General features: G+C 46.0%; 1 protein-coding gene across 1 annotated transcript; it reads left to right on the top strand.

Moving 5' to 3' along the window:
• The first annotated feature begins 23,357 nt into the window (after window positions 1-23,357).
• LOC142786684 (uncharacterized) lies at window positions 23,358-102,178 on the top strand. Its single transcript, XM_075884303.1, has 8 exons — window positions 23,358-23,493; window positions 29,971-30,077; window positions 38,128-38,320; window positions 66,273-66,327; window positions 79,722-79,831; window positions 96,992-97,077; window positions 98,542-98,551; window positions 102,101-102,178. The coding sequence occupies exons 1-8, from the start codon at window positions 23,395-23,397 to the stop codon at window positions 102,176-102,178; spliced, it is 738 nt and encodes a 245-aa protein (XP_075740418.1). The 5' UTR covers window positions 23,358-23,394.
• The last annotated feature ends 707 nt before the right edge of the window (window positions 102,179-102,885 follow it).

Below are 102,885 nucleotides of genomic sequence, written 5' to 3'. Positions count from 1 at the left end.
CCAAAGTAGGAATGTTGCATCGGTGCGTACCCTTTTCGAAGCACGATCAGTTAAAGAGGGGGTCGGGGATCCCATGAGAAAATGTGTATTTTTCGGTAACGGCGCCTACCACCCACCACGGAGTCCAACGAGGGGACGTGGCAGAGCATGTGGGCATGTCTGCGCAACGCCAGCAGTACGCAGTTACTATAACCCAATATGGTTTACCCTAGTTTGGATAGCCACACAAGGTTAACCCTTGCCGCCAGGAAAAATTGGAAGTAAAATGAAGTGAGGAGAAGACAGGAAAGATGTAAAGTGAGAACAAAAGACCAAGATATAGGGAGAGAGAGATAGGAAAAGGCGACTGCCGATTTCTCCTGGGTGGGTCAGCCCAGAGGTGCCGTCTACGTGAAGCCGGGGACAAAGGGGTGTGTTGCCTCTGCCGGGGGGCCTTAAAGGTCCAATCACCCAGCGTCGGCTGAACCCCCAGGATCCCCTTTTCCCCGGACACGGCAAAGCCACGCACGGCTAGGCGTGGGAGGGAGTAGAACTCCCCCGTTAGCTCGGGTCCGTGGTGTCGCTACACACCAAACGCCTACTTGCGCAGGCGCCCCTGCGGGCTCTCCCACTTTGAGGATGGCTCCTCTGCCCGCTAAGAAAGATCTCGTGTAGTCATAAAAGTTATTGCCAAGACCAAGGCTCGAGATCGTTCCTAGAACATAAGAATGTGAGATGCTGTCGAAAGCCATCTCCAAGGCAAGCCCAAGAATTGCTCTCGTGTCTTTCGTGTTGCGATCGATGACCAGATCCTTGAATATCTTTATAGAATTTTGAGTAGAAAGCCCAAGTTTGAAGCCTATCATGTTGTGGGTATACACGTCTTTGTCTTTCAAACACCGGGAGAGCCTGTTCAGGATTGTGTGCTCGGCTATCATGACCACTAAAAGTGAGCGAGATGAGTCAAATATTGTCGAACGTGGGTGGCTTTTCAGGCTTGGGAATGAAGATTATGGTGGTGTTCTGGAACATTTCGGTTGTTCTTGTACTTGTTGATGAGCTCGGTGAGGTGCTCTATTGATTTGTCATTCAGGTTCCTTAGGGCCTTGGTAGCGATCTTATCTGGACCGGGTGCCGATTCATCATGTCGTGTAAAGCTGGCTTGATTCAACTCCAAATTCAACTGGTTTTATGAAATAGTATGCAACGTACACGTAGTCAAGGGAGAGACCCAGAGGGGGGGGGGGCTCTTTCTTTTCCCGAAATTCATTCAGTCGACTAATAACGCCAGAGACATCATCATCATCAGCCTGGCTACGTGTACTGCAGGACAAAGACCTATTCCATGATCCGCCAGTCAACTCGGTCCTGTGCTTGGTGCTGTCACTTTATACCCGCAAACTTTCTAATCTCATCCACCCACTTTACTTTTTCTCGCCTTCTCTTGCCTTCTCTGCGAATCCAATCGATTCCCAGAGAAGAAGTCCTTAATGACCTGTGATTATCCTGCTTACGCGTTACATGCCCGGCGGATGTTCATTTCTTCTTAATTTCAAAGATGATATCATTAACCCCGATTTCTATTCTGATCCACTCTCTCTCTTCTTGTCTCTTAATGTTACAGCGATCATTTTCCTTTCCCTCGCTCGTTGCGTCGTCCTCAATTTAAGCTGAACCTTCTTTGTGACTTCAAGGTTTCTGCTCCGTAGCTGTGTAGCAGCAAGATGCAGCTGTTATATACTTTCCTCTTGAGGGATAGTGGCAATCGGCCAGTCAAGATTTAAGAGTGCTGGCTGAATGTGCTCCACCCCATTCTTATTTTTCTAGTTACTTCAATCTCGTGGTTCGGCTCCGCGCCAAAGTATAGAGGGAACTAACCAAGAACAGGTACCAAAGAACCATTATTCTGAAATCGTGTCAAGGCTCGCCATGAAATTGGGGGACCGGCCCATGAATTAACATCATAACAGAAACCCTGCTCACTCATATGTCTGAGGTGTCACCAAAACCATTGCCCGTACAGGAGAGAACATGTGCCAGGGACTCACAGGCCTACGACCACATGCTCTCTACATATTGCCAAAGACCGTCCACCGAGAGAGACCGCTAAAGATATACACGGTGTGCTTAGAAAAGAAAAGTTTAGTACGGAATGTGATGGCTTCGATGACCCATTAACCCGTACAATTTCACTCGCGTCTATGCGGACCCTACGACACTTTGTCCGCTGCCTCTGGCTTCGCGCATGCGCCTGCGTGGCGGAAAAAGTAAAAAAAAGATTTTTACGGTTGGGACACCCACTTGTTGAATTAGTGTTAAGGCGGCTCACCAGTTACTCGTGAATTGCGCGCCGACAGAAGCGCTATGGTTCACGAACTTGCTCATCCCTCTCTGTAGAGTAGAGAGATGACCACTGTTGTTATTTAAGTCGTTGTATGTGTAGTAGCACGTTGTTCGTGTTTCCGTTTCAGTTAGAAAATAGGAACGTTCCCCTTATACGTGGTGCCTGAAACTCCTAAAGATGTCCGATACTTGCTCTAGGGTGGTGTGCTGAACACTTACAAAAGCTCGCCAGCAACATGGCTTTACTAATTTGCCTAAAGGCTTTATGAGAAAGAGCTACAGAATCAATGAATCACCGCTGTGCGTTGGGACAAACGAGCCGCTCTGACATTGTGCGAGTTAACGCATCGCTTCTTGTTGTCAAGCTTTCGTCCTGCCACATCAGCGTTTGTTGGATGCACTCGATCAAGTCGACACTGGCAAACGAGGGAGATTATCGTAACCTAAACATTTGTTGATTCGGTTCGACCGCCGTGCAAGGACACTGCGCTGGAACGTTTTGCATTTATCATTTACAGAAAGAGCAATGCGGCAATCGTTGGCTTCAGAAAGAACTAGCAGCTATTTAGATATCACATTTATATTAAAAACAAATCGGATGTTCACCACCAGATCCACCTCTTATCTGGGCCTTATTGCACTATACTGCTAGAAGCTCCTATCACTTCACCAGCTTGACGATTCACTCCACCTAGGCAGCAGCGCTGACGTTTCGTTTTCGTTCGCAGTAAGAGGTGGTCACATGTCTCCTCGGTGATACTCTTCACAACTTGTGACTGTTCCCACAGCGACATCTATTGGTACTTTTCAACAGTCTGACTAACTGCCCTAAATTATCAAGCACGTCTCCTCTGGTCGAGTGCACCACGTTATCCCTTGAGGAACAGACTTCACTAAATGATGTCTCAATGATTGAACCATCGTGCCTCTATCTCCACATGCTTGGATCTGGGCCGGGAAGCCAGGAAAGCTCCTGTATAACTCATGTATGCGTAGCACAGTGAAAACTTTGGGGAAAGCACCACATCCCTCTCACAAATTCGTATGCAAAATCAAACGGTGCCACATCGATTTCTTCCAATCTTGCGCGTTGTTGAGGGATCAAACTTCTGTTTTTGGGACCAGGTCCAACCGGACTCTACTGCTAGCTGGCCCTCGTCACCGGTCCCATCTTTTGTAGTGAGGAGATGTACTCTTGCAGGACAGATGGATGTTTATTACATCTCATGAGGGTACAGAAGAAGAAGAGGGAGAGCACACAGGCGTACCACCTGGGGGGGTGGCAAGGGGGGCGCAAGCCCTTCACGGAGAAATGTTGGGGGGCTGAGCCTCCCTCCCACTTTTGGCTGAGGTCACTGTCAGCTGCAGGCTGGGGAAACCAATAACTGCCCCGCCACGGTGGTCTACTGGCTAAGGTACTCGGCTGCTGACCCGCAGGTCGTGGCGTCGAATCCCGGCTGGGGTGGCTGCATTTCCGACCGAGGTGGTAATGTTGTAGGCCCATGTGTTCAGATTTGGGTGCGCGTTAAAGAACCCCAGGTGGTCACAATTTCCGGAGCCCTCCACTACGGCGTCTCTCATAATCACATGGTGATTTTGAGATGTTAAACACCACATATAAATCAAATCATCAATGAAACCGATAACTATATAAGGCGAAGTTTTCCTTCACCACAGTAATTACTCATTTATATTGTTACGAGGAAATAAACATGTTACCGGAGAATGTTTTGTTGAAGTAAGCTGTTTCCTAAATTTCTGCTGTGACGGTTGTCCCTGAACGATGCTTGTGGTGCGGGCCACCTGTGAGACTCTTTCGCGCCTTGTGCTGTAGAATTGCAAAGTGGGGTACAGTACAAGGCGCGAAAGCGTCTTGTACTTGCTTTGTTATAGATGAGAACGAGCAATCGTTTTAAAAACCAGTTAGAGCATTTTCTGCTTCATGAAAAGTGTTTTTTTTTTCATAAAAATGAATATCCTCACTGCTGCTTTAACGAAGCTGCTGTGAGTCGATTATTGTGATAAATCTTTTTAAATGCTTTAGTTCTGCCGTACTAGAAGCGTCACAAAAAGGTTAGCGCTTCAGTCTCTGATAAATCTCATCAGGCTTGCATTCCGTAACTAGAAGCAATGGCAGCAGTTTGAAAAGTGGCGAAGAATAAAGCAGTGGACTCTAGAAGAGTGGGGAGCCCAGCTTCTAAGCTTAACTCGCAGCTTGACCCACCGCGGACCAGGGAGAAGGTGAAAGACCGTGTTTTTTTTGCATGATGAAGGCCTAAGTAGGGGTCGACCTAGTTGGTTTTCATTCAACTTAAGTGGTCTTTTACAGCTAAAAATACAACTCTGACAGAAAAGCACATGCGCAGCGCTTCTTAGTTCTCTCTCTCGCAGCAAGCATGAACTCACAGAGATGTACACGCGCACATACACTCTAATATGTTTTCCGGAGTAGCTGCGCAGTTACTACGGAAAGAGTTCTTTGCTCCTTCAAAAGACGAAATGTGCGCAAAAGATTGCACACGGCACCGCAACGAGGGGCACTTTCCTCCTTGTGGAGTAAAGTACCCATTATTTGGTGTAACTGCAGGAATGTTCACGCCCGTGCCTACACAAGCCTGTTTCCTTTCAAACGGTTCCGTAGCGTGGTGTGGTGTAGTGCTTAGTGCACGCGCAGGCTGACTGAGTGGTCGTGAGTTGATTGCTTGATATGCGAGGTTTAACGTCCCAGAACTACCAAATTTCGAACACCTGGGGTTCTTTAACGTGCACCCCGAATCTGAGCACGCAGGTCTACAACATTTTCGCCTCCATCAAAAAGATTATATATATATATATATATATATATATATATATATATATATATATATATATATATATATATATATATATATATATATATATATATATATATATTGTGGGCATTTAGTATACGCATCCTCTTCACCGGTACATTATCATCATTATCAAGTGTGGCTCATGCATCCTCATCGTTGTCGCGTAGCATCATCATCTTGGCTCATTCATCGTAGCTGTCGGCTGCCGGTTCCTCGGGCCTAATAAAAGGTAATCCAAACCAAGACTTCATACGTGGTGGAGAGTGCTGTTAGATCCCCCGCCATCCTTTCGACCACTCTACGCCCTGGAGCTACGTTCAGGTCGCCGCTTGGGCCAGGTGTCCGGAAATATGTCGCACCAAGATGAGGCCGGTGCTGCAGCCGTTCCCACTCAACCACCGCGTGCCGCACCTTCTCACGACATCAACAGCCTCCAGCGTGAGCCCCATCCCTTCGCTGGTATGCGCGGGGAAGATGTGGAAGAATGGCTGGACGATTTCGAACGTGTCGGCGCTGCTAACCGGTGGGATAACACCTACAAACTCGCTCACGTGTCATTCTACCTCACGGGTGTCGCGAAGACGTGGTTCCTCAACCACTTCATCGACATCCCCGACTGGTCAGCCTTCAAAGATCAGCTTCGCCATGTCTTTGGCCCACCGGCTGTTCGTTCGGCTCTCGCAAAGAAAGCTCTCGCGACTCGGAAACAGCACATCGGGGAGTCGTACGCATCCTACATCGAGGATGTTCTTTCACTTTGCCGCCGGGTTGACACACCCTTGACAGAATCAGACAAGGTGCGCCGGCTTCTTAAGGGGATTGCACCCGTCGCATTCAATGCCCTTGCGATCCAGAATCCGGCTACTGTTGCTGACGTTGCGACAACCTGTCAGCGCCTCGAAGAACTTGAGTCTATGCGCCTACAATCAGACAGTGACGCGGCCCGTATTACGACTGATCCAAACCTGCGAGACACGATAAGGGCGATTATAAGTGAAGAATTAGAATCAATGGGATTCACACTACCTTCAGTATGTCCCGTTCAGTCCTCTTCAACGTCTTTGCGGGATGTCATCAGGGAAGAGCTCACGTCCATGACCCACATGTCCCACCTGCAGCCCACTGTCGCTCGTACTCTCCCATCGTTCCCGCACACCGCCGCCGCACCACCAGGCACCGTCAGCTCGACGTCCCCGCCACGAACGTACGCGTCGGTTGCTGCCGCACCTGCCACAAGCTTTCCCACGAGCTTTTCATCACCACCGCGTGAGCCGTCACCTGTCCCTCTGACTTCTCTCTCTCCTGGTGCAGTTAGCGCAAGCTACTACCCTACTCATCGATTGACTCGGCCTACGTGCTATTATTGTGGCTATCGTGGTCACATTGCACGCTTTTGCTGCAAGCGCCACCAAGACGAGCGCCGAGGGTATGATATACGCGAACGGGACTATACCGCAGGAGCCTTGTACCAGGGCCGCCGTTATTCGTCACCGCCGCGTCGGTCTCCATCTCCGCCAGCATCGGGTGAACTGCGCAGTAGTCACCGATCAACCCGACGCCGTTCACCGTCGCCTTACCGGCGCTCTTCTTCTCCTCTTCAGCCTGCTTCCCTTACTTCTGATCGGCGTCCGGAAAACTAAGCGACGCAGTTTTGGATGACAAACTGCATTCCAACACAGGACTCCAATTCCTCCAGCGCGCCCCTACAATATGATTGCGGTCACAGTTGAGGGAGTGGACGTTGATGCTTTGGTGGACACTGGGGCTGCGTTTTCTGTTATTCGTGCTGATTTGTGTGCCCGTCTTCGAAACGTCACGACGCCTTATGATGGAACGACACTGGTTACAGCCCAGGGTACAATGATTCGCCCTTCCGCTCTCTGTACTGCCCGTGTACTAATCGACGAAATTCTTCATCATATAGAATTTGCTGTGCTATCCCCGTGCTCCCATGAACTCATTTTAGGCTGGGACTTTTTTTTCCTCTGCTTCTGCGGCTATTTGCTGTGCACAACGTGTCGTCCATCTTACTGACACAGACCACTTGCTCAACGACGAAACCTACAGGCCACTTCGACTCATCGCTGCAGTAGACATCGAGTTACCACCAAACGAACATCAATTAGTGACAGTTTTGTCCAACGACGTCGACTCTGGTGACATTTTGGTCACTCCGTCACCGTGTTGCCTTAATAAAGGCATAGCTCTGGCATCAGGTGTGGCTCGCTTCAACAATGGATCAACTGTCCTCGCTGCTACCAACACCACACAAGATAAAATTTTACTGCCACGGGGCACTACTGTCGCCTGCGTTGCCGATCTGCAGCCTGTGTGCGTTGTGCCTCTTACCCCTGTCTCCTCTAAAGGCCATCCTGCAGATAATGCTGCTTCCTCGGCCTTTACAGCAGCCATCAACAAAGACTTGAATGACTCACAGAAGCAGCAGCTGCTTGATTTGTTGGAAAAGCATGCAAACTCTTTTGACGTTAATTCATCCACCCTGGGCCAGACAACTGCTACAGCACATCGTATTCAGACCGACGGAACATCAATTGTGCATCGCCGTCCGTACCGCGTCTCTCTAGCTGAACGAAAAATCATTGAAGAAAACGTAGACGATATGCTCCAACGGGAGATAATCCGACCCTCAACCAGTCCTTGGTCGTCGCCCATCGTTCTGGTACGTAAAAAAGACGGTTCCGTACGATTTTGTGTCGATTACTGAGCACTCAATAAGATCACTAGAAAGGACGTATATCCCATGCCACGCATCGACGACGCCCCAGATTCCTTACAGGGGGCTGAATACTTTTCGAGCCTCGACTTGCGTTCCGGCTATTGGCAAATCCCCATGCACGAAGATGATAAAGAAAAAACTGCGTTTGCAACCCCGGACGGCCTATACGAATTTAATGTTATGCCGTTCGGTCTATGCAACGCGCCCGCAACGTTTGAGCGCATGATTGACACCGTGCTGCGTGGCCTGAAATGGAAGACTTGCCTATGTTACCTCGATGACACTGTTGTCTTTTCATCGACGTTTCCTCAACATCTGCAACGCTTGGACGAGGTCCTGACTTGTCTTGCGGGCGCTGGTCTTCAAATTAACAAAAAAAAGTGCCATTTCGCCAGCAGATCTATCAAGGTACTCGGTCATGTTGTGAGCAAGGACGGAATTCGCCTAGACCCTGATAAAACTGCTGCAGTGCTCCGCTTCCCTCGCCCTGACAAACTAAAAGATTTGCGAAGTTTCCTTGGTCTCACCTCTTACTTTCGGCGATTCATACAAAACTTTGCCTCCATAGCCGCACCACTTCATAAGCTACTTGCTTCCGGTATGCCCTTTCGGTGGTTTCAGGAATGTGAATCGGCTTTCGACAGGTTGAAGAGTGCCCTCACGACCGACCCTGTACTTGCTCATTTTCACGATGATGCACCGACCTTCCTGCACACAGACGCTAGCGGCCGCGGTTTAGGAGCCGTGCTCCTGCAACGCGACAACTCTTCGTGAGAGCGAGTCGTTGCATACGCCAGCCGCGTCCTCTCCGCAGTCGAGAGGAACTACACGATCACCGAGCAGGAGTGCCTCGCCATCGTTTGGTCAGTACAGAAATTTCGTCCATATCTGCATGGCCGCCATTTCACCATTGTGACCGACCACCATGCTTTATGTTGGCTTTCGACACTCAAGAACTTGTCGGGACGCCTCGGACGCTGGATTCTACGCCTCCAAGATTATGATTTTGAGATCGTGTACAAGTGTGGCAGGAAGCATAGTGACGCCGATGCTCTTTCTCGCTGCCCACTACCAGCGACTCCACTCGGGGTTTCCACCATCAATTTGCACAACACGCCCTCGGAGTCCACGCCTACTGCGGTTTCCTCTCTCGCCTCTATGGACCAGCTGCCTGCGGACGACCCGCACGATTTTCCTTCTCGACAGTTGGCTGACCCATACTGTCGACGAATAGGCTGCCTCACTGGCAGTTCCCGTCCACCTAATGCAAGGCTCCGTCGCCAACTCTCGCAATTCAAGCTGGACAACTCGGTGCTGTACCGCAAAATTTACCATCCTGACGGTCAGCGCTGGGTTCCCATTCTACCCCGATCGCTTCGGTCCGAAGTCCTCAGGGCACTTCATGACCATCCGACTGCTGGTCACCTTGGTTACCATAAAACCTATGATCGCCTTCGAAGTCGGTTTTATTGGCCAGGCATTACCACTAGTGTAGCTCGGTACGTCGGGTCCTGCACTACCTGCCAATGTAGAAAACTACCAACATCTGCTCGCGCCGGTACACTACAGCCTCTTCTGTGCCCAGCCACACCATTCGAAGTTGTAGGCGTCGATATTTATGGCCCCCTCCCAGTCAGTGCTGCTGGAAACCGGTGGATAGTAACAGCCATTGACCATTTGACGCGCTACGCCGAGACGGCATCCGTTACTACAGGTTCAGCTTCTGAGATTGCCGATTTCATCCTCCGAGCCATTATACTGCGTCATGGTGCTCCACGTGTGTTGCTCAGTGACCGTGGAAGGGCCTTTCTGTCACAACTAGTGAACAAACTTCTTCAGGCCTCCGGCACAACTCACAAGACTGCCTCTAGTTATCATCCCCAGACTAACGGCCTCACTGAGCGATTCCACCGCACTCTTGCTGACATGATCGCCGCCTATATTCAACCAGACCACAAAAACTGGGACGTTGTTCTACCATTCGTCACTTTCGCCTACAATACGGCCATTCAGCGAACAACCGGCTACTCGCCATTTTACCTAGTTTATGAACGCTCCCCTACTTCTTTCCTGGACGTCTCCTTCTTTACCTGCCAAGCGAATTCATCTCCATCCTCTTCAGAGGAATACGTTTCACGACTCGTACAGTGCCTCCAACGAGCTCGTATAAACACTGAAGCCCGCCACCAAGACAGAAAGCTAGTTTATGATGAATCGCATCGTGATGTATCCTTCCAACCTGGAGACGAAGTGCTCCTTTTGACGCCTGTTCGCACACCTGGTTTGTGTGACAAATTTCAGCCTCGGTTTATCAGACCGTACACAGTTCTTGAAGAGACTTCACCAGTGAATTATCGCGTGACGCCACTTGTAGCCCCAGCAGATCGCCGTTATCGAACTACAGAGGTCGTCCATGTCTCCCGTATGAAGCCCTTCATGCGACGTTCTTTGTCCTCTTGACTTGCCGCGGCCAGGCTGGCCGCTTTCACGTGGGGGAATTGATGTGGGCATTTAGTATACGCATCCTCTTCACCGGTACATTATCATCATTATCATGTGTGGCTTATGCATCCTCATCGTTGTCGCGTAGCATCATCATCTTGGCTCATTCATCGTAGCTGTCGGCTGCCGGTTCCTCGGGCCTAATAAAAGGTAATCCAAACCAAGACTTCATAATATATATATATATATATATATATATATATATATATATATATTGATATAGGTTGATTGCGCCCCCCCCCCTCACGAAAGAGTTGGTACGCCACTGAGGGAGAGTAATGTACAACCGTCTCTGGCTTATATAGCCAGCCGTCGGACAACCCTGAGGCACCAGGTGTCCGCAACTCCCACCAATCGGATAGCTCAACAACACAGTCGCGAAGATGAGAGTCCGACAAGGTGTCGTTGACCTCCAGGGTTGCTGGCGCTCATCCGAAACGCCATCCCATGCAATGGCTTTGTACGCGCATTTCTCGTCGCACTTCCTGAACCTTCGCTTGAGTGATGCCTCAGCTTGACAAGACATTCAACGGACCTTTGCACAATTATTTAAGTGTGCACATTTTTTGGGGGGTTTCACCCAGAAAGACAAGAGTCCTGAAAAAAGAAACATCAATAAGCGTTCACAATATCAATTGGCTGGCTTCGCCGATATTGTGAAACATGGTGAAGGGAACGTTACGATTCAGATGCATTGCTTGGACAAGCGCTTTCCGAGATGGTTCGTTCACTTGAAGTGTTCAAGGACATCTTCTGTTACAAAGAAACAGCGTTCACCGCTCATTGTCTCCATCAGTGAATCTCTACACCCATATTTATGATATGCCTTGCTGAAAGTGATATTCCTAGGCCTCAAGCACCACTTGCCTGCATACTTGCAGAGCTCATATGAGCGTCACTTTGAAGCAGGCTGACTTGGTGCTAACAAAGCTGGAAGAGATGGGAGCGAGCGCGGAGGCCGAATTCCACAAAATATTCTCTGAATGTCAAGACAGCTGCAATGTTTGGAGTAAAGGGCGAAATTGCACGGGTGATAAGAACACACAGACACCGGGCAAACTACAATTGCAGTTCTGAGGAAGAGTAGTACAGGTGAGCTTTGATAATTCGCCCCCCCCCCTCCCATAACAAAATACTGGCTACATGCCTGGTATGAAGCTTTAGTAAAATGGAGGTTATGTACTACAAAGTTTACCACTTGTATGAAAACATTATGGTGCTTGATGTTATGTGTATACCTGTTAAAAAGAAAAAAAACTTTTCGCTGAAACGATGGCTAATAAATTGAAGCAAGACCCGTATTCTTTTTTCGAATACATTAGTGTAGGAACGCTGGTACAATAATATTTAAAGTTAAAGTTAAAGTTAGTCAACCAATTAGTTCTATTGATTAGTCTCTGAGGTAGGCCGGAAAAACTTCTGAAGCTCACTCAGACTCACACGTGTAATGTATTCCGCGCTTTTCAACTCCCTCAGACTCCGACTCGCGAAAATTTTCCAGAGCTAGAGTCTTTCGTACTCACACTAATGAAAGTTTTCTTCAACGGGGCTCAGTCGGACTAGAACTCACCAAAACATTAGTCACCCGGCATCATTCAGACTTAGACTCACCGCTTGATTTGAGTTTGAGTGAGCCCGAGTGAGTCGACTCGCGAGTGCGTTGGCCTAAAGTTAGCTTCTTCGAGCCTAGTGTCAATACTTTTTAACACCAATATCTCACTTAATCGATGCATTTCCTTGCGCCGTTCGACATGCTACTTTGCCAGCCTGAGTGCTTGCAAACCAGAAAATACGTTTTTCTTCAGACAACCTGAGATATATTTTATCACGAACTTTGCTGGAAAAGTTCGAGGGAAAGAGGGTCAAAGCACCCTCCCATCTAGTTTGTGCCTCTGAATAATAAACATTGAAATGGTGTATACAAATGACACTGCTTTTGAATACCGCCGAGTAGACGTGAGTGTAAATGTGCATCCACATAAGACTTGTAGTGACGACGAGGATGAGTATACAGGACCCGGACTCCCTGACAGCCACGCATACCTTTGCATTGGAGAACCGATTGCCGGTCTTCTAGGTTGTTTTGCTTTGAATGTCCGGATTTCTTTGAGGGATCGATGAAGGACAAATCAATGCAGTAAATGCCAGTGGTGGTGTTTGGCTGGCTTCGTCAGAAACTATACACTGCTAAGAAGCAAAGCGCGACAACACGCCCTCTACAGTGTGAATAACAGATGCTTTATCACAGGAAGAAAGCAGGTCATTTCAGTGGTCCAAGTTTTTTCACTACGAAAAAAAGCCATGCAACTAATAAAGTGGTCAATGTGTAAGTTTCCGTCCATATAACCTAGCAAAGGAGATATAAAATGACGTGACACCGATGTTTGCCGATACCCTTGCAGCAGGACTTCTCTGCCTTATATTAGGAAATTATCATATCCTTTTGTCGAGACATTGGATACAGTTATATGCTAAAATGTTGAATAAATGATTAATAAAAATGAAAAAATTTTTTCCTGCGTTATCATAAAGCAGCTTTGCTGTCTGAACATTGCAGACAGGTCAGGCATATCTCATATGTTGAGTGCGCCGCTATAGTGCATGGATGCTTTATTACAGTGTCATTATTTTTAAAGAGATGCCATATATCATCTACTTTGCCCTCCTGTAGCTCAGATTTGAAGGCTCCACATATCATACAAAAACGAAGTGAATATTGTGATGTCGGTCATGGATATGTACGGCATGCACGGAGTCCTAGAAGACAATGAGCCTAGCAACAGGCCACAGCCAATGGCATTCATACCCTCATATTAGAATACATTTTTTCGTACTGGTACCTACTCCAGAAGATCTCGAACGTCCGATTCAACTGGTCATCTCCTAATCCGTGGAAAAGACGTTGCAGAAGCTATTGAATTGCACCAATACAACGGCTTGAGATACATCAGAGAATTCCACATTGTAAGTGGCTCAAAGCAATGCACATGTAAAGTACATTCATACATCCGTACATGTCAATTAAAATGCCTTGCTTCATGCTTCTGCATTCAGTTTGATGGCTATGCGAGAGTTCCTCGCTATTGCCAGCATTGGCAAAGGCTACCTTTGTGTATGCTAGTTGTCTGTGGTTTCTTTGTCCAGTAGTATACCGGAAAAAAAAGCAACACCTGTTAAGTGCAATGATGACTAGGCACCCACTTAGCTCTTAATTTGTGAGCATTTAGGCCCACTTGGCTGAGTAACGCCGCATGCGATCGCGTCTACGTTTTACTGTTTCGGCGTGTTACTCTCCGGAACTCGCTAAAATGGTGCAATATTTTTTTGTTAAAAATGAACGTGAATGCTTCAACCTGCGCATTCTTTTTATTTCGAGCTTAATAGTATCCGGTTGTTGTTCGTTGAAGCAGAGTATGTGCGACTTCGAAATTCCTGAAAAACTGAGAACGTTTGACCTTCGCCTTCATGATATTAATAGCGTAATCGACCCTGTGTACATCGCCGCATGGATTGCTAGCCAAGCTTCAGTTCTCGGTGCATGCCTCAGTCATGCCGTAAGTAAAAGAACAACTGCGCGCGTAAAGTTGGCTGTTTTAGGCTATCCCAGAATGCCTACTGTAAGTAGAGTGGAGTACCCAAAGCGCTAAATCTCTCCCTTCAGAGATTCGACAATGGCCTCGATTCGTGTCCGTAAGGCAACCCGCGAACATAAGAGGTTGCTCACTTTGTACATGATATTGCAGTCACTGATGATTATTAAATATGTCTGAACACTTTGTAATGAGTGGGCCTTTGACGCCTGGCGCAATTGTACGCTCTCACCACAGAGTACGATATGCGTTGAGGAGATGTTCTCTCCATACGTGGCATTCGTGTAGAATTTCCCCTGAAGAAGTTTTGAGCGATGACCTGGCTACGAGTCTTTTATAATTTATTTAGTTTGCATCTTTTTTGACTTTCAGGTTATTGATAAAATAATATTATTTCTCTGACAACTAAAAACACCGGCACCAGAATTTCTCCGAACTGATCGCCTTATAGCGATTGCGTTAAAATAAATAACACAGTAATTGAGATGATTAACAGAAAAGTGATTAAATCGACTTATCGCCACTTTTTGTTTGTAGGAATATAAGATCCAGTGAACTGGAATGCACTGGCAACCGCATATTGACGAGCTCGAAAAAAAACAACAGCAAAAAGACCGGGAATAAGTTCTGAATGTCATATAATTAGATGTAAAGGTTTTGATTGATTGACCGAATTTTCGACGCGAATTAAAGTTCGCTAGTTTGCTTCCAGGCGCGGCTTTGCGATAACGCAAAAGGTTTCTCATGAATAAACAGGAATGTTTAGGGCGAATAAGATCGCACAGTGTCCACACGTTTATAAACCGCTGCCCGGTTTCTACAGTACATGTAGAAACAGAAACATCTGTGAACAACAAAGAGGTTAATAAAAAGCTGTTAACCACAACAAACAAAGTATAAGACCACAACAACAAAAAAAAAACAGCGCCATCTAACCACCCATCAACCAAAGGATATGACAGAACAAAAAGTTATCAAGAAAAATATAAAATGCCTTTAACCAGAACAAAATAGATGGCCACGATTCAAGATCCCATGCACAGTGTTTCACCCCATTATCAGCATACATTTCGTGAATGTTCGTAAATTTTTTATCATTTTTATGTTTCCGAAGTTTGTAAGCTGGGCGCGGTCTAGTAATGTAATCACGCTATTGTTGTAATCAGCGCCTCAATATCTTCATCAGAAGTTGTGCACACTTGTCAGTCCCCAGCCCTGATACCCCTGCTCTCACGTTTGACTTTTTTCTATCATTGTCAGTGTACTTCAATACATACTGAGCGTAGCGGCGAGCTCAGGCTTATCTACATTAAACAGTGTCAATTATCGCCTGTCTTGCGGAGATGAAAGAGGTGTTTCGTTTTTTACTAGTGGCCGCGTTAAGGAAGAGACCGGAAGGATGAGCTGATGGGCTCGTGATGATGAGAAATCATTGTAGAAAGCTCGCGCTGGTAAGCGGTAGTTTCAACTCAGTCCACACCGTACCCTCCTCGTCATGGCACTCACTTTCTCCAACTCATGTGAGAAAGTCTTCACCGTGAAGACAAACCAAATGTTTCTTAGGGAAAGCAAGCATGAGATTTTTCGTACCAAAAAGTTATCTTTCAAGGGTTGCAGGAATATTTTTTGGCGTGCATCCGAAAACTTTTATATGCGTTAACGCGAAAGCACTGTCTTGTTCGAATATATCTCGATATCAAGCATAATTAGATTTAGCTGACGGCAAGTCGGGTACGACTGTAATAAAAAAAAGTAAAAATTTGCAAGTACTTCGTTATGTTTTGTGCCTTAAAATTTGACGGCAGATAATATCCGGCCTTTATTTCTGCGGTATGAATTGAGAAACCACTATATTAGAACAAAAAAAAAATGACAATGTTTGTTGTGCTTGAAACTGAATTTTTGCGACCCATAGAGATGTCTTAGCTTCTACGATAAAACACGCTTCACACTATGCAGGCACATGCCAGCAGCTGTTGTGAATGACACAGTGCGTTGAATTAGAGGGAGACTAGACCAATGACAGTAGAAATAGCCATCGCGGGTACACCAGCTGTATTATTCCGTGAGCAGAATGTTCTACTGCTGAAGAAATAAAGATTACAAAAAAAAAACCAGGCCTGCGCGGAAGGCGCAGCACAGTCACAGCGAAAGCTAGAAGAGCATCCTTTCAGAGCTTTTTCGAAACACTCATTGCGTAACTACTGCAAGCACAGTTGCTTAATACGCACTAAGTCATTATTGGTAAAGTTATTTGAATAATTGGCCAGCATTCGCTATGCTATTTTTCGTCCTTATTCTGAGAAGCGTGGTATCCACTGAACACTAACAAGAAAATTTGTGCTAATTGTTCATCCAGTGGCTGACAATGATGAGAAATTATAATTGAAGTGGGTTAGCGCCCCAGTTAATAGGGCAACAAGAACAAGCTTTTGTGATAGGTTGGAGCACTGGATGGCCCACTCGATACGCTTTTCGCATTCTGCGATGACTGGTTGTTCTTTCGCTGTTTTAAAACGCTTTATAAGTCGTAATAACGCGATTGATTTCCCGACGTCAAGCCTGCCTAAGGCAAGTTTGACAGCAAGTCACAAGCACCGGTGTAACGCACTGTTAGAATACTTGGCTGGCACCCAGCGGACCCATGCTCGAGTCACACGTACTCTGTCATTGGTGTTAGGTTTCTTCTTTTCCAATTTCGCGCTATGTGGTTACGGACACCAGCGGCGGTGGCGGCGGACAACTGCGCGTTACCTGAGTTGTGATTGCTTAACAGCTTTCACTGTAAAAAAAAGAAGTCACACGGCGTGGGGGCGCTTGTTGGCGTGACAAGAGGGAACGTCTGAATGGACGGTTCGTTAGGAGCTGCCATTTCGCTTGAAACATAACTATTGCAAATTTTGTTCATAATCATTGCCATCATTGATGCCATAAAAATAACTGAAGTTATGGCCTGGGTTCATTGAGCGGTGCACGCCTGTGTTGGTTAGGTATTTCCACATGAGCGCCTAGTTCATTTCGGCAGCAGCCGCTACAGAAGAAGGTGCTTATGAGTAAAGCCATGGAAAGCGAATGTATACTCTTGAGGGAGCATGACTGCGTATCTCTGGGAGGGCGATGGTGAACGTATTGAGGGTAAGAGGATATGAAGGAAGCAGCGTCTGTGGTCCAGATGACGAGCAGGAGACCTCTTGCTACTAGCTTACAAAGGGCTGCCTTAAAGAGGCCCTGCTACACCATTCCAAGTAGACTTGGAATGGCTTCACCAAAAGGGCTTATTGCCTCGCCATTTAACCGGCGCAAAATCTCTCTAGTACAAGTGGAACTACAAAGATTTCTCGCGCACTGCATTCTTCCGTCGTTGCAACGAAAGCACTGGAAGCTAAGCAGGGAGGGACGACATGGGGTAAGAAAATACGTCACGCGCACCTCATCATCTTGAGCATTTTTCGTCTTTTATTTTCTTCGAATGCACGCGTTTTAAGTTCGATCACATGCTGCGTCGACAAGTAGCGGCCCCCGGCGGCGGCTGTTCTGAGCGCGTCATGCTCACACCAGCTGATACAGTGGCTGTGACGAGTGATCGTGAAGCAGCTTGTAGCATCATCAGTCAAGAGAAAAGAAAGCAATTTTTAGCTAACTCTGAGGAGTTATTGCGAATTCCAGGCCGCGAACAGTGTAATGATATTGGGTCACGTGTTCTCGGGAGCCGTGACGACTGACGAGCAGCGGTTTCGGACCATGGCCAAAAAGTGTTGCAGGGCCTCTGTTACATCAAAGGAGAACTTCGGTGTTGTTTCAATATCTACTGATTTCAATAAAACTCTGAACATGTGTTCTCGATTGTACCATTGTAATATGTGGCAAACAACAGAACTGTAAGTCATTTAGTTTTTTTTAAAACACCAAGTTTAAAATTGGTAGACCATTCTGGAATCGCACTTCTAAATGCGGGCCAGCCTGTGTACCTGACTTAAGGGCCTACACTTTTTTTAAAAACGCCACCTTTTTCAGCATACGGAGGCAGCCCACGTTTTCTACTTCCAGGTGACGACAACGTGAGCACACTTCAGTTTTGTCAACTCCATACAGCGTGTTAGTTGTCGTTGACGTCGGGTCTTACAGTATTGAGCAATGAGGGAATCAACTCGGGGCATATCAGATGCTACACGTGCCGGCCGGTCAAAATTAAAAAAGTGATGCTTCCGTGCTCAGATAGTAGATGCAATAATTGCCGAACTTGTTACTGGTAAGTTCAGACGCGCTTGTACAGCGTGATTCCGCGTCGGAATACATTGCCAACTTAGTTTTCGCGCATCCGAAGCGGCACGTGAGCTATATTCACAATCTAGTGGGTTTTAGCGGATCTCGGGACGTCATGGGCGACGGATTCTCGTGACATCATCGTATACCCACCATAAATAATGGAGCAGCCCTCTGTTTCGGTTTCTATTCTGACTCGTCGTTTACTGCTTACTTGAATATATTTACGAGCGACTAGGCGAAATGAACAACCCTAGCTTTTGCAGGACTGTCAATACTATTGCAAAACAGCCTTATCTCAGCGGGACCTAAAATGCACCGGAGTCCTTCTTTAAAGAAGCTGTTGGCATTGAAGTACTTAAACAGCCCTTCCTGCGTAGACTCTTGTAGCCCCTCCGAGGAAATGTGTTTAACATGGGGTTTTCCTGTTAGTTTTGCCTGTTTCAATCATAAAAAAAACGAGTAAACTTTATTGAATTAGCAGAAAGATCTTCCTCCTCTTTTAATTATGGTGGCACAGGCCTGGAAAGTTTAATCAATACATCATGTGTTTTGGGCAACTTAGTTTTGCTTAACTGGACGCAGCCGCTATAACGGATTACTACGAAGAGTGAAGGCGCCACTTGTCGGTCTCCCTCTGTACAGCAATAGCGCCACGAAAAGCATTGATGTGGCAGCAGTATGCACAACCGCCGTTCAATCATTATAAATTAGGCATGCGCCCTGAACATCATCCTTGGGTGGAATTTTTTCTCGCCACTACGACACCATGATTTCTTGCGCAAAAGATCAAACAGAACTCACTGTTTTCAGATGTAGTGCTGGCAGACCGCCCATCATATTCGAGCAGGATCTTTGCCAAGGACGATACTGCATTGTCTTCAATCTCGTCTACGGACGTGTCAGTCTACTGCGCATTCCTCCACGACAGACGCAAGACCAGGGGGCCAGGGAGTTCGGATGTGCCTCTCATCAGCTCCGCGGAAAGTTGTTTGGTCTGGTGGAAATTGTGCAGTTACAGCAAACAACTCCTATAATCGCCTGCCTGAAGTTCTAGGGATCGTCTAGACCACGACTTCAGGACTGTGCGTACGTTTTGAGACATGTTATGGCTATTTTAGTGTCGACTGCGTCTCCGCCCAGCAAAGCTTAATGCTAGCGGTGAACAAACGCGGCGGCTCGGCGGTGGCCGACGCCCCCGGCGTTCGCTTCAGAGCCCCGTTGTGGAGACGCGACGGCAATGGAGGTGACCGTGGAGGGTACTGAAATTACCCCTGAAGAATTTAGAACCGCTGACTGGATCACGAAGTTTGGAAAACATGTTAAAGAGCTGCGTGACATCGCTAGAGGTGACAGACAGGGACGCCAAGATGGCAACGCCCGGGCAGAAAGTGGAGCCGAGCTCGGCGAAGACAGGAAGAAGACGGCGGCTGCGAACGCCGCATACAAAAAGCTGGGGCACAAGATCGCGGAGTGCTCGATTGCGTCGTACCTACCGCGGTTGCCGGCGAACGAGTACAAGATAATCATTCGTCTGAAGTGCGGGCTGGCGCTCACAAAAATTCCGAACACCAGGCTCAGTGAGGCGGTGCGCATGGCGGCGCAAATTCAGTGGATTAAGGGACAAGAAAAGGAAGTGTTCATTGTTAACGACAAGCAAGGCACCCTGATTTTCAGCACTCCAGACATAGACACTGTCTGGAAGGTGACCAGGATTACGTCTCTCAAGATTGAAGGCAAGAACTATGACGTCACGGCGTACCTCGCGCCGCACGAGGATAGCGGGCGGGGTGTGGTGAGCGGCATTGACCCGAGATTGTCAGTAGAGGAACTGACAGAGGCTTTCGGCAACTCGAGGAATCCGCCGATACTTGGTGTTAGGGAGCTGGGGAACTCAAGTTCAGCGGTCATCATCTTCAAAAATGAGACAGTGCCCAGGTTGATGTACTGTTACGGCGTACCGCTGAAGTGCGTGCTTTATAAGAAACGATACGAGGTGTGCTACCGATGTGGCCAGCTAGGACACAGATCGGACGTGTGTATCAGCGACCATGTTCGATGCCGGGGATGCGGAATGACAGCTCCACCCGAGGACCATGCATGGGAGCCCAAGCATAAGCTGTGCGGCCAAGGTCATTTGCCGCACAGCTTACCGAATTTGGTATATGTGGAGCTAGCGGAACGGCCTCGAGTGCATCATGAAGGGTCCTTTAATGCAACGTTGACGCACGCGCACGCTGGCCCAGTGATGCTACGGTAGCAATACGCGAGCACTCTATAGTCTGACGCCAAGCGAGACCGGTGCGTTGAGCGTCCGTTGGCGCGGCCCGACGGCAACCGGTGCGAAATGCGACATGCTGCATTTCGCGACGATGCCTTACCCAGACAACACTGCGTCTCCCTCTTTTCGTGACAAAGGGACGCCGGAAGCGCTGAAACGCGCGCGCGTCAAAGCGAAGCACGGTGCGCACGTGCGAGTATATGGCAGGTCTGGCGCCTGGCATGGCAACGCCGGCGTGACGCAACGAAATGAACGTCGGCGAGCACGCGCACCACGTCACGTTGAAATGTACTGGCGTCTTGACTGTTGCTTGTAGTCATTTATTATATGACACGCATCTCATGATTAATATGTTTTCACCCATCACATACATTCGTCATCCTTTGACGTCACGTAATACTAAATTTGGCATATGTGAAGCTAGCGAAATGACTGCGAGTGCATCGTGCGCGTAGCATGTAGTAATGTTTGTTACATGACACGCATCTCATGTTTGTCATGTTTGCACCAGTCACATACCTTCCTCATCCATTCACGTCCCGTAATACCAAATTCGGTATAAGTAAAGCTAGCGAAACGGCCACCAGTGCATCATGAGCATGGCATGTAGTCCCGTTTTTACATGACACGCATCTGATGATTATCATCTTTGAACCAGTCACATACCTTCGCCATCCATTAACGTACCGTAATACCAAATTTCGTATATGTGACGCTAGCGGAACGGCCGTGAGCGCATCATGAACGTGGCATGTAGCCAGGTTCTTGCTTGACACGCATGTCATGATTTGAATGTTAGGGTCTGTCGCTTGTGTTCGCCATGCAATTATGTCATACCATACCAGTTTTAGAACATGCCATGTGAAAGAAACCACCGCAAGGGCTGCAAGACCATGAAATGTAAGTCATCACATTCCTGACGTACATGGCATGATTTTCATGTTATGAGTAGTCAAATATGTTCTTTACAGTCATGTTACGCCATATCAAGTTTGGTATGCATACTATTATCTAAACGGCCAGGAGAGCTAACAGTGGTATGTGGCTGGATGGATAGATAGATAGATAGATAAATAGATAGATAGATAGATACGCTCAAACTCACTGAATTTCGCTAAGAAATGCTTCGAATTTAAAAAAAAATAGTACGCATACTTGAGGCGCTGAATCAATACGTATGTATTGGGTAGTGTGTTCCTTTTTTCAGACAATGCATAGGTACGTAATGCTAAAGACCACAGTGTTTTTAGGCTGCACTGGTGATTTGACGCTATAAACGAAGAATCGAGTGCTTCCCACGCTTCGCTAAAACTACAGGGTGCCGCCACCTATTAGTTGCTCTGCGTTCTAATACACGAAAACAAAACTTTCGTTTCTTAACATTGCTGACTGATGGACAGCGTAAAGTCCCTGAAAAAACTAAAATGTTCTACTCTAGTACGACGTACACGTGAATCATGTACCCGTGCACAAGCTGAGGAACTCTCTCGACAGTGCTAAAGACAAATTACGAAAAAAGTGCTTCCCTGCTGTTGTGTGCGATGTTCCGTGCACGAACTGGGAATGCGTGTATAGTACACCAGTGTGTCTGGTATAACTTCGAGCAATGGCTGGAAGAGCACAGCAATGATCTAATAAACGAGAGTGTCATCAAACGCCCTCACTGAGCGTGCGCAAGCTTCAAATCATGAGATAAACAGGGGAGAGGCACGCGTCGTCGCTACCGTGAAGGACCTGACTTCTACATTTTATCTAGAATCGCCAACAATAAAGACAAGAAAAGCACGCTCAACCACACAGATGGTAATCTGCCCCCCCCCCCCCCCCCCCTGCATACTCTAGGTACTTAGGCAACGTGCTGCAGACTATTCAAACACTAAGCTTCCACCTTTTATTTCGTTGTGAAGAAGGCTCCTGTTCTGTGTGCCGAAACGTCATTATGGGTTCTATTTTATCGTGGTCGGCGTTTTTGCTTTTTTATTCAATGATTTTTTCCGACCTGACGGGCGTCCGTCGAAGCCTCTATTTCATTTTGTCTTTTTATTCGAGAAAGCCTTTAAGTGGTAGCGTTACCTGACCGTTTGTACAGCCGGTTCAGCCGTATCCCTGCCCTCTTACCATCGTTTTTGTGCTGGTCCTTACGGGACTAAGTTTTTGCAAAATGCGACTCGTTAGCTGACATCAGTTGTAGACCTTCTTGCATATTTAGCGTACATTAGGACGACAACCACGGGAACTCTGATGATATAGGTGGATAAATAGATAGATAAATAGATAGATAGATAGATTGATAAATAGATAGATAGATAGATTGATTGATTTTTTGAAATGCTTAGGGTGCCTTTATTTTGCTAAGAAATGCTTTGATTTTAGAAAGTTAGGAAGCAGCACTGTAGAATGTGAACGAAAGGACAGAAAAAAGTAGGCAACGCGCATACAAGGCAAGCTTTGCCTGCCCTCCAATCCTTGTTTATCCTGAATAGGAAAAGGCCTTCCGAATTTTTCTTTCGCGTGTTTCTCAATTCTACTCCAGCGCTGTACAAATAGGGGAAGCAGAACAGGCATTTCTCTACTTATTGAGCAGATGGCAAATCCATCAGAGCATATATATCTGCATCACTAATCCTAACGGTGTTCGCACGCAGACGAAAAATCACGCGAGTGCCATACTTTTTATGTCTGTGCATATTTCGATTGCGGTCGGTATAACGGCAGGTAATGACATTGTTATCTGTTATAGTTACCAATGCAAGTAAAAACCCTAACTTACATTCGTCTTCATGAGCCAACTCAGAAGTCGTTGCATTGAATGTGCTTTTATAACGCAGGTAACAAAGCTCAAGGGCGAAGCTTTGTTAGAAAAAGATGTCAATTACGTACAACCCAGACGCTCCGTGGCCTTCTCGTGTTTTGGCAAAGTTCATCAAAGTCCGCGAGAAGATAGGTTTTCATCAGATATACACGGTGAGTCTCAGAAGATGTTGCGCAGTAAAATAAATGACTGTGTTTTGATGCCATTGAAAGAGTTATGCCATAGCGTATTTTATGATGCGACAAAAAGCGGATTTTTACAATGGTTGCGTCACAGATGTGGCCGCCATTGTGTCATTAAAACTATTGTCGCCCACCTTTCCATGTTTTCAATGATTATGTGATTGGAATTACATAATGTGTTTGTTGCCTGGGACATTAGCGTCCAGTGGTGCTTGCGGAGCCCCGCGAAAAAGTAATTCTTCTTTAGAAAGCAGAGAAATCATAAGTTACCATCATGAAGTGTTCTATTATAAAGGGTTACATCTTAAGAAGAGGACGACAATAAATAATTTTTTCCAATATATGAGCTCGTATCGAGTGGCATTAAGTGAACGATATATATTTTAGGCAAGATTCTCGCCTCTGCGACGTATTTTTAGTAAGAAGCAACGTAATGAAATAACAGCTTTGCCGAAATGGAGAAGCGATAGCTGATATAACAACACATCGGAATGTTGTATCTGGTAAGGCTATTTCATAACTTCTTCAGATCTGGCTCGCGTAACTGTACAAAACACTAGAAAGAGAGGACACAGCTGCTTCAGGAAGTGAAGTGGTTTTCTCATTGTCTGTCATCTGAACACAAAGAGTTGAGAGCACACTACGGGTTCGAGTTGCGTTCTTATGTCTACAGAGAGGGCGTGCAAGGCAGTGCTCACGACCGTCCCCCTTGTTACCTAAGTCCTCTGTTCGAGCAAAGTAGTCGCGTCGCCTTCCCCGTCGCCATGGCATATTCCTTCGTGAGGCGCTTCGCTAATGCTTAACCCTGCCCTTCTTGTTGGCTTGACTCACCAGCGACGAAAGGACTCGAATGCTCGGTGATGTCGTCGCATGCGCCACTCTTGCGACAGAGATGACCAACTGTTTTCATCTCTGCTTCAGCCCCACTTGTGTTCAGCGCTCAAGGACATTTACCACCGTGTAGGAGGTAAAGTGCGCTGGTTGATCTTATAGATTTGGCTCAAGAAGGAGAGCGACATCTAAAACCAGAGTGATGTCCAGATAATTGCAGTCCCAACACAAATGCCGGCGCTTAGCCCCAACGGATGATATAGGAGCGCTCGCACACATTTAAAAAGCAACCCACTGGGCCCCTTGTGTGTCAGTCTAAGGCACTGGCCAAATGCAAGTGAAATAAGAAAGCGATCTTCTTTTACCGCGAAACTTGTTATGAGATCACCAAAAGAGTGCATGCCGTAGTTTTCCGCTGCCACTACTAATGTCAGAAACCGCTATGGCACAAAATAAGAAAAAAATTGCCAGGTCTGTGGAGAACATGCTGCTAATTCACAGCGAAAGCTCCAACAACATCTTTGCCAAAGCCAGTTGTACACAATCTTTGGGCAACTAATACAAATACACATGCAAGGTACCAGGTATGACATAAACCCCTCAACTTTCAGGAAGTAGGGAAACACCCATTATGCCACTGTTCGTTATTCTACGGGTATACAAGAGATGTAACTGCTACACGTATGTAACGCATTATGTGAACTTTGTTTTTGAACTGCTGTGCCATTGTGCCCGTGAGCCGGTGTCTATGTTTTTATCTGCAAAGAACTTTTCGGTGCCTTGTATAAGTACAGCATTTGGCTAATAAAGTAGGTATGTATGTCACATTAATGTTCATTCTCCTCTCCTCTCGCACGAGACAATTAGGGTGCCGTAAATACGAAGGAAAAATTTGGCAAATGATAAAAGCAAGTAAAAAAGCGGCACGTTCATAAAACTATTTCGGGCCATATAGAATCATCACGCAGCGTCGCTTGCGCTTTCGGCGTCATATGTTCTTTTATTTTTTTTTGCCCGTTGTCGCCACCATTTGTTGAGGCGACGGGGGCAACGAGTCCCCAAATTCTTGACACGTGGGTATTTATGGAAGTTAGGCTGCCAGTGTACATATGCCTTGACGTAACTGTACATCGTTCGCCGTGTACATCGTTCGCCGTGTGCACCTTTTTCTCACATGTTATTATGGGCATCGACTCCAAATGCACAACATTTCGCAACCGAGTTGACGAAGTGTTCCAGATCCTCTAGTAAGCAATCGCCCCAGAACTCAGGAGTGCCTTTCCCAGCTGACCCTGCCTGCAAATTAAGCGTCACTATGGCAACCATAGGAGGGCAAACAATCTCACGTATTTGAGCGGCAATACAGCCCTCTAAAAATCTTTGCTTTGGCGAACTGGTTTTTCATAAGCACACATATACATTTTTGTTTTCACATAAGCACACATGTACGTACCACATTAACGCTATCACCGGGCTTTCTTTCTAATAGGTTTCAGGTACTCTCGGTCAGTAACTTTACATACAGTCTCGGCACCATTACCACATGTGTTCCGTAAGGTTCAATTTCGGTTTCGTTGTTATTTTCTTATACGTAGATGAATCACTGCATTGCATTAATTATTCTTCTGGTTTAGTACACGCTTATGACACGACTGTTTTTTCTCATCACTTAGATTCTGCGACTCTCGTGTCCATACTTTAAGCTTACCCTAATTCACTTTTTGCCTCGTGAACTATAATAAAATATTGAATAATCTGTGCTAAACCTGTTTTATGCTTTTTAATTCACCAAACGAAAAGCTAGCATTCATTTCTTACCCTGTCGTTAACTCATTAGTTATTCCTATAGGTTATCATGCGTTATTTTTGGGGCTTATAACGGACGCTCATCTGAAATTTCACCAACATATCAGTTGTGTTTGTAAAAAGATTTCATACGATACGAGGCAATTGGTCAAATCACCAATGTGTTTTACCATAGACACTCTGAAGGCATTGTATTATGCGTTCATACACAGTCATCTAAGCTATTGCATTAAATCAAGGGGTAATTCATATTCAGTGCACATTTGGCCGTTAAAGGTATTGCAAAAATAGGCAAGTGACTGATAACTTTCGCTTCACGTCAGATGCTATCACACCGTATTTTTTGACAGCTTCACCTATTATCCGTCTCCCAAATGTACGTTGATATTGTGTGTGTTTTGTTTTTCAAGGCTTTCTACCGCACCTGCAGTGTTGACATATTTCCTTCTGTCTCGCTGAATTATAAAAAAAAAACAAAAAAAAACAAACTAAATTTTTGGTCGCCAATACTTTGTTATTGTCTAAAATTCACAATTATTATAAAAAAACCAAGCATTGTGTTTCCATCAATTTTATATTGAAATTCTCTAGCGCACGATATTAAATTGATATGATATGATATGATTACCAGTACATGAAACCTATCGAAATTACAGCTAAAGGTATAGAATGTCTGATAACTAAGCTGAAGCTGTCTAGCTCCGCTGGGGCTGATAATATTAACTCAAAAGTACTAAAAAACACAATTTCCATTACCAGTAACATTCCGTGCGATATTTTTCAACAATCTTTAGAGTCTGGGCAGATACCTGACGACTGGAAAGTTGCAAAAGTTACCCCATTGTTCAAGTCTGGAGACCAACATCTACCCCAAAATTACCGTCCAATCTCACTTACATCCATTTGCTGCAAGCTATTAGAACACATTATCGCTTTGCACATTTACAACCATCTTGAGTCTAACCAGTTCTTTTTCCGCAACCAACATGGGTGTAGGAAAGGTTGGTCATGCGAGACACAACTGCTAGAACTCACGACTGACCTTCACTCGAACATGAATAATAACCTCCAAATAGACTGCATTTTTCTTGACTTTTCGAAAGCGTTTGACCGTGTGCCCCACTGCCGCCTAATCTCAAAGCTATCTGCTCTTCAATTACACTCACTAACCTTATCATGGCTTCGAAATTTTCTTTCTTTCTGGAAACAGTTCACTGTCATCAATAACGATTCGTCGTCAATATGCGATGTAACTTCCGGGGTGCCACAGGGCAGCGTGCTCGCCCCGCTGCTATTTCTTATATTTATAAACGACTTGCCTGATGGCGTCACATCATTCATACGAATATTTGCCGATGACTGCATAATCTACCACCCTATCAAAAATGTTAACAATCATTACGCACTACAGAAAACCTTGATGTAATTATGAAATGGTGTGAGACGTGGCAAATGGTTCTAAACGCATCAAAATGCAAAACCATCTCATTTAGCCGTAAGCATGACCCCTCCATTTTTTCATACCGTATAAATAATGACCCGCTCTCGCATGTTTCCACATACAAATATTTGGGCCTACACTTCACACAAAATCTTTCATGGTCCTCTCACATCACTAACATCTGCGCAAATGCTTCGAGATCACTGGGATACCTACGCCGTAACTTACATTCCTCCCCCGCTAACGTCCGAAAACTAGCTTACGAAACTTTTGTTCGACCTCAACTTGAATTTGCCTCACCAATCTGGTCCCCCCACCAAAATTACTTAACCAACATGATCGAGGCAGTTCAAAATAGGGCAGTCCGATGCATTTCTCGTAATTATAATTTCTGCTGCAGCGTAACACAACTTAAAATGGATTATTCACTTCAATTATTATCCACTCGCTGCAACATTTCTCTTTTATGCCTCTTTCATAAATACGTCAATAGCACTAAAATGACCAGACTTCCAATTGAACGACCTTCCTATTTATCAACTAGACTACACAACCAGCTTAGTTTCTCGCGCATGTACGGCAAAACGAACTCTTTTAACGCATCCGCTTTGCCTCGTGCCATCACGTTGTGGAATGATCTTCCCGATAACTTGGTATCTGACACTAACCCTGTTTCCTTCCGCAACAAATTGGTCTTACATTTTGGTTGATAATTTCATGTTCACAGCTTCGTTGTTGTATGTATATGACATTCATAATGCTGTGCAAAAAGTTTTTAGGGGCGAAGTTCCTTAGGGCGTGGGCTGTGCGTCCCCTGTAGCCTGTATGTAGCCACCTCTAGTTTAGTTCTTGCAGTGTTCACTAGATGGCGGTACCATCCCCTGTATGTAGCCACCTCTAGTTTAGTTCTTGCAGTGTTTACTAGATGGTGGTACTTGTAGCTGATGATGAAAAGATTCAAGATGTTATGAACTAGAAAGCGGTACTTGTAGTTGATGAAAGACGCGAGGTCTTATAAAATAGGAATGATGTCACATATGGCGCGTGTCATTGGTTGAAGGCAATCGTTCGATTTAGTGCGGCGACGTACGCTAGGGGGAGCGTTGTAATAAAATCCGTTCGCTGCTGGCGCGCGCTCGGAGTCGCCGGATGGATAAGGCTGCACAGCGGAGAGAGCGCAAGGCGGCAGCAGCGCGCGCTCGCAGACAGAATCCCGATGTGCGAGCGTGCGAGGCAAGGGACATCGCAAGCCATCCATCGTCTAAGAACAAATAAAAGTTGATTTGTGTATATACAGACACAGCGTTTCTCACGTCTTTACATGATGATCGACTGGGCGAATTACACGGAAGATTCACAGTTTACCGATGAATCCCTCCGGAGCTTCGCCCATTCATCATCATTCACCCCGTGAATATGCCGTAACTTTTTTCTAATGCGCTTATTGCCGCCTTATTTTTGTGCTTTATTTTTGTTTGCTTAGGACGAACTGTTCACACTTCCTGCAAGCGCTTTCATGATTGTCTTAGTGTATTATACCACAATCTGTGCCAATTTACCTTCCACGTATTGTACACTTCCTAACTGCTGCGTGCCATGAACTGCATCTTTCTAGTTTTTTGGTAACGATGTATGATGTCAATTTATACTTACTTATTTCTTGTTTATTTGTTACTCATGTCTCGAGCTTACGTTTTGGCACCTTTTGCCCTTTTACTTGTTGTACATGTCTTTGTTAGCCCCCCTTACTCGATGCCCTAACCAAGGGCCTGTAAGGTACCTGTAAATAAATAAATAAATAAATAAATAAATAAATAAATAAATAAATAAATAAAATATATATTTCACATTCCCGTTTATAGGACAAAATTGAAAAAAAAAGTTTATTAATTCTATGACTGCTTTTTTTGTTAATTTTTATTATCTTGCAAATTTTTTGTAAAGAAGTGTTAAAATTTCAATCTGAACACCCCGAAGTGTCCTTTTACTGGTAACACAAAAAAAGTTGTTCATTCGTTGTTAGTACTTTAGTTTTTCCTTCGTATTAACATAGGAGGCCCTGCCTGCAGTTTGTTACCTTGGGACTTTCTTCTGTATATTCACTTGCAATGTATTACATTTCTGATGCCGATAAACAAGATTGATTGATTGATTGTATTAGCCATCGCCCACATATACGCTCTCATAAGACATATAATACTATCGCAGGCATTATAAGTGATATGTGTTTCAACAAGCGAGTACTCGTTCATGAAGCGAATTTAACTTTTGAAACTGCCTTACACATTAGAAAATGAGTGCGCAACTAAATTTATAATGGCTCAAAAACGAGTGTTATTTCTCACTTCGAAACTCCCTCTCGTTTTCAGAATGGGTACGTTCGAGGTACCTACTACGAACCTATACTCCGAGATATCGGGCTGATAGCGAATTATTGGACTTGCCGCGTGTTCATGTTAAGGGCTGACATGGATTTGTGAGTACAATGAGTTCGAACAAATATTGGACGCAAGTGAACCGTCGCAAAGATCCGATCCGTAGCAAAAATCCGATATATATTCATGCATGTTGTCTTTGACGAAGAAAACACGCGAGATTGTTTAAGGCTGAAACGTTTATTGTCACTTTTTTTTCGATATAGGCCTTCTTGCATGGGGCCTCTCAGTCTCTCCTATCTCAGAGCCAATGAGTAGTAGCGAGTAGCATATTGAGACTAGGGCACTAGAAAGAAATTCCTGGCGTTGCAACACAGACAGACAGAGTCATATTCTAAAATTGTACTTTCACTACAACCCCGATTACAGAATATATTAAGAACACGTGGTCACTCTTTACAGAAAAGGTTTTAAAGTACAGGGAAGTAACGGTGCAATACGCCGCAATATGTTTATGATTCGTAATGATTTACCGAAGAACAACAGAGCGACAAATAAGGTCACACCTATGCAGTCACACAAGCGGTCACGTACAATCGCGCCACTTTTCATCTGAATAAATAATAATTTTCTATTTTATTATGCGTTAGCGAGCATTGAAGTGTAGAGGAGAAAAATAAACAAAAGAAGCAACGTAGCAAGACATACAAACTGGCGAAAATTAGAATATGGAGGACATTATGTGCATTATGCAAAGTTGAAATGCCTATAGCCATTTTGCAAGTAAAAATAAAGCTTTGCAATAAGAGAATTTTAATAAAAGTTTGGAATCTTGCACATTCAAGAAGAAAAGGTAAAGCAAAATGAAACGTAGTTACGTTAAAACGTAAAGTGTAACCAACAGCAAAATGTACACAACAAAAGAATGTTAAATGCTAATTATATTCTTCTATATCCACTGGTTTTGGTGCAGGTACCACGCACTGTAAAGGAAACAATATTGTTCAAATAGTGTGTTACGTTCCTTAGTCTTACGTAAAAACATATTATGCAAGAAATTTGGATCATCGGTAAAGGCAGTCGACTGCATTTGCGGTCGTTGGTTAAAAAGGAAAGATGTATTAAAGGCTCAAATAACACCCCTGGCAATACACCGGTGTATTATTGTTTTTACGCCAGCTGTGCGAGGCGCATTCATGGCCCAAGGTTGCAACCAATCAGCCAATATCGGCAGAGTCATTTACCTAGGACCAAGTTGGCCACTTTTCAGATGATATAGGCAGAGCCGATGTAATTTATAGACCCAATTTCGGCGACAAAGCTGTTGTACTTTACCGACAAAGACTGAGCGATTTTTGCCGTTGTTCAGCCTGTTGTGGTTGATCATTGGTTTTGAACTGCTAATCTCGGATACATTGTGCCTACTTGTAGACAATGTATGCTCAGCCGCAGTCTTTTACTGATGGTATTAGGTTCTGCGGCCATCTGCGCTCCACCTGATACTGGAGATACGATCAGCTAAGGATCTCCGAAATATCATGTAGTTGTTAGATAAATGAAATATACGTCAAGCGTCCTGCAGACGCGTTTGATTCTCTGCAACACTACGTGTGAGCACTTCTCAATAGTTTTGTGCATGCGTTTTCATTTTTGTAGGCACAGAATGAAATAAACATATGCCAATACTATTGATGCATGCCTATATGTGGAACGCCCCGACAAGTGCGTTTCATTAGAGTAAGAGGAGCGTCCTTGTTTGTCGCCTAATCTGGAGAAAGTAGCTACACGAAATGGTGTTCTAACACAAACAAAAAGAACATGCATTGTATTGTGCTAATGGATACGCATGATTAGGAGCGCGAGGTATCGCTGACTGAACTGCTTTGTTTCCCCATTTAGTTTTCGGCTACGGCAATCACTCACAGTGATAACTAGTGCAGTTACGCATCTATTCGAAAAGGTGGCCTTCAATAAAATGACTGATTCGCACTAATTACCCTTTTCGTCAACTAGTTACCAAACACCATGAGAATGATGAAACTTTATAACCATTCATTTCACGGACAAAATTTCCAATACTTCTTTATTGTAAATATTTTTACCACTGCTCAGCTGGTTTTAATGATATACCAAACATCAGTACTCGCCCATGTAGTTACTTATGCTTTCAGCGTAAGAATTGTTTATTGAACTGGCTCGCTGCGTCAAGTGAACTTGTTATCATATTGACAGCGCTATATCCTTCACATGTTTTCAGGCGCTCACTGTGCGGCACCAGGGCTCAACTACACGAGTAGTTTTAAGAATCAAAGGTATAATATCGTCTCAACAGTGCATCGAGGTAACACCCGGTAATGTTTAGAACGCCTTGAAGCCTTCGAAGCAAAAGTTGTTCCCTTTAACAACCTTGAAAAAAGTCTTGATATTGTTGAAAATATATCAATTAGCTGGTCATCTAGACATAATTCAAGAATTTGTCGACGGCTTGGGACGACTGAAATCAACAAAAACATTTGAATTTTTCACGGTATTACCTGCGCTAATAAATCATGGCGAGGCACGAAAAAAAAAAAAAACGCTCGTGGTGTTTTCTCCTGCCCTATAGACTGCGAGTTTACCCTTGACCTTATTGAACGAGCCCATCGCAGTGGTAGATTTTGACCACATAAATATACGAACCTGTGACTGTACAATTCTTTTAGTGTAAAACTAAACACTCCGTCTAGTTCTCGCGTGCAGACCTGAAGTCGAAAAGACATATCTGCCTGCAAAAATATTTAGTGGCAAAACAAGAGGTTAGAAATAATCTTGCTGATACAGCGAAACATTTCCCGCAGTCACCGGCTTGTCAACGTAGGTACAAGAAGGTGTTTGTAAACAAAGAATAATACATATACAACTGCAAAAGAGATAACAAACTACCTCGCCAATGGCTGCGTGAAAGGTTTCGCACCAGTGCGAAGATTGTGGCCTGGTTGGGCTACTTGAGGAGACGTGATATGGAGTCTCACAAACAAAATGTTTTTCTTGTCACTTATATCATCAAACGTGAAGATCATCAATTCCTTACCGGTATATTTGAAACAGACATTGTTGCTCTCAAAGAGAACTGGTTGAATCCTAATGTTCATCGAGTTCTCGGACAAGTAGTCGCGTCTCATGGTTCATGGCCATGACCCCTGTCCAATTCTATAGCGGTGATGTCGCGAGCTGCTGGCAACTGAGATGAGCACTCACGCTTATTTTTGGAACGCAATGAAATATATGGAAAGCAGCCTTTGTGACTAATAATCGGTAAAGTGCCCACGCATGCAGTATTATCAAACAACGCAAGCATCTCGAGTTTCGAAATTCTGTGTCAGGTGATGTGAAGCTGTGATCACTCTTGTCTGATGAAGGCACCTTTATATTTTTATGACAATGTGACATTTATTATATGTGGCATTTATTAGAGAACTTTGACTAGCCCGTGTAACGCTGTCTCTCCGTCCGCACCGCTCTCCTCGCCGCAGGTGTTGGAGCGCTGCCAAGTATACTCTCGCCTTCCTAGCAGTGTGCGGTGACGTCTGTGTCCCTCGCCTGTCGCGTGTCAGCTGTCTCTCGCTTCACCCTCTCCACTGCTCCCAATGCTCAAGCCCACTCCTTACGTGGACATCATCTCATCCGCGCCACCCCTCTCCATCTGTCGGCGAGAAGAAGCCGCGAGCCAGGGGGTGCACGTGCAACGCGCTTCGAGAATTTTGCGGCGCCGACAACGTCGACAGCGCGCCGCTGCTTGCCGCACGATCACGCCGACGGGCAGGACGCCGTCGCGGCATGCTTGCCGCTAATGTGCGCGTACCTTTCCCGGCTGTCGCCGGTGTTTCGAGGGTAGCGAAGCCAATCGCATTGGAGAATGACGACGTCAACACCAACGAGGCGCGAGCCAAGGAAGCTGAATGCAAGCGTCGGCAGTGGAAGACCAGTGAAACCGACGAGGTGCGTGTCAGGAACACTGATCGCGTTAGACAATACAGACGGCCGCACGAGTGACACAGACGAGACGAGAGCCAAGGAAGCCGAATGCAAGCGTCTTCAACGCGTCCCACTTCCCGCGTCTTTGAGGTTAAAACTAACGTTTGCTTGAGTAAACACTGCACCTAGTTTCGCTTGTAATCATTATTCTAGTACCCGTGTTGACACCCGTTTCAACTGGGTCAACGCCATGCACACCGCTGCTGTTTCGCATCCCATCAGGGTGCCATTCGGAGATTTGGTCCATAGTTCTTTTGTGCAACTTAACAAGTAGGTCAAATGCAGCAGTGAAAAGCATTATTCTTACCATACCTTTATTTTTTGTGTTATTATCGTCCACGGCTACAAGGTCAACCAATCATACGCTTTATTACGATGAATGGTAAGCTTAAAATAGAACGAGTGCACGATTCGTCGTAGGAGACGAGCAAAACTGGTGGTTTTATCTCGCAATTTTTTATCAAAAGCTGCTAAGGAATCAAAACAACGCAGCCGAATACGGTGGCGTAGCTGTCTGAAACTGCCGGTGTCCGTCACCACTTGCACGTGAAATGACAACAAATCGATGGCATTCAAACCGGGGCTCTCAGCGAGACAAGTCGGTGTTCTACCACACAGTAGTGGCATGTGCTTGAAACTAATTCTGAAAAAGTCCCCGTAGAGGCGTCATGTCCGACAAGAACTTATGTTGAAGTATGTGATACGAGAAAATAAAATAATGTTACGGGTAACTTATTTAATAAATTAAATACGATGCACTGTGCTCGGCGAACAAGATGGCGACAGTTCATCAACAACCAGCCACCAACGTCGTCTTTCTCTTTCTTCCAGACAGGCTGTGCCAGCTGTTGCGTATCAATATCGTTAACCCTTTATATCTCAGGCGCCGTATTTGGGGCAGCTGTGTTAGAAACCCCCCTCCCCCCCTATAATTTCAATAATTGCGGCCCTTGATTCCTAGCTGCCGCAAATGTGGAAGTGTAACCTTGACAATTGACACTGCGGGAGCTGCAAGTGAGTGCTTCTTTAATTTAAACATGCACACCACGAGCACCCTCCAAAGATGGCGAATGGCCAGAATTTTCGTGCTCATATTTGCCTATTACTTGTGATATCTTGCTATAAATATCTATTTATTTTCGCGATGCCTGCGGAATGAGCGTATATTTGATGGATTTTAGCATTATTAGTTATTGACATTTCTAAGGACCATCTAGGATTGCTTACACGCTCGTGACACTCAAGACTAGAAAATACGGCTTTCTGCATAAGCCGCAAAAATTGTACCACAGTTCGCAGTGCATTGCAGTTCCCTCTCTTTCGCAGTGAATTACTCTAAAATGCTTCACAGCGTTTCAAAGCGTTAAACCATTCTGCAGATCTCACGTACCTTGGTAATCTATGTTATTCGAAGCATGCGTAGGGAAGGGGGCTGCGTTGTAGTTTTTTATATTGAAACTAAAGCTATCGTTACTAAATGACGCTAAAGATACGTACAAATGTTGCACTCACAGACATATGTTGAACAGCCACATATGTTTTGTGTAATCAGCTGTTAACTGTATCGTAACGATGTCAAGAGAACTTTAAGTATTAGCAACATATAAAACACTAAGCTGATATGGAGTGTTTGTGCTTGCGAGTGCTGGATAGTGCTACATAGACTACTTTTAGTAGATGAGGCTTGTGCGTACAATCAATAATTATTGATATGTGGGGTTTAACATCCCATAACCACCATATGAATACGAGAAACGAAGTAGGGGACGGCTGCGGAAATTTTGACCTGCTGGGGTTCTATAACGTGTACCCAAATCTGGGCACACGGGCCTTCAGCATCTTCGCCTCCATCGGAAATGCAGCTGCTGCAGCCGGAATAGGATTGTGTGGCAGCTTGGGCTAGTTGGTATGGCATGACGATAGTTATTGCGCGAGAACAAAACGACGACACAGAGACAAGAAGGTCTTTCGTGTCCTTATTGTCTCTCGTGTCGTCGTTTTGTTCTCGCGCTATAACTATCGTCACGGAATAGGATCTCGTGACCTGCGGGTCAGCAGCCGAACACCTTTGCCACTAGACCACCGCGGCGGGGGCACGATTGATGTTAACCCGCCTTGACACCTGTATCGTATAGAACGTTTATGGTGATGAAATTAGATAGTCATGCAGCACCACGACCTTCGGACCGTACTTCAACGTCTCGGCGAACTTAACTACGAGGTTATCACTGGCGGCGTTACGAGCTCTCAGCGGCACCTCGGATGACCTTAAATCGTTCATTTCAAGCTCCTTAAGCTATTTTATACAGGTTAGTGAGCCATGCGACTGTACTTTTGTTTAACTGTAGTGACTTGTATTTCTGCATGTGCTTTTTTTTTTTCTTTTCCCTTAATGATATTCCGCTCCAATCGACGTGGTGCTTCTTCTGGAGGGGGGGGGGGGCAACACCTATTTTATTTTTTCAATGCCAGCCATATGTGCATGCTCCAACCGTTCACCACCCTGTCCTCTAACTCTTTTCTGCTCTCACACATCGCCTAGCCTTCGCGTGTGCTTTGCAGTCATGGGGGAGAGATACCATCATATAGTGCCTCAAGTAGGAAAAATATGCAGTAATTTTTGTTCAGTGTGATCCATGGGGCGGCGTCTTGCATTCCTCGCCACAAAGTTGGCGGTGACAATGGCGCCGTAAAAGATACGTTGTTTTGAGATAGCATGTCGCCATTCATGGCGCTATGTGGGCCACCAATGGGATTGCGTTACAGCAGCCCTACTGCATGCGCGGACTTTACATTGTGAAGCGGTGGCGGCATTGCTTCTAGCCACAAAGAGGGAGCCCGAAGAAACAAATCTGAAAGACGTATGATATTGGAGTAGGATTGATATGCGGAGTTTAACGTACCGAAACCACCGTATATTTATGAGAAACGCCGTAGTGGAGGACTCCAGAAATGGAGATCTTCTGTGGTTCTCTAAAATGCATTCAAATCTGAGCACACGGGCCTACAGCATTTTCGCCTCCATCGAAAGTGCAGCCGCCACAGCCGGGATTTGATCCCGCGACCTGCTGGTGAACAGCCGTGTACTTTATAGCCACTAGACCACACCAGCGGGGCTATTGGAATTTGCGTGGAAAACACGTCAATCGGATCTCCGGGGGAAAGCTCTCAGATGCACGTGTGACGCATGCAGCGCTACCCCTCAAGTGTAGCGTCACGACCACTCCCAAAACTAAAGTGGACAGACGGCTCCGGTTGAAAAGCGCGCATGTGCGCTGGCATGGAAAGAAATGGAGAAGGCGTGGTGAGGAGCAATGCCACACGTGCCCCTTTTTCTTTTTGTTTGTTATTGCATTATTACAATGTAACTGCTGCCTTGTGCAAGTGTGCCCGAATGACTGAGAACTATCAAAATAAGGCTTAAAACGTGATAACGTGCACAACGTGAACATTAGAGGTAGTTCTGCAACTTACGCAGCCGCTAGCGATACCGCTGGAATCCTCGGGTATGTATAAAAGTCGATAAAAGTCGATGTGCTCGAAGGTGTACCAATTTAACGATGGCTGACGCTTTGTTAATACCTAATAAATACTACTCAAGTAACGATACCGGGAGGACACAAGCAAGAACCAAGGAACACAACTACATTATTCAAATTTCAGATTAAATGAGTATAAAACTGAAAAAATCTTGAACTGGTAAAAACCTAATGAAAGTAGAGTGCGTATAATTATTCAGCTTACACTGTTTTTACTTGTAGTTAGTCACGGCAAGTAAGTCTCTCGTGTATACAGTGCCTGTTAAGGAACCTTCACGTTAGCGCATGATCTACTACGCTTTTCCACATGAACACTCTTCAAAAAGCCGTTCTCCATAATTTGAGAAGAGCCAACCAGTAAACAGACAAATATCACTTTACAACTGAGACTGCTTTACCTCATAATCTAATGTGATCCTTCAAATGGAATGACCGGCGGAGGTTATGAGATTATTTACTTGCAAAAAAAAAACTTTTGGTTTAGTTAAATGCTAGCTATAAGTTGAAAAAAGAAAGGTGACACAATAAACCACGCTTTACAGCGTCCCTTTCGAGTTAGAACGTTACGAGTTTCCAATAATATTACTTTCTTTTCTAGTATCGGAGCAATGCATCTAATCTACAACGACAATTATTACGGCAAAGTCGAAATCACCAAAGAAGACGGCACGAACATTGTGAGCAGACAGAACAGTAAGGGTGTTAAGAGGGAGGACGTCCTCGTATCCAACGTGAAAACGGGAGACATATTTTCATTTGGTCTCCGGATAGTTACGCACAACACTCTCGTGGTGAGTAGCTTTTGAGTATTGATGCCTTCATTTGAATTTAATTCGCGCCCTTTGTAACGTTGTTGTGCCGAATATTGTTAGTCTTTGAATAGTACCACCTGTTTCCGAACGTCATTAGTTGTTTCTTCTTTGGTTGCACTTTAAGTCACTTTTTGCCCGCCTTAGTTTTGAAAGTGAGAAAATTTTTACTAAATTGTACTGAACAAATTTGATAACGCCTAAAAGAAGAATTTCAGTAAGACATTCATGAAGCGCATGTCTTCAATATCACGAAAATTGTACGTTTGTAGAGAAAAGGACTGATTTGGATGTCCTTGCCAGAACGAAATTTTCGTTCAGAGGCACCTTCAACGTTTTGTTTTTACTTTCTAAAAGCATTGCGTGTTTAACAGAATATTCAGCGCTTGATAGTGAAATGAGCGGGAGCACAATTTATTCGTCTATTGCTTCAACAGGTAGCGTAAGTGCGAAGGATATATCACGCTGGAAAATCGGAACATATTTGTCAGGATTTCTTTGTAGTTGTATTGGTAGCCATAATAAAACAACTTTATTCAGTATTAACGTGATAGAGTTAAAAAGCTCGTTTCGCAGAAATCCCAGAGGTGGTGGTTGTGAGCGAAAAATTCTCTCAGGCGTGACGGAAAAATCCAGAATGATGCAAATAAAGTTTAAATGATAAAAAATTCTGCAGCAGAGCGGGTACCGAACCAGAGTTGTTTGAGTCCAAATGAAGATCAAACCAGGGTCGTTTGCACGTCAAGGGGATATTCTTCCACACGGCCACGCCTCTGTCAAAACAGTGAAGAGCACTTCCTCTGCTTGGAAACGCATGGAAAGTAGCTTTCTTGCTTCTAATTGTACAATTAAGGCGTTCTGCATACAAGCTTCACAATGCAACATGGACTATTGCAGTAATCATGCGTGGTACAAGCGTCCATTGCGAATGGGCGTCAGAATATGCGATTATCATATAATGGCTCCATGCTTGAAAGCCGGTACTCCACTACAAAAGGCACACATGCTACTGCGCCGATTTCCTTAAGGCCACGCAGTTGATGCATGGTGAATTCGAAAAGTTTTCATGCACTAAGTGTTTGAAGTGTGCACTAGGAACAGGATGTCACTATCGTGTTCAACTTTTAAAGACGAAGGTTTAGGGTCTCCTAATTTTTCACGTTTTGTTTTCAGTAAGAAAAGAAACTGAATCTGGAGGTTCTTTATGACAATTAAATAATTTCTTGGATCATGCCAACCTTCGTGAAAAGTGTTTTTTCTGAGTATGTTTTTCATTTTGTAAGCAAACGATTTGCCGATTCATATGCTCTATAATCAACTTCCTGCACGAACTTTCGAAGCGAGTTTGTACAGGGATACCATTGAAAGGTCTACGGGAAAACGCAATATGAAGACTCGTCTGGTAAATCAGCGCTATACCTTCTTTGTGGTCGCATCAGTCAAGTATTTGTTTGTACACACTTTAATGCTTTTATTACATTCGTATGTGACATGCGCTCTCCTGTTAGCCGGGACGCCTTAGTATATCCGGCACGCCTTAGACAGGCCGCATACAAGGTCTGTCTTAAAATTGGGATTTGTTTGGGTAGTCAGCAGCGCTACCGGAGGGGCGGCGCTTCAGGTACAGACGTTAGCGGGATATAGAACCTTCTAAACTAGTCCAGTTTCAGTTTCTTGCGGAAATTTGTTGAGGCGCCTCAGGCTAGGGTGCAGGGTCGTTTACAGTACACGCATCGAGAAAAAGAAACGGTGGAGTTTTTGGAGTAGTGTCATGCAATCAAGGTTTGCGTGAAACTGGAAGAAAAACACGCTAGAGACGCATGAAACGTTTCAGGAAACCTACAGCGACGTCGTTCTAAAACAATGCCATACTCTTATGACGAACACGGCATTCTGGGAAAGTCTGGAGTCTGTCAATGAATGCGACCGCTCGGGACGACCACGCAAATCCTAAGTGGGCCACTCGTAGCAATAAGTGGGTCAAGTATTGGTTAAGGACCAGTGATTGAGCGTTAGGATGATCATGGAGGAGCGTGGAATATCAAAAACAGTCATATCGTGTTTTGATGAAATGTGTTTTAACGAGGAAAGTGTGCACGGAAATGTTGTTAAAAGTGCTGATGAGTCGATGCGTTAAGAAATGGACGGGACCCCACGCTTGTTGTCTCTGAGTGTAGGCCAAAATGGGTGTGGCAGCACAGCTCTAGACAGTGTACGACCTCAGTCTGACCCCACTAGACCCTTTTTTTTTTGCTCCCAACAATTGAAGAACTCCCCATCCCCCACCCTAAAAAAACTTTGTGTGTAACGCTGGAGACGTTAAAAGCACCTTTGATGACCTGTCTGGAGGAGGTTCTAGTTGACGGCTTCAAGAGCACCTTTAATAATTGGATGAGGCTTTGGTAACAGTACTTTGAAAAGTTCTGAATAGATAGTAAACAGATCTTGCGTAAATATTTATTAAATGAAAATTCCTCTAACTTTTGGGACCACCCTTTAAATATATATATGCTTTTCAGCCGGGAACGCCACGCAATTTTCTACTCGAACCCTGCCGTTTCCGAGGTGAAGCACCTAGGGGTCTAGGCTGTTCGTTGTGCACTGTCCATGTTCACGGTAAAGAGGACGATGAAGATAGATGAAAACGAGGGTGAATGCGCTATGGCCCGGGCAGTGAGATGGCTACACTTTCTTGGCCAATCTTCCTGAGTGGGTATGAGCCATCATCCCAGGGAAACAAACAAACAAATATATGGCTCGGGAAAGGCAATGTCGACGCAGACAACACACGATGACGATGAACGATAAGCGCGTTCCAGACCACACATTTCTGTCATGGATGAAAACGAACGTGAACGTACTCTCCTCTTCGAAAGAAAATGCTGAATCAGATGAAAGCTTCGCCGTGGTGGTCTAGTGGCTAATGTACTTGGATGCTGACCCGCAAGTCGCGGGATCAAATCCCGGCTGCGGCGGCTGCATTTCCGATGGATGCGGAAATGTTGTCGGCCCGTGTGCTCAAATTTGGGTGCACGTTAAAGAACTTCAGGTGGTCGAAATTTCCGGAGCCCTCCACTACGGCGTTCCTAATAATCATGTGGTAGTTTTGGGACGTTAAACCCTACATATCAATGAATTAGAAAAGCTACCCCAGACGCGAGGGTTCCCGAAGCAGCGGCAAATCAGCAACGCCGACAAGAAGGTGGTGGTGGTGAAAAACATTTATTTACAAAAGAGAGGTGTAGGACCTCTGTAGAGGCCCCTACAGACTAGGTGGAGTCTCTATTCCGGGACCCCATTGGTTAAAGCCGCCGTCTTGGCTCTCTGGACCAAGGACAAGAAGGCGCCGCTCCTTGTCGGCGTTGCTGATTTGCCGCAGTTTTACGAACCCTCGCCTCCGGGGTAGCTTTTCACTCCCGAGGGGAGAGCGTGGCATGCGGCAGCTCAATGGCACGAGCGAGCAACGTAACGTTTACATGCATGATAGGGTAATGTAACGGGTCGTTTATGGTAAAAACGGTGTCAAGTGCTTCGCCCACTCGTCGTGATTCACATTGTGTAGATGCATGGATTTTTTTTTAATTTGGCAGGAAATCGAAGTGCCATCTCTTTGCACAAGGGATCGGCTGTATTTACCGCAACATATTCGCGTGAGCACGAAATACGGAAACATTAGAGCTACAAACAATCGAAATTTTCTGTTGTGCCTATTCAAGGGAATTACAACAACCAAAAAACGTGTGACAAGAGACTGGTGCAAGTGGAAGTACTGTGAATGACATTGACAGAGTTAATTAATCTGCTAGCAATGTTCACCATTTATCGATGTTATTTGAAAGTTACAGAAGCTGGCACAACGTGCCACCTCGCGTCTTAATAGGTAGTCGGAACATTTGTTGTTAGCCCGCTGTTGTTCGGGCACACGATAATAGTTGCCATAATGTGGTGATTTGTCGAGGTCAGTGACTGTTTTATTGAAAGTCGATATTCGCGGAGTAATTTGCTTTATATACGTACAGAGGTACGCAGATTTTTTTCGAAAATGAATTTTGTTTATGGTAGTGAATCTCTGCAGTGTTTTCCACTGTTTTTACGTATGGGACGTAATAAAATATGCCACGGCCAGAGATTACTTTGCAAAACATATCAGTGCAAGCATACGCTAAAAGTAATAATCAAGAAAAATTTGGGGAATGAATCACTGACAACTAGAGATGTTTTATCGATATATTAACCTCCTGACTGATCAACGTGAAGGTCATCATCATCATCATCAGCCTGACTATGTCCACTGCAGGACAAAAGCTTCTCCCATGTTCCGCCAGTTAACCCGGTCCTGTGCTTGCTGCTGCCAATTTATACCCGCAAACTTCTTAATCTCATCTGCCCACCTAATCTTCTGTCTCCCCCTAACCCGCTTCCCTTCTCTGGGAATCCAGTCAGTTACCCTTAATGACCAGCGGTTATCCTGTCTACGCGCTACATGCCCTGCCCATGTCCATTTCTTCTTCTTGATTTCAGCTATGATATACTTAATTCCCGTTTGTTCCCTAATCCATTCTGCTCTCTTCTTGTCTCTTAAAGTTACACCTACCATTTTTCTTTCCATTGCTCGCTGCGTCGTCCTCAATTTAAGCTGAACCCTCTTTGTAAGTCTCCAGGTTTCTGCTCCGTAGCTAAGTACCGGCAAGATACAGCTGTTATATACCTTCCTCTTGAGGGATAGTGGCAATCTACCTGTCATAATTTGAGAGTGCTTGCCGAATGTGCTCCACCTCATTCTTATTCTTCTAGTTACTCCAATCTCGTGGTTCGGCTCGGCGGTTATTACCTGCCCTAAGTAGACATAGTCTTTTACAACTTGAAGTGCACTATTACTTATCTCGAAGCGCTGCTCCTTGCCGAGGTTGTTGTAGATTACTTTCGTTTTCTGCAGATTAATTTTAAGACCCACCTTTCTGCTCTCCTTGTCTAACTCCGTAATCATGAGTTGCAATTCGTCCGTGAGTTACTCAGCAATGCAATGTCATCGGCGAAGCGCAGGTTACTAAGGTATTATTCATTGACTCTTATCCCTAACTGTTCCCATTCTAGGCTTCTGAAAACCTCCTGTAAGCACGCGGTAAATAGCATTGGGGAAATTGTGTCCCCCTGCCTTACACCCTTCTTGATTGGTATTCTGTTTTTTCTTTATGAAGCACTATGGTAGCAGTTGATCCCCTGTAGATTTCTTCCAGAATGTTTATATATACTTCATCTACGCCCTGATTCCGCAGTGTTTGCATGACGGCTGATATTTCTACTGAATCAAACGCCTTCTCGTAATCTATGGAGGCTATGTATAGTGGTTGGTTATACTCTGAGCATTTCTCTATTACCTGATTGATAGTATGAATGTGGTCAATTGTTGAGTAGCCTGTCCGAAATCCTGCTTGTTCCTTTGGTTGATTGAATTCTAATGTTTTCTTTACTCTGTTAGCAATTACCTTTGTAAATAGCTTGTATACTACAGAGAGCAAGCTGATCGGCCTGTAATTCTTGAAGTCCTTGTCATCTCCTTTCTTATGTATTAAGATGATGTTAGCGTACTTCCAAGACTCTGGTACTCTTCCCGTCAGGAGACACCTCGTAAACAGGGTGGCTAGTTTTTCTAACACAATCTGTCCTCTATCTTTCAGCAGATCTGATGTTACCTGATCCTCACCAGCAGCTTTGACTCTTTGCATGCTCTCCAAAGCTTTCTGACTTCTATCATTACTTGTGGGGTGTAATCGGGGTTACTGCTTGTTCTTATAGTATTAAGGTCGTGGTTGTCTCGGCTACTGTACAGATCTCTGTAAAACTCCTCCACTATTTTAACTATCCTATCCATATTGGTAGTTATTTTGCCTTCTTTGTCCCTTAGTGCATACATCCGACTTTTGCCTATACCAAGTTTCCTCTTCAATGCTTTGACACTTCCTCCGTTTTTCAGACCGTGTTCAATTCTCTCCATGTTATACCTTCTTACATCGCATACCTTACGTCTATTAATCAACTTCGAAAGCTCTGCCAGTTCTATTTTGTCTGTTGTACTTGACACTTTCATGATTTGACGCTTCTTAATTAGGTTCTTCATTTCCTGAGAAAGCTTGCCAGTGTCCTGTCTTACTACCCTGCCTCCAACTTCCACTGCACACTCCGTAATGATACTCGTCAGATTATCATTCATTGTATCTACGCTAAGGTTGGTTTCCTCACTAAGAGCCGAGTACCTGTTGTGCAGCGACACTCTGAATTCCTGTACTTTCCCTCTCAGTGCTAGCTGATTGATTGGCTTCTTGCGTATCTTTTTTATGTCATTCCTTCTTCAAGTCTAGGCGAATTCGAGACCGTACCATTCTATGGTCACTGCATCGTACCTTGCCAATCACTTCCAGATCCTGCACGATTCCAGGGTGTGCACTCATTATAAAGTCTATTTCGTTCTTATTTTCGCCATTAGGGCTCCTCCATGTCCACTTGTGGTTTTCTCGTTTTCGGTAGAAGGTATTCAAAATCGGAAAATATTGCGTTCTGCGAATTCTACTAGTAGCTCTCCTCTGGCGTTTCTAGTACCGATGCCATAATCTGAAGGTGACCAAACATAAAAAGCTAAGGATACTTAAGAGATAATGAATAGCTGTGTGCGCAATTAGAACGGCAGTGAGGTCTGGCTGATCCTTATTGATTATGATGAAGCTCACTCCAGTGGCAGGCTTTAAACACAGAACAAGTACTTCGAGGTTAGTATTGCGAAAGAAATAATGGTTCGCATAACGAACGTATACCTACAAATGCTCGCTAAAAAGAAAAAAAAAACTTTCCCACCCATGTTTCAATATAGGCACTTTCAGGCGTCCTCAAAAGATTCCGAAGATTTATCGGTCTTCCATTTGCACCAATGAACAAGTGAAATTCTGTGTTATTAGTGTATTATTTCATTTTTTTGCGCTAACAAGTGCAAAAGAGAAAAGATAAAAAATATGAAGAGCAAGCTCAGCTGTTCCCTTTTGATGCATTATAGGTAAGGCTCCACCCTAACACTCTCGCATTGAAACGTGTAGAAGCACTCGTTCTGGCTTCGGCTTCACCTTGACCGGGCTCCACGAAGCGCCGATGCATAAAATGCATACAGCACCGCATGCAGCCACTCCGAATATAGTGTTTCAGAACATTTTGTAGGGGGCCCACTGACCTGTCTTTCTCACTCACTCCACTGAGGCGTCCGATTCCCCAGCCGGCACGCTCGCCAAGGACGCTGAAGGGGTTCCTCAGAGGTCACAGAGTTGGTATGGTGGCGGAGGGACCTTTTTTTCGAAAGCGCCGGATCGACTTCGCAGATAAGTGCCTTTGCTTGTTTCGAGCTTGTTTTCATTGTTTGATAAGGCAATAGAGTACCTTTATTGTACTTATTAGATTTTATGGCTGCTCAGGGGTCATTCACCTGATGGTTTTCTTGTTTGTATGTTTTTTGTATGTTTTCTTGTAAGTACACCAGCCACGTAACTTCTTGTAGTACAGCTTAGACCTTTTTTTTACCCAAGGAAGAGTTCGTCGCACTCCGCTTCCTGTAATTATCGAGTGAGACAATTCAGCTAGTCGCAGACACCAGTGAATTTGTGTCAAAAAGACAGTAAAAAAAGACAGACACGGTGCCTGTAAAATGCTCAGAATGTGGGGTAGACTTGAAAATGGAGGGTAATGTGGATGCGAACGCAGAGGAAGCTGACGTTAAGTGTTGACCTTGTGAGGCCGAGGAAAAAAATGAAGAAAATTATGGTTGCCATGAGTCAACGACGATGCGAATCACTGAACTGGAGACTGCGCTGGCGACTGAACGAGAAAAATTGAGGGTGATGGGAGATTGATTGATATGTGGGTTTAACGTCCAAAAACCACCATATCATTACGAGAAACGTTGCAGTAGAGGTCTCCGGAAATTTCGACCTCCTAGGTTTCTTTAACGTGCAGTCAAATCTGAACACACGGACCTACAGCATTTCCGCCTTCATTGAAAATGCAGTCGCCGCCACCGAGATTCGATCCCACGACCTTAGCCACTAGACCACCATGGCGGTGCAGGGTGATGGGAGAAAGCCTTACGTCAGCCGATGAGTCATCAGTAAAGGTGAACAAAGGAGCAGCCAATGGTGAGATTGCTAGGGTATTGAGACCCAGAATGGCGGAAAAGAAAGGGAAAACAAGTTCAGAAAAACAGGTTGAAATGGTTCAACGTTCAAAAGACCCAGCGTCCGCAAAGTCGTTGGGGGTAGGGGGTGGTAGGAGACAAAGCGGTTGCTCGTACAACCGCAAGTAACTACCAGGTGCGAAACGCTCTAGCAAAAAAAAAGTCGGAACAAGTAGTGATTACCGGGGACTCAAATTAAATCGATCTGCTGAAGCAATCAACGAGAGGGTAAGAGGTGACAAGACGGTTTCAATAGAGATGTTGTCAGGACTTAAGCTAAAATTAGTGATGAGGGAAACGAGCGAAAAGCTCACAGCTACTGCTAATGAACAAAACCTGGTGGCAGTTGTGGGCGGTCCTAATGATGTCTTGGAGAAATAATCGCAGGACTAGCGACCACATTAGCGAAAGGGGTCGATGACATGCGCGCCATTTCCCCTCAGGTACAGGTAGTGGTATGCACGATACCGGAGTTGCCGGTGTGTGACAACCTGAAAAGAGCGGTTGTCGACGCAAACAAGGAATATGTCAGATGAGTCAAGGTAAAGGTTCTGATGTAATTGAAATTTGAGAGGTATATAGGTGAATGGTTTTTGAACGAGGCAGAATTCACTTTGATCGGAGGCTAGGTCATGAGGTGGGTGGTTGAATTGAAGGATGGGCAGTAGCTTTTTTTTGGGAGGGGGGCACGCAGGCTACTCGAGGTCCAGGATAGCTAATTGTGAGGAAATCAACCAGGGGTACTCTTTGACAGGTGGTATAGACTGATACGATTCTAAAGCTGCACCAATATCTAAGACACGCAGAGTCCGGGGGAAAATCGACGTAGGTACGAGGACCGAGCAAATTCAGACGTCGAGTATAATAACATGGGAAGTGGCAGGAATAGGTTGAAGTGCGAGAGATAGAAGAATAACTAAGGGAGGACAAGCTGATGGTATATGGGTTTTTAGAAACACATCTCAAGGACATGGAACAACCACCTAGAAATCTGGACTACCCATAGGAGTATGGTAATCAAACAGAAGACAGCAGAAAAGGGTGGGGTGGTATTGGCGCATTTATACATAAAAGCACAGACTGCCAAACAGTTAAGCAGAGTGCAGGGAACATTTATAGCTAAAATAAAAGTGGCAGGGTGAATGACATTTCTGGGTTTTGTATACTTGCGGACAGGGGCAAAAGCCAGAGAGGAAAACCAGGAAACGGTGCAGTGCATAGAAAATGACTTTTGTTAACTAGGAGAAAAGTGAGAGGTAGTTATATTAGCAGATATATAGAAGATATGGTTAAATATACTGAACCAACAGGCATAATGCTAATGAATATGTGTGAAAAGCGTGACCTAATCATTTGCAACAGTACCATGAAATGCGAAGGGCAATTAGCATGGCAGGTGGGAAGGCCGCAGTTGACAATAGCTTATTAAGCAATGGTGTCACATAAAATGTCTGATCGGCTAAGGGTGGCGAACATAGATGAATATGGGTTCAGAAGCTTGAGTAGTGATCACAGATGTATCAACCTTAGTTTTGGAAGAGAAATGAAAATGGGAAGAAGGCAGTATGAGCAACCACTTGGAAATATTTATTCAGAAAGGCAAATAGAAACAGGAACTAAAGCGATTAAGAAAATCTCACCGAGGATGATAAAACAGAGTGGGCTTGCAGAACTCTAACTCCATTGTTAAAGTAAGAGCTTGTAAAGGTGCGAGTCAAATCAACTGGAAAAAGGAGACACAAACCCAAGAGCTGCTGGGATGAGGAAGTTAAGAGAGCCATAGTAAAACGTCAAAAAGCCTCCAGGAAACACAGGTATGCTTAAGAGAGATTAAAAGGAAGACGATGTGAAAAGAAATTGGGATAACTTTCAATCAGCAGAAGGGGAGCGTCCAATCTGATCAGTGAAAAGATTAGAAGAAAAGGGGCCGAATGGACGGTGGAAGTAAACAAAATGGATAGAAAGGCAGCTGCAAAGTTTTGCAACTATGTCAATTCTCTGATTAATAAGACAAGCATAGAACAAAGGTTTATAACCACAGTTTAATGGCAATAGACTACAAGGGGGTGAGGCAATGGAATATATAAGAACAATAATGAAAGAAAATACAAACACCAAAGAAGTGCTGTATGCACCATACCGGATGAGGATGAAGCAAATAGTGCAGCGGCTCCACTGGACGAGAGTGTCAAAAGGCTGAAAAGCGGGTTTCTAATAGCCCGTCAACAGGCCCTGATGGCATCATAGTCAGTCTAATAACGAAACTAGAACCAAACTCCAAGCAATCATTAAGGGAGGCAGCGAGCAAAGCAATAATGGATGCTGAAGTGCCCAATGGGGGGAAAGTAAACAGGAGGAGCAGAATATAAAAAGGAAAGAGGACGAAGCTGACATAAACCGCTACCGTTTTATAACGGTGACATTAGTAGTTTACAGGCTGGTGATGCAGATAGTAATGGACAGACTATAGACATGGGTGGAGAATGAGGGAGTGCTGGGAGAACTACAAAATTGGTTCCGACAACGAAAAAGATTCGAGGACAAATTGCTTTCATTGATGCAGTATATTTAGATAGCGGAAAAAGAACTCAGGACCCTGTGGCTGGCATTTCTAGATATAATGAGAGCTTGTGATATTGTGATTCAAGGAGACTTGTGGGGAATACTGGACACATTAGTTGTAGAAGATGGAATAACTAATCTTCTAAAGGATATCAATAAAGGTAACAAGGCAGTCATCAATTGGAAAGAATAGGAATCTGAACCTATGGAGATACAACGCGGGCTTCGGAAGGGATGTCTCTTCTCGCCTTTGTAATTTATACTGTACCTACAGGGACTAGAGGCCGAAATAGAGGGGAGTCGACGCGGATTCAGCCTTTCTGTTGCCAAGCAAGGAAAACACATTGAACAGTGAATGTCAGCATTGATGCATGCAGACGATATAGCATTATTGCCGACAACAAACACAATCTGCAGGGATTGATAGCCATCTGTGGTAATGATGGAGATAGAATAATGTTAAAGTTGAGCAGGGAAAAAAACGGCAATCATGATTTTTAATGATAACAAAGGCAGTGAGCATAACTCTAGAAATAATAGATAAATACGAATACTTGGGCGTATGGATAAAGAACGGGGCTAAGTACATAAGGGAGCATGAAAGATTTGTAATGAATAATGGTAACAGCAATGCCGCTGTAATTAAAATTAGGGTACTGTGGAACTACAAAACGTATGAATTCGTGAGAGGTATTCGGAAAGATGTCATGGTCCCGGGTTTGACGTTCGGCAAAGCGTCTTGTGCATGAAATCAGAAGTCGAAGCAAGATTGAAAAATAAACAACGTGGTATAGGTAGAGATGCTTTAGGAGCACACGGGAATACCCCAAATCAGGGGGATCAGGGTGACATGGGATGGACATTGTTTGAGTGCAGGGAAGCGAGCAGCAAAATAGAATATGAGGAGTGGAAAAATGGGAGAGGAGCATTGGGCTAGTAAAGTTTTTAGCTACTTGTACATAAAGAATGTTGATACTAAATGGAGGAAGTGAACTCGGAAATTGTCAATCAGCTATTTAGACAACAGAACACCGAGGCAGAACGAAACATCGGTTAAGGAGACGGAGACGGACTTGTGGGTGTTTGGAATGCAAACAAAATCAACACTGGAGACACACCGAACTCTTAAGCAGGAAATTGCAAAAGAAAAGATCTGTGATAATTCTCGGGATAGTTCTCTGGTGTTCGAGGCCAGAACGGGAGTAATGCGGACCAAGACGTACCGACGTACTAAGGCACAAGCACGTTATGCAATGCGTGTGAAGAAGAGGAGGAAATGGCTGAACATTTGATAACGTTTTCTAAAGGGTTCCACCCTATAGTCCATGAAAATGAGGCGGAACTTTTAAAAGCATTGGGGTTTAGTATAGTGAAGGCAAGATTGAGTTTAAACGGGTAGAAATAACCAGGAGGACGCTAACTACTTCCTGGCTACAATCAAGGTGCGAGTGAAATTCAATCCATCCATCCATCCATCCATCCATCCATCCATCCATCCATCCATCCATCCATCCATCCATCCATCCATCCATCCATCCATCCATCCATCCATCCATCCGTCCGTCCGTCCGTCCGTCCGTCCATCCATTTATCCGTCCGTCCATTCATCCGTCCGTCCATTCGTCCGTCCGTCCGTCCGTCCGTCCATCCATCCATCCATCCATCCATCCATCCATCCATCCATCCATCCATCCATCCATCCATCCATCCATCCATCCATCCATCCATCCATCCATCCAGCCATCCATCCATCCATCCATCCATCCATCCGTCCGTCCGTCCATCCGTCCGTCCATCCATCCATCCATCCATCCATCCATCCATCCATCCATCCATCCATCCATCCATCCATCCATCCATCCATCCATCCATCCATCCATCCATCCATCCATCCATCCATCCATCCTTCCATCCATCCATCCATTCATCCATCCATTCCGTTCCACTCTGTTCCATCCCATCCCATTTATTCCATTCCATTTCATTTCATTCATCCATCCACTCCTCCGCGACGCGCGCCGCCAGCCCGCCAGTTTCTTCAAAGTATTGAACGTTAGCTGTAGCGCAATCTTGTTGCTCGCTGTCCCCATGTTTTTAGCGTGTACTTTAGATGTTATTCGCAGTAGATACGTCGGTCCCGAGTAGGCGAAAATTCCTTACCGTTGCCGAAATTATTTTTGTGCGCCCCGTTCCTGTACAGACAGGATACAGCCATGTAAAAGACTCACCGAAAGCATTCCTCTTCAATGCTCTACTTGATGAGGAATGAAGGAAGTAGTGGGAGCGAAACCTGCACCATGCAGATATAATATTGGATGAAACGAGAAATCTGCAAGCTACGCTTCCAGCAACGAGAGACTGTGTGCACTTTGTGGACGGCAAGAAACTATGCATGAACCACGGAAGGCAGTGTTATCGGAAAACGTCGTCCTCACAATTCTCCTGAATTTGCCTGCATATATGTCCGAAACCACCACGAAACCTATTGAGAAGCGAGAAGAAACGGCTTTATACCCACGACGCGAAGAAAAGCGGGGATAACTGCGGCCTTGACACTCCGGAGCGTCGTCAGTGGATATGGACGCTCCCAGCGCTGAAGCGGCAACAAAGACGGCAGCAGGACCAGTAGAGACAGATCACCATTTCAGACTGCTATTTTACCTCAAGACTTCGTCTAAGAAGTGGAATATGCGCTGTTTCCCAGAACTTGATGGGGCAATGCATTACTGCGCATCGGATTTGTGTGACCGTGCTGCCTCAACATTCAAAAAATGGGGATGTTTGTTTTTGACTAGTAGGCAGAAGCCCAATGCAAAGTGCGTCTAACAGGAAGATCAGCTCAAGAGAATTGCGCATTGTTTCAGCGCTGTTTCACTTTGTCAGTACTCTTGCAAACTTGTTCACAGAATGCTTCACTAAAGGTAAATTAAAATCACAAAGCATTCTGGATGTTACCCTCGCCGCGGTGGTCTAGTGGCTAGGGTACTCGGCTGCTGACCTGCAGGTCGCGGGTTTGGATCCCGGCTGCGGCGGCTGCATTTCCGACGGAGGCGGAAATGTTGTAGGCCCGTCTGCTCAGATATGGGTGCATGTTAAAGAACCCCGGGTGGTCGAAATTTCCGGAGCCTTCCATTACGGCGTCTCTCATAGTCATATGGTGGTTTTAGGACGTTAAACCCCACATATCAATCATCTGGACGTTGCGAGTTTAACGAAGGCGAAATGGCCAAGCGCATTGGAGGCAGTGAGCACGCCACTGAGTCGCCTTTGAAAGTAGTCAGCTTTTACATAACTACACGCCTGCATTTCTTAAATAAATGGTGAATGTGGAGAAGTGTATCAAGAGAAATGCAATAACATTTCGTAAGTTGCCCATCTTGCTGCTTAGCTTACTAGATGGTTGTTTAAACTGATGCTCACTTCTTATGCTCAGAACTGCAACTAGAAATTTTTCGGGAGATCTTTGCGCGCACACACAAAAAAGAAGGCCGACATTTGCAACTGGTGGTCGATGTGAAGGTGCATACATATAGTGGAGGTGCATAAATAGCCATAATGCTTATTTTCGTCATTGTAATGCAAGTGTTTTTTGCTTGGCCTAAATTCAGTAGCAGCAGCATGACAGTGTGACAGTGTTTGCATGCTTGACTATACCGTCTCGGCTCACAGGTTCTCTTGCGCTATCGGCCTACCAGCTTAATTCTTCAGCACGTACTAGCACATCCGCGCTTTCGAGTAAAGGGCCTAATCGCCAGCAGCACGCGTCATCGGGATTTCAGCGTGATTCCGACAGCTCACCACTGCCACTGGATCTGCACCTGCACCTGGTCAGCTGCAGCTTGGCTAAATAAACGTCCTACCACCCACTCAACTACATTCAGTATCAGCCGCATGGAGTTGTGACAGTGTTTGCATGCTTGACTCCTCCATCTCAGCTTCACAGGTTACCTCACGCTATTGGCCCTCCAGCTCAATTCTTCAGCACGTACTTGCGCATCCACACTTGGAAGTAACCGGCCTAATCGCCAGCAGCGTGCGTCATCGGGATTTCGGCGTGATTCTGACAGCTTCCTACTGCCATTGTGGATCTGCGCATGCACCTGGTCACCTGTAGCTTGGTTATATAAACGTCTTACAGCCCACCAGTAAAACTCAGCCTTCTACCCACTCCCTCTGTTCCCTTGACCAGAGCTCTCCCAGCTGCGTAGCGGCTGTTGCTAAAGAAGGGAGAGGAAGGTTGGTTGCTTCTCGGTTTTCCGTCCTGTTTTGTCGTGGCTGCTGCTGCTTGTTCGGGGATGGAGGCAAGCACATTTTAAACGTTACAACAACTCGACTTTATATACAGAAATTTATGTACATATTTACAAGACTTGACCGTCGGAACCGTCGCATGTTGCCTCGGCAGAGCCGATAGTGCAGAGCACTCTTTGTTGCGACCAGACTCTCCTGCGAGGACTCGGAAGCCAGGATTTAATACCTCGGTTGCCCCTCCCGATTTTCCTCACGGCCAACCAAAACAATTTAGTCCGTTTATTGGACCGACAACACACTTGTTGCCGTCCCCTCAACTCGCTCTCTTCTTCGCGCACTCGACTGCTCGGTCGGAAAGAGAGAGACGAAAGGACCGGCCTGCACACAACGTTCCACGAACTGTGCGACCGCACACAATGGTGGCGCCGTTCGGCTGCGGGCCTCCTGCATTACCGCGAGATGACTACGCTGTCCAGCATGACAGCCGTCCCGCGGACTCTACTCCTGACGGATGGGTGGCTATGCACTGTCCTCCCGTCACCCGCCGGCAAACCGCAGTCCGGGGACCATTTAGCTGGTTGCTAGAAGCGGTGACTGACCGCGGTATTCTTGCCAGAAGGGGCGCGCTTACGCCGAGATCATCGTCTCCCGAAGATAGGCTTTTTGGGAAGCGCGCCCTTTTGAGACCGAGAAGACTCGCTCCCGTGGCCTGCGACGCCAGACCTTACACGTCTTTTCCAAGATTCGCTCAAGCGCTCAAATGCAGCTGCGCGAATAACAACATAAAGGTATAGCGCCGTACGTCACTAACCTTGTGGTCATACTTCGCAGTTCCTTGAACGTCAGAGACGTTTCTGCAACGCGTGCAATACTTTCTCTGCTTAACCCTTGGGGCCCCACCGAACGGACGCCACCACATAGCAAAAAAAAAGAAAAAAAAACCGACACGAGGTCACTGTGCACACAAGTATAATCTATAAAGCAGGCAAGTAAAACAACAACAAACTTCTACATGCTTACAGTCGTACATATACACACAAAAAATACTTCACTGAAACACACACACACCCTTCGGCACATGGTGCCGTTCAAATTCAACCAAAATACCCATAACTCCTGCGTGCTACACACACGCACAAGAGAAACAATACACTTCACTGAGGCACATAGACTTTTGAACACGTGGTGCTGTCCAATTGTCCACAGGTTTGCGCACGTCACTCTTGAGTGTCCAGCATGCGCCTAGTCCTCTAGTGTCTCGACCCCCGGAGCACCGCTTCTGATTCCCCAGCACTCATTAGGCACCCTCGAAAGCGCATCTGCGTTGCAATGCTCGACGCCTTTCCTGTGCTGCACCAGTATACATGATACCGCTGAAGCGCCAAGGCCGAACGGGTGAGCTTAGCCCCAGGAAGAGTGCCCTGGGTGAGAAGAAAAGCTAGGGGGTTGTGGTCTGACACCATGGTAACCTGTGCGCCGAAGAGCCAGAAATCAAACCTTTTCAGATCCCAAAGGACTGCAAAGGCCTCTCGCTCAACAGTCGACCAGCGCGTTTGAGTTTGAGAGAACTTGTGGCTCGCAAATGCGATCGACATCTCGGTACCATCGTCCGCACGTTGCGACAGGCAGACTCCAGCCACGACCGCGGACGCGTCTGTAAACAGCCAATACGGCCTCTCGGGATCTGGGGTCGATAATGCTGCTGCCTCACACAGTGCGATCTTAAGCCGCTGAAACTCCCTTTCAGCTTCCACGGACCACGGAATTTGGTTCGGGATTCGCTTCCCCGTTAGCTCTGTCAGGGGCCTCGCTACCTCTGCGTAATCTTTCATATAGCTTCGGTAGTAGCCACACAGGCCCAGTACGCTGCGTAGTTCTCTTTTAGTCTCCGACGCCTTTAAACCTTTGATCGCTGCAAGCTTCTCAGGGTCAGGTGCATGTCGTCCCGAGCCTACCACATGTCCCAAATACGGGATCGATGGACGAGCTATCTGGCACTTATCCCTCTTGACCTTCAGGTTAACCCGCTTTAGGGTCTCAAACACCTGCCCTGGGTGTCGCGCGTGCTCTTCGAGCGTTTCGCTAGAAACGGCTATATCATCCAGGTATGCACAGCAGTATCCGCTGTGTGGCCTTAGCAGTTCGTTCATTGCCCTCTTGAATGTTTGAGCAGCGTTTTTAAGTCCGAAGGGCATTACCGTCCAGGCAAACTGTCCGCGATGACACGCAAACGCTGTCAGCAGGCGCGAAGAAGACTCGAGTGGTACCTGCCATTAACCTCTTCACAGGTCGAGCAGCGTTATGTACTTCGCTTTTCCTACGCTCAATATTAGTTCTTGCTGAAGGGCCATTGGGTATGCGTCCGCCACCGTCCCCGCGTTTCATGACCGAAAATCGACACAGAGTCGCATGCTGCCGTCTTTCTTCGGAACGCATACCAGCGGATGGGCATACGGGCTCTCGCACGGAAAGATCAACCCCAATTCGAGCAGCTCGTCTACCTGCCTCCCCACCTCGGCCTGTGTGCTTTTGCGTACCCTGTACGGATGCGGGCTTCTGTGGACAAACCCGTCTTGCAACCTTATCTCGTGTGGCCTTACTGCCGCTACCGTCGCCCTCCCGCCAAACTGCTCCACATGCCTCTTGAACACTTCGCAGACCACGTTCCCGTACTACTAAATGGGCTACCATATCGCGCGACGGAAAAACTTCTTCACTACGCATTGCCCCTGGCTGCGGGGCACACTAGTTCACCGAAATCACCGTCCTCCTCGAACATTACTCCTACCGACATAACCCTGGACTGATATGGGCGCAGCTTATTCGCGTGCACCAGTTTCCGGTTACCTGCTGGCATCTGCACGAAGTATGAATGCTCGCGGTATCTCTCGGTGAAACTGCATGGCCCTTCCCATTTCGGAAACATTTTCCCTGGTCTTTGATCATCAAACACCAGTAACAAATCACCGACGTTAAACTATTTTGCCTTCGCCCTTTAGTTGAATTGCGCAGCGTAGGTGTTTTGCGATTTCTAGCTGACCATTTCCGCAACCTGCGCCGCGCGCCTCAGCCATCCTCGTAATTCTTCCAAGTACGCCGCTGGCGACAACTCCAACCCTCCCGGCACTGCAGTTTCCCCCGTCCAAGCCCCACTTAAGTATACTTAACGGACCCGTTGGTTGCCTCCCATACAGCATCTCAAAAGGCGCTACTACGGTCGTATCGTGTGGGACTTCCCTGTACCCCCACAGCAAGAAAGGCACATTGATCCCAATTCCTCTCCTCCTTCTCTATTATGTGGTATAGCATGTTCTTAAAGGTCCTGTTCCATCGCTCGACCGCCCCATTGTTCTCAGGGCGCCCCGGCGTGGAAAATCGAGGGGAGCAACCAAGTTTCGACAAAAACTCTCTTGTCAGTGCCGCTGTAAAGTTAGTGCCGCAGTCGGACGCTATAACCTCGGGTATGCCTGTTCTGCTAAATACTGCCAGTAGTGCATCGCAGGTTGCCCTAGCGCTTAATGAACGCAAACATACTACCTCGGGCCAGCGCGTGCATAACTCGATGACGCATAAACAGTACTTATGGACCCGGCCTGATACTGGCTCCAGCGGCCCAATAACGTCCACGTTAACCTGCTGAAACGGATATCTTGGTCTCGTAAGGGGTTCGATCGGGACGCTGTCCCCGCGACGCCAGTCTGCCCTCGCCTGGCAACCATGACAACTGTTGCAGTGTCGTCGTACGTCGTCTCCCACGCCTGGCCAATAAAAACTTTACTTGATCCTAGAGCACGTTTTACGGCAACCAAAATGCCCGGCGCAGCTTGACTCGTGCGCCAGTTGGAAAACTTCGCCTCTGCGGCATTCCGGCAGTACCAGCTGCGTTACCGATTGCCCCAACACCTTATACTTATGATAAAGTAACCTGTCGATTACTAGCATACCGCCTTTTCTTGTCGCTGCTCCTCTCCACGCTTCCTGTAAAGTCGGGTCTCCCCGTTGTTTCTCGCGAAACTCGTCTGACGCGGACCTCTCCTTCATGCCGACGCTCGGGGCTTCGTTATGCAACATGCTGTCATCCCGCTGATACCCTTCATCGCGGCTTGCTACAGCTACCTCGCTGATCAACACCTCCTCGGTCACGTGTCACTCTACCAATTTTACACGAGTTTCCACCTCGTCCTGACGCCATATGGCCTCGGCGTGCTGAGGCTCGCTTTCAAACTCTGGCCGAGCGCCGCCCACTTCTGATGTACCCTCCACTACCCCTTCGAGGGTGCTCTCCTCGTGTAGTAGTTTCCATGCTTCTTTGGAAAGTAGGCATTTTGTTCATGCCGTTAGACGGTCCATTAACGCGCACAACACTGGGACTGGTTCCCTAACGTCGGAAAAAACTCCACGCTCACGCGACATAGTCAGTGGAATAACTGCAAGATTGGCCTGTACTTTCTCCCCGAACGCCGAAGTCAGGTTGACCATCCCATGCGGTTGCACCAACTATGGCGGGACCACGCTCTCACGAACTACTGTAATTTCCGCACCTGTGTCCAACACTGCTCCTATATGTTTGTCTTTGCAGTCGAGCGATACTGGGATTAAATCACTGTGTGCGGCTGGGGGACCTTCAATCGAAACACGCGCCGCTAAGCTGTCTTCTTTACTGTTCGGAAGCACTTCCGTCGGCTGTTTCTGACGCTGCGGACAATTCCATTTCTGGTGCCCTGTACTGCCGCAACTGTAGCAGGCCCTGAGCTTTGGTTTCCCTTCCACGATACGGTTTTTCCCCAGCCCCGCGGCCCTTCATTGTCTCTTCGTCGGATCTAGCCCTGCTCGCGCTTTTCGACTCCGCCACGCTTTGCTTCGCCTGCCTCGCGGCACTGTTCATCCCCTGTGCTTCTTCAAACGTTCGCAGCAACGTGGTTATCTCTGTGGCGCTCATCCACGTTCTACCTTCTTGGAGTGTCACATATCGCAAGCCTCCTCCGACAAATTTTTCTTTAATTGGTCAGCCATCAAAAGCTTGACCAGGCCCTCGAATGTCGACACCCCTCTTGCCTCAAGGTAAAAGTGGAAGTAGCCTTCTAAACGTGTCGAAAAAGGTCTCCACCCCTCGTTCGCACGCTTGCCTGACCCCAAAAATCTTTTTAGATATTCCTCGGCTGAAAGTCTGAGCTCGTCCAGCACCGTTTGCTTGATTACCTGATAATCTTTTTGCTGCGTTGGGCTTAGCCGCGTTGACAAAAACGGGACTCTCTCCGCTATCAACGGGAAAACTAAACGTCCCCCAAACTCCCCTCGTACGCTTCTAGGGCACTTTGCACGGACTCAAACCACACCGGTGCTTCAGCCTCGGCTGGAAATTTGGGTAACACCCCTGTGAGGGCTTTTGAGTAGCGTCTCAGTTCGCTACACGGATCCCGCCTGCCGAACTCGGGTCCACTCCACCGAGAGCTTCCGCCCATCATCTGCGATAGCCTCTCCATCTCCAACCGCAATTTCTGCTGTCTACGCTCCGGCGTGTGATTTCCGAAACGGTCATCTTTGTGGCTCTCTCGCGCACTGCCCTCTCCCGGGTCTCCTACGTCGCTCTCGTCCCCCGACTCATGACTCATGGCCTGCGCACGCCTGTCCGGGTTTAAGTGGGCAAACCTCGTGTCCATAGGACGCCTTAAAACTCAAAAAAGGCAGCGGCACCCCTGAGATGTAAGAACACCAGAGGACTCACCACTTTTGAAGTTTCTGGTCGCTGGTTGCTCGATGTCACCGGGGTTGTCGCCGCAATGATGAATTGGAATGACCGTAGCTGGACCCCTGGCTTCCTCGGGTCGATGGCTGCCACACTCCGCCTCCTCAGCTCGGTCGCTTGGCTCTTCGTTGGAACAGCCGATGTCTTGGCTTTTGGTCTTGCGTGTTCTCCGCAACACGACGATGTCTTTGTTGCGGAGAGCGCTCCTTGTCGTCGTCGTCTTGATCCTGTCGGACTGCGCCAGTAAAATTCAGCCTTCTACCCACTCCCTCTGTTCCCTTGAGCAGAGCTTTCCCAGCTACGTAGCGGCTGTTGCTACAGAAGAGAGTGGAAGGTTGGTTGCTTCTCGGTTTTTCAGTCCTGTTTTGTTGTGGCTGCTGCTGCTTGTTCGGGGATGGAGGCAAGCACATTTTAAACGTTACAACAACTCGACTTTATATACAGAAATTTATGTACATATTTACAAGACTTGACCGTCGGAACCGTCGCATGTTGCCTCGGCAGAGCCGATAGTGCAGAGCACTCTTTGTTGCGACCAGACTCTCCTGCGAAGACTCGGAAGCCAGGATTTAATACCTCGGTTGCCCCTCCCGATTTTCCTCACGGCCAACCAAAACAATTTAGTCCGTTTATTGGACCGACAACACACTTGTTGCCGTCCCCTCAACTCGCTCTCTTCTTCGCGCACTCGACTGCTCGGTCGGAAAGAGAGAGACGAAAGGACCGGCCTGCACACAACGTTCCACGAACTGTGCGACCGCCCACAATGGTGGCGCCGTTCGGCTGCGGGCCTCCTGCATTACCGTGAGATGACTACGCTGTCCAGCATGACAGCCGTCCCGCGGACTCTACTCCTGACGGATGGGTGGCTATGCACTGTCCTCCCGTCACCCGCCGGCAAACCGCAGTCCGGGGACCATTTAGCTGGTTGCTAGAAGCGGCGACTGACCACGGTATTCTTGCCAGAAGGGGCGCGCTTACGCCGAGATCATCGTGTCCCAAGAATAGGCTTTTTGGGAAGCGCGCCTTTTTGAGACCGAGAAGACTCCCTCCCGTGGCCTGCGACGCCAGACCTTACACCACCCAACTACATTCAGTAGCAGCAGTACGGCAGTGTGAGAGTGTTTGCATGCTTGCCTCTCCTATCTCGGCTTCACAGGATTGTGCACTATTTTCCTGGCTGTAGTTGCATTTTGATATATTTTACTAGTTACACTGCCGCTGCTGCTGCCGTCAGTGCTATCTATTAATCATGTCAACTGTTTGTGAACTGTCTAAAAGCGTGGAACAGCTTGAAAATACTTTTTGAGACAGACTTGATACCTTTCTTGACAAGGTAACGACAATTGTTGTGTCCAAGCTAGTTTTCCACCCTTCCCTGATCAATAAAGTGCTAAAGGACGAGTTTAGGACACTTATGAACAGTCTTAATTTTCTGAACAAGACTGTTGAATCTCTCAGATCAGAAAAAGAACTGAGTGCAATGAATGAATTCTTGATTTCACGCAGCAAAGTTTGGAAAGGTGAATTGTTGACTTAGAGAAGTACTCTCGCAAAATTCGTAGAAATCCTAGGCGTTACGCTTACGCAGGGTTAAAAAAGCATGACCAATCTTCAAACTATTGCTTCTGAAATAAATTGTTCGCTTTCTGCTAGTGATACAAAAAATGTACATCGTGTTCCGTCCTACAGAAAGCACTTGCTAGTTCGATTTCACGTTCGAGCCTTCAAAACTGACTTCATAGGCAAAGCTCGTAAGACACGCCTTTACATTAGTGACATTGGTCTCAGCAAAGCACGAGTCGGACCTGTTTTCGACAATTATCACCTCCCTCCTTAACCAAAAAATTATTCAGCAAAGCTCTGTTACTAAAATAAGGGAAAAATTGGCGTTTTTCCTGGTCTGATTACTGCGTCATCAAAGCGAGACCGTCATTTCTGGAGCCCTCCACTACGGCGTCTCTCATTATCATATGGTGGTTTGGGACGTTAAACCCCACATATCAATCAATCAGTCAATCAAAGCGAGACAGTCACCAGATAGTAGAGGTTTCCGAATCGGGTTTGATTTTGACCTGGCAATTTTTTCTTAAATTGATTAGACCTTCTCTTCATTGCATTATTGTTCCTCTGATCTAGTGTCATACATTTCCACTAGTGAAACTCAGTCCTGCTCTTAGAACAATCGTCGTTCAGCGATTCACTTCAACTTGCGTAGTCTTCGCAAACATTCTAACGTTTACAAAATATTATTGTCTTCTTGTCTCCAGTTTTTCTCAATCATATGCGTTTCTGAAACCTGGCTGAGTGTTTTAGACAAAAATATTTATGGTTTTTTGTCTTACAGTTCCGAATACTCTAATCGCATGTCATCCCAACATGGTGATTGATTTATCAATATGTGGAGTTTAACGTCCCAAAACAACTATATGATAATGAGAGGCGCCGTAGTGGAGGGTTCCAGACATTTTGACCACCTGGTGTTCTTTAACGCATGCACCCAAATCTGACAACACGGGCCTACATCATTTCCGCCTCCATCGGAAATGCAGCCGCCGCAACCGGGATTCAAACCCGCAATCTGCGGGTCAGCAGCCGAGTACCTTAGCCACTAGACCGCCGCGGCGGGGACCCAAAATGGTGGCTCAGTCATGTTTATTTGCTCTGACATTCAATAAAGGCGTAGCCTTGATCTACACTTAAATATTTCTGCTTGTGAGTCAGTGCGGATAGAAGTAGATCACTCTGTAATAGTTGCTGATAATATTTATGTTGTCTTTGGTACCATTTATTATTCACCGAATACATCAATTCATGCATTTTGTGAAGCTCGTCACTTAACTTTTGATACTCTTTCAAAGAAAAAAAGATCCGTCATCGTCATGAGTGACATTTACATAATTTTACTTGATACTCCTTCTCCATATGTAGCCCAGTTTCTAAGTTGCTTCAAGGGTTATGGTCTCGAACCTTTAATCTCCCTTCCCATACGCTGCACAGATAATAAATTCTGTACTCTTACTGATCATGCTCTATTAAGCCTGCTTCATCCACCCCCCGCATTCATTATTCGAAGGAATAAAACGAATCATTTCTCAAATTGCTCCTTGCTTTGACATTAGACCTCATAATAATAACGTAAGCTTTGTTACCTGTAAGTTTGACCACAAAATATCTATACAAATGGTATAGAATTCTGATTGGTCTTGTGTCACGTTATTCAATAAGGCTGAATCAGCGTACACCACATTCATCTTCATCGTATCCAACTGCATATCTTCATCGACAACAAGTGTGCAATGCCATCAACGTTATGCCTCCCCTAAGAATGCATGGTTAACGAAATGATTACTTAATAGCCTACGTAAAAAGATAAGTTATATAACAAACAACCATTTCATTTGCGTCTGCTTGATTGCTACAAGCAATATTGTAGCATATTGCACACAGTAGTAAAAGATGCGAAAAAGTGCTATTATCAGAATGAAATAAATTATACTGGATCAGACGTAAAAAGCAATGGTGACTGATCAATTCTTTTTTGAATAAAACCATTAGTCCACATATAGCCACCTTCATTCGAGAGGGTTTGGTGGTGTCATATCCACTTGACATTGACAATACATTCTGTGACTACTTCTCCTCTATGCTTGTTCCGCTCAGTGTGCATGATGAACTTGATCAATGTGGTCACTCATTTTTCTTTTTCCTACTACGCCTGAGGAAGTAATAAGTACAATTCTTCGCATAATTTTCGCTACCACAGGTATTCATAGTATTTGTGCTAACCATGTGAAGATGATTTCTCATGTCATTGCAGATGTATTCACCTACATAGTAAGCCTAATTTTTGAGTCTGCTGTTATTCCCCATGATTTGAAGATTAGTAAGATTCTTCCGGTATTTAAAAAAAGGTGACACATGCTCAATTTTTAATTATGGGTATATACCCATTTGTCACTTTTTCACCAAAGTAATTGAGAAGCTCATCGATGTTTGACTGTCCAGCTACTTCGCGAAATTTCACCATATTGCATCTGAAACAGTTTGGGTTTAGACAAATATTTTCGACTAGCTTAGCCCTCATTCACTTTAGAGAAAAATGCAAACTAGAAATTGACAATGGTGATTTCCTTGGTTCTGTTTTTTAGATTTTACTAAAGCGTTTGATACACTTACTCATGACATTTTTTTCACTAAAATATCTACCTATGGTGTTGCGGGCAACTCTCTCGAACTCTTCCGCAGTTATTTATCTGATCCAGAGCAATGAGTATCCATCTCCGGCATCTATTCTACTAAAAGTAATTATGATCGGTGTTCCACAAGGCTCAATTCTTTGCCCGCTATTATTTCTACTCTACTTTAGAGACCTTCCTCGATGTCTGACATCGTCAACTGAATGCTTTTGATATGCTGACGACACTACTCTCCTACTTCCTAGTAATTCATTTCATTATACTACAGTTTCTTTTCCCGATATTTTTGTATTTTAAATTGTATATCTCTTAGAATCGCCATAGTTAAGATTTTTACACTCTTTCCTATAAATGATAACATTTTGCATCTGCTTTGCTGATAAGTAGTATTTTTTACCACTATAATAGCGTATCCCTACAGTGTTTACACTATGGGAACTTTTGCAGTAATTATATGTTTATATTCTGTATATGGTTTGAATACTGACTAAACTTCAAACATCAAAAATTGTTGTTTTGTTAAAGTAACCATTGTTTTTTGCCAGTATTTACCTTCCCCCGCCTGAATTATTATCGTTTTGTATAGAGCAGTAGGGAGGGGGTGAGAAAGCGATAGCAGAACGAGGATATGAGGGAGTAAGCATAGTAGATTAAGTAGGAACAACAGACAACTGCAGCCAAAAAAAGGCACGAAGAAAGAGAGAAGCCGAAGAAAGAGGCTGAAGTGAATGTAAAAAGAGAAAAAGTTACAGCTTTGTCGAAAAGGCGAAGCAATGAACGGGAAAGCAACAAATTCAAAGTTCACGCGCTGAGTGGCTAGCAGATCGAAACGTGCCCCGCGTTTGTCACGCGCTAATGACGCACGAAACGTACTCACATGTACAGATGAACACGAATAAGCGTCTCAGCTGTTACTTCGCCGTGTCTAAAAAGCGTGCCCTTTTCGCAAACGGAGACTGTGCAACGATATCAGTGACCTTTGTGCGCCCGGTAAATACAACAGAATCGTTCTGGTGAAAGTCCAAAGCCAGCCTACAAGTACAATCCTCCCCAACGCGAGATAAGGGGCATTACTTAGCGTGCATCTTCCTCCTGTCCGTGGAGCAAAGTACCCGTGGGAAATGAGACCGCGCGTCGCCGCGTCGTGACGATGTGGCGACGCGCACTGATGGCGCCATCTTGATGGTGATGCTGAAAACACGATTGTTTTCTTCTCTCCAAAATTATTGTTAGCAGTGGAAAGTGGTAAATATAAATAGCTTGCCGTTGGAACGTTCAAGGACGTGCTCTCCGGTGGCAGTGGTGAACGCCTCGCACTTTCGGTACAGAGGTCACACGCTAGATTCCCGGCGCTGGAGCTTTTTTTTGGATTATTTTTCTTTCTTGCATTTTCGTATAATTATTTACGTATACATATACGTCAAGCTGACGGAGACAGCAAAATCTAGCCGAGAGTGTCCATATAATTGCTATCGTAATCAAGGTACGGAAAGAAAGTAACTGCAAAAAGTCACATAGCTGACCTGGTTGGTACATGACAATGACGGAGCCAAACAGTGCTGAACACGGAATGATGAAAGAATGGCCGAGCTGGCATTCACTCGTCTGTCAGTGCCCGCGTTCCTCGTGCAGTCACTGTCCCGTGCCCAGAACTGTTTGTTCCCGTCTTGATAGAAAGAGGAAGCAAGCGACAAACAGAGAAAGGGGGCCATAAAGAAAAACAAAGATGTACGAATTCGTTATGCAGCGATACGTGGCCTTAAGAGAATAGGTGCAGTAACGTGCGTGACTTTTGTAGTGGGGTGCCGGCTTTCAGCCACGCAGCCATTATGATAATCACATTATATGATGCCTGTTTGCAATGGACGCTTCTACCACGCAATAATAGTGCAATATTTCATGTTGCACAGAGAAGCACAACACGCTTGTATTTATGCAGCATCAAAGCTACTTTGACTGCGTTTTCAAGCAGATGAAGTCCTTTTCACTGTTGTCGTAAGCATAGGTATGACCGTGTGGTAGAACATCCACTTATCACGCAAACGACCCGGGTTCGATCCGCTTTTGTACCCATCAACCCTAGTTCGGTGCCCACTTTGCTCCAGGATTTTTAGGGGCGAAGCTCCTTAAGACATGGGTCTGTTCATCCCCTGTATGTATGTAGTAGTACAAAGTCACCTGTGCCACATACCCGATCTAGAGCGGGTATGTGCCACAGGGGATGCGAGATGGGAGATGGCGGTACCTGGAATGTTAACTAGATGGACGGACGGACGGATGGACGGACGGACGGACGGACGGACGGACGGACATACTAGCAGATGGACGGACGGATGGACGCGCAGACGTACAGACGAAAGGACGCACGCACGCATGCACGAACAGGCAGACAGACAGACAGATAGATGGATGGACGAACTCACGGACGTACGTATGGACAGACGGACGGACGCATGTATAGACGCACGAATGGCCACGCGGACGGACGGAAGCAAGAATGAATGGACAGACGGAAGCACGGACGGGGTGACGGACGCTTCGCCCCACTCATCATCATTCACTCTATGGTATGCAGTGATTTTTCATCATTTATTTTCTTCGCACCGTTTTCGATTTTTCTGTCAGGCATAACATGATGATTTTTCGCTCACAACAAATGACGCCGACGCCGACGGTGGAATTTCAGCAAAACAAGCTCTTTAACGCTGTTGCGTTAAAAATGCCAACCTGCGTGGATGACGCTGTAACGGTGAAAGTCGGAAGTGCGCCGCTTACAGAACGCGTTGTAAACTCTCTTGGGGCTACTAATACAGGTATCTTGCGCTAGTGCGAAGGTACCTCAATTTTGTCGTTTAAAGTTGCGAGTGATTGTGAATGATGGTTAACATACAAAATAAATGTATTTTCGAGACGTTAACAAAGCCAGAAAGGGCAGATATAGTGATCACAATACCTATTATTTTTCAGGGAGTCGCCAATGACGTAGAGGGACCACAGAGTTATCAGCACGGCGCAGTAAGGGGTAAGTGCCGCTTACGATTAGCCTATTTTACATAACGCCTGTTCCTATTCCTTGGTGGGCTGTTTTCAATGTGCTAAGCTGTACATGATAAAAAAACCCGTTCGAAGTGCAGTTTCAGCATGGAATCCCTTTGTTTATGAGTAAATTATAGTTCAGGGGGACCGCGTGCTCATATGAGTGCGCATGAAAAAACTGGCCTGAGGATGAAAGCCAGCGTAAACGGCATTTCGTTCATATGCCGGTAACACATTTGGAGAAAGTGCAACAGTTGTAGTCGATACCAACAGAAAATGGGCATGCGAACTCTCAGGATACCTTCTGCATTCCTGATGACGTGAGTAAGGTCTTAAGTCTGACGTGCAAGGCTGGTACTGACCTAGTCCTAGAGGTACTCTGAAGCTTGTTGTTTTAACAGTGGTGCTCTTCAAGGCGCCTTTACTACGCAAGTAGCAAGCAGGAACTACGGCGTGTGTGTGTCACAGAAATTGGGTAAACCGTGTACCGAATATAGAGGTTCGAGGGACAGCAAAAACATTATAGGGAAACTGCGGTGTGGAGGTTGATGAACCGACGTCGGGAATTGGGTTGAAGACTGGGGGAGAGAGACTACAGGGGAGGACATCAAGGGGTGCAGCGGGAAGAAGCCGGACAGGGTCTTTATTATTATTTTTGCTGCTATCGACGGGGCTACGCGTTTTCTTGATTATGTAACTAACGCGGTACCACCAGCCGGATGAACTAGGCCGAGAAGGTGGAACGGGGTGAGCGTTAATCGAAAACTCTGCTCACCAAATCAGAGAGAAGGAAGAAAAGGAGCAGAAGTGGAGGTTAGAGGGGGAGAGCAGAAAACGAAACAAGTGAATCAATACTGCCATACGCCATCAAGTATGAACCATCGGCTGTGGCACGTACACACTTAGGAGTGGAATAGGGATCGTTCTTGCTGCTGAGGGGGAGGCGGTGATTCTGTCTGTTTTATTTTCTCCCACGACGTTACTCGTGGAGGTGCTGGGTACATGCATCTTTAGTTCCCAAGTTTTCGCCTCAGCCGTGAACTTGGGCAGAGCTAGAGATGTCTCCACAAAATGTAGGCCGGCAAGCAAAATTTTAGGGGGGGGGGGGCTGGCCACCTCCCGTCACCTAGTAGGGGAGGCACCAAATATGGCTGTACTTTGAAAGAGTACAAAAGTGAGCTTGTCGTCTTAGATTCAAAGGAGGGGGGTGGGCAACAAAAATACAAAAGGAAAAAAATAACACACAGGACTTCGCGCTGGGCACAGGCCTCGAATTTGCAAAATACTCGGGTCAAAATGGCAGAAGCAAACCCGCTTTCACGGAAGCCTCCTCTCCGTGTACGCCTGCATTTCAGTGCCATGACGCCGAGCACGCTAGGTGCTAAGCAAGCTCATTGGTGTAGCAAGCCTCAGCACCGAATTCCTGCGGCCACGTCCACGAGCAGGACTGCCGAAGAAACCAGCTGTATCGACAGGTGACGCGCGCGTTGTTGGCGGTGCCCATCTAGTGGACGCAGCTCAGTGAGTTCTCGGCCTTAACTGACGTTTGGTGTACTTCGACGGCAGGGGAGTCCGAGCTTCCAACCTTAGTAAAGAAAGTGACCATACAAGGTACAGATAGTGATCATGACGTTGTGTTGGACAAAATGTAGATATTGTGTCGCGTCGCATCCAACCAATGTTTTACTCCCTTTACTACCCATGCAGTATTTTACCAAAGTTGTTTTCAAGCAATTAGCACGATTACTGCCCGCTGGCAAAAAAGGCGGTTTGGTGCAATGCCACAGTTCGACCTAAAAGCACTGGAAGCAGACACGCGGAGGCCAAAAGGGCGTATACAAGTTCGGTCCCCTAAACCTAAGTCTACAACTATAAAGCCGAGCTGCACGGTTGGCCTTTTTCCTTGGCGGAAGACGTAGGGGCAGCAAGAGCATTGACTTGAGGGTGCTGTTGAGTGCTAAAACGCACAATTAAGCAGCATTGTCCTCATCGTGTTATATCAGAGAATGGGGCATGGTAGGAAGTGTTACATGGTTCCTACAAAACAATTTCATGTTCGTTTCTACCTACGATGAATATACTTTTCGAAGAAAACTGACACTATAATGCAGTTCTTTAAAGTGCAGTATACATTAGAAGGTTACATTCACAAGTAAAGGTTACAGAACTTTATTTTTCGCTATTGCATGACCAGTTGCTGACGTGCGTTGAAGAATGCATAAATAAGCTTGGAGCAGTATCATTTGAAAACGCAACAGGTTTGTCTGTAGCGATGGTTTTTGAGCTGCTAACATTTCACCTCAATTCAATCCACATAAAATGGAACAATAAAGTGCACGTTCAGAAACGGTATTTGCAGCGGCTCCTGCCTGGCGCTATATAGTCCTTAGCGTCTTACATTTATCTAAGATGGGGAGAATTTCCAAAATTAAGCTCAGAGCAACCAAAGTTAAGGAATTTTCAGATTCATCGATGATTATACAATGACAAAGCCCTGGGTGACAATGACCAGGACGCCAATATTTTAGAAATCTTGCAGGATTGTCTCGCCTGATTCATTTTATCTCATGAGTTAGCCGCAGCCAGTGCCTTGCAGTTTCGCGATCAACTATCCTTCGGCAAAATACATGAGCCCTCGGCTTGTCACCCGCCGAGCCAATAAGCCTTTCTTTTTCTGGCATACACTTGCTCCCATTAAAACTTCTTGAAGTGCAGCATTGTTAACTTCGGCCATCAAAAATGCCGCCTGGAAAGAATTTTTGTGTTCAAGCTGTTCAAACCAGCCTGCTAAAACAAGCAGCGCGGCAGGCCATGACGGGATACATTACGCAAGTGCTCGTTTCACTAGCAAGCGATGTGCTCGAGAAAGCGCTCGACGAGGATGGTGACCTTGCCACCCCATTCAGAAGAAAGCAGAAGTTGGAAGTAATCCTCTACGTACACAAAGTCTTAGACAGGCTGAAGAAAGTTGCAGGTCAGTCAATATTCAATTTTCATGCAGTGCAACATTAAAGCTTTCAACGTGTCATACTCTGTCGCCGAGGAAATGTGCGTTCCTGTTGTCACGTGGGAGCGAGTCGCTGAGTGAATAGAAGTGCAATCTGGAAGTATATCGTTGGGTAACGCAAATCAGGCAATTCTTTTAAACGGAAGCAAACACATTACAAACGTATGGCACGTGTCGTACTAACTAGCTCAAATATCAATGCAAAAAATACTAGTTAGTTTGCCCCAGTCACATTTGAGAATCAAGGCTAGAGGTTTGTAATAAAGCGACATTGTCAACTTAGCCTATTTTTAGAACACATTTAGTGCACGACTAATATTTAACATAATTATGAGTGTACCTTCCGTTTAGTATAGTAAATAGATGGCCACTATCATTACAAATACTCTTTTTATACGCATAGCCTCTTGGCCCGACAAGAAAATACATGTGTGCAATAGGCAAGGTATCTACTTGCTACATGATGCAGCTTGTAAAGAAGCTACCCCAAGTTATACATATGTTATATGGTACATTTACTTTAGAGAGGCCTTTGTACTGCAGTGGACGTAGTCAGGCTGATGATGATGATGATGTATATATACAACACACTGCTGTTGACTCGTTCACAATGTTTGCTTTTTACTTTCTGCGAAATTTCATATTTATTGATTCCGCTTATCAATATATTCTGATGCCATTACTTGCTTTTCCAGGGTTGACATGCAACAAAAAATTATTACTGCAGAATGTCTATTCTTCAAGTAATGTGAAACATGTGAACGTCTGCTACAACAGGTCATCTTGAACTTCACACTTCCAATACTCTATTTGTAAATGACTTACTACGGATCTCAAAAGGGGTGCTTACGATAATCCAGAAGCATTAGCTATCTAATTGATTATTATGTGGGGTTTAACGTCCCAAATCGAACATATGATTATGAGAGAGGCCGTAATAGAGAGCTACAGAAATTTGGACCACCTGGAGTTCTTTGACGGTACCCAAATTTGTGCACACGGGACTACAGCGTGTTTGCCTTCATCAAAAATGCAGCTGCCGCAACTGGGATTTGGTCCTAAACTATCGCGTCATTAGCCGAGTATCTTAGCTACTAGAGCACCGCGGCGGGGCCATTAGCAATCTAATGCGTTATGAAATCTACAGTGCAATAACGTTGAAACGGAACATTACCTCGATGAATTAGTTACATTACGTGGCATGCTGAGCTCAACGGCTCAGGTTTTATTTTCACAAACGGTGACCACAATTCGATGGCGGGAAAATGCAAGAACACTTGTCTGCTTAGGTTTGTGCTTGAGTTTACGGAAAACATGCCAGCTTGAAGAGACGCAAAATTTATAAACGAGACGTTTAGGTGCAGAAAACTTTCATTCAAGTAAACTTATCTTACTCAAGGCTACAACTGTATTTGTTTTAATCCTAGGCCATCACAATCAATCTAATGTTGCCCGACCACTGTAGTATCATCATGGTTCACTTGTGAAAATTCTTCAACACCAATATTACCTTATGAAACGAGCACCATAGCAGTGAGGAAAGTTAAGTCTTTCGACATTTAGTTGTAACTTGTTACGAGACAGTCTGAAAGCTATAATGAAAATGTTTGCCCCAGGTAACTGTAAATTTTCAATTTGATTTTTATAAAAAAATTATTTCTTATTGTAGCAGCGTTCACGCTGTATGATTTTTATAATTTTATTGTATATTTTTATTACAATTTTTTCTCATTCTGGAAGAATTTCGCATTTCGATGTCAACAATGGTTTTATTTCCTTTTTTGTAACCTTGTCCATAAACTGTATTTTACTTCGTTTGCCATATTCATTGAATATTAGCAATGTTTTTTTATGCAAGTTTGTTGTACTAGTAACTGAAACTTTCTATGTAATGCCGGGCTGGGCCTTTAAAGGGTACAAAAAGAAAACTGTCTTTAGGTCATAAAAGTTTACAAAAAGATAAGCGGAAGCTTTGCAAGCATGCGCTCAATTTCATTAGCATTTCCATGGATGTTTAAGGCGATCTTTCAATTCGTTTAAAATTCATAAACGAACTGAAAAGGTTAAGAGCACTTTTTGTAACAGCTTCACTAAGCACGTGAACTTTGTCGTGATGAGCGAGCTTGTGTTCATTGCATGTGGCAGTTTTTTCGTATAGCAGGGAGCGTCCTATGATTGTGCACACCTACGTTTGCTGTTTGATTAAATAGATATGTCAGATTTAGAGCGCCGATGACTATGAAGAGAAAGTGTGTGCAGTGTTTTCATGAAGAAAAAAATCCTAGAAAATTGGTTGTGGATCAATTCATTTCTTGCATATATTACCTACCTCTTCACGCTGCGAGGTGTTAGGTATTTGAAGACCAATATTCTCATAATAACAGGAAGAAAATGAAATCTATCCTTCAAGCACAAATATATTCGAAAAGCAAATATGGCAACAAAAGTATGCTATATATGTGACTTGTATAAATCCAGCATTGGCCCATATTCACATCAAGCCCGACCAATTTTTCTCGGGAGTGTTTGCTAGCAACAAACTGCTCAAGTTTTATCAACATGTCTATGCGATGCAAATATTTGCTTGCAGCTGAGCAGCTGTTTTCTGCACTGGGCAAGCACCGAAAATGATGTACAATTAATAAGGATGCAGAATGCATATCTAAAGCTCAGTTTTTAGAATATGTTTTTTTATGATTCATAGTTGCTGCATACTCAGGAGTCTGACTAGTACCTGTGCCAAGAAATTGTAACTGTAGTAACTTTGTAACTGCAGTATAACGAGGAAGCGAACAAGCATGAAATATTTATTCCACCTGTGACCTAAGTACATAATTCTTCATCACGCTGAGAGATAAAAATTTATGTCTGACTTGTCGAGGGAACGCGATGTTGCATATTTGTAACGCACTCAAAGTGACATCGCAGAGCGGAAAAGTTGCAGAACTGTATGCATCAGTAATTATTACTTAACAAAAGAAAAAAAAGAAGACTAGATCGCTGTCACTGCGTCATATATTGGTCGGCGTATTGTATGTTTCTTTTCCGATTTCACACCATGCACACACTCCAGGATTAATACAACTTGGCAAAAGCTGCACAGCTAACGGCAAGATTAGACCCTTGTTCTAAATCTACGCCGTTAAACTCGAACGACGCTACAGAACGAGAGTTATGTTAGTTCAGCGATCTTGGTGTTCACTTAAATGCTCATACTGAATAGCTTTCAGAGCCGCTATACACTGCTCAAAAGCTTTGGGTATGTATGAGTGGAATGTTTAATTGAAACGTGACTGTATGCAGTGCTTGTATATACGTTTGGGAGCTCATAAAACAATACCAACGTCGCTAGATTTACAATTCTTTTACCAGCCGAGGCTACTTTGGTCCCCATGCTATAAACTCACACGCAGTCAAAGATTTAGCAAAGACAAAAAACACAAATATCATAGAGGGTAGGGAGCACAGTAACGCAGCGAGCTCGAAGCAGTAGCAAAACTACGTACGTATAATGATCATAATAGTACTTGCAGCAGAATTTCACCGCCCGCTGCTGCAAATCAGTACGTCGCCGCTACCACTGTGTGGGAATCGGGGCTGTGGCTGGCCCAGAAACTATTCAGGAAGGAGACCGAGAGAGACCAAGAGCCATGTTTATTGCTTCAAGATTAATCTGCAACTGCCCGCTACCAGCGGGCCACGAGCACACCCGCAATCATCGTCCTCTTCTACTACAGTCCGAGCGTTAGCAGCCACCGAGCGCTCGAGTATTGCCTCTACTATCAGAAAAAGTGAAAGGGAAGAACGCGGCATACTTCAGAGACCGGTAGCTCGCGCAAGTGTCCTGTCTACCCTTGGCCATGGCGGACTGCCCGTAGTCCGCATACCACCAACACTGTTTTATCCACAACCTGTTTAGGAACCTCTTGGGCTGCCGGATGTCGTAACCATAACCACTGGCTCACAAAGAGGTACCACAACACTGTAGCAGTTGATTATATTGTATACCATTAAGAAATGCACTTTTATACAGGGCTAACAAGAACAAGAAGACACTGCAGAGGTTGCATGTCTCCGTTGTAGTCAACGTCTCGCCGAGTCAGGTTTGGCTTTTGTAGCCATCCGGACCATTCGCATATGAATGGCGGCCACTCCGCGTAGAGTGTCATTAAATGCTGGCGATCTCGGCTGCCATTAAGTCTGACGTCTCCGCCAAAGCTCTGACAGCATACGACTTTGGTGCTCACTTCTCTGATGTTGGTACCTGATCAAATTTAATACTCCCGACGCAGCTTTGGTCTTTGAGGTCAGCCACCCTGCACGCCGTGTCAGACACGCTGGTGCAGCTGCTCGTGTTGGCCGCAGTTTCCTACAGTTGCTCCAACATTTCTGTTTCCCTCCTCAGGGATTCCGGAAGCAGCGTCATCTTCTATTCCACTCCATTTCTTTTATCCGCTTGCTGCTGCCTCGTCTCAACATCAGCCTTTAGTCGCTTGTTTTCTATACTTCCCATGGCCAGTCCTGCTTGAGCTTTGAAACATTTCCCGCATGCATGGTCTCCAGTTCTACCTCCCTCCTCATCAGACTGTACTTGTCACATACTGCAACGCAGCACTAAGCTGCCTATCAAATTTCGAGAACTTTGCCGACAAGGTCTCCAGGCCAGCCCAAAGCCATTGGATCAGCTCCTGGTACCCATTGAAGTCGACTTCCTTCCTTGCTGAGCACCGTAGTTGCTGCCTGCGCTTGACTGGCCTCTCAATTGCGGTTCCTGCTGGGGCTATGAGAGCTGTGCATGAAAGTCAGCCTCCGGCATCCACAGCTTGTCCAGCTGAGAGTCCTGGATGGCGCGCTGTGACTGGAACGCTCCCTCGTCGCTACACCAAACGTTTGCCAGTTAAGTGTCCCTCCCTAGCAACTGCCCTCAGAACTAGAGGCACAACTGCTGCTGCTGATTTTGGGCGTGCTACTGGACGCAAGCAGCCTGTCCACGCGACTGCGTTCCTGGGAGTCATCGGTCATCTTTTAGTTCACCTTGAAGATCTAAACTTCAAGGTTGTTGATTGTTCACTCCAGGATGCCTTGACCGCAAAGAAATGTTTACGCGACTCGTCCGGCTCCTTTACGAACTGCTGCTCTACAGTAAGAACTTTGTCCTTCAGGTCAATAATGTGGGGGTTCTTCTCTTGTTGGTTAGCTAGGAGTTGTAGACACTGTGCGTGAGCTTAAGACCATCGTGTTTATCAGTGAACTTTCCTAACTCATGCTCTAAGTGGCTGTGTGGGTAGCGTGCTGCAGGGTGCCCCGCTTGAGACGACTCAGTTCAGCTTCAAGGGACTTGTCCTTTTTTAAGTCCTCAGCGCGAGCTTCAATGTCCTTGTTGGTGGACGATGCATCGCCACCACGTAGCTCGTAATTACCCGGTGAGATAAAAGCGCTGGATGCCCATGAACGGTCGATTTAGCTCAACCGGTTCGTATATCGCATGCAAGTCCAGGTACAGGACAACGTTTTTGAGCGTCTACAGCTCCAGGCAAGCGACATCAGCATCAAGCGAGCCCAAGTCGGGATGTGGTGGAAGCAGTCGGGCGATCTCATCTACCCCCTTTTACCATGCATGTGTGAACGAGAATTCAATCAGCGAAATCTCAAGGCGGAGTTCTTGCTGTTGGGCTCCAACTGTGGGTGTTTGGGATGCGGGTTGCCCGGAAACCCCTCAGGAAGGAGAGTAAGACAGGCCAAGGACCACGTTTACTACTCGAAGCTTCGGCTGCGACTGCCCGCTGCCAGCGGCTGCTAACCATGTGGTACGAGCGCACCAGCGACTATCGTTCTATTCTCCAACCACAGAGCTCTCCCATAAATCACATCGCGATAAAACCGCCTATTATGGCGCGGATTTGCCACGAAACTCGCGCTGCGCAATCAGCGCGTGAAGGAGTGCAAGCTGCGGCAGATAACGTGACGACGCGGCGATCATCGCAAGTAATTAGGGGCGAAGCTCCTTAAGCCGTGAGTAGTTTCCTTCTCTGTATTAGCAGTTGTTATAGTCCTCTAGGTAATGTGTTGGTAAATACATGATTTCGGTCAACATGTCCTTGGGAATAATATAACTGGAGGGCGTTTATGGTTTTCACAGCATATCTGCGGAGTGAATGATGATGAGTGGGGCAAAGCGTTCGTTCGTACTTTCGTGCATGCATCCATCCGTACTTTCCTTCATCCCTGCGTCCGTCCGTGAGTCCGTTCATGTTTCTGTCTGTGCGTCCATCACTGCGTACGGACGGACGGACAGACGCATAGACACCACACACCGAACGCACGAAATTTTATGTTGCTGTTTTGTTTACACTGATCTTCTGGTCAGGCTAGTAGTTATGCTAGGGTCATTCGAAATCATTATCCGTAATATTCGGTTGTCGAAACTACCGAAGACAAGTGAAGCTGTTTTGCACAATCATTAGCTACCAGAAAGAAGTAGATATCTCCTCACCGACGCTTAATTTATTTCTATGCGGGGGTCAAAAACAGCCGTTATGTTTACTTGCACTACGTAGACCACGCAAATAGGGTATTGCAACGCTAAATATCAAAACTCCCGCAAATCCTGCTAAACTATAACTGTGTATTAGCTGCTACTGCCACCTCCCACGTGCTTTTCTGTTGTTCATCTTACACAGGTGTCATTGGGCCAACAATGGCTTTTTTCCCGCTTGCACGTATCTTAGCATTCATATTTCAAAATATAAGCGAGGAACACAGTTGCTGTGCATAGGTGACGCAATGATTGCGATATCAACAATTGCAGGGTTCTTCGAAGTAGCCTTGGCAGCTCTTTTAGGCGCACTGTCTCGTAACCATGGCCGCTTCAGCCTGACCCGTGGATTTCGCAGTCTCCTTGCGTTCAGAGCACGTCCTATGGAAGGGTACAGGAGCTGTCCACTGGTGCCTGCCGAGATGGCGTGCGCACAAGTGAACCGCACTCTTTGAAATAAAGTTTGCATTCGCTGCTCAAGCGTTGAAGGTGTCAGGCCGTTTGCTTTATGCTTGAGTAGCATTCCATGATAGGCCAAACTCACGGGGGGGGGGGGGGTCTTATGGCATGCACCTTCCGAGCTACAGAGATAGGCCAGCTTTGTTGCATCACTGCTTCAGCCGCGTAGGTCACCCCTGCTTGAGCACTTTTGTCTGCGAGAAGAGCATGCGATGTGCGGGGAAATAATTAATTGGGACTCAGTGCGAATCACGACAGTGAACCCATCGAGATTGTCAATATACCTTCTTTCTAACCGCTGCAGTATGTAAGGGATAGATATTTCACTTTACATAAATCCGCTGTAATTTCATGTGAACACTGCAGTGTTCATTTTATGCCCACTGCTTTTCTTAATTAATAATAATTTTCTTTTTTCGGCGTTTCCACTTCAAATGCCAGAGATTTTGTGGACGATTGTTTGTTCTACTAAAACATTACCGGCCATACTGATCAACTTTGACTGGTGCATAAAATGACTTAGCGAAGTTACTATATCAAGAAGCAAAAAAAAGCATGCGAGCGTCATGCTACACTACTACCCATTGTCCACGTAATTACTCTTTCGACAGCATTTTTATGAACTGACACTGACACTGACAAATATCTTGGAAATCACATTGCTTCTACTCTCTACATGAACAACAAGAAACATTATGCCAGTAACACGACCCACATGCTCGGTCACCGGCGTCTAAGCCTTTCCTTGGCTACATCGTCACATATGTTATACCATTCTACAAAACGTTGATTCGACCGAAATTGGAGTACGCATCCGCAATATGGTATCTCATCCACAACATGTGACAACGGGAGTTCCACAGGGCTCAGTTTTAGGGCCACTTTTATTTTTAGTTTACATAAATGATAGTTCAGCAGGTGTTTCATCACAAATTAGATTGGTTGCAGGCGATTGTGTTGTGTATAGACAAGAAAGAATGACAGAGACCTTACCCAACTGCAAACTGATTTGGAACGTGTTCAAGGTTGGTGTTCTACGTGGAAAATGAACCTAAATAATAAAAAGTGTGTCCATGTCTATTTTACAAAGAAGTGGAAACCTATGGAAACAGAGTATACTTTAAAGAATGGACGTCTAAAAAGAGCAGATAGTTATAAATACCTAGGAGTAGTCTTGTCTTCTGACTGCTTGTTGAATGCGCATGTAGATGATGTGGTTTGTAAAGCTGGAAAGGCGCTAAACTTTATCCAAAGTAATTTAAAAACTTCGGAACTGAACTTAAAAAACACAGCCTATTTAACATGCATACGACCTATACTGGAATACGCTTGTGCCGTATGGGATCCTTCGCAAGTCACGTTGATTGATAAAATTAAAAAATTCTAAACCGGGCGGCCAGGTTCGTCTTCGGACGGAACAAGAGAGGGGAGAGCTGCACTTAGATGAAAAATGAGCTTGGGTGGGAACTGCTTTCCTCGCGTCGGCAAAAGCTGCCACTGAAGTTCTTTTTTCACATATATAATGATAAAACAGGAATTAATAAAGAAAAATACTTTAAGGAACCTCATTACCGTTCATCTAGAACTGACCAAGTTTTTAAAATAAGAGAAATATGCACCCGGACGAACCTGTTCGCGAGTTCATTTTTTGTTAGAACTGTTAAAGAGTGGAATGGATTGTCTGCCATGCGATGTGCCGTAAGAACGAAGAATCGTTCATGTCGTTTCTGTAACCCCCTGTCCTTTAATTCATTTTTTGTTAGAACTGTTAAAGAGTGGAAAGAATTGTCTGCCATGCAAGTGTGCTGTAAGAATGAAGAATTGTTTATGTCATTACCGTAACCCCCCTGCTGTAATGCCTTTGGGCAATGCGGGGTAACCTTTGAATAAAGAATGAAGAATAAAGTCATGCCGTTATCATTCATACTCTCAAAGCCATTAAGATTCACGCAGCATGTTTTATCTCATTGAATCATTCACGTGATTGCAGTGCTACATTCATGAAAAGCACTAGAAAGTTGCCCGACACTTCGCTGCGCCGCAGATTGTATCACCTTAACCTTTTCGTCACAATCCTTCATTATAAGGGCCTTTTGAAGGACCAGTCATTGCTATAGGGTGGGCCCATCATCCTGCCAACCATATTGTGCAGCTACTCCTTTGTCCAGAAAAAAAAGCGCCGCCTGAAACCACCTTCCCACCTCCATTGCCTGCATATTTACAAATAACTTCAAATTTTCCGTACAAGATGCCCTGTAACCTATTTTTAACACGAAAGTGTTTTATGCAGGGGTCTGCATACCGTGGCTCCGAGATGTATATCCATCACGGACATGACGTTGCAAATTATTTACGAACATATTGCAAAGAAAAAGTGAGGAGAGGTTCCGCAGCGCGGCGTCGAAGTAGGGACCTTGCGCTCATGAGAGCGCGACGCTAACCCCTAAGACACAAAGCGACACCAGCACGAACCGCAAATGGCGAGCCATTTATATACACCATGTAACTTGAGCGCGTCTTCGCCATGAGTCGTGAGATGGCACGACGGGCGTGCGTTGAGAGCGCGTGCTCTCAAGTTCGATGTGCCGGGCCATCCCGTGTGTTGCTGTGCGCGTGCGCCTCCGCATGGCGTAGTCAAAGAAGTTCTCTAGCGTAGTGGCTCAATCGTGCGCGCGCTTATTTCAGAATTTGGCCAATTTGTACCTCTTGTGCTTCCACCGTAAGTCTGCTTCGAAGTTACAAGTGCCAAAAAGAGGACGATGGTCGATTCACCCGCTGCCGCGACCGCGTTAATGAAGGGTGCGTGCTGCTGAAATACGAAGAAATAATATTTGTGGCATTTGTTCGCACTCGTCCTGTGTATACTTATAAATTCGTTTCGTTCATCTTACTGTTTTGAGCCGCATGCGTTAAGTGTGGAGCTGTGGAAGTTGTTTGTCCACCTTCATACTCTCGGTGCATGCCCAATGCTTGCGTGCTTTCTTCTGAGGTGTGCGCTGTAAGTTTCAAGCAGCAGTGCTGGCTGATATTCGCGTGACATTGCAATTTTTTACTGGGTCATTCTCTTCTTCGCACTTGTGGTAAAAAAATGCACAATGAATGCTCAACTACTTCTGCGAAGACACGTTTTGCTTTCGTCTCATACCGATGCCTACAAAATTGAAATCAACTACATTTTTTTTCTTTTCCCGCGTTTAACATCACTGGCTTATTGCTTATCCACACTCCTTTCTGTTGTGTCTTCACGCCTTGAGTAGCTTTGGTAACTAAATAATTACCTTACCAAATATACAATTGTGTCAAGATAAAACTATAAAAGCTGACACTGCAAGATCATATTATTCAATTATTTCTTACACAATATTTTTTTCTTTTGCAGGAAACTCGTATAGGTTTAAATTTTGGCAGAACAATCACATACTGTTATCTTGGCATATAAGTCAAGAAGATCAAGAAGATTCAGAAAGACGTTGGGATCCATATTTACCGGTATGTTCTAATTACAGTGTAATCATTCAGTCGCTGTCACCCCCAAAACGTACAGCAGTATCGAATACCAAGATTGACGGAATTTATTCAAGACATTGTTAAAGACGAAGTATTATTCTGCGTACTGCAAGCACGTTTGCCTATCTATCTATCTATCTATCTATCTATCTATCTATCTATCTATCTATCTATCTATCTATCTATCTATCTATCTATCTATCTATCTATCTATCTATCTATCTATCTATCTATCTATCTATCTATCTATCTATCTATCTATCTATCTATCTATCTATCTATCTATCTATCTATCTATCTATCTATCTATCTATCTATCTATCTATCTATCTATCTATCTATCTATCTATCTATCTATCTATCTATCTATCTGTCTATCTGTCTGTCTGTCTGTCTGTCTGTCTGTCTGTCTGTCTGTCTGTCTGTCTGTCTGTCTGTCTGTCTGTCTGTCTGTCTGTCTGTCTGTCTGTCTATCTATCTATCTATCTATCTATCTATCTATCTATCTATCTATCTATCTATCTATCTATCTATCTATCTATCTATCTATCTATCTATCTATCTATCTATCTATCTATCTATCTATCTATCTATCTATCTATCTATCTATCTATCTATCTATCTAGCCGCTTATGACTGGGCGCTCTCAGAATCAGCCCTTTGAATTCGCGTCAACTAAAATTAGTATGGGAGGGTAGGACAGCTTCACGAATATGACGCGCTAGAGAGAGAGAGAGAGAGAAGTAACTTTTTTGTGTTCTATCAAAGGTTTCTGGTCAAGTGGGTGGGGTCCTCAGTCCAGGGCTCCACTGGCCATTGCGGCTCACTGGGCCTCGTCGAGCAAAGTCAGATGGCTTTCTCGATCCTTGCTAGCAAGCTAGGTCTCCCACAGCCTCGATCGAGATGTCATCCCCAAAAGGGGTGAATTGATGTTTTGGGGCCGCGATTCGCATTCCCACGTAATGTGTGCGAGAGTAGGCCATTCGCCACACCACGGAACGCTTCGTGCGTATTTTGTGAGATTTATGGGGTGCTTTCTTTGTAAGCATGGATACGTGTTGGTCTGTACTCGACGCTAATTTCGCGCCTCTTCTCCGGTAAGAGGGTGATGATGATGATGATGATGATGATGATCCTCATAATACTGGCGCACACCCACAAAGGGGGATATGGATGGGAATGACACCATCTTTTTTGTTCTTCTTGCGAGGAGGTTTATGAGCCGTTAAAGACAGCGACGAGACAGCGTGAAGAACCGTCCAGCGATCGGCGCAGCAACGAACCGAAGCACGAGCCGAGAGAGCCGGGTGTTGGCGATGCTGCTTGCTGCAGGCACATCTGCTTCTTCATAATCGCCCCCGCTGAAAAAAGAGCCATCCTGGCGACCTAAGAAGTTTCAGGGAGAGGCTCATGATACGGCTTTAGGCGGGAAACATGGACGATGTCACGTGCACGCCGGCGCATGTCATCTGATCGGGAAACTGGCTCAATTAGGTAATCAACCGGAGAGGTTTTCTCTAAAACGGTGTAAGGCCCCTCGTACCGGGGTACAAGTTTTGATGAGAGTCCCGGAGTTTGGTATGGGATGGCAAGCCACACGAGAGACCCCGGGGCATAGTTGGGGTCCGGAAGAGAGGTGCAACGGTTTTTTTTCTGGCGTTGCTGCTCGTCCGAGGTGAACGCAAGGGCGAGCTGGCGGCACTCTTCGGCTTGTCGAGCAGCATCGGAGATAGGTGAACATCCGGAAGCATCAGGACGGTAGGGAAGTAGAGTATCAATTGTATGGGAAGGGTCACGTCCATAAAGAAGAAAGGTGAAAATCGCGTGGTTGTTTGTATTGCAGTATTGTATGCAAATGTCACGTATGGGAGAACACGGTCCCAGTTGCTATGATTAGATGCCACGTACATTGAGAGCATATCACCCAGCGTGCGGTTAAACCGTTCCGTTAGCCCATTTGTCTGCGGGTGGTATGCTGTCGTTTTCCGATGAATGACGTGGCATTCCGAAAGCAGAGCTTCGACGACCTCGGAGAGAAAAGCGTGGCCTCTGTCACTAAGGAGCTCTCGAGGTGCGCCATGTCGAAGGATAAATTGACGTAAAATGAAAGAAGCGACATCCTGAGCGGTAGCGCTCGGTAAAGCGGCTGTTTCGGCGTAGCGTGTTAAATGGTCAACTGCCACTATAATCCACCGATTGCCACCTGATGTCAATGGAAGGGGGCCGTAGAGGTCAACGCCAACGCGATCAAAAGGCTTGGCACGGCACGGAAGTGCCTGCAATTCGCCAGTAGCACGTAGCGGTGTTGATTTGCGTCGCTGGCAGTCAGGACAGCACTGCACAATTTTGCGTACGAAATTGTACATGCCGCGCCAGTAATAGCGATGGCGAAGGCGTTCATATGTTTTGAACACCCCGGCGTGGCCACATTGTGGATCATCATGAAGAGAAGCGCATACCTGCGATTGCAAAGTGCGTGGAATGACCAGTAGCCACCGGCGGCCATCAGGAGAGTAGTTGCGTCGATGAAGAAGTTGATCGCGGATGGAAAAATGGAAAGCTTGACGTCGGAGGGATCGAGATACCGGAAGGTTGGGCGTACTGGATAGATATTCGAGAAGAGATGCGATCCACGGGTCACGACGTTGTTCGGTGACAACTGAGTCAAGATTTAACGATGACAAGTACTGGAGGCACGTGTTTCCGCACGTCGGATCTGGTGGCAAAGGTGAGCGGTACAGGACGTCAGCGTGAGAGTGTTTGCGTCCACAGCGGTATACGACGCGAATGTCGTACTCCTGGATGTGGAGTGCCCATCGCGCAAGGCGGCCACAAGAGTCTTTCAGCGTGGAGAGCCAGCAAAGCGCGTGGTGATCAGTTACTAGATCGAACGGGCGGCCGTATAAGTCCGGCCGGAACTTTCCAAGCGCCCACACCAGAGCCAAACACTCTTTTTCTGTCACGCTGTAATTAGTTTCGGCTTTCGTCAGAGTGCGCTTGATGATGGTTGACTTGCGACGTGCGGCCTAGTTGAGGTTGGGACACATCGAAGGAATTCCGGAACTCATGCAGAAGATCAAGCAGGTCGGCATGTTCGGTGGGAGTGAGGGTGTCGGCGATGGCGCTGGAAAACGTATCCTTGGACGACTCCTCGAGGGCCGACTGTGATTTTGGGTGGTCGCAGCACTCATCCGTAACATCAACCAAAGACGAAGGGTCGAGATCCTGCACGCGGCCGAGACATTCCCCCGCAAGCAAAGTGACAGGTGTGGAAAGCGGGTTGAGTATGAACATATTGCTTCTTCCGGCGGCGAGGTCAATCGTTGCGAAAGGCAGCGGCAGAGCTCGACGACTCGTGAAGATATCGGAAGGCATAAGAAGACTGTAGCGTCAGTGTAGGTGTTGCATGAAACTGGAACAAGTGCGAAGTTTTCAGGTGGAATATTGGTGTCTTCATGCACGAACAACTTCGGCGGCTGATGAAGAGCGTCAAGTAATCGGACATCACAAAAGGGTGAAAACTCAACTTCAGCGCGTGCGCAGTCGATGACGGCATTATGGCGGGATAGGAAGTCCCATCCGAGGATGACATCAGGCGAACAGACAGCGAGGACAATAAACTCCACAGTGTAAACAATGCCTTCAATGGGCACTCTTGCAGTGCAGGCTGCGAAAGGCGTTACTTGCTGTGCACTTGCGGTGTGGAGTGACAGTCCCGAAAGCGGCGTCGTGACTTTACGTAATACACGGCAGACATTAGCGGCAATAACAGAAACAGCGGCGCCGGTGTCTACAAGGGCGAAAGTAGAATAACCTTCAACAGTTACTGCGACCACGTTAGCATGAGAGCGGCGAGGGCTTAGACAGTTCGAAAATGGCGCAGTTCTTGCCTCTTGAACTGCGGTGCTTAGCTTTCCTGGTCAGAAGGTCTGGGCCGCCGACGCATGGGGGAGGGCGATCGCCGATGAGGAGAGGGTGCGCGCGGCGTCACGAAGTCGGGGTCGTTAGGAGGGGCATAGCGAGGTGACGAGACCGGCGCGTATTGCGCGAAGGGTTGGCTGCCGGGTTGCGACGATCGGACATAGTCGCCGAACGTCTTAGGTCGACGGCGGCAGTAGTGGGCAACGTGTCCGGGAGTAAAGCAGGCGTAGCATATCGGTCGGTTATCGGGCGTCCTCCAAGAATTGGCTACTGGTGGTGCCGCCCAAGGTGCAATATAAGCAGCCGGGTGTGCGGGCTGTGAGCGCGAGGTGTAGGGTGGTTGCGGAAGCCTACGCACAGCGTCTGCTTATGTGAACGGCGCTGCTACAGGCTGCATCACTTGCGAGCTGGCGACAGGAGGAGTCACAGGCTGCGCTGCATATGTTAGGGGCGCGGCCACAGGCTGCACGGCTGGCGGATAGGCGACAGGAGGGCCTACCGGCTGCGCGGCACGCTGGCAGTGGGCAAGGCTGGATAGAGGTGGCTCGTGGTGCGCAAGAGGAACAGCTTGGGCAACCTCTTCCGAAATAGCAGTGCGAAGCGGGGCAGGTAGACGGGTGGTGGTCTCGTGAGTGAAGGGCACTAAGGAAAGTTGGCGGGCGACTTCCTCATGGACGAAGGCTCGAACTTGCTGAAGCAGCGGTGAATTGTCCGGCAGGGTGTCGAAACTGGGCAGTGACTCACCACCATGCTGAGGCTGCCGAGTCAGAGTGCGTTGCTTCTTTAACTCGTCGTAGCTCTGACACAAGCTGACGACTTCGGAAACTGTGCTCGGATTTCTTGCCAAGAGCATTTGAAATGCGCCGTCGTCGATGCCCTTCAGGATGTTTTTGACCTTGTCAGATTCGGGCATGGTGTCATTCACACGTCGACAAAGGTCGACGACGTCCTCAATATAGCTGGTAAAGGTCTCGCCAGTCTGCTGAGAGCGGACGCGCAAGCGCTGTTCTGCCCTCTGCTTGCGGACAGCCGGCCGACCGAACACTTCAGCACATGACGTCTTGAAGATGCTCCATGTGGGGATGTTGTGTTTGTGGTTATTAAACCACAATTCGGCGACGCCAGTGAGATAAAATATCACGTGGCCCAGCTTGTCGGCTTCATCCCACTTATTGTTGGCGCTCACCAGTTCGTAGTGCTCGAGCCAGTCTTCGACGTCGGTCCCATCCGCACCGCTGAAGACCTTCGGCTCCCGTAGCATAAGATGGCCAGGACAGTTGAACTGGAGCGAAGGCGTCGATGTAGTGGCGTTGGTAGTTAAGGTGCTGTTAATCCCCGTTGCTACACCCTGGAGCTGCGAAGCCGCACGCTACCACCCGTCATGACTACCGAGCACCTCCACCAAATGTGAGGAGGTTTATGAGCCGTTAAAGACAGCGACGAGACAGCGTGAAGAACCGTCCAGCGATCGGCACAGCAACGAACCGAAGCACGAGCCGAGAGAGCCGGGCGTTGGCGATGCTGCTTGCTGCAGGCACATCGTCTTCTTCACATTCGCTTTGGTTTTCGAGGATGTCGCGTGGAGCTATTGGGGGTTCCTCAATGGTTGTGACTGGTGCTCGGATGCTTATTTAACGAGCAAGCTGGTAGGCTCTTTTGCTGCCCTCAAGTCCCGCATGCACGGGGCACCAAAGTATTGCATGCTCATTCGGTAATTGCGTTCCTCAAATTTTCATAGCTGCCCTTGGAACCGCCCCATACTGCAAGTCGATTGACAGTCAGTAATCACGAATGCTGAGTCTCCTTTGTGTTCAGCGCATCTGATCGCCAATGCAACCGCTACCGTTTCGGCCGTTGTTGTGACCGAGGTTTTCATCGACGCTGCTATAGTGTAGTTCCGCTGGTCGACACTACGGTGTAACTATTGCTTTGTAGTCTGCGGGCTTCTGCGTAAAAGACGGATGGGTTGTTACCGTAATGCTTTTGTAGTGCTCTTACTTTGGCTTGCCACCTGCCTGGGTGGTACTTAGCGCTAATATTCTCCTGTATGAGAAACGCCATGATTTGGGCCCTAATGTGGTGAGGTGGTAAGTATGTCTCCTGTACGGCGTGTCGAGGTCTTAAGGGGTAACCAACCTGCTTGAGCAGAGCTCTGTCTTGGTCCGTCGAATTTAATCTTTCCTTTTGAAATATCAGCACGGTGAACGTGAGTTTTTCATAGGTATTATAAAGTCCTAGCGCCTCAACCTTTTCGGTGTGAGCATTGGTGGGCCGTCCAGTCGCATCTTTGTATGTCGTTCTTATGATTGCGTTAATTTTTTGCTGTTTCAGTATTGGTTAGCTTTTGGAAAGGTATGCGATTGTGTTCTACTTATAAATTAAAGCTTGTAAAGAGAGAGTTTCCTCTTCCATGAAGCCTTGTCTTTTCCGCGTGATCTTGTGTGTCACGCGAGCTACGTTTGTCGTGGTTTTTCAGAGTGTTTCGATCGTGTTATCTACTCTATCATTATTTTGGATCCACAGGCCGAGGACACTTAGCTTTTGCACCTCTATAATAGGTTGGCCGTGAATAGTGAGGTGTATTTTGGGGCGTCACGTTTTTCTTGAGTATATGGCTTTTACCCTGATAAACTCTAATTTTTTCTGGTGTGCATCGCACGCCTTCATACATGCGAATTTCATCGACCTTCTCGATGGATTTTTAAAGGATATCTTGTTTGTTGCCAATGAAGCCTTTGGAAGCCCATAACTTACGTCATCCACGTATATTGCCTAGCTCAAATTTCTCCTTTAGCCATAGGCCAAGCTTTCGCACCCCAACATTAAACAGTAGAGGGGACAAAACAGTTGAGGGGACAAAGCGGTTAGATATTGGCGTTAACGCTGATCGGGTTGAACTGGTGCCTATTGTAACCGTTCGGTTCGTCAAAAAAGAGTTTCTGTAGTTGTAGATTTTTTATCCGCATCTAATGTTGCGTAGCTCCTCAAGAATTATTTCGTGAGATATGGAGTCTAAGGCTTTTTTGATATTAATTGCTACGATGAACGTGTCCGTGCTCCCGTTAGGCGGGTTTAGCGCTTTTTCTTTGAGTAGCAGCAATACGTCCTGTGCGACTACCTTCGGTCTAAATTCAAACAGTGAATTGGGAAACAGTCACAATAAATTACTATGCAAGTTTACTGACTTCTTCAACGAAAGAAAATATGGGACAATGGAGAAGTACAACGTGAGTGGAAAGATGACGCACTAATATAGACATAAATCATGTCACGATCCCGTCGCGTGGTCATCATACACTTGCCGTTGAACAATTGCACATTACCGCGGGCGGATGTGTTTCACTGGTATGCAGGTATGTGCCATATGCGATTTAAACAATAACCTTCCAGGTACGGCAAAAACACACAAGGGTGATTTGAACGAGTGAGCGTAAAAAAAAGCTGACATCCTCAGCGTTGACCCAATGAACGCGTGAAGTAAATATCAAGGCCTCAGCAGGAATGGCACGCTAGCAGTCTGCGTGGCAATAGAGCATTCTACCACAGAGCCACACCAGGTCTCCGAACTACTTTTAAAATATACCGTAATGTTTGTAAAACATCAATTGTGGTTGGAGGGCTTCGTATTCAATTATATAAACATTACATTTACTCCTACCACACAGCCGTAAGGTCGGGCTAATGTCCATTGTGGTTAGGTAACATTCGCTGAAGTTGATTTATATGGCTGTGTCCCGGGCTATCGTCATCACACTACATGGGAGTTTATCGCTTCTGGTGTTGCTAGTACTTGTGTTCCTGTTCGAATTATTGAGCAAGTGCAAACAACTGATTATTTGGGCACCTGCAACTGTTCAAGACATGCCCATGCTTGCAACATTTTACTTATATTAGGGTCACTTCATGAAGTGTTGTTAAAAAAATTACCACACGGGCAGCTTCCTTCCACATGCTTCGCATAACGTCGATTTCCAGGGTACGTGGGATGTGCCGCTTTTTTCTTTGTGGTATGCTTTGGTGCAATGGGGTCGCAATACGTACATTTTCATTGCGATAGGAATTACATGAAGACTCTCGGCTGGATTTTGCCATCGGCGTCAGAGTGGATGTCAACGTCACTAACCGTATATGTATACGTATCTTTATATATGAAAATGCAAGAACGAAAAAAAATACTGAAAAATTTTGGCTCGCAGAATCAAACTTGTGTCCTCTAAATTGTGACTGCGAGGCGTTGACCACTGAGCCCCCTACAAGCACAGCCTTCAACGTTCAAACAGCAAGCATTATTATCTACTACTCGCCGCTGCTAACGGGCATCTCGGGGGGAATTATTGTCTTTTGACCATTAACAGCAAGATCGCGCAATGACTGCGCGTCGCCACATCGCGCGGCAGCACGCGCTCTACTCCCCCACGCGAACTTTGTCCCGCCCAGAGGAGGGGGCGACGCTCCTTGACACGCCCATATTTCGCAGTGGGGAAGAGGGCAGGATCGTACTTATCGGCTGGCCTCGGGCTTTACTAGGAACAATTCTGTTGTAGTAACAGGCACACGAAGGTCACTTTAATAATTTCAGTCCCTATTTACGAAAAGCGCGCGCTTTTCGCAAAGTGAGACTGCAATATAGGAGCACACCATGCGTCTTTCAAATGTGCCCGAATTGGGTGCCAATGAGTGAAGATAAATAATGTCTAGTGTCGCAAAACCAGCTTAGGATTATGAGAGGCGTCGTAGTCAGGACTTTGGAAATTTCGGCCACCTAGGATTCCTTACGTGTACGTGAATCAAAGCACACGGGCATATATATATATATATATATATATATATATATATATATATATATATATATATATATATATATATATAAATAAATAAATATATATATATATATATATATATATATATATATATATATATATATATATATATATTGTCACAGGTAATGGGTATGAGCCATCCAATGTAGGCGGAATCCTTGGGAAGTAAAGAAAGAAGAGGGCTTTTGCGTCCTGGTCTGAGGGCAAGCAAGATGTCGTTTCGTCACTGTCTGTAATTACCTTCGTGGCACTGGTGGAGGTGCTGGGTAAATGCGCCTCGGCTGCAGATTTTCAGCCGACACACCGAGCTACTTGGAGACAGCTACAGCTCCCACGGCAAGAAGCAGTCGCCGCCTGCGAGGACTATCTCCCGAGTATGGCCCCCTCTCTCAAGACGAGATGGCAACTTCAACTAACAACCAGGCGAGTCAAACCAACGACGCCTATTCTTTTCTCTCGCATGTTTTTCATGTGCCGAAAACACCACGCTCATTTCATGGAGACATTTATGAAGATGTTGACGACTGGCTTGATCACTTCAATCAAGTTGCCAACATCAACGAATGGGATGAAGCTCGCAAGCTGCGGAGAGTTTACTTTGCGTTAGAAGACTCTGCCAAAACGTGGTACGAGAATCACCAGGGTTCCTTTGGGACGTGGCATGAGTTGAGCCGACAGTTCGTGATGCGTACCGCAGCACTTAAAGAAAAGAGAAAGCGGAGCAGGCAATCTCCTCTCGGAACCAACGACCCAACGATAGAGTTTTGATGTTTGTTGAGGACATGCTTCGACTCCTCAAGCGTGCTGACCCTGCAATGTCAGAGGAAAAGAAAGGTGCGGCATTTAATGCGTGGGGTAAAAGAGCAGCTCTTCGCCGGACTCGTGCGCAATCCACCGACGACTGTGCAGAGTTCATAAATGAGGCAACCACAATGGAGCGTACTCTCCAGTATAGGTCGTCACAGTATGAACGCCACGACCTGACCCCTGCTGCATGCTTTATCGGGGCTGACAGCGAGAGGCATGCTCTCGCTGAGTTCATAAGAAGCGTCGTGCGGGACGAGCTGCGCCAACTCCAAGCAGCGGGACCCCAACCACCCGTAAGTGATCTCACAGACTTAATCCGAAATGAGATCCGACAGGTGGTCACCCCACTAGCGCCAACAAGGCCCGAGGCCCCTGTGCTGACTTATGCGGCGGCTCTCTGATCTCCTGCACCACATGGCCCAGATCCCATTATAGGGAGAATGAATCAGGCTAGCCATCGATTCCAGGGCACCTCTTCGACTCCGCCACCCGCCTCAAGGTTTCCGAGTGCACCAACTTATCGTCCGTCTGGATCGCAGCTGAACGCCACAAAGGCCAGCGTGTGGCGTACGTCCGATAACCGTCCACTCTGCTACCACTGTGGCGAAGCAGGTCACGTCTACCGTAACTGCCAGTACCGCCAACTTGGTCTCCGTGGCTTTCACCCTGATGCTCGGTGCCTGCGCTACGGTGAGCGTCCTCGCGACATCGAAGCGTACCTTACGGGCCAGCAAGCTCCTCACCTTGGTCAACGCCCCCAATCACGATCACCATCACCTCGCCGCCCCACGTCACCTAGCATTCCCTCGTCATCTTATGCTCCTTTCAGAGGCCGGTCACCGAGCCCCCACAGGGGAAACTAGAAACCGCGGCTCCTGGGGGTGAAGCCGCGCCCCAACGAACTGTCAAAGAACCTCCTTCGACGCAAAGACCCGACGAAGACCGTTCTCACTTTCCAGTCGTTTCCGAAAGTCATAAGACTGTTTCCGCCGACATCACCGTACACGTCGATAATCACTTCGTCACTGCCCTCGTCGACACCGGCGCCGATTATTCGGTTATGAGCAGCGCCCTAGCATCCCAACTGAGGAAGGTAACTACCCCTTGGCAAGGACCGCCGTTGCGCACGGCAGGGGGCCACCTCGTCACGCCGACTGGAATGTGCACAGCCCGTGTTCGAGCCCGTGCTTCGACGTTCATAGGGTCTTTCCTCTTATTACCTGTGTGCTCCCGTCCACTCATTCTGGGCCTGGACTTTCTTCGCGAACAAGGCGCAATTATTGACCTACGAGACTTGCAGGTGTCGTTCGAGGACCCGTTTCATCCTGAACCGGAAAACGCCCGCTCATCGAAGGCTGCCCTACGTGTATCCTCCGAATCTGTTACTCTGCCTCCTCGCAGCAGCCTTTTTATCAACGTTGAATGTGACCAAGACGTCCCCGATGCTGTAATTGCAGAAGGAAATTTGTCTCTACTTTTTGCACAACAAATCTGCGTTGCCCGAGGTATTGTTCAGCCCAGTAGAAAGCAGGCTTGCCTATTAGTCACGAATTTCAGCAAGGAGTATCGCCATCTTACCAAACACACTGCGATCGCATACCTCGAAGATATTGCCGACGGCCCTGGTCCCTCAACATTATCTGCTCTTTCGTCGTGCGACGATTCTGCCATGACATTTGCAAGCACTCTCGACGTAAACCAGGGTCTACCGTCTGCACAACGGGAACGTCTTTTGAAGCTACTCGGCTCATTTCGGGACTGCTTCGCTACGACTTCGAAAGTTAACCAAACACCGCTTGCCAAGCATCGTATCATCACCGAGCCTACCGAGAGACCCATTCGACAGCATGCCTACAGAGTCTCGCAAAAAGAACAAGACGTTACACGCCAACAGGTCCAGAAGATGCTCAAGGACGATGTCATCCAGCCATCGACCAGTCCCTGGGCGTCCCCTGTTGTGTTAGTAAAGAAAAAAGATGGTACTGTGCGATTTTGCGTCGACTACCGAAAGTTGAATAAGATCACGAAGAAAGACGTGTATCCTTTACCACGAATAGACGACTCGCTGGACCGCATTCGCAATGCTCGTTACTTTTCGTCCATGGATCTACGCAGCGGCTATTGGCAAATATCTGTTGATGAGCGCGACCGCGAAAAGACCGCCTTCATTACTCTTGACGGACTCTACGAGTTCAAGGTCCTTCCCTTCGGCTTATGCTCAGCACCAGCTACTTTTCAAAGAATGATGGACATGGTTCTTTCTGGGCTAAAATGGCAATCGTGTCTTGTCTACCTTGACGATGTGGTCGTCTTCTCGGACACGTTTGAGCAGCCCGTCCAGCGCTTACAGGCAGTTCTTCAGGCGATTCGAACAGCTGGACTTTCTCTCAAACCTGAGAAATGCCACTTTGCATTCGAGGAACTGAAATTTCTTGGTCACGTCGTAAGCCACGCCGGTATACATCCAGACCCTGAGAAAACGAAAGCTGTTGCCGCATTTCCTGTCCCAACGAACAAGCGCGACCTCCGCCGATCTCTGGGACTCTGCGCATATTACGGACGCTTCGTCAAAGGCTTTTCTAAAATCGCTGAACCGCTAAATGAACTTACGAAAGATGGCGTACCGTTTGTTTGGGGTCATGATCAGCATCACGCCTTTGACACGCTACGAAACCATCTCCAAGCCCCACCTGTACTCGGTCACTTTGACGATAACGCTGCCACAGAGCTACACACGGATGCCAGCAACGTCGGACTTGGAGCTGTATTGGTTCAATGGAAAAATGGCGTAGAGCACGTGATTGCCTATGCAAGTCGAACACTATCATCTGCAGAGAAAAACTACTCTGCAACAGAAAAGGAATGCTTAGCCGTTGTTTGGGCTATAACAAAGTTTCGCCCTTATTTATATGGTCGACCATTCAGGGTAGTTAGCGACCACCATTCTTTATGCTGGCTCGCCAACCTCAAAGACCCTTCCGGTCGTTTAGCACGCTGGAGCCTTCGGCTGTAAGAATTTGACGTTACAGTCATTCACAAGTCAGGACGCAAACACACTGATGCTGACTGTCTCTCACGTGCACCAATTGGAAGTACGAACGCGGACGTTGAAGAGGACGATACATTCCTTTCCTCTGTGTCAGCAACCGACTTGGCTCAACAACAACGCGACGACATGAAGCTAAGCCCGCTGATTGACTACCTTGAAGGCCGAAAACGCAGCCTTCCTCGAAACTTCGCACGTTCGCTGGCCTCGTTCTGCATCAGGGATGGAGTCCTCTATAAGAAAAATTTTGACCATACCCAGGCTACTTACCTACTGGTCGCGCCGACCTCGCTTCAGGACGATATTTTACATGCTTGTCACGACGAACCATCATCCGGACACCTTGGCTACACGCGCACATTGGAAAGAATTCGCCGCTCATACTACTGGCCCCACCTCGGGAAGACAGTCAAGCAGTACGTCCGCACATGCCGCGACTGTCAACGCCGTAAGACTCCACCTGTCCGACCAGCAGGACTACTACAGCCTATCGCCACGCCGAAGACACCATTCGATCAAATTGGCATTGACTTGCTCGGCTCATTTCCCACCTGTTCGTCTGGAAACCGGTGGATTGGGGTTGCCACCGATTATTTAACGCGTTACAGTGAAACAAAGGCCCCGCCCAAAGCTACCGCAGCCGAAATCGCACAGTTTTTTGTCACCAGCATCGTACTTCGTTGCGGAGCGCCAGCTGTAATAATTACTGATCGCGGTACAGCTTTCACCGCAGAGATGCTTCAAGAAGTGCTGAGACTAAGTGGTACACAACATCGGAAAACCACGGGTTATCACCCCCAAACAAATGGACTCACTGAACGGTTGAACAAGACCATTGCAGATATGCTGTCAATGTACGTGGCCGTTGATCACAAGAACTGGGATGATATACTACCTTACGTAACTCCTTATGCTCCTTAATGCTTATTTAACTCCGTAACTCTTTAACGCTCCTTCCCAACAACTTGAGCATGTTTAACGCGGACACTGCATTGTTCGCTCAACGCGCCGAAGAAGTCCGTTAACTCGCCCGATGCCGTATTCAGGCTCGCCAAACTGCCGACGCACACCGCTACAACCTTACAGACCGAGAGGTTACCTTCAAACCAGGCGATGAAGTTTGGGTATGGACTCCCATCCGACAGCGTGGTCACTCTGAGAAGTTGCTTCGGCGCTACTTCGGCCCTTACAAAGTTCTGCGCCGACTCAGTGACGTTACGTATGAAGTTCTCCCTGAGGGCGCCTCAAGACGTTCCCGTCGGTTTCCACAAAATGATGTGGTGCACGTGTCAAGACTCAAGCCATATTTCTCGCGTCATACATCGAACGTAGACTAACTTACCAGGCAATGACTATTTTTTTGTCACTTTTGGTTTTTTTATTGTCTTGTGTACTTACTCCTTTCTTTATTGAGTACTTCTATGACGCCAGCCCATTTTCCCCCCTTACGACGGAGTTGTTGGGTTCCATGGTAGCATCTTTTCTTTCCAATTTTTTTTTCTCAACGCTCATTACGAGCATCGAGCCAATGCTTTTCGAGGAGAGGGAGTAATGTCACAGGTAATGGGTATGAGCCATCAACTGTAGGTGGAATCCTTGGGAAGTGAAGAAACAAGAGGGCTTTTGCGTCCTGGTCGGAGGGCAAGCAAGACGTCGTTTCGTCGCTGTCTGTAATTACGTTCGTGGCAATATATATAATGTATGTATGTATATAAGGAAAGGAAGTGTGTATACTGATGGCCTTGTTTTTTCATATTTTGACACAATGTAATGAGATCTAACAAACAATAATGCCGAGAAATGTATAGGAAAAGTTACTAGACGAATTGTGATGTAAATGAGAAGAAAGAAAAGTGGGTGCAAAGAAAACTTGCCATGAGCGGGAACCGAACCTGCGACCTTCGAATAACGCATTCGATGCTTTACCACTGAGCTACCACGGCGGCTATCTCCCCAGCCACTTTATTGGGTTAATATGTGAATTTAAACGTGGAAGTGTCAGTCAGCGCCACCTGTAGCCATGGAGGCGAGTGTGGTGCACTCTTTATGAGCCTGTTTGGCGTCACGTAGCACGTGAACTTATTACGAGCTGGCAGCTCGTAATAACTTGCCGTGGGCAGGATGCTGCCAACGGCAAGTTATCTCTTCACCCACTTTTCTTTGTTCGCATTCACATTACAATTGTCCTAATAACTTCCCCTATACCTTCCTTGGCATTGGCATTATTGTATATATATATATATATATATATATATATATATATATATATATATATATATATATATATATATATATATATATATATATATATATATATATATATATATATATATGAGATCCAACACAGAATAATGCCAAGGAAGGTATAGGGGAAGTTATTAGGCCGATTGTAATGTAAATGAGAAGAAAGAAAAGAGGGTGGAAAGACAACTTGCCGTGGGCAGGATCCTAACATGCGACCTTCGAATAACACGTTCGATGCTCTACAACTTGTGCTACCACGACAGCTATCCCCCCAGCCACTTTATTGAGTATCTATGTCAATTTAAACGTGGGAGTGTCAGTCAGCGCCACTAGTAGTCATGGCGGTGAGTGTGGCACACTCTTTATAAGCCTGTTGGGCGTCACGTAGCACGTGAGCTCATTATTAACTGGCAGGTGACCACTAGTCCCTCGTATACAACCTAAAGGCACCAAGTCTGCCAGTTCGAGACCCTCGTTAATGAATAAGGGAAACAAGTGTACACACAAGGGCTCGTTTTTTGTGTTTTACACAACAATAATGAGATCTAACAGACAATAATGGCAAGGAAGGCATAGGGGAAGTTATTAGGCAAATTGTTATGTAAATGAGAAGAAAGAAAAGTGGGCCTGCAAATTTCTCAGAAAGTAGTAGGATGACGTAGCCTTCATTTGAGACTGTATTCATGTACTTGCGTGAATAAAAAAAAACCGAGAATGAAGTTTTATACAACACACTAACCTTTTTGACCGCAGTAATAATACAATAGTCATCATGTTCCAACCGATGTACGATTGAATAATGAAAACAAAGTGTGATGTTGCCAAGTGGATTCTGCTATCGGGCAGGCGCTCGGGCTTGCTCATAGCGGCTGCGTTTCGAATCGCAAAATTTTTGCTGTCTCCCCTTTTTCACCCGAATTGCCGCCAGTGGTTATGACACTCGGCTGCTGACCGAAGGGATCCGGGCGTGATCTTGAACCGGGCACTATAGCATTTTCAAAGAACACAAAAGTGCTAGAGTATATAGGTATAAGTTTAGGTGCGTGTCATTGAACAGTCCTATTACATAAAATATTAAAACCGAAGTATGATTGTGATATATCACCGAGCCGGCAGCTTTTTGTAATAAAAATAGAATTAGCTAGAAAGTAGTGAGCAAGCTAGTGAATGAATGAATAAATGAACAGGTAGATACACTGTACAACCTTCATTTGCCTTTGCTTTACAGAAGAATCAGCTTTTCGCAACGTTAAAATATTATCTTAGTCAAGCATGATGGTTTCATACTGGCAATAAGCTTTCTACCAATTTCATGGTTGATCTTTCCACATTCGGGACAAAGACTCCGAGTTTTTTTCCTTTTTCAGGGGAAGCATACATTTTCAAATTTACGCCTTGCACTACTTACGAAAAGAAATCAGTAGAACATCAGCGTGGGCCTACGTTCTAGTGAACATATTTTGGGTTACTATGAACTCTAATAAAGAAAACGAAGTACTAAATCTCACGCCTGCAAAAGTGATCAGAACATTCTGAACGAACCTGAACATATCGACCATTTTCTTATCACATGTCACTGTTTCAAAAATCAAAGAAAAAATTGCTTCAAAATTTTATTCAAAAAACTAGGAATATCACTTAATATTCCCAATATTTTGTCTTTTGGAGCCACTTCATTGGGACACAGCGACAGGAACACCTGTGGGGCTCTCTGCGCATTCATATATAACACAAAAAGATTACCTTGCTGAGTCAGCGATCAGCTCTGGAATTTTACTAGCCACACTACCACTTATTAATTAGCTGATACACTGCAATGATTCAACTTTCAGGAAAATTTCATATAACGATTCCACCTCAGATATTCAACAAATTCTATAATTTCTCTCCCCCCTTTTTTCTTTTTTTTACATTGCGCCAAATTAATTTCACAGTCAAAACACAGTAATCATATTCCCCTAGTCTAGAAAATCTAAAGGTATTGACTTGCATTAACCACCGGCTTCTTGGCCAATCCCCCTTAGTGGGTGAGAGCCACAAAAGAAAGGAACAAGCAAGCAAGCAAACATTCTGAAAATTGCCTCTAAAGAATATGGCTGATTTCGCTCATGAGTATACAACAGCGCGGCCACTCGAGGAAAAGAAGTTACTTAGTTCAATGAACGTAGGCAAAAATCGCAAATAATATTGTCAGTGCAACACTGTTTATGCCTTTAACGGTTATGACACGTCCTACATTCTGTCATTGTAAGGCGACATATGCCCCACTTGAAGTATATTTTTTGCCCATCTCTGTTGCCACAGCCAGATTTCTTCGTCGTACCATATTCAGAACAACGTTTCGGATCCAGCATGATCGCTTGGCTGGAGCTGGCGGACCAGCTGAAGAAGTGAGTATTCTGATTACGTACAAATTTCAACTTCAGTTACCACGAATAAAGAATAGACATCTCAAATAATAATAATAGCGTATACTGTAGTTTTCGGTAGGCTCTTTTTGTACCCTTGTGACATGAGAAGGAACAAATCCTTTCAAAACTGGTATTGTCACTGTAGAATTGAAAAGTGGCAAAAATGTTCCTGTGTTCATATAAAAGGTGACCGTACAGAAACATCCAACTATCGACCCATTTGCATCAAACCTTTTTTTCAGTAAAGTATTTGAAAAATTGCTCCAAATTTGCTTGACCAAATACCTCAATAAATTTCAAGTTCTTTCACTTTCACAATTTGGATTTCATGAAGGCTATTCCACTGAACTCGCTTTGTTATCTTCAACTGAAAAGCTAAAGAGAGCGATAGATAGCCTCTACGCAGGTTCACTTTTCATTGATTTTTCCGAAGCATGCGACACTATTAACCACCACATTCTTTTCGTGAAGCTTGAACCCATAGGCGTAATTGGTTCCGCACCATTATTAATAAAAATAACCTATTCAATAGAATCAAGGTTTAAGTCTGCTGGGCTTAAAATCTACACCTAATTCATACAGGCTTTAAGAATTTAAGTGAACAGAACGCTAACCTTTTTAGGAAATATAGGCGGTTCTCAAGCATGCAGAACAGGGGTACAACACAAGAGGTAGCCATTAGAAACGTCAAAATACTAGGAAAAAAAGAAAGATGCGGGAGTAGATATGGCGAAATGGCTACTCCTAAATCTGGCATCCATACCAGTATATCTGAGCGATTACTGCTTCAGAATGACAGTCGTTATTTTTTAAAGAAAATCGACGGCTCTCTTAAGTACGCAGTCGATCCGCCACGGTGGTCTACTGGTCATGGTGCTTGACTGTTGACCGGCAGCTCGCGGAATCAAATCCCGGCCGCCATGGTCGCATTTTCAATGGAAGCGAAAATGCTTGGAGCATGTTTACTTATATTTAGGTGCATGTTGAAGAGCCCAAGGTGGTCGAAAGTTTCGGAGCCTTCGACAGCGGCGTCTCGTAATCATTTAGTAGTTTCGGGGCGTCAAACTAGTTACACCATATCGGGTATTATTAGGCATGCAGTCAGGTTATTACGACCACGCGTGGTAAATGTCTCATTTTGATGTATTTGTGATCCAACCACAAAAGACTGTCATCAATACTCGGCGCAAAGTACGCTCCACTGTCAGGGAATCTTTACGATTGTTGCAGATCACTGTGTGAACATTACGCGCATGACTCGAATAGTCGTGTTTTTCGGTACCTTTCACAAGCGCCCGTGATAACACTATAGAAACTTCGGTGCCACATGTGTAAATACCGGCACCCCTTACCGCAGAACTGTTCATTCGACGGCCAACGATGTTCTCGTCATTACCAGTGTGCAGCCTGAACTGCTTGTACTTTGTTATTTCATTTTCACAGGTTTATCAAAGTAAGTACTTTCCTTTCAAACGTGCCTGAAGTTGCCTTCGTGAACGCCAAAACTACGTGACAATTTACCCTGCAAATGTACTGTCACGCCACTAAGTGGAATTCAGGAGCGTTCTCTCGAAGATGGTTAATAGACGATGGAGTGGCAGTATTGTGATTGCTCCCTTGTTGTGCTGTGCTCGCCTCTGTGTTAACGCGTTAGCAAGAGACGAACATTACGAACACTAAGTGGACCCTCCACGGACCGATATAGTATATGATTCGCTTTTGGAAAACAAGAAGTTTCCTTAAACATCTGTGAACATATGGGACAGCTCGCGCTTTCAATGATAGCCCGTAAGGTACAGATATCAGTTTCAGGAGGTTTTCCGTAGTCACGTAGGTTAGCGAAGTGTTATTTACTGGCCTCTTTAGTTGATAGTCACCTAGTTTTACTTGCCACTTGTATTCATCAGTGCTCTTACGATGGATGAATCTCATAACAATTTGCACGGGCAGTCATGCGGGCCCCCGACCAATCTTAAGCTGACCAGCACTGCACCTTTTGTCTTCGTCGTGATGTTAATACTTAATAGCGCACCGCAAGCGATTTGGCACTGTTAGTTGGTTTCAGAGCACAATGCTCTCCACGCCCAGGTGTTAACGGGTTAACGCGAAGTTGTCGAAGTCGTTAGGTGAAAGCGATTTTCCAGATTATTTTCAGCAGTAGTGTTGAAAGAACATGAAAGAGTTTTTACTAGGCGCAGAAGGCTGTGGAAATAGCGAGAGTGACAACAATTATGAACATTGCTTAGCTGCCAACTCACAAGGCACAAGTTGCGCTTCACGTCGCTTCGTGGGCTTATGTGTTCCTACGCTGGTAACTCACATTGCTTGTAGTTAATTTATAATATTATTGAGTGAGGTCTAAATAAAAACTTCGTTCTTTATATGCATTGCATGCAGCGCAATTATTTTGCACGTTATGAAACGACGCTTGCCGCGAGAACGCTCGAGCTTGAACAGCTAAGCGAAATGCTAAGAGCAGTGAAACGGGCAGTAACGGCCACAATAATGCCTATAGGCTAACTTCGGTACTTCAGCGCAGTCCTCCGAAGGACAGCGTTGTTCGACAATTTTGCGCAACCCCGAAGAACTCAGCGTTGCGAAAAGCATGCGCGTGCATTCCTTTCGGTAAGCACGTTTCGCTAGTGCAGATCAAACCTTCAGTATTCGGGTACAGTGCATCGCGCATGGCTAGAGTCAGAACATGACTGTCATACAAGCGCTACTTAATGGAACTTTAAATGTTTCTCTTCTGTTGAAGAAGCAATTCCGCATTGCTGATTGCGTAGTTAGAGACGAAGGCGTACGATATATGCGAACCATCAGCGCACTGCACAAGTTGTCCCGTGCAGCATGATAACATTACTCCCTAGCTGCCTATTCATGGCGAGATTGGGCTATAGGTAGCAGCAATGTCCCCGCGCAAGTGTGGATAGGCGGTCGGTGGCGCGTATACAAATACATGCAGGGGCGCTTCGTTGTGTGCGGTCTCAGCCTATTGTCGCCAGATGAAATGGATTGACTACAGTTTACTGTTGGTATCTACACTATTCTCTACTAAATTAGGGCGGAACACCTATGCGGCGTTAACATTACCTACGAGGAAAGCACATTGTTCCTTGCCCTGAATGATTCTCTTCACGCTTTCGCACTAAATCACGCCCTTGCTGTGTTGTTTGTACGTGGTTAGCTTGTATTCCGCCTGCTATGCACTGCTGTAGCGTGACTCAACTACTTATTTAAATGTGTGTCATCTGAACAGTGCAAAAAGAAAGAAATATCGTAGAAAAAAAAGAATCTCTACAATTCGTTCAGTACCAACATTTGCTCCTTAAACGCACAATTTTTTTTTTCTCATTTTGTTTGCCATGAGTCTAGTCAGGAAAGCTTAGTAGCTCCCGGCGTTTCATGCTACACTGCGTTTACTACGTGTACGCACATCTTATTGCACAAGAAAAATTGACCCACAGGTCGCGGGTTCGAATCCCGGCTGCGGCGGCTGCATTTCCGATGGAGGCGGAAATGTTGTAGGCCCGTGTGCTCAGATTTGGGTGCACGTTAAAGAACCCCAGGTGGTCGAAATTTCCGGAGCCCTCCACTACGGCGTCTCTCATAATCATATGGTGGTTTTGGGAAGTTAAACCCCACAAATCAATCAATCAATCAATTGCACAAGAAAAATCTTATATGAGAGTTCAGCAGAAAGCTTTCATCGATGAATTACGTACATGTCGGTGCTACAATGAAGGCCTGGTTTATTTGACAAGCATGTTTTTTGTTCTAGACCAAAAAATTATTACTACCTTTCTTCGGCCACTAACAATGCCACACAAACGCTGAAAATATAGTAAAAAAAGTTGAAAATAGTGAAATTATACGACATTAAATTGTCACGGGGTCGCGACATAAAGGAAGGAATTAGGCTGTAGGTAGAATAATAAACTATTTAATCGATCCGAAGTTGTGGTCAAGTAAAAGAAAAGTCAGATTACAGAAAGAAGCAGGTGCTGATAGCGGTGAGCAGGGCGTCAGCCGTCGATCGACTGACAAGCGGTGAAGCGTGTCGGTATTTCTATTTATACACTTGCCATCGAACGTTCTAGCGTTATCGCTTGAGAAAACGCAGGTTCCAGAATAATCTGAAAGGTTCACAAAGTGGGCGTAATATTAGGGAGATTTAGAATAGCACGCCGCGAGCCCTTGTGGTGCGGTCGCTGCCACTGCACATGCGTCGTAACGCGAGTCGGCGTTCGCGTTCGCGGACCACACGCAAAAAATCTGAAATTGCATGCGGTAATGGCGGCCCACATGTGGCCCACAAGCGCTGGTTTCGAGGCTACGGGCGGTGATGGCGGCCCACATGCGGCACGCAAGCGTTGGTTTCGAGGCTATGGTGTCGCGGCGATCGTGCGTTGCGGATCGCAGCAGGAAAAACGCTATTCTAAAGCTCATATGGCACCCGCAACGCCGGCAGCGCTTGCAAACGGTATTCTAAAACTTCCTATTAAGAAAACAATCAACAATTGCCTCGGAGCTTCTCTAACACCGTAGACGCGGTTCGCGCTGAACATTGTGTAACGGGATGATAAGAAAGGAACGTGGCACTGCCCCCCTCTGAAAAAGGCATCGTCCCGATGCTTTAGCAAAAGACTAAAGCACAATAAAAGAAAAATAAACAATCAGTACAAGCAATAAAGCACAGCAACAAAATACAGTCCTTTGGTTCGCACATGAAATGACCTGAGGCGCATGACATGGACGATTTCCGATCAAGCACGGCGCCATTGAAAGTTCGTAATACCATCGGGAACAGCCTCGTAGTCGAGTAGGCCGAGACGTAAAACAACTCTGTATGGTCCAAAGTACCATCGCAGAAGTTTTTCACTGAGCCCACGTCGCGAATAGGCGTCCATACCCAAACACGGTCCCCTGGCTGGTACTGCACGAAGCTTCGTCGAATATTGTAACGGCGGCTGTCACTCGCCTGCTGATTCATGATGCGCAGGTGGGCGAGTTGACGAGCCTCTTCCGCACGCTGAAGGTAAGCAGTGACGTCGAGGTTCTCTTCATCAGCAACGTTTGAAAGCATAGCATCCAGCGTTGTTCCCACGCTCCTTCCTTAGACCAACTTGTACGCGAAGGCTAGATACGGAAGGATATCATCCCACGCTTTGTGCTCGACGTCCACGTACAGGACCAGCATATCGGCGATGGTCTTGTTAAGATGCTCCGTGAGGCCATTGGTCTGTGGATAATAGTTGGTGTTCCAGCGGTGATTTATGTCTGTACCTCAGGATCGCCCTAGTTATGTTCGCCGTAAAGGCCCTACCTCTGTCAGTAATGAAAACCCATGGAGCACCGTCACGAAGGACGATGTTTTCGACGAAGAATTTTGCTACCTTGGTGGCAGTGGCTTTGGGCAGGGCCTTTGTCTCGGCGTAGCACGTGAGGTAGTCGGTGGCTACGACGACCCATTTGTTCCCGGAATCCAATTTAGAAAACGGCCCCAGTAAGTACATGCCAGTTTGATCGAACGGCTTGCTAAGTGACTCGATGGGCTGGAGAAGTCCGGCTGGCCTAGCCGGTAGTGTCTTTTGTCATTGGCAGTCCCGGCATGTCTTCATATAACGAGCGACATCAACGGAGAGGTGTGCCGAATGGTACTTCTCCTGTATTCTTGGAAGCGTATGAGAAACACCAAGCTGTCTATTCGTTGGGTTGTCGTGTAGAGCATCGAAAACGTCTAGACGTAGCGCTGAAGGTATTACGACGAGGCAGTCGGCCCGAAGT

The sequence above is a fragment of the Rhipicephalus microplus genome, unplaced genomic scaffold, assembly GCF_043290135.1.
Source record: "Rhipicephalus microplus isolate Deutch F79 unplaced genomic scaffold, USDA_Rmic scaffold_28, whole genome shotgun sequence".
NCBI lineage: Eukaryota > Metazoa > Arthropoda > Arachnida > Ixodida > Ixodidae > Rhipicephalus > Rhipicephalus microplus.
The sequence above is the reverse complement of the archived record's forward strand: the minus strand, read 5'-3'. Positions and strand labels throughout refer to the sequence as shown.

Coding starts and splice junctions, on each gene's coding strand:
- LOC142786684 (XM_075884303.1), top strand. CDS start 23,395: ATGTCAATTACGTACAACCCAGACGCTCCGTGGCCTTCTCGTGTTTTG. Junction 30,078..38,127: donor TTAAGGGCTGACATGGATTT/GTGAGTACAATG, acceptor TTTCTTTTCTAG/TATCGGAGCAATGCATCTAA. Junction 66,328..79,721: donor TCAGCACGGCGCAGTAAGGG/GTAAGTGCCGCT, acceptor TTTCTTTTGCAG/GAAACTCGTATAGGTTTAAA.